The following is a 121,896-nucleotide window of genomic DNA, read 5'->3' as shown; positions in this document are numbered from 1 at the left end:
CAACAGAAACTATGAAAGCTGGAAGACTTAGAGTAACATCATCTTTAAAGTGCTGAAAAATTGGACTTAAACTACACAGGAAACCAGACGAATCTAACACACATCTGCAGGACGTTCTATCCAACAGCAACAGGACACACATTCTACTCAAGTGCACACGGAACATTCTCCAGGACACATCATATGTTAGGCGACAAAACAAACCTTCATAAATTTATGAAGATTAAAATCATATCAAGCATGTTTTCCAGTCACAATGGCATGAAAACGAGAAATCAATTACAAGAAGAAAACTGAAAAATTCACAACTATGTGGAGATTAAACAGCTCCTGAAATATAACATACCAGACACTTATGGGATGCAGCAAGAGAAATTCTAAGAGGGAAGTCAATAGCAATAAGCACATTAATAAAAAGAAAGATCTCAAATAAACAAACTAACTTTATACCTCAAGGAACTAGAAAAATGAGAAAAAACTAAGCCCAACATTAGAAGGAAAGAAATAAAGTTCAGAGTGAAAATAAATGGTATAGAAACTAAAACCACAACAGAAAAAAAATCAATGAAACTAAGATCTGATATTTTAAGAAGATAAACAAAACAGATATTTAGCTAAAGTTACACAAAAAAAGAGGTCTCTAATAAAATTATAAATGAAAGAGGAAACATAACAAGTGATATCACAGAAATACACCAGATCATAACAGATTACTCTGAACAATTACAGGCCAATAACCTAGAAGAAATGGCAGCTAGAAGAAACATCCAATCTATCAAGACTGAATCATAAAGAAATAGAAAATCTGAACAGACCAGTTACTAGTAAGGAGATCAAAAATCAATTTTGAATCAATAATAAAAAACCTCTCAACAAAGAAAAGTCCAGGACCAAATGGCTTCATTGATGAATTCTACCAAACATTTAAAGAACACCAATCCTTCTCAAACTCTTCCAAATATAGAAGAGGAAGAAACACAAACTCATTTTAAAAACCAGCATTACCCTGATACCAAAGCCAAACAAGGACACTACAAGAAAAGAAATTACAAAGTGCTGAAAGAAAAATACCTGAGAACTAGAATTCTGTAGCCAGCAAAAACACTATTCAAAAATAAAGGAAAGAACCATACTATTTGATATTAAAACATATCACAAAGTCACAATAACTAAAACAAACAAAACAGTATTAAGAATAGGAAACAAATGGATCAATAAAACAAAGCAGAATCCAAATGCGTACCACCAAAACATATTGGAAATTCATATATGAGTAAGAAGGTTTTGCAAATCAGGAGGGAAGAGACAACTAGTCAATAAGTGGTATGGGAAAATTAACTCACCATATGGAAAAAAAAATTAGACCTCTATATCCCACCATTCACAAAAGAAACTCTAGATGAATTAACTACCTAATATAAAATGTAAATGTTTAAAAACAATTAGAAGGAAATACAGGATTTCTCTCTGACTTTGCAATATGGGAAGATCTAAGACATGAAAAGTACGGAGTTTTTGTACATCATTGTCTCTCTCTTACACGTACTCACACATACAATTTTATTAGGGAGCACTCAGGAATCTGGATCCATTCAGAATCCAATACTTAGTTATGGCCCAGCAAGTCCTATAATCATAAACATCTTCACTTTCATAACATAGCCTTTATGCCCCAAAGAAACACTTCTGTTACCTATGTTTTGAAAGGAGACTGGAGTTAATTATGCTCTTGTTTATTTTGCATACGTTAGAAATCTTCCATAATAAAAACAAGCTTAAAGGATTCCAGGGGAGGCCAAAACAATGCAGAAAAGATTGTACTTTGTGTTGATCCTGACATTTCAGTCTGCTTCAGAATGGAGGCAGAATTGGAGCAACGTAAGTGCTCAGGTGACAGACATTAATTACTGTAACTGTCAAATCTTTCCTCTGGCAGAACTCATAGTTGATTCTTGCATAATGAAGAACTGCTTCTTACTAATACCGAATGTCCATTTTATTGCTTTTATTTTTATTCCAACTTGGGGTCTGGAAGTACTAGCAACTTTGTGCAGAGCATTTGCAACAGTTGCACATGATGACTGAGAAAACTTGTAGTTCTAAGCAACTAATATTATTTAATGTGTAAATACGTAAATCTAGACATAACTGCATGAACGTGATATGGACTCTACAACGGCAGCTAGATGGAAAACACTAAAATGGTGACTATTTCTACAAAAAATATTTAATAAGATTTGCAATTTCAGTTATTAAAACAATTTTATTTAAAATTAATGTTCATTAATTTGCATTTTACCTTAATTACAAAAACATTTCAGAAAAATTTAAAGGAAGAGGACTTATTTTATACTTATTTCATGTTTTTGAAAATATATTCAGATTATATATTTCGAATAATTACCTAGTTTTAATCCTTAAATCATACTGTCAATAGAACACAAAGTAAGTCTTGATTATACCATATTTACTGATTTTGCTAAAATTAAAAGAAATTATGGAATACATATTAATTTATGAATTATATAGGTAAATATTTTATTACTTATCCAAAATTCACCAGTCCGTCATCAAATATCCATAATAAATGCATTCAGTTATCTTTCCTATTTTCCCAACACTCAGTCATAATAATAGACTCATATGTTTTTTTCTATTTTGTTGCAATGATGGTATATTGGTGAGACTGAAGACTAGAACATTTCATTTCACAATTTGAAAACTTTACTAAAAAGTTTAAATACTTAAAAGGAAGGGCCTCCATTTGTACTTTCCTTAGGGCCAGCGACTGTTGGGGCAGGCCCTCACAGCTGAAACAATCTGAATTTTAAATGTAATTTACATATTGTGAGACAAGAAATACTGCACAGAAGAATTACTTATGGCCAACAGGCACATAAAGCTAACAGGTCGGTTTAGCTTCTAGTCTACTTTAGTGCAAGAAGTCAGGCAGGGAAAAGAAAAACTGGTATGTACACAGGCAAATTTTTAAAAATTAGGAAATTAAACAATCCAATGACTCCTCCCTCCCTCCAATTCAATAGAGCCAAAAATTTAGTACTATCCATTAAACAAATCAAATATTTGCAAATGAAATGGAAGGCTAACTCTAGAAAGAAACACAAGTGATACACTTATCTTTCTACCATAATGAGTAAACAGTTTAAAATATCTTTATGAAATACTATGTAACAGACAAGAAACAACAGACAAACACAGAAAACCCAGCGAAGAATAATCATTTTTCAAGAAGAGTGCGGGGCTGGGGGTCAACCGAGCAGGCAGAGCCCTGTCCACCTGCAGGCAGGACAGAACCAGGGAGACGACGGATGCGGATGGACGTGCGGGGAGAGAAGAGGATGGAGGTTTAAAAACCCACAACCTGACAGTCAGGGGAGGCGCATATTTTTCCCCTAAAGCTGAATGAGTGCAAATAGTAATAGAGAAACACCACGTCCTCTCTGCCACCATAGCAGGTACCTAACACGTCCAAATGTAAAAGAGAGCCTAACCGAGAGAGGGGAAGAAACACCACCTTCTATCACGACAAAACGCTAACAAAGCCACCTAATAAAACACTTCTAATGGCACCGCCCCCCCGTGAAATCCGGCGTACAGATCCATTTATTCTCATCATTATGCCGACTGTCCAGAGCGGACATCAGGAGCAGAGCTGAAAAGAGCGACCAGAGAGAACAGCAGCCGACGGCGACGCCCGCGGGCCGGGGCGGGAGGACACACGTGTGCGCGCTCAGCCTCCCCGACAACGCGGGCGCCCGGCCCCGCGGCCCCCGCGCAGCGCCACGCCCACCCCGGCGCAGTTACATTGTTTCCCAGCCCACGTCCGGCGGAGGGGAGGGGCCGCCCTAACGGCCTCGGGCCGCCTCCGACGCCGTGGCCTCCGCACCTCGCGAGCACGTCCGGCCCGGTCCGGCCGGGCACCGAGGGCTGGCGTCCCCCGCCAGCGCCGCCCCTGTCGCTCCCGCCCGGGCCACGGAGCAGGGCCGGCGCAGCGCGGACTGCCCACCTCGGGCCGCCATCGGGCCCCGCAGGCCCCCGGACGCCAGGTGGAGCCCGCCCCGGAGCCCCGAAGCCGCGTCGTCGCGGTTGTTTCCACCACGGGCCCGCCCCAACCGTCCGAGTCCGCGGGCCCAACGGCCCGCGCCCTGCAGAGGTCCATCCAGCCGGACGCTGCTGCCTACCCCCGCGCTCCGCCGCCGTCAGGGAAACCCGCCCCGGCGTCGGCGCCGCTGGGCAGCTGTCGGAAGCCTCCACGTGCACGGCCGAGACCGGCGCCCCCCGCCGCGCCAAGCGTCGTGTGCCAGCGCCTCAGGCCCCGCGGCCGCATTTCAGGCGCCCGACTGGAGGCGGGAACCGTCCGTCCAATCGGCGCGACGTGCGGCCGGCGCCGCGTCCAATCAGCACAGCTGCCTGGCCAGGCCCCGCCCTCGCGCCCGGCGCTGTCGCCGGGGCCGCCCGAGCCCCGAGCCAGGGGCACGGCGGTGAGCGTGACGTGGGCCCTCAAGTGGGCCCCGAGTCCGCTCCGCCTGCGCCCTCGCCGCGAAGGCCGCTCCTCACGGAGGCGCCGCGACAGAAGGAGACACCGTCCTTTCCCTTCCTCCACTCCCGTCCCGTGACGCGGACGCGCCCAAGCGCCCCGGCCGGCCGGCCGGCCACAGGCACCAGCCGGAAGGGCCGGAGGGCGCCGGCGGACCCAAGGAGACCCCCGGGCTCCCCACAACTACCCGAGAGGGCTGAACAGGGCGAAGAGCCGCGGGGCACCAGACGAACCTTCGAGGACGCGAGGCCACCACTCCTCTTATAGAGGCCCACGCTGCGGGCCAGCAGAGGGCAGCAGAGCCATGCCGGGGCGCGTTCCCGCTACACGCCGCGCCAGACTGCCGCGCCCCGCTAGCCGCGCCCCGCTAGCCACGCCCCCGTCCCTCCTCGCCCCGCCCCCCGGCTTCCTGCCACGACACGCCCACCTCGCGCTCCCTCTCCGCTGACCGCGCCGCAGATGGCCCCGCCCCTCCCTGCTGCCACGCCCCCCCACCCGCTTTGCCCGGCCTCCAGTCTCCTGCATCGGTTTTCTAAACGGAGATGATGCCAGGGGCTGCTGCCCTCATTAGGCAGAACCCCAGACCCTGGGGGACGTTAGGCTGAGGCTATCTAGGTGTGGTACTGAACATAATCATCAACAATATATTCCAGGCTTTTAAAAATGTTTCCATTTAAAGTATCAGTTTGAATGATAAAAGCAATGATGTTGTGTAAAATATACTGGGGGTACCCCCAAAATGTCTACACATTTTAAGAGATGTGTATACATTTTTTCGGCACCCTGTGTACAAGCAATTCAGAAATGGCTATAACAGACACACACTTCAAAAATTAAAAGTAGTGGTTTTCTCGTCTTGCCACTTTCGAGTAGAGGAGAAAAATGTTAGAGCCCTTTTTGTTTCATGTGTTCAAAAAGCATAGAAATTATTTAGTAAACATCAGTGAACTACCACGAAGAAGAAAAATCCTATCACTCATTTTAATCGCCTTTGAATTGTTTTTAAATAGGTTTTTAGATATTGCTGTTAGATGGAAAACCTTATCAATCATCAAAATTGGGCTTTCAATTAAATTCCACGGGCACATCTTGGGAACATCCTATCACATGGCAGTGCGTGCACGCTGCTGTAGTTTGAATGTTGGCTTTGCTGCTTCCCAGCTGTGGGACGTGAGGTGAATTACTGAAATCTCCTTGAGCTTCACTTACTACAGCTAAGAAAAGGGATAATATCTACCAGGTGGTGTAATTTTCAGAATTAAATGAAATCAAATACAGCACACCTAGCTTGGTGGGCAAGTAAATAAGAAAGGACACAAAAAAATGTTAGTTTCCTTCCTCTATGTACAAGGCTTTATACTGGAGGAGGGCCACAATGGGGTGGGGGGAGGTGGAGAGGGAGACAGAGGCAGATACACATTAGTTATTACATACACATGATTCAATAAGCAGCGTAAGAGAAGTTCAATAACTATCCGATCCTCTATATTCCCCTAGAGATGTCTTCATAAGTGACCTGGCATCAAAGGCTGCATTTCAGATTCTCAAAGATACACAACAGTGCTACGGAAGCTGAGGTAGCAGCATACAACTGTTTTTTGGCAAGGCACTAAATTTGATTGTTTTAGGAAGGATAAGACTTTTATGTGAAATGATTGAAACAATCAAGAAGTTTCCAAAACCTTGTTTCTGTTATTAGGCCACAAAAAAACACATGTCCAGCTAACAGTTTGTGCACATATACTTTAATATTTAGGCTTGGGTGAAATCATCTTAAATGACAGACATTAAAATATGTTTGAGGAGACAATCTAACAATTGCACAATCCAATACAAAATTTTAACATCTAAGCAATATAACTGTGTTTTAGGGTCTGAAAGTTCTCCTTAGCTGAACTTTAACAACCAGGCCAGTACAGCTAAGCTCTTAAATGTTAACATGTTGGTATTTTTTAAAAGGCACGTTGAGGTTCTCATATCAAAGATATAACACTTGCTTTATATTCTATGAGCAGAACATTTTTGGCAAGTGACTTTCACATGGGTTATAAGATTCTCTACATGCCTTTACAGAATACATTTGGCAGCTCTAAATCTTATATGTGAGTACTCTGGACAATTGTCTTGCATTCTGGGCTAAGGCCAAGGGCATAGCAGCCAAGGCCCTCCCAGGCTTGCTGACCTAATTGGACAATTTGTTAAACAACAGGAAATGCAACCAGACTTCTCTCTCTCTTGCATGTCAATGTAGTACACAGTGCTAACGGCCAAAGGTTGTTTAATTTAATTCCAATATTTTATATCAAAATTCAGTGTTCTTCGACCAGAGGGTACTCCCTCTACATCAGAAAGCCTCCCGCTTCTTGGAATTTTAAAAACACAAAAGTTGTCTTTGTAAAGAACAAATTGGTTAAAATACAAAACTCATCCTTTACATATTGATGTGATAGATGCCAACAAGCATTCAAAAATTTAGAGTTAATTCACTGGTGACAGCTGTCACAAAATTAACCACACTGGTTTCAACTGGATCATCATTCGACTTCACAAATTAGAGGCCTTGTCCATCTTGGTTGGGTTTTCACAGCTCACTGCTAGCACCTGCTGTCTGGGAGACCACCACTCAGCACCAAAAGAAATCACCAGCCCCTCCCTGAGAGTTTTAAGTCCTTGTGGAACTCTGCAGGGGACAACAGCCTTGAATTCTGGGTTGGAGTTTAAATGAAAAATATTTTCACACTTTAAAACTGGAAAACAAGTCCAGACAATGTTAGAAACGGGTCCTATCTGAAGGCACAAAGAATAAAGTTGGCGCGTGGCTGATAAATCCAGGCATCTATAAATACAATTTAAAACAATAAAAAAGTATAAATATCTGTGAATTATTTTCCTCCAGTGCTCTGGTTATTGCTGACAACACCTTCTAGTTCCACTTGGTAACTTGACTGCTGGAATCTTCGGATGCGTAAGAAGACACAACAAGAGTCACCTTAATCATCAAAAAGGTAATTGAAAGGGCATTGTTGCCTGAAATTCTATCAAGTTGCCTGAAAATTGAAATAAGTAAGGCAGAATTTCTTAAAATGTTTAGGTAGTTTCAAACCTAAACAGAATGTCCTGGTAACATGCAGATACTAATTACCAAACACATACAAAAGAAACACATGGAGACGAGAAACACACAGAAAGCGCTGTTTTGCTATTAAAAGTTTTAAGCTTTCCCTCTTTCTCAGCTGTGATGTAGGAGACACACAGCCTAACCAGAGCAGCTGAACTCCTAGGAATGATTGTGCGATGACTGAGGAGACATAAATTTCTTGCCTATTAATAGTTTCCCACTGTGAAAAGTCCACATACATTGGCAAGCAAACGTGGTCTCAGGTTTTCCTTGTCCCAGGGCCGGAATGCCTCAAGGGACCAGGACGGGGGTCACACCATACATTCTGTTTACAGTGGGCACAAATATACATGACTGATATTTTTTTTAGCGTATTAAATCCAGAATGTTCCTAAGAAGGCATTCACTGAGCGTAAAAGGTCCCAGCATCACAATAATAACTCACGACTGTGTTTACAGAGACCCAATCAGGACACATGCAAAAAACACAGGCCTTACTAGCAGGAGGATGTAGGCCTTTCCGACAAAACAGAACAAAACCCTGCTGGGTCCTGCCCAGAGGCCGCAACCCTCACATACACCTACCCACCCGGCACCCTCCCCTAGCACGTTACATACACACAGGCTTTCTGGACACCTGAGGTTACTTTTTACACCAAGAGACTTTCAAGTAGATGACAGGATGGCCACTGCCAGGGTTTCTCGCAGCGGGACGTGAGGTCAGACGACTTAGGTTTGGGGGTGGGGTGTAGGAAAGAGCAACCACCTCTTCGGTGACAGCACAGCTGGAAAGTGAGTACAGGTGAGGCCTGGGCGCAGAGGCCCCTGGCCCCGCCGCTCAGATGAAGTGGATCCAGCTCTCTTCGCACTCCCCGCGGGGCATGTGCAGTGCGTGGTTGCGGCACGTGAGGCTGTAGTCGCGGCCGTGGTTGTTGTCCCAGTACTCGGCGCCTGCCACTCGGTAGCGCAGCGCGAAGTACACGCAGGAGCCAAGCGCCAGTATGTAGGGCGGCACCGGGAAGCCAAAGGCGAAGACGTCCTCGGTGCCCTCGGAACCTGCCGGTCCCCGCCACTTCGCCACGGCCTCGTGGGTGCTGCGCCAGCTGGAGAAGGTGTAGCGCACGGCCACCTGCTTCTCGAAGGCCACGTTGCGCACGCGCACCGTGCCGCTGATGCCCAGGTCTGAGCAGGTGACGCGCTCCAGGCACACGAGCTGCCGCGCCAGACGCTCACCGAAGTCGGCGGCCTCGATGGGTGGCAGGAAGTCGGGCACCAGGCACCGAAGGGTGAACTCTAGGTCCTGGCCGCTGCAGCATAGATCCGAGTTGATGGCTAGCCGCGACAGCACGTGCAGGGGCACCGACGGGTCGTCGCCGGCGTTGAACACCTTGACCTGCGCCAGCTCCAGGCCCAGCGCGTCGGCGAAGCGCACGCGATGCGGCTGGCTCCAGCCCGGTCGGCACGCAGCGCGCGGAGCGCCGGCGGCCTTCTGGCGGCGTTCGGGAGAGCTGGGCAGCGAGCGCGCCCGCCGCACGATGATGGGCCGCAGGCGGGGATCGCAGCCCGACGGCGCGGGCGGCGGCGGCGGCGCGCGGCCCGGGCTTCCAGGGGGCCGGCAGGGCCGCGGCTCCCGAGCTGCACCGCTGTCCAGGTCCGAGAGGCAGCTGAGGCTCCGCGGGGCGGGCTTCCGGGGCCCCGGGGCGGGGGGCTGGACCGCGGAGCCCACGCCGCTGAACATAGCCCAGCCGGCCGTCGGGCGGTGGGGGAAGAGGGCGGGACCCAGGGGCAGCCGCCCCACCGGCGTCCGCGGCCTCCGCGTCCCAGGCGGCGCTCAGAGGCGTCCGAGTGTCCGCCGCAGCGGCAGCCTGCAGGGAACCCTGGGGGCCCCCTGCGCCCACCCTCACCCCTCGAGTCCTCCCCCAGGTCTTCCGCTTCTTGCAGCGACAAAAAAGCGTGATTCCCAAGAGATGAGTGCGGTCTCCGGTGCAAGCCTTCCGAGGACACTCCCCGGGAGCGCAGCGCGGCGCCTCCTTCTGCTCCCTCGGAGGTTCTCAGGGGAAGCCTGCGCTCGCGGGGCGGCCCCTCCCACCTTCCCAGGCGGCGGCGTCACTTACAGGGCTCTACCTCGTCTCGCTGCAACTTCCTGGCGAGCCTCCGCCCCTCCCCTCGTGACGCGGCCCGCGCGAGGGCTCCCGCCAGCCGGAGCGCGGTCCCGGAGCCCCGCCGCGCCGCGCGCCGCCCCCTCCCGCGCCCCCGCCGCAGCGCAGCGCAGCGCAGTCTGGCCTCCCGGCCTGAGCTCCGCGGAGGAAGGCCGGCGGCCTGGTCACGTGTCCTCCGCGATCGCGAAACAGGTCTGATCGATTTCTGTCTGCGTCCGCCTGGCCCCGCGCCTATCGAGCGTGTATCCGCGTCTGCACAGCCCGAGGACCGGGAGAACGCAGGCTGCGGGTCCTTGGATTTCTGGGTTACCGGGGGCAAGGGAAGGGGGAGGGGAGGGAGAGACTGGCTTTTTCCGGAGCTGGTCCCTAGGCTCGTGCTGAGCCCCGAGGCTGGCCGGCTCCTTGGACGTAGACACCGCAACCGGGAGCCTCGGCGGGACCCGGGGAGCCTCGCTGCGTGAGAACGGTCGTGTCCACACGCCTCCCACAATGCTTTGCCGCCCGGGACCACGAGCCAATTCCCGTGGGGGTGGAGAGGGGCGGTCCCGCTCTGTCAGTGCCTTGGCGTCCTGCCCGAGAGGAAGGTGTGCTAAGGAGTTAATATTTTGTGATGAGTGAGACAGCTGCCCGCAATCCGCCTCTGGCGCTTGGGAAGCATTGTTGTAGCCCGAGTCTCAGTCGTAGCTTTGTTCCAGCGCAAGGCCGAACCATCACCATCGGGGAAACCGGCGCTGTTTTCTGCATCCTCGGGACCCCACAGGCGTGCATCTCACGTCACTGACTCTGGGAAGTGGAAAGATGGAAGTTCACTTTTTAGGGAAGAGTTTGGGGCCAGAAATTCTAGAGGGTTCCTTTTTACTGTCTAGAAGAGGGACAGAGCGGAAAGGAAACTAAACTAATGCAGGTCGGTTGGTACAGAACATTCTGTGTATCTAAAATGAATCAACTGTTGATTGTGGTATAATTCATTAATTTTGGGAGCCCATATGGGATTTTTATTACCATTATATGTAAACTGACTACAAAGGCATACAAGCCTAATGGGAAAAGCAATGCAGCCAAGTTTCAGGAATTAAATACAAATGTATAATTCCCTCTCTTTCTCATTTTATAGAAGCGGGGGCTATTACCAAAGTATTCTTTTGAATTGGGGCACTTTTAGTAGGTCACTCAAAATAAGAGGGAGTACCAACACACTGTGGCATGCGTCAACAAAATTTCACAAAGAAATACGATGACATATATTAGTATATTGATAATCTTTTAATAGGTTGATGTGACAATGAAGTGAAGTGAAAGGGAGCTTCCCCAATGGAGTTTAAGTTCCTAGAGAGCAGGGAATGGGCATGATCCTGCTATTTTTTAGGCACTCCTCTATTCGTGAATGAATGAATGATTGGACATGGGAGTTTTGGAGTAACACCTGACCTTTAACCAGCCTCACAAGTTTCCTCAACCTGTTATTTCCATGGAGTGTTTGTGTGTGTATGAATCCATTCACAGCATTTATAGTAGTATGATCTTGCATCCAACATCCACTATGAAAAACAAACAAGAAAAAAATTAAACTGTAAACATAGGGCAATATCCCCACCAATATTTTAATACTATGTGAATATTTAAAACCAAACAAGTGAAAACCAGCCCGATACTGGATATAGGACCATGTGCCATCAATACTCACTGCTTGCTTTGATCGCACATACACTAGAACCGGACCCATACAGAGATTAGCACAACCCCACAGAAGGATCACTTGCAAATTCACAAATTTGTGAAGTGTTCAGTATTTAGAAACAAATTCGAAGATACAGAGAACAAACCGATGATCAATAGATGGGAGGGGAGTAGGGGAGGATGGGTGAAAACGGTGAAGGGTATTAAGAAGTACAAATTGCCAGTTATAAAATTAGTCACCGGGCTGTAAAGTACAGCATAAGGAATATAGTCAACAATATCTTAATAAATATTTATGGTGCCAGATGGGTACTAGACTTACTGTGGTGATCACTTTGTAAGGTATATAAATGTCTAATCGCTATGTTGTACACCTGAAACTAATATAATATTGTATGTCAACTAGAATTAAAAATGAATTTAAAAAAATACTTACTGACACAGTTCTGTTGCTTCTAGTTCCGGTGGTGAGGAGCCCTTTCCAAATATAAGAAGAATAAAGAAGTCACTTCCCCAGCTGTCATCATCTTCCAACAGATTGAGCAAGAATATTTCAAGCATTACAAAAAAGGTGATGCAAACTCTGAAGGAGAATCCTTCTTAGATGTGTTCTGTTGTTTTTTGTTTGTTTGTTTGTTTGTTCCTTGTATGTGTTCATGGTATTTATTTCTACATGTCTGTTTTTTAGACAGTCCATCGAATCGTAGATGACTATCAGACATGTGATTTTTTTCAAGAAAGGGAATAGGGTGGATGAGTCTCATCAGAAAAGCAAGTAGTTTTCATGTAATTTCTTTGTCTTGTGAAATCGTATTACCTCAGTCCTCCACATTGACCATGTGTGGATGGAAAATGAAATAATGTCTGTGAATAACAACTATACACTTCTATTTTTTACCCAGCAGAAGTGAGTGGGCAAGTGGTTTTAAACATAAATAGGTGGTCAATGTTCTAGAGGTCATAATTCTGGCACTGTTAGCAGAGTCTACAATTTTGGGTAAGCTCTTTAATCTGCTTTTGATGCTAGCTTCCTTTTACATAAAAGGGATACTGATTTCTGTGGATGCAAACTGACCCCTAGAGATAAACAAAAGTTTTAACACTGATCGTTATGAGTTCTAAATAATGGCGGTTCCCACATCCATTTCTTCATTCATCTCTTCATCATTCAGTGAACACAGGTTATGATGTTGGCAATGATTTAATAGCCTCCATAGTTATGAATTAAGAGGTAACACATTTTCAAATAATTGCTTAGTGTGGTGAAAACCTCTGGACAAGTGAACCTCTGAGGTTTCCAAAAAGCATATTTACCATTTATTCCTTTTATCCCATCTGACTTACGTTACTGAGAAGTGTTATTGATCTTACTGAAATGCTATGTACTTGGCAAATAAATTGAAAAGAAAATATTTTCAACTCAGATATGAAAACGTGCCTCGGAATAAATTACCTCAGAAAGAATTAGGTGCTCTATTAGTAACGGCCACACAGTATTCAGTCTTTTTCTTTACCCTTCTCAAGATTAACCCTATTTTTTTCATTCATACTGTGTCAGAAGACACCATAGGATTTTATTTCTACCCTTTTAAATACAGAGTTCCTATGTCTGTCCCCGACTTGAAAACACTTTAGTGAGTAAGCTTTTGGATCAAGGCACAGGTTATATATGCTACACTTTTTCCTATTAAGATTTTAGTTGGCTTGGACTCGCCACTGATTAGTGATTAAGTTCTATAAAACTTGGGTTTTACATGCTGTTTACACTTCATCTAAAATAAGCATATAAAAGAAAGCCGTGGAGGTCACACATCAATGTCAGTAAACACTGCTCATCAGTAACAGAACAGACTGAGTTCTCTGACAGATTCTTTCCAAACTAATGGTCTAAAATTGTAACACAAGCACTTTAAAACATACTAGTGTTTTTCCTTAATGCTAATATTTGATATAAAATAGAATCCATGCATTGGCTTCCGGCATCTGTATTATACAAGGTTTCTTAAGTATGGGATTGTGTGGAAAATGGTTCTGGAGCTTGTGCTGTCAGCACTCCTCGCTCTGCCAGGAGTGTAGAGGCCTCACCTTTTCCTGTAGTAACTACCGTGTTTCTCCAAAAATAAGACCAGATCTTATATTAATTTTTGCTCCAAAAGACGCATTAGGGCTTATGTTCAGGGGATGTCATCCTGAAAAATCGTGCTAGGGCTTATTTTCGGGGGAACACGGTTGGGGATTGTACAACTAGAGGGTCGCTTGTTTAATCGTAGGCAGACCTGTCTTTGTCATGACACCGAGAATCCGCTTTATTTCTCACAGCGCTATGAATGCTGGCCCGTCTGGGAACAAAGCACCACGTTTGAAGAATTCTTCTGGAAAAAGGCAGAGCAAACCCCAGGACCGCCCTGTTTCTTCCCAGCGGAAAAGCATCCGTGTAGGTGTCTCCCAAGCTGCTGAAGATGAACTTGAAGAAGGCATTTCCCCAACAGGAAAAGCCCACCGGAGTCCAGCGGGTCCCAGGTGTCAGGGGGCCTCCGGGAGCAAGTTGTTTCTTGACTTTCAGTCAATGAAAATTATTAAAGAAGACGCTGATGGTGACAGTGCCAGCGATCTCTCTGACTCGGAACGGATTCCCATCCCTCCTTCGCCCCTCACACCTCCCGAGCTCCATCTTCGAGCCGAAGAAATCGACCCGGTTTCCTTCGATCTTCACCCAGATCCGGGCCATGCAAGGCGGGAATACTATTACCCTGACTTCCTTCCACCGCCTTTCCACTCCTGGGACCTGCGGGACATGGCTGTGCTTCTGAACGCCGAGCACAGAGCCGGGGCCGTGCCACGGACAGGGGGCCTCCTGGGCAAGTACATCGATCGGCTTATTCAGCTCGAGTGGCTGCAGATCCTGACCGTCCAGGGCGAAAGAGGAAAGGGGGCCAAAGCAAAGGCAGCCGCCACGCCTGGGAACACAGGGGCTCTGAAAAGCCCCGGGAGAAGCAAGCTGATGGCCAGTGCCCTGTCCAGGCCCCACCAGGAAGGGGCCCCCAAATCAGGGCCTTCACGAAAGAAAGGCTTTCACCACGAAGAAGGGCACCCGTCCTATTACACGTTTGAGACTCCGCCCAAGCCCCTCCACGCGCTGAGCAGTGGCAGACTGTGTCCTCAGAAGCATACCCTGGACATGAGGACAGAGGACAAGAAAAAGAAGTCCGGGAGGAGTAGCAGGCTGCAGTGTTGGGACCTGTCTGGCAGTGACAGCAGCTCTAAGATTGAGAGCAATGGCAACATCCGAATTCCCAAGCAGTCAGCCTTGATTCTGGACTCCGGGGACTCCTACAAGGCCTGCAAAACACAAGCATATGCAAATCTTAAGAAAAAGGGAAATGCACATAACTGTGGTCATGCCACCCTATCCAGTGAGAAGAAACTGAAAACAAACGGAGGGAAGCAAAACACACATAAATTCAAATAACCTCTGAAGTGACGAGTTGGGAAGACCTGCAGATCCCTGAGTGGTGGAGGGTCTCCAAGAGTTACAATACTGTGAATTTTCAGGGGTTTGATGATGACTGCCTTTAAGTAGCTGGTTGGTTCTTTAGTCCATCCCACCCCCACCAGGGTTCTTTTCAAAGCAAGGTGTCTGTCTTTCAACAAGCCTTGCTCGTCTGAAGCAAATGATAGCCCTTTAGATAAAAATTTACCAGGGTCTGTGCCACATAAAGGAATAAAGTGACAACTCTCTGGGGAAAGAGTCAGCTAAAGTTCTGAAACAGCAGGCAGCGTGTAGAACCCTTCAGCTCCCCACTTTCACCGTATATAACTATATGAAATATAGTATAGAATATACCGTTTTAAACGGTGCAGGATCCAAAACGTCCCAGACAGTGAGGACTGCCAGCACCCTCACCAGAAACTGTTCAAGCAGCAGCTCTGTCTGTTTCACCCCCAGAGGCAGCCGCAGCTCTTCTCCAACTTCAGGAGCATCTCTTGAGCAAAGTCACTTTTCACGAAGCTGCTTGCTCCTTATAGACCATGCAATCCAGTGCTTTCATACATTTTTCTTGACATGAATTTAAAAAAAAAGGCATTTTAAATTTAGAGCTGGTTGGGAGGTCAATTTTGGTGTTCTTTCAACTGAGGAGAAAAGAGTGCGGACTTTGTCTAGTTGGGGAGTCAGTGGGCATAAGCATGCTGTTGCTGTTTGGTGGGGGGCTAAGGGTGAAATATTTGGCACCCTGAAGTCTCTGGCATGTGCGGCTTCTCTGAAGGGGAGCCACAGGCAAACCACCTTTTGGAGTCTGTAAATGAAGGGCCTATAAGAAGATAGGAAGGCATGGAACCACTTTGTGTGGCAACAGGATCCGGTCACTGGATCCTGCTGTCTGTAGTCAAGATAATGCCGGGCTCTCGTTGCCAGGAGCCGCGACATCATCTCGCGGAGGGCAGAAGGGAGGACGCAGTTCCAGACCGGGTGGACACGAATGAAGTTCCTCAAGGTCTTCTTAGCAGCCTCACTGGACTTACGGTTCCCTAACTAAATTCTCCGTTAACTGCAGTTAGCCATCACCTAAGCGTCCCCGCAGTTATGCTGAGATGACGGTTGACATTATCGTGAATAACTTGAAAACCTCTGCCTACTTCTTGCTATACAGAATGTTTTAATGACTATAGCTCCTTTTATCTCTTTGAACGATTATTCTATTTTTTTCCCCACATACATGTTATCTATTTTTTCACGTTTGGGGCAAATGAAAAACTCGGCCCTTTTCCTTTGACAATATATAATAGCTGGCAGACTTTTCACTCAGTAGTCAATGTCATCCAAGCTGCTTTCTAAGTTAACAGCCAAAGACATGATACGTTTACAATTAATATAATGGCCAAAAGTTAAATATTAAGATCCTGTTTTAAAATCTGATTTTAATCATATTAAATAACATATACAATTTTTTATGGTACTCTTTTTCTTCCAAGACCTTTTCCCCAGACTTTAGAGATTCCCTCTTGTGTTGTTTATCTGTCACCCCACCCTCCTGGAGAAAGCATGCTCTTACACTAAGGTCTTACAGCTTTTTATGTGACTAAAAGGTGTGTATCTAGGAGGCATTACTTCCAGAGTTCCCAATTACACCCTAACTTCTGTACTCATTGTCTGTGTTGTATTTTGAAAGCATGCTGCGCCCCCGACTTTTCCTCTCTGCTCCCTGATGGCACCCCAGGTGATCCTTGCCAGCCCTGCTCTTGTGACCTGACGGATCCGTCCTTTCGATACGGCTGGCACGTCGCTCCTGGTTCTTTCCCTGCTTGGTTTTTATTCAGCTCCTTTGATGTTGCAGGGCCCATGGCTCTACAAGCAGGTTCTATACACACGCGTACTCCTGAGAGTAACACGGGAGGCTTCCCGCTGAGCTTCTGCCTGTCCCAGGAAGGCATCCGTGTGGGTGCTTTTGGACACCGTGCAGGGTGAGGCTGACGTGGTTTATTTTGCTTTGCCATATGTGTGTCTGAGCTGAAGACCATCAGGCTTAAGAAACTGTGAGGCCACGCCTCGGATGTTGCATTTGTTGCTTGCTCTTTGACTTGAAGCTGGTTGCTTAATTTGAGGAACCGTCGTTAACGTCACATGGCAAGAGTTTTAAAAAGTGACTTTGCTGGCTTGCTGTTTTGCCTCCAAGCTGATGGCTTACTTTAACCAGTATCACTGTGGTGGGATCAGAGCTGATGGAGGGTGTGAGTTCATTCCCGAACTGAGCACACTTTTAGTTTGCTTGTTTCCGATACGCGTGTCACACGGCTTCATGTACTAAACGCCGCAGACACCGATCTTGCCATTTTCCAGTAGCTGGCACTGGGAAGTCAGGTCAGGAACTCTTTCAGTTCACGTGTAAGCCACTGCCAGCCTAGTGTCACGAGTCACTGTGTTTCTAGGAAGTGCCTGTCATTTCTGGGGAGTTGTTTCCGTACAAGTTGCAGTTAAACCCAAAGTAAATAAATACATAAATCATCACTTCAGGCTTGGAATCAGTTAGTGGGAAAAGATTAAAAATGTACACAGATGAACTACAAAAATATATCAGTGTTATCTACAGTTATTTAGGTTTAGATGATTTCTCAAAACTTTAATGACTCAACTGGTTGAAGGTTTGTAACTAACTTGAATGGGGTGGGATTGGGGGCCCCTGACAAAAAGATGGTGGAGAAGCTATCGTTGGTCTTACGATAGCTCTTAGCTGAAAGGAAGATGGTTTGTAACAATCCTTAGGCCTGTTAGGTTAGTTGCCAGATGACCTAAGAATTCTATCTTACATGATAAAAATATTGCCTATTCTTTCCTTTATGTTCATTAACTTGATTAGTTACATAAAAATATAAAACTCTGTGGTGTTTCAAGGTAAGAGAGAGGCAATATTCGTTATTTATTTGTGTACCTGTACAGAGCAGCATTCAAAGTGGCCTGGAAATATTCAGCATGTATGTTATTTGCTGTTAAAGTAATTATTGTATGCTGATTTTGTATGTAATAAAATGGATACATGTAAGTCTTTGTGGATCCGGATTTTTTCTTCTTTGAGACCAATTAAACAGCAGACAAATACTGTCTGGACTTTTCTGGGATGGTTTTGCTTTGCTTTTTATGCAGTTCTCTTTCAGGTTTGTCTTATTTCTGTCTGGTTATTTGTAAGAACTGCTGAAGAAGAAATTCTGTTCCAACTCGTTTCTTAATATTAAACACCATACCTGACAACATTCCTAGCGAAGCATTACTGGCTGCACATTTCTCGAGTCCCTCTTCCTCTTATCACTTCCTGAAGATGATGAGTGGTTAGGGAAGCAGGATAGGAACTCAATAAAATGAAAGTAACACAATGTAAGGAACTGGCGCCTTCATTAGAAGCCAGTAGTGTCTTTTTCCATGAAGCCGCCTGGTTAGCAGATGGCGGTTTTGAGCAGCTACTGCTGCAAACATTCTGCAAGGCCCTTTGCTCCTCTTTCTAAACAAAGAGGTGCATTCTTTTGAGTCTACCACATAGTGGCAGTTTAAAAAATAATTTTGGGGGTAGTAAACAATTGAACTGAGTCAATTTTAAAGATCTTATTTATTCAATGATTCATGAATCGGGCAGCATCCCATCTAGCAGACCGAAAAGAGCTCCGAGGCACTGCACAAGTGAAAGACTTTTATAGGCAGAAGGGGGCGGGACAAGGAAGTTAGACTGGCACAAATCGGGTTGGTTACGGCCAAGTCACTCTTGTGTGGGGGGTGGCAGGGACGGTTGACCTCACTAGTGTTGATCAGGCCACTCCTGACGGACAGGTTGAGGATCCCGTTTCTGGGAGAGCTGAGACTTTAGTCTCCGTTTGATGAAGTGGGCGTAGAATAAGCAACTCCATTTTGGACCCGTTGTCTTGTTTTTAACGAGAGTTTTATATGTGTGTGTGTATGTCAGTATGTATATTTATCTTTTGTCGTTTGAAAATTAACCATGTCAGAGATTTTAAATCATTAGTTTGTATGGAAAAAGGTAGATTGTTTTTGAATGTTGCTGTTTTATTATCCATGAGGTGGCGACTAAGCCTGTTCACTGAATTTGTACTACCTCCTAGTCAAATCAACAGATTTCTATTGTAAGCAAAAAGAAATGGGAGAGAAAAGGACTGTTTGACTTCAGACACAAAGCATGTTCTTTATTTAGAGAATTAAATGGTTTGTCCCATGTCATCAGGTGAAGTATCCCTTCAATCACGAAACACCCCCATATCATTGTGAAGAGTTAACCCGGTGGCATACTAAAAATTTTATGTTTATTTGAACAAAAATTGATTCCAATCGGGTCAGGGCCGAACTAGAAGTCGTAAGGTACACTCCTCAGACAGGAGCGAGGGGCAAGGATTTCAGAGAGAAGATGCAGAAACAAGGAAATTATTTGATTGGCTACAGTCTAAGCGGTTGCATTATGTGGACACGGCTAGTTGGCTATTGTGATTGGCTGTCCTTCTTACACTTGAAACACTGGCAGGAACTGCCCTGGCTTGGATTTTGGTTTGCTAATGAGGCGACCAAGGTATCAGAACCACGACAGTCAAGTGACCTCCTAGTCTGATTACCGTAATATCCTAAGACACCGTCTAGCAAAGAACAGTGCACGCTCAACAAAGGAACATAATCAGTAGTTTACAAAAATCTTCAGAGACCTTGTTTCAAAAACTATGATTTGAATGTCCCTGTCCTCAGCAACCTGCAATTGAAGGAATTAACTGATCACACTGGGAAATATATATGGAATTTTTAAAAAATGGGATAGTCATGACTATAACTGTCCTCATTTGAATGATATTTTAAAGAAAAGTAATGATGCATGCTTAACTTTAGACTGCATTCAGCCGGCATGCTACTCAGATTGTGAGCCCACCCCTCACGTACTGAATGTGAAGGGCGACACCCAAAAGGTGCCACTCCAGCATACTGGCTATTTTGAGTCAAAGTCACTTGAGAAACAGCAAATACAAGAAAATCACTCTTACCTGTCTTCTTTTTCTTAAAAGCAGATGAAATTCCTATATGAAAGGTGTCTTCCCTGTACCAGAAAGAAAGTAACATTCTTATCGTCAGGGCCAAAAAGCTGAGACCAAGAGAATTCTACAAAAGTTTCATTTGTTAAAATAATTCTTCCTCTGCCTTCCTCGCATCATTTACTTTTCCACAACTGCTGCTCTCTGTTCAACCTATTTACAAAAGCAAGTAAGTTTCACCATTTCTTTGGGTCTTCATTGCTTGTGAAGGCTCCCGTCACGTAAAACCTGTATTTAACAAATTGGTACACTTTTCTCCTGTCCACCTGGCTTATGTCAACTTAATTCTCAGGCCCAGCCAAACAGAACCTTAAGAAGGTGAAGGGGAGCAGGATCTTGCCACCCCAAAATATGTCTCTTTGGCATAAGAACTATTTTAGGCTGATTATTTTTAAGAAGCAGAAAACACAGGAGAAGCTCTGAAAACTGAGTAGAAGTGACCCTTTTGTTAGAGACCTTTCATTTATGAGGGAAATCTCCATTTGTAAGGGGTCTCCCTCCCTGCAGAATGACTACATCTCTAGAAACTCTTATCCCCTCTAATCTTATAGGGGCATCCACTCAAGTCTGCATAGCAACCATAGCTTCTTTCACAATGGTCTTCCCGGTTACCAACTCCCATAACTGGGTTCCTCCCATCCCCCACCAATACCTTCTTTTGTCTTGAGCTGGAGATGGTATTTAAGGTGGTGGTTTGGGCCATCTGGGGAAGTTACTCGGGGTCTCTGCCAAGTATACAGGAGGGATATGTGTTATTGAACTTCTGTTTGTTCTCCCGTTCATCTATCTTTTATTACAGGTGGAGCTCTCAGCCAAGAACCTAGAAGGGTAAAGGTAAAATTATCTTTCCTCCCCTGCAAGGGTAAAGGGAAAATTTCACCTGTCCCACCCAATCAAAATCTGCATTTTAACAAGATCCTTGGTGATTAAATTTTGAGAAACCTGTTTTTATGACACTTGAACATCTGCAAGTTTGAATTGACTGCTCTGACAGCATTTCACTGGGTGGACCAGTCTCCTCTTTGAGCTTTGGCCACTAACAGTCTTTTGCCTTATGTATGTCTATTTTCTCCAGGGCTTAAAGGCGTCTGGCTGGCTCTTTGCCTCAGGAATATGTCACTCAGGAATGTGCATGATTTATGGCCTTTGGTAATCTGTGGTACAAGTGAGTGCTAAGGAACTGAGGTTTCTTACACATTTTCCTGGAGCACATCTTTCTTACATTCATACTCTTCTATTTTTAAACTGCAGGTGTGGAAAACTCACTCTGCCTTTGGTGGCCCTTTCATTCACTTCAGTATTTTGACCAGGTTCAGAAGGGTCCCACTATCTCTCACCAAGCTTTTCTGCTAAACCCATCTCTCTTGAGATGTCTGCCTTCCTAAAGTAAGGAGGAAGAAAAGGAAAGCTTTGCTATTTTCCTAAGGTGTTCAATGTTCTAAATACTGGAATGAAATGCTTTTTATTTATTGCTGTCAACCTAGCACTGAGTCGGGAGGCTTGGGTTAGAAATCAATGGCAAAGTGTTATTCAAGGGTCTTGAGATTTGTGAGTCGGAAAACACTAGCAGCTAAACCCCCAGAGTGTTCCAGAGAGGAAAGCTGAGAGTGCTTATTGCAAAAAAAGTACATTCTTCAGAAGAACAGTCCAGATTCCCAGTCTCTGGATTGGTCGGAGACAGTGATCTTCCAGATGTTGATAGTCTGGGTCAGCATTTCAGGACGAGAACATTCTTTCCTGAGTTCTTCATTCTTTGCTAAGTCCTTCAGAGGGTAGCTGTCTACGGGAATTCATGGATCTCCAGGCATGGACACATGACTGAGAAGTTCAAAAGTTTAAGTTCCCAGGGTAAAGTAAAATAGAATTGTTTCCTTATGCTTCAGACCATTTGGCCTGAACCAGTTTTGCCAGCTTGACTACAGAGTCTCCATTTCAAGTTAGTTTAGCTGTGCTGATTTTACCTTGTTTTTTCATTCCTCGTAGGTTTTACACAGTAATGAAATAAAAGACCTACCAAGTGGATTTGAAGATGTTCTAATTAGAAAAAGAAGTATATGTTCTTGTCTCTACGGGATGACTTTGATGTGGGAAGATAAAGCAAAACAGTCTCAAACTTCTCTCTCTTCCTCTCCTTCTTACAGTCCTTCTCCTTTCCCAAAAGAGCGTAAAAACATCTACGTACATGACTAACTGAAGAAAGAGCTTGGTGATTCTATCAATATTACTAGCATTAGAATATACTTGCAAAAAGTAAAAAGACTCCAAGCTGTTATATGTGGCAGCATTTTTCTCCCCTTAATTGCTCATCCATAACTATTAGTTATAAATAGGGGCAAGAGATTAAAATCTCTTAAAGGATACTTTCTGGCCAGCTCTTGGTGGCCGACTCAAAATACTAAGACATATAGAACCACACTTTCTGATCAACCTCTGTGACTACAAAAGCATCAAAACAGAAGAGACAAAAAGGTCTTCATCACTGAAAATAAATCAGGAGATACATACAAATAAATTATTTTATTCTCACACAAAGTCGAAGAACCTTCAGCTCTTACACATGTTAAGTATTGGGGTACAATTAGATACACAATATCAGAGATTGAGGCAAAACTACACTTAATAATAACCTGGATTTTTCACTGCTGGAGTCAAATTCATTTTTCTGATATGTCCCCCCAACTTCGTATAATAAAAATCTTTAAACATACAGAAAAGTTGAAAGAATGGCACAGTGAATACCCACACGCTCATTGTCTGGATTCTACAGTTAGCTTCTTGCTCTCTCTGCCTTGTCCATCCTTCTACCTCCTGCCTCTTCCAGGCACCTGGCTCCCTGCCTTCCAACCCTCTGCAGGTTCTCCAGGTCACTGGTTGTACATTGTGTTCACAGGTGATCGTTCAGTATGGCAGAGCTGGGCTGGTGGGAACCACGTGCCCATTCCTGGGGGGGAAGCACGGCCCTTCCCTGGGTTATTTGGTTTTCTTTCCTTGAGACAATTCTGAGAAATTAAACTTTTCTTGTGACTGTGAAGAAAGGGGGCTTTGAATTTAGAATCATTTGACTGGAAAGTTAATGTTATGAGTAGACCTCCAGTGGAGGACTAAATATGAAGGATTCAATTTTTTTCCGAATCTGAGTTTTCAACCCTGCTCTGTCAATCCCTCACTTCCATCGTGGGCATTTTCCCAGGCCCTCAGTCAGTGAAACCAGTCCAGTTTAAGTTGTCAATGCCAACCCGATTTAAATGTAATCTCCACCCCTTCAGGGCAGGCTGGCTTCTGGGCTGTGTGTGAGCAGTACAGGGCTTGTCCCCCCTCCTCTGCACCTGCCACCCCAACTCGGAGAGGAGGGCGTAGCTGAGGTCTGCTCCTGGGATCCTCCACCCCTCCCTTTCCTGAGCTCTGGTTCCTCCAGGGCAGACTCGGAGGAGAAATAACGGGAAAGCAAGAGTGCTCCTTCTCTACCAGGCCACTCGTCTTGGCTTTCCCTGAGGCTGGCACCACTGTGGTCACTGTGTCCAGATGTCCAAACGCTGGACCTTTCCTCCACCTCCCCACCTGGCAGCATCCCCCAGGAAGAGGTACAGGCCCGACCATCTTTCTTCTTTGACGTTCACCTGAGAATCTCTGTGTCCCCACCATCCATGTCAAATGGAAGAAGTATTATCTTTTCTAAGCCCCGCTGTCCATCGGTTCCCTTCTTCTCAGCTGGGCACAGGGCCTGGTCAGCCAGGCCACCGTCTAAGCAGATCGAAGGTGGGATGTGTGCTGGGTTCTCAGTCTCGCAGTCGCCCTCATTCGTTATCAGTGATTCTGTTAATGCTCTATTCCATTCACTGGAAAACCCAATCCATTGATTTCCCGAAGTGGAAAGAAAGCAGCCATCCCTCCCCAGCAGGGAAGGGTAGAGTCAGTTCTTGATGCAAATAAGGCACATGGAGGCAGCCTACCCCTCGCCCCCACCCGGTGTCCTTACCGCAGTGGGTGGCGGTGACGCAGGCTGTGGGTGACACAATCAGTGAGTGCTGAGGTGTCTGCTGTCTCTTTTTACAATGTGGTGAATTTCATGCTTCTCCATTCTCACTGAGGGGCCTTCCTCACCGATTCCCGGGCAAGTCGGGAATTGCATGCAACGTACTTTTCCTTATGAAGATGACAAATAAACGTGGTCGCGTTGTGTTGAACAACGACCCTGAAGGAAACTCAATGAGTGCCTGGCATTTGCAGGCACCTTGGCTGGCATGGGTAATTCAGGACAAAATCCATCCTTTCCTAGAAGCACTCCTGATGTGTTTATCGTTATAAAAAAAAAGTCTTTAGGGCTTGCAGTCGGTTGGGCTCTTCTCTACACCCAAGGTGAGAATGTTGAGTTTCTATAATGAATTGCAGCTCAGATCTTCCTTTTAATCAAGTAATTTTTATCTCACAAGCGACACATTTCTTCATTTTATCCGTTTACACGGAGCTGGGCGCTGCCACCTCGTGGCTGCAAAGTATTACTGCACTTCTGAGGACACGGGGACCCTGGAGAGGGAGAAGCTTAGTTCAGACTCTCCCAAGAGATGCCACAGGTGAAGCCCCAAGTCACCCGCTGAGGGAGTCACAGCCTCACTCAGCCTCACTGAGAAGGGTTACCTTGTGGGAAACTGATTTCTTGCCAACTTTTCAATGTTGGAGGATGTTGAAAATGTGGTTGTTTTTAATATCGTAAAATACCACTTTCTTTCACCTTACAGAAAGTGTAACCAACCCTTCACTGGCGTTCCCCAGTCCTGCTCCCCCCGCCCCCACATCTTTGGAACTCATCACACTGTCTTTCTGGCTCAATTATTCTAATCCTCAGCATCGTTCTAGCACTGAGTGTTCAACCTGCGTCTTTATTTCCCCCGCGAACATTCAACATGGTTTAGCTTACTGATCTATGAATTCCCAATTAATGATTCTAACTCGATCGAGTCTTTCAATCACTACCGGGGAATAAAACCATCCACTTTGAAAATAAACACAAAGTTGTGAATTCAATAATTATTCTTCTGCTTCTCTTTATGCATGGGAAATTAGAGATCTTAAAATTACATTTGTTACTCTTTTCAATAATAAGCTATTAATGTGGACTACGATAATAAACTATTCAAATTACATCTCACAGAGCTATGCGTGTACACTTAGACAACATCTGTTTCATCTGCTAAAGAACTGTTTACTATTTTAAATAAGGTACTGTGATAACAAGGGAATATGGTAAGGTAACTGGGCTTATGGACCTCAGCTTTTGTTTCAAACTTGATCTAGTAGGATCCCAACTTGTCCTTTTTGTTCAGAATTCTAATGCAAGACCCCTGGGTTGGTACAGAGACCCTCTCACAGGGAATGTCTTTCCCATCCTTCCTCCTTCCTACTTTTATCCCAAACTCCAACAGATTCATCTAAGCTTACAAGAGATTTTGGTTGAAAAAGTCTGTAAATCCCACAGCCCCGAGACATGGTTAGGATAAAGATTGTTAGTGCTTTGGAAAGTAAAATGTTGTTCCTTTTCTTTTCTTTTTCTTTCTCTCTCTTTTTTCCTCCTCATTAATAAAGTTATCCTTTCTTGGAGTCCTTTTCCAGTTCTTTTGTTATAAAGGAGAGGGGGTATAGGAAATAGTCATTAAAATATCCTGCTACAGAAAGAGATCATCGGCTGTCCTACTTAGAAACTAAACACAAAGAAACAGAGCCCCACTTTCCCACCTACTAGTTTGCTGCTTTCAAGGTCCCCTGACTGAGCCCTAACCCTGTGGTATCTGTGTGCACGTGTACTAAGGGAGCTTTTATTTCCGTCCACTCCCTTCCTAGGAACTGCTTCTGGCTTAGGAGGTTAAAGCTTAAGTCTCTGCCGGCCCCACCCCAATACACACAAGAACAGCCAGGGACAGGGGAGGAGAAAGTTGAGATGAGAACCCCTGGGACAAAGTGACAGGAGAGTGATTGAGGAGCAGTTCCTAGCAGGGAAGGACAGTGTCTGGCTCTGGGTGAGAGGGCTGGCTGTCAGCGTCACGCTCAGGGACATCTCAGGCAGTCCCCCCCTCTGCCGACATGAGCCCCAGAGCCCACATGTTACTGCAGCTTCTCCTAGTGCTGTTGCTGCTGCCCCAGGTAAGCCGGGACTGGTACCCACACCTGGGTGCGTGGGATGTCTGTGGGGATGGAAAGCACAACTCAAGCTGCTTCTGCTCCTTGTAGGATAAAGGGGGCGGGAGGGGGGGACCTGAGTGTGATCTGATGGAGGCTGGCGAGGTGGGAGCAGGGGGCTGGTTATTTACAGCATGGTGCAGCGGTGGAGGCACCAGAAGTTACACAAAGGAGGGTTTCGGGCCACAGTGTGTTTGGGGGAGTAGTGGGGCAGGCTGATGGCACTCATCTCAAAACTGCTTTGTACAGCACACCCCATTTTTATTTAGATTTATAGCAACACACACAAGTTTTCCAAGATACTTAGGTACATCAGACCGAGAAAATCTCAATTGTGTATGTTGTTCAAGAACAAAATTCAAATCAGTAAATTATAAAGGTCTTATTGGCTTTATTCAGCGATTCATGAATTGGGCAGCATCCCATGTAGCAGACAGAAAGGAGCCCTGAGGAACTGGACAAACGAAAGGCAGAAGGGGTAGAATGAGGAAGTTACACTGGCAAAGGGCTGATTGTGGCAAGGTCATTCCCTTCGGGGACGACAGGGGTCTATCGGGCAGAGACCTCACTAGTGCTGAGCAGGTCATTCCAGGCCGACTGGTTCAAGGTTCCATTTCTGGGGGAGGCTGAAACTGAAGTTAAGGCTCAGTTTGGTGATGTGGGGCTGAGCTCATTCGGGGCCTGTGGTCTCTTTTTCAACTGTTCCTCCCTTTTGATCAGACTCTCAGCCTGACAGATGTGGTCAAAATTTAAGGCACTGGCTGCACTCCCAGCGGCCGCTCTGAGCGCTCCCGGGTTTAGCTGACTCTGTGGAGTCCCCAGGTCATGACTTTGGGTTGACATTCTTGAAGTTGCTCATTCTCTTCATCCCTTCTCTGATGTTCTGGTCTTTGGGAGACCATTTGCCTGGTGGGTAGCAGCTGCCAACATGCACGTGACGCCTGGGAGAGAATACAGCGCTCCAGCAGACTGCTATGGTGATTCTACACGGACGATTCCCAGTGTCCGGGTGTGTTTCTGAACCATGGTCCTCAGGATCCAAACCAATCAAAATCAAATCAGGCAAAGAAAGACCCTGCTGAAGGAGTCACTTTCTTAAGCCAAGAGGCTTGTTTAGCAAAGTCTCAACTTCCCCGGCGGTGTGAATCCAGGGGTGGCAGGTGGCATTGGCGGGAGCACCAAAATGTCCTTGCTCAGCAAAAAGACACTCAGGGCCTGTCCTGTTATCAAGAGCAACCTGGGCCAGAGAGTCTCGGTTTTTGTGGGGCAGCCATTGCTTCAGCAGTACATTCTGAATACTTTCACTAGTGAAGGAGAGGAGCCTGATCCCAGGCTCACTGTACTCACCCCTCACCAGGGACAGGGAGACCGGCCAAGGAAGAGGGTACTGAGTCACAAACGCCTCCCGGTACGACTCAGTGATATAAGTTCAAGGCAACTGACCAATGAGGGCTAACAGCGGGGGGCCAGTTGGATACCTAAGGGCCCTGCCTGGGTATGGGCCAGCCATCTGGGCATTCCTAGGCCCAAGGAGAATGACAGCCAGCACAAAGAGAGACGCTGTGGGGACATAAAGCACTCCCTCTAAGGTGGCACCGCTAATGGATTCATGTGCACGAATAGATGTACTTGCCCCTTTAAGCCAGGGGGTCAGTTAGGTTTCCCGCATGTTTGAAAACTTGATCTTCTAGTCTGTAATACGAAGTTGTTCTAAATTCCTCACAAAGATGGGCACTGCTGGTGAGTTCTTTCCATCGTGGGGGCAGATCTGATCTAGATAATTATGAGCACACGGGAGCAGAGGGGCGAGGGAGGCAGGCAGTTATGTCTAGTTGGGCAAGTACAGCTATAATCGGAAAGTAAAAGCAAGACACTGTAGGTTCTGGATCTAAGAGCTGGACTCTAAATTCCAACAGGGGTGGATCGTAGTTTATGGTGACTGGGAATAGAGGAGAAACTGGTTGCACGGAGGACCAGAGGTCTCTAGCATCATGGGCAGGTAGGCGTTGTTGATGACAAATCCAGCAGTCCCAAAGGTGACCCCCTTAGCAATGGCCTCGGACATATGGGTGGTGGAGTTACCTTCCCAGGCCAATGTCAGAGCAAAGGAAAGAAGGAGAAGAAAGAGTTCCATGTTGAGTTAAAGTAAGAAGCCTGGGTGCAGCATCTTGGCTGGGAGCACTCTACCTGGATGCCAACAACTTCTCTTCCTCGATGGTTTGATTCGGAGGTGTCTAGCCTCTGTCCAGGACCAGGTATCCAATGGAGCCTCCTACAGCTGGGAGCTGTGTGCCTGAGGCTCAGTGCTTCTACTCTGCAGCAGTGTCAGAGGTCAGGAGCACTTGGTGACGTCCCTTCCAACAGGGTTTGAGGGCTACCGCCCCCAATGACGTTTCCAGAATACCCTGTGACGGCTCCAGACTGTGGTCGATAGAACTCTTTGAACCAGGATTGGAAAGCTTCCCGAAGCTGCTTATGATGGGCCCTGAAGACTTACAGTAGCTGGTCCCATTAGTGCGAGGTGACAGGTGTCCACAGAAGGTTTTCTGCCAGTAGATACTGGTCTGCCGGTGACTCTCTCATGTGGAGAGTTTACGACTGGGGGCCAGGGAAGCCAGTCGTTCTGCAAGTTTAGAGATTCTGAGTTTGAGGAGCCTATCCATTCTCTGATGATTGAGAGTGAGAGTGACAGTGACATTTCCAAGAAGTTTGTAGGTTTTCACTGAGGCTTGTATGATTTGCCCCGTGAAGTGGGGTCCGTTGACCTCAAGTTCTCAGCATTTTTTTTTTTTTATATAATGATGAACTCATCATGAACGTTTCTAAGAAAGGATTAATTTTTTTCTTGGGTGCCTTGGTTATGGAGATTGTGGAAGGTTTACTACGAGTGGGGAACATGTTTTTCACAGTTTCTTTGCCACTGGGAGGGCACCAGCCGTGTGGCCAGGGAGGGCTTTGGCCCACCGGGAAAGCCTGCAGAGTAACGAGAGCACACTGGTGGCCTGGCCTCGGTGGGAGGTGAGTGAAGTCCGGCTGCCGGCGTTCACAGGGGCCAGAGAGGCTGGGGGGCCTTTGGGAACAAAAGCAGTTTTCCCGGGATTATGGGCCTGACAGTTCAGACACTGGTGGTAAACTGCTCTCACAGTTTTAGAGAAGTCTCCCCACCAGTGTTTATTCATACAGTTTTCCCGAAAATAAGACTGGCTCTTATATTAAGTTGTGCTCCAAAAGATGCATTAGGGCTTATGTTCAGGGGATGTCATCCTGAAAAATCATGGTAGGGATTATATTCCAGTTAGGTCTTATTTTCGGGGACACACGATAATTGGAGTCACCTGAAATGCACCAGGGTGGGTGAAAGAATGCCAAAACCCCAAAACGGGTTTGCCAGACAGCTTGGAGATCCGAGCGCCATCTTGGGTTTCCTGTACCCCGAGTGCTCACTAAATTTACACCCCGTTTGCCCTCATGACTTCTCTGATTCTGGAGCAGACTGCTGCCATGTTGCCAGGACAGCAGGGTGGCCCAAGTCTGGCAACAAGGGGTCGCTTTTTCCAGAAGCGGCATGGGCCTCACCCATGTGTGACACACAAGTCCTGTATGGGGTCTGTTGCTGCTGCCTCTTCCTGAAAGTCGCCTGCCACTCCCCTGCCACTCACCTTCATTCTTTTTTATGTGAGCCTAAGTTTTGAGGAAGTTCATTTACTTGTCCACTTTTGGGTGGAATTTCAGTGGTCGTAAGCAAACCCCTTTGTTTCCATAACACCCTCAAATCATGGACGACCCCAGAGGCACAGTGGCTGGAGTTTAAATATTACCTGTTTGTCCTCTGGCATATTTGGAGAAGGGCCCAGAACCCTGCTTGTTGGGGGTACTGACCCTGTCCAGTAGTTCATATTGGGTCGCGACAGCAAAGCCAGCTTGGAAATGTCCTTTTTTATGTCCACATTAGGACCCATGAACAGACAGAATTAGATCAGGATCAGTCAAACGGGTGTCTTGTAAATCAGAATGGGGTGTCATGAAAAAGGACATTTTCACTTCACAGCAGTCGCAGGACCTGCCCTGATGGGGCAGGGGGAGAAACTCAATAGGAGGAAAAGGGCTGCATCGTGAAAGGTGCAGAAAGAGGTGGAGGTAGGAAGATCTCACAGGTGGGTCGCCTTACAGGGAAGTGCTGAGTCATTCCAGAATTACGGGGACTTTGGCCAGTATGCAGAGTTTGTAAACCAACGTCATTTCCTAGGGTTGAGTCCACTGCAGGATCTCGCTGCAGCTGCAGCTTCAGCCTAAGGCAGCGAAGTCACTGACTCAAGTGCACGGTCACAGGACTAGGCTCACGTTCACTGCCGTGTTCTTGCTCGAGCCTTGCTTGCTTCCTGCCTGAGGACATGGGTCTGAGCTCAGGCAGCCCTTGGCAGGCAGCTCCTCGGTGTTGTTCTAGGCTCACAAGGGCCTGCTGACGTTTCTCTTCCCAAGGGACACGTGCAGGGTCCGCAATTTTAGTCAGTTCACAGTGGGGATGCCGACAGAGCAAAACTAGGAACCACTGTCCACAGCCAGCCAGCCCGCCAGCCAACCCCACAAAGCAGCGGCTGGTGACCGAGGTAATGAAGTGTCCAGAGATAACTGTAACCTCTCCTTAGAGGCCTTATGTCCTCTCCCATCTGACTGCTGCTACACAGGGAGGCACCCTTTGTGGGCACCTGCTTGGTAACTGAGGATAGCAAGAGGTCGTGTACCCGCTTGGAAGGGTTGATTTTCCAGGAAACGGGAGGGTCTTGCATCTTGGCGGAGCCCTTGGCAGAAACCAGACGAGGTCGCAGAGAACCTCTGCAGCCTGACAGTCCAGGAACACTGTTGATTATTCCATGTAAAGGCAAGTCACTATTGGCCACTGGGGTCACCAGGCTTGCTGCAGAAGGCCACATAGGGTCCACAACGGTGAACCATCTTGAGTCTGGTGGCACTTGTAACAAGAGGGGGTTTGGGTTTGGAACAACTGGGAAATGGGGAATAACTGTTTTGTGAAAAGCTCTCACGTCCTGGATGAGTGGCCAACCCCGCCCTCTACATATCAGGATGGGCCTGACTGGTACGTTACGTGTTACAGGGGCTGGTCAGCCCTGGAGGATCAGGTCTTCTTCTCTGTGGGTGTGGCCTGTTCCCGTTTTGCAATTTCATGGACACAGAGGCAATTGGGGAGGTTTAGTTATGTCTATCTACAATGTTGTGGTTCTGCACTTTTTATTCTCTCGGTGTCAATATTAAAGGTAGCCCACACATTTCCAGGCACGTCGATTAAATTAGGGATTTTTTTTTTCCCTTTGGGATTCTTCCTTTTCTATATCAAGAAGAGGGTATAAGGAACATGAAAATCAGGTTCAGGTTACTTAGGAAATTCTAAGGTGAGGTCTCCCTTGGAGACAAAATGTATTTAGCCCTTTGAATTTAGAAAGGTCTCTACCTACTATATACAGATCACAGCAGAAAGGAGTGTTTTTCAGTGAGAGGACCCAGAGTATTTGTACTGGCCGAGATCAAAACTCTCTGAATTTTATTAGATACCCCCACTATGGAAACTATTTTTTCACTCCAAGGAATTGGCTATCCTGTAATAATGGGGTTTAAAGTAGAGAGTGTAGCTCTGATATCTGTCAGAATTTGGCAGGTTTTTCATTCATTTTCATTTTAGTTTTCCCTTGGCTGTATAAGGGAATTACTGGGTGCAGTTTACCAAGAGCCTCCTGGAGTCCTGTCATCTCTCGGAGCGACCCCTGTGGGGCCTTCGCTGGGGGCCGACATGGAGCATTTGCGTTGACATTAAAGAATTTGCCCAAGACCTTTGAGGATAATCTTTTATCCAGTATCCCCATTGATTACAAAAGGGACCCTGACCTTGCGGGCCAGCATTTTGGCAATGGACCCCTAGGAGGGTGCAACCTGGCAGCCCAGGTGTTCCTTAAGTTGTCTGGCTGTGAAGCTGTGCGGCTACGAGGCTAATAGCTGGGCAGACTTTTGTTTATGGTCTTGTTCCAAAGTCCTTTCCAAGTATTCAGCTGTGGTTACGAGTTCTGTCATCCTGGTGGCCTCCCAACCTATTTTTGCCTTTTTATCAATCCATTAATATGAGGAGATAATCCATTTATAATCAAGAGCAGGCTGGCTGACATCATTTATGTAAGGGACTCAGAATGCCGAAGGAGGAGAGTCTTGGATAGGCCTTAGGTGAGCCAAAGTTCCCCTCCTTTTATTCGCGTGTCTGAATGATACGCCAGTCATTGTGGACAGAGAAGAGTCCAGAATCTCTTAGAAGCTCAGTGGCTGTATTGCAAGCTTTCCTGGTACTTAAGGGAGACCAGGGACCACGTGCATAAGCTGGTAAAGACCTGGCAGCCCAGGGTCACAGGCTCCGATAAAGACTCCAAATTCTTCGGGAAACTTTGGGGGAATCATCCCTGGGTTTAGAAAATTCTTTAACCATGGCCCTTAGTTGGGAGTTTGACCAAGGAGTGAAAGATACCTGGAGAGGGGTCACCTGCAGTCTCAGTCGTCTTATTTTAGTAGGCAGCTGTTCAGTGGTCTCTTCTGAGGGGAAAGGCAGTTCAGAGGGAGGATTAGAGCATGAGGACTCGGGTACAGGATAGAGGGGGTGGCATGAGTCATGTCAGTCTTATTGTCCTTTGTTTAGGTGCCTCTTGTATCTTTAGTTTTTCATGAGCCTTTTGTAACAGACTCTTCAGTGAAGCTACTTTGGGGCTGTTGAAGGCTTCTGGAAGCTTCTGCACGCCCATTAAAATAGGTGTCCCCTTCTGTTTGTTTGATTTGGGATCCCTTGCTTTCAAGACACTTCTTCAGTGAACAATCTTGACTAAGTGGGACATTCCCTGCAATGGCCATTGTAATTCTAGGTTGTCTTTAGAAAGATTCTGCCATTTTTGTAGGTGTTTGTAGCTTCTGGGACCTTAGTTAAAATAAGTATAGGCACCTGATGGTGGCACACTCCACTCTTTGGAATGTAAGGATTCCATTTTAGCTCAGCTAGGGTTTCTTGTAGCCAATTTAACACCTAAGAGGGATGTGTCGCTGGGCTGGGGACTGTGTGATGTATACCTCATGGCATGAAAATTTTCTTGTGGTCGGGTTGTGATCTGTGTCAATCGAACTCGTTGTGTGACCTACTTACCCCAACTTGGAGTCTTAGAGTTAAGCGATGAACGCTCTAACAGCTTTTATGTGCTTGAGCGGTGCCGACCAATTTTTGCCTTTGAGCTTGTGTGATTCCCATTAGCAATAGCCTTTACTACACGTGCACACTGCCTCAATACACCGGCAGTAATCAGAGGGACATCACTGCAACCGGCCAAGGGATGGCCTTCGGTACACGCCACCAGCAGTTCCCAACATGGAGCTGCGGACAGAACCAGCAGACCCCAACAAATGGGGACTTTGGGTGGACCAAGGGCTAGGGTTCTGGTGGGACCATCTGCCAGCTCAGGTTGACCCACGAAGTCCTGGACTGGGCCCACGGGCTGAGCAAGGGCTGAGGACCAGCACGCTGTCAGGGCCTTCTGTCCGTCCCGACTGACCCGTGAATCCCGGACTGGAAAGCCAACTAGACTGGGAGCCCACACAAAGAGTGGAGCCATGACCGAGAGGAACTTACCCACAGCCCTCGGAAGTGGCGCGAAAGACAGAGAACTCAAAGGGATCAGGGATACGAGCGCCTGTGTTTCTTATCCCTGAAGCCATCAGAAGTTTCCTTCAGATTCTACCACTGCCACCAAATCTGTTAGAAAACAAAATTCAACTCAGTAAATTATAAAGGTCTTATTGGCTTTATTCAGCAATTCACGAATCGGGCAACATCCCATCTAGCAGACAGAAAGAAGCCCAGAGGAGCTGAACAAATGAAAGGCTTTTTAGGCAGAAGGGGGCGGGACAAGGAAGTTACACTGGCAAGGTCATCTTTTGTTAGGGGATGGCGGGGAGCGGGGGTCTATCAGGCAGATGACCTCACTACTGCTGAGCAGGTCATTCCAGACTGATTGGTTCAAGGTTCCATTTTTGGGTGAGGTTGAAACCATAATTAAGTTAGGTATTAAGCCTTGGTTTGGGGATGTGGGGTGGAGCACGTGTGACTCCATTTTGAGCCTGTTGTTTGTTTTATAACACTGTGAAGACAATATGAGCAAACCAATAGGGATGGATGACTAACCCCCACCCCCACCCACCCACCCACACACACACAGCCCAACAGCTGCAACTGCTGAAATGAAAATACAGACAGTGGAATCAAGATTAGAGAAATCAGGGCTTGTTCCATTTACTTAGTGGATGGAGTTAACACTGCACATGCTTGTTGGTTGTGAGCAGCTTTCCACAGTTGGGGAGGGAGAGTCCTGGGGCTGTTACACTGCTGTGGAGTTCTCCCCTGTAACGCCCCCAGGCCAGGAGGCAGTGCGTGGGAGAAGTGAAGGCTGTGCGCCTGGATTGGGTTGCTTAGCATTCTAACCCAGGCTCGTCCACTTCTGGCGGAGGCTCTTGGCTAACTACTTGACCTTGGTTCTCACATTGGCGTAAGCTGGACTCCTCCAGGGAGCTGGAAAAGTCCCAATATCTGGATACCACCCCCAGAGGTTCAGATTGAGCTGATCTGGGGTGTGACCCGGGCATCAGGGTTTGAACTTAACCTTGTTAAGCCTCATTTCTTCCCCTGAAAAAGGAGCTCAGATTTGTACTAACCTGTCCTGGAGGCTGTGAGAGTAAATGAGGAAACGCATGGAGGGGCTTGGCACAGTAACGGCTGAGACACATGGTGCGTCCGTATGTCTGTCTTTCTGTTTTTCGAGTTATAGTATTGTTATTGCTGCTGCTTTGTTAATCTGGAAAATTCTGAATCTAGTTATCTTAATAAAATGTTAGCATTTATGCTCTGCCTGATTAATTCACTCAACCGCCTCATTCAAGAACAACAGAGCTGGTGAGCTGGTGGTGGACTGCAGAGGTGAGGACGACACTGAGGTTTCGTCTCCTCTCCAGCCTCAGTTTCTCCTTCGGTAAATGAGGGTGTAAGACAGGATGTCTTTGAGGGTTCTTTCAACACGAGAGCTCTGGAATGGCACAGCGGTAGTTACATAAGAGCCGGCTAGACTGCTGAAAAATAGGTGTGAAATGGTGAACGACAACACTTTGCAGGAGACGCCTGAAATTCCACGTCATTGTGTGTGCATGTCTGCATGTGTGTGCGTGCGTGTGTGCGTGCGTGTGTGTGATTTCCCCTCTGTGTGTGCACACCTTGGAAATTCACTTGTCTGAGTGATGCAAAAAGACTAGAAACTTACGAGTATAATGGCTGAAATAGTTTTGTAAGTGCCCTTGTTATATTTCCCATCCCTGCCAATTTTAAGCAGTTAGTCCAAAGAGGACACTTTTTAAAAGATTTACATAATGTTTCTATAATGTGGTGGGGGAGAAAACTTTATTGAGAATCCAGAGAGCTTTTGCTTATGAGGGCTTTATTTACTGGTACTTTATTTTAGATGGGGAAATTTTAAACCTGTTTCTTAACATTAACTATAACAATTATAAACTCATTACATGTTAATATAATTACCCATTTTTATGAAAAGTAACCCTGTTTTTAAAAGTTCCATTTAGTTTGAAGAGTGGCACTGTCTCTGCTTGTCCTGAATAGACAGTTTACTGTCCTGATTTGTTAATTAACGTAACCGTAGAATGTTATGGTTTTAAATGCCCCCACCACTGGTAACACCAGATCAGAATTCCTTTGTCAGTTCTGTAGTTACAGAAGAGAAGTGGTAGTTACCATGTTTCCTCGAAAATAAGATCTAACCGGAAAATAAGCCCTAGCATGATTTTTCCTGATGACATCCCCTGAACATAAGCCTTAATATGTCTTTTGGAGCAAAAATTAATCTAAGACCCAGTCTTATTTTCGGGGAAACACAGGACGAATGGAGGCATCAAGAACAAGAAATTATATTTATCAAACTAAATGCAGACATTCTTTTTTCCACTCGAGTTCTAGAAGATCTGTGTGACTTCAGGCAGTTTCTACCTGATTCTGATAAGTATATTCCCTACTAATTAATGTCAACATGATCAACAGCTTCCAACAAGAAAATGATGATCTTACTAATCAAACACAGGTGGGTTTGGAAGTCAGTTTCTGAATAAACCAATTGAGACTAGGCTTTGCTTAGAGACTGGATTGTAATTCCACATTTTTTAGTGCCCTGTCAATGTTTGGTTGGCAGGAAACGAATTAGTAACTAGATGTGGGCTTTTAGAATCTTGAGGGACTGCCCGAGAACTGCAGATGGTGCTTTGATGTCTAATTACAGGATGAGCAATCTGCGAGCATCAAAAATCAGCCCAGAGGTTTATCCACGCCATTTTCTCCTTTATGGAATAAAAATACAGTGGACTTAATATTTCTAGCGTGTGGGTGTGGGGCAGCAAACCAACCACCATCCTCACACCACCTTAGGACCATTTCCTCCCTGTTGTTCTTGTGATAAACTCACTTTCTAACTAAGTTATTATTTCTTTTAAATGTACATTTTTCTGGATAGAAATGAATGTGGGTACGAACCAGGTTCAATTGTAATGGACGGCAACTGTACAGTGCATATATAAACAGAATACAGACATAGCCACCTTCTTAACGTCTGTCTATATTCTCTTGCCTGACAAATCTCTGAGCCCAATGTCTGAGTCTGTCTCTTTCTGCCTCTGTTATAAGGGAGATTGGTAGACAGAGAGGCGTTACAGACCTATCAGCACTGAATGGAGATGTTCTCATCAATGATTTCAGAAAGACGGAGACATAGAGAGGGAATAACTCTCTCATTCATTCAACAGCTATTTGCATGTCTGCCACAGGACAGGCGTAAGCACATAATAAGTAATGCTCGTTAATGCTATGTCTGCACAGCCCCTAAAATTACTTCATGAAACACGTAAAACCATTGGGTGGCATATGCCCCTCCATGCAGAAATGACCGGAGTTATTACAAGAACAGGCTTGGAATTTCTCAGCATTGAAGGCTGTTGTGGGGATGAGAAAGAGAATTCCTCCCAAGGGCTAGCCCAGTTCCCGCAAGCGTCACCACCCACCTCCTTCTCATCACTGTCACCGTCATTTGCAGGGAGAGAGCCACCAGTCTCTGCGACGATCCAGGAGACGATGGATTATCACCACCTTGGAACTGGAGGAGGAAGACACAGGACCCTTCCCCAAGTTTGTTGGGGAGGTAAGGCAGCTACGCTTAAGGCACAGCCCCCATCATCCTCTCTGACTAGGCACGGCCCCTCCAGAGAGGACTAAGTCTTGACAGGCTGTGTGCTGGTGAGGCCAGGGAGTGAAGCGGTGGGAGAGGCCCTGGGCTGGGGCTCGCATCGTGATGTTGGGCAAGTCACTTCTCCAGGCGAGTATCACCGAGAGAATCAGAATCACCTGTGGCAACACGATGGCTATTTCCAGGCTGCAGCCCTCTTTTATTTGGCCCATGCAGTCACTTTTTAGAAATTCATTATTCAAAAATAAGGAGATTGTAGTTACTAGAGACTGGGGGTGGAAGCAAAAGGGAAAGTAAAATAAAAAAGAAAGTAAAACAGTGGGTGCCATGGGTGGGGTGGGGATGAGGTCCTGGGGAGTCAATGTTCAAATGGTACAGAGTTTCCGTTTTACAAGATGAAAAGTGTTCTGAGACGGAGGGTGGTGGGGGTCGTACAACAACAACGAGAACGGACTTAGTGCCACTGAACTGCACGCTTAAAAATGGTTAAGAAGGTAAATTGAATGTTATGTGTACTTTGCAATTAAACATGGAAAAGGAGAGATTGTATTGTAATTCTGCACTTCTGGAGGCTTTTTAAAAATTGGAAGCTCTGACCACACGGAGCCTGCATTCTCACACAGCAACGAGGAGAGGGGGCCTGGTTACCCAGGACGTCCCCCTGTCTCCCTCGCTCGGACGCTGAGTACCAGATGAGGCACCAGAGAAGACACTCGGTGATGTTGGAATGCCACAATTTTTACGCCTGACCCATGCAGTTCCTTTTTGTTCCCCTCAGGACCCCAATGGGCCTTTGAATTATGTGCTGAGTCCCCTACAGCTCTGACATTCTCTGATCCCTAGAAAACACTGAAACATCGTACATATTTTTGCCATTTTTATAAAAATAGTATATGCCTACTATTAGTAAGAAAACATCTACAGGAAGTCTTCAAAGCTCAGTGGTTAGAAGTATAAACTCCCAGTGTCAGGGGGACTCCATGGGTTTGAATTCCAGACGTAGCACACCCTTTCCACGTGGAAGCCCCGAACTGCTCCCCACCAGCAGCACCCATGAGAGTGCTGGCATCACAGGGTTGTTTTACAGGTTCAGTAGGTGAGGGCAAGAAGCCACACAGCAAACTGGCTTACGCAGCTTTCTAAAGGTTTGCTGTGTGCCTCACGCCTCTCAACCAGGACGGAAGGATACCCTGTATTAACAATCAGTACACATTCCTGCAGACACTTCTCTCCATTTACTGATGTGAATCTGTGAACAGAACGGGACTACACAGTGCACACTGACCTGCAGGTCGCCTCTCCTGCTTCCCAACGTGTCATACCCGCTTTTACGGCAGTTCACGTACACCCTGGAAAGTTGCCAAGTCCCATTCTAGGTGACGGGGTACTGGTAAACGACTCGTTCCATATGGGTAGACATTTATGTCGTTTCTCATTTTCACCATTAAAAGCCAACTTGCCACCGTATTCCCCGTTCCTGCATCTTTGTACATCCATTTATTTCTTTAGGATAAATCCTCAGACGAGCAATTGCTGGGTCTGGTTCTTCAAAAACGCCTTTGAATCTGAGCCTTGATATTGGATGTGCATAGTGCTTTTTCTCATCCTCATCTTCATTTTTTTCTCCTTCCAGCTGTTCAATTATGTGTCTGAAAACATGTCATTAATGTATTTCATCAGTGGACCTGGTGTAGATGAATATCCAGAGATTGGTTTATTTTCTATAGAAGATCATGAGAATGGAAAAATATACGTGACCCGCCCTGTTGATCGAGAGAAAACGCCATCTTTTATGGTATCTAAAATTTGATATATTCTAAGCTGGGACTTACTGTAAAGCTCTTGCAGAAATACGGTATTCGGTAAGCCGTGTGCCATGATGGCAAGCTTTAGAATGTGCATGGATTGCAGCGGTCTTTTGTAATCTTCCTTTGGGGTCTGGATTTTGGTTCTGTAATGATTTCTGCAATCGATGTGAACACACCTTCTTCTAATGACCAGTATCCCAGCGTGGTGATCAGGGTATCTGAAAGTGTTTGGGCACAGAGCTACAGAATGTTTATAAAATGGTCTAATTAATCTTTTAATGAGTCACAGTTGAAATCTATGGAGAGAAGCCTCAACAGACCCCCTGGGTTGCCTAATAACTGAGGAATTAGGAACTGCAACCTGGTGAGTGTCTTACTGTGACTCCAGGTGTTCTTCATGATTTCATCATCCCCAAAGCATGGTCTACTATGACGTTGAAATTCATGTTCCAAAACAGGCAAGGAAATTATAAAAAAAAATGCCCCAAGCCATATGGGGGTTACCAGCCTGAACTTATAGGAGGTTCTCAGGAAGTCAAGTGTTAGTTGTTTCGACTTCTGCTGAAAGTAGGCCTGGGTCTCATGTCTGCTTGGCTGGATATTACCTCCTTCAGGGTGGGAAGGTGTTAACATCTGAGAGAACTTTAGGGAACTTTTCTTCAGTGACCTCAAAATATTTGTACACATAATATATTCCCTTAATTCACAGATAGGCTCTGAATCTCTAATTTTTAAACAGGCAGAAATTCTCCCCAAACTCCAAAAGACATGCAGAGATCTCTCTGGGTTTCTATTCAAGCAAATCTTTGCCCTCTCCACAGACTCTGCCCGGCTGGTAGAAGGAAGGTGTACAGAGCTGTCACACGGGGGTCTGGGACAGCTTCTATCTCTAATGAGCAAACAGGTTGCCTAGGGATCTTGTTAAAATGCATGTCCTGTTTCGGTAGGAGGGCGGGGAGCCTGAGCCTCCGCACACTAACAGGCTACCCAGCGATGCTGGTGTTGCCGGCTGTGGGCGTCCACAGGACACAAGGGTCCTGCACAGGAGCTGTGCAAGGATGAACAAAACGTGTAGTGGGTTTGTCGGTTGTCACTGTTTGTTTACTTTTAACACCTCTAATGAAGTCTTAAGGGTTGGCCATGCACAATGTTTTCTGAAACTTGACATGTAGACGGAAAAGCTCGGCAGTCGGTCGCAGATGGGTCCCAGGGACTGTTTAGAGCAAAAAGGGGAAACGCGTGGGTGATGTCCATCGCATCCCATGGCCCCTGTTCCATCGATTTCAAGGCGCTGTGTGACCTTCCTGGCTAGATCAAATCTATTTTCCACCGCCCGAAGCATCGACCACAGCTGTCCTTTCACATCGATTTCTGTGATTATTTGGTAGTTGGGCCCCTTACTTGACTGTGTACTTCCATGAGAGAAGATACAAGGTGGGAATTCTGAGGCGTGCCCCCATCCCACCCATGGCTCTCGGTCCCATTATTCTGGTTTGCTTTCTCCCCAATACTTTCCGTTACCTGAAATTGTACTTCTGTGCTGAGCCTCTGCTGATGGTCAAACTTCCCCATTAGAGTGTAACTTCTAAGGGGGAGGAGAGTCTGTCTTTTTCACTGCCATGGCCCAGCGTCAAGAGCAGGAGTGTTGATGGACGAAGGAATGAGCACAGCAAAATGTAGTCTCTGCCTTCTGGGCTGCTCTGGGTTGAATGGTGTCCTCCAAAACGATGGGCTCAAGTCCTAACGCCTAGTACCTGTGAATGTGTGTTTATCTGGATATAGTCTCTGCAGACCTACTCAAATTAAGATGAGATTATACTGGATTAGGTAGGTTCTAATCCAGTAACTGGTGTCCTTATGAGAGGAGGGAAATTTGGAGAAAGACACAGGGGAAAATGCCATGTAAACCTGGGCACAGAGACTGTGTCTACAAACCAGGGAACACCAAGGATGGCTGGCAACCACCACACAGTGAGCGAGCTGCCTGGAACACATTTTCCCTCAGAGCCTCCAGAGGACCCAACCCTGCTGACACCTTGGTTTGGGCTCTACCCTCCAGACTGTGAAAGAATACATGTTTGTCGTAAGCCACCGGTTTGCAGTACTTTGTTAGAGTGGCATAGGAAACGAGCACACAGAGGTAAGCTCTGTGGTTAGGAAGACAGGAAACAGGCCTGGGAGGAAGACCAGCCATGAAAAGTGGGACGAGCACAATTTGACAGGAACACTACCCAAACCAAGCACTGGAGTTTAACCCTCTGCTTTGGTACGAGAATGTTTAGCATTGGTTTCTGGCTGTCCATAAAGACAGAGTGCTATTAAAAATTAAGTAAACTGAATGTAGTGGTAAAAAGACATTCCTAGAAGCACTGCTTTGCTCGAGGATGGTCGAGGAGTCAGTACCATGAACCCAAACACTGAAAATCTTAAGTCTAGGAGGTGGGTGGGGAGGCTAGCTTCTTGGGAACCCCATGAGCCATGAGAAGCAGGAGCAGCAGCTGAGAACTGCTGTGAGACTGAATGCAGATTGGGAAAGGGACAGGTCTGTTTTCTGTGTAAGGATCTCACCTATTTATATCAGAACATGCTCAATTTCATAGGATACAAATACACTCGAGGAAATCCACCCTTTCATGTTCTTCGAAATAACTTTTTGTTGATCTTTATCCCAACACTGTCATCTCTGCACACTTGCAGCCTGTGCGTACCAGTGATTTGTACTGTGTGTTTGGCAGTTCAGATGTTTCCATATGCTCATTTGTGTCTAAGAGTATGGATCTGGCACGTGGAATTTCGAACAGGCACGTGACAGTCCATCATGTCCAGGCACTACGTTTGTTTATCCAAGGACAGACGCCTTAAGGCGTCTAAAAAAAAAAAAGCTAAAACCCTTTCCGAGAGCAGATAACACTCATGACATTTCCTGTCTCCATTGTGACTCTGAGTTCCCCAGAAAGTCTGAACATCTTGCCAAAGAATAAATAGCACTTACGCCTCTTGGGCAGCTTACAGAACTAAAGGTCTCCGATGTAGCTTTTAGGATAATAAATGGAATCTGAAATAATAAACATAAAACAAACACGTGGTTCTTATTTTCCAGTGGGGGGATTACAGTTGGCCGAGTTTTAGAGCCAGCAGCCAGGCTGACTAGGACCAAGAGCGGCCAGCACACTCACAAATGATGGAAGCACGTGTAGGAATGGTGTGTGAGAAAGCCAATTTGCTTGCATAAAAATGTAAGAATATATGTTAGGACCCCACAGCAGAACAGGCGGTAGCAGTCACATTGCAGCACCCTTCGTATTGTAGCAAGAGAGGAGACAACTGAACTCGAGTAGACTGGGGGGCCCAGGTCAGCATGTTAGGAGCCCGAGGGGGCACACCGTGTGGGATGCAGGTGGGTGAGCAGCAAGTGTGCAGGGAGGTGTGTGCAGAGACGCACAGGAGGGGACTGAAGGGTACAGATGCAGCCTGGGGCCAGCCAGGGCCCGAGACACCCGCCTGCTGAAGCTGCCTGCTCTGGGCTCTGTGTGGCCATAGAGGGAAGTGGTGAAGAACTGGCTGATACACAGTCAAGTCTACACCTAACTGGACGTGAACCTGGGCTCCTCTGCCTCCAAGCTGAGGGCTCGAGACCCACGGAACCTCCGTGGCACAGAGCAGGGCGACAGCGTGCCTCCAACTAGAGGTTCTGCAAACAAGGAAGGAACTGATGTCCCTGAGGGCTCAGCCCAGTTCCCCCGAGTCCTCCTGGGCCTCACTGAACTTTCTAGAATAAACCCTGTGCTTACTCAGTGTCTCTGTACCTGGCAGCCAGGTGACCGCTGAGAAACCAGTGGTCCCACCGAAAAGGGCCGTCTGCCTTGTGAACTTCTGGGTGCAACATTTCATCCCCTTTCCTGCTCCTTTTCCTGTAACTGAACCTGTGCCTGACGGCTGACTCCTTCCTACAGTCTTTTCAGCCTTCGACAAATAAAATCACATTTCACCCGAGCAATGAGGGTCAGCAGCAAGCCAGACAAGACTTACTTTTAAATATACATATATATATATATACACATGTTGGGGTGCCAAAAGATGTATACACATTTTAAGAAAAAACCCCACTATATTAACATTGTAATATTCAATACATACCGGTAACAAAAGACGCATACAAGTCATGTGTATACATTTTTTTGGCACCCCCAGTATATATGGTTGCCCACTTTTTATTTTACAAGTAGGAACTTTAAAAAATGAATTGCCTTTATTTTTTTTAGAGCCATTTTAGCTTTACAGAAGAATAGAGTGGAATATACAGAGTTCCACCCCCCCAATTTCCCTGACCCCCCTCCCATCGTTAGCGTCTCCCATTAGTGTGGTAGAGCTGGGATAACTGAGGAGCCAGTATTACACACAGACTGAAGCCCACAGTTTACACTAGGGTCCCTCTTGGTGGTGCACATGCTGTGGGTTTCTAGTTAGTGCACTGGTTTGTTCTATGAATGTTTACTGAGTGCCTGTTCTGTGCCTGCAGTGTGCTCAGTCCCCGGGTCATACTGGCATGGACAGTGCCGCCCCAAGGCACCTCCAGGCTGGTGGAGAAGACCATGCAGAACGCACAGTGCTCGGCCGTTGTTGGATGCGTTTCACCGCTAAGTGCTTCTGTACGTTAATACAGGTCTCTGCTTCCTAGGTTTATTTGGATGTCGTGGATCGCACAACAGGAAAAAGCGTGGAAAAATCCTTGATCTTCCACATCAATGTGCGTGATGTCAATGACCACGCACCCCAGTTCCCAAAGGAGGAATTCAGCATCCAAGTGCCAGAGAATCACGCCGCAGGTGTGTGCGGTGGGCTTCTGCCCGCTGTTCGGTAAAGGTTCTCCCGCTTCCACGCTGGTGGGCGTGGGGGTCCTAGTGGGGGGGCGGCGTGGTCAGGGAGACGGGTCCTGACCACATCTCAAAGGTCGCAGGCCCTGGAGTAGAGACAAAGGCAGGGGGCTTGTTGCCTCTCAGTGTGCTGGCAGCATTACAGCCCTGCGGGATTGTTTCCATTGGAAGAGCGGATAGTCAGTGCCAATTAAAATAAAGCCAAATGCAATGAGGGAAAATGTCAGAGCAGGGTGGAGAGCTGTTGAGTATCTCCGTGCCTTTCCCATCTGTACAATGGCAACAAGAAGACGTCTAAAGTCTCTGAGCCAAAAATTCTGTGACTCTTTAAAACCAAATTACTTGTTTTAGAATGTGCATCTATTTTAGTAATAAAAAGGGTTATTTACTGTGCAAAGCAGTCTTTAGAAACTTTGGACAATTTCCAAGAAAAGACTGAAATATAAAGCACCTTTCACACTATGACAGATAAGTACCTGCTTTTATAGTCTTTCAGTATTTTTCTCGGCATTTGATGTGCATGTATACACTCCTGTTATATTTCTATGGGTATATATTCACAGATTTTTATAATTTCAAAGCCATGTTTGTATGTCCATATACATTTTAAATCTTTCTCAGTACAAAATGTATATGTACATTAAATATTGGCAAATACATGGGTGTGCTTTTTTACATGTGTATATTTAGGGATTTTCTTTCTGAAAAATGCACTTTTACTGTCTGTAATCTAATAGTATTGCACAGCATCCAATAGTGTCTTATTTTATGAATGTGCTCTAAGGTATTTAGCTAATCTATTGTTGGACATTCGTGTTTTGTTGCCACTTTTTGTTATTTTCACAAATATGCTTCAATGAGCATATCTGAGCTAAATCTGTGTCCCATTTAAGTATTATTTACTTAGCATAAATTCAGAGAAGTAGAATTGCTTCAAACTGCACACACACAATTTAAGCTTTCCAATGTATTCATCTACTTCCAACATACGAGTGCCCAAGGTAATATTATCCTTTGATTTTTAAACACTTCAATGTTTTGATCCGTTTCTTGACCATTTCTATTTTTCTGGTTTTTGTTCCTTTCTTTGTCCATTTCTGTTAGTGTGTTTGTCATTTTTCTTCATGATTTTAACCTCCTCATTCTATATGAAGAATGCCTATGTTTGCCATATATATTTCAAATATGATTTCCTGGTTTATCATTTCCGTTTCATTTTGTCTATAGTTTTTGGCCACACATCTGAAAAATCTATGTATCAATTTTGTCCTGTAAGTCTTCTGCTTTTGCAATCATGAGTAGAAATGTGCTCTTGACCTTATGACTATTTAAATATTCATCCTTATTTGGTCTACTGCGTCTATAGAATGATTTTATAGTTAAGTGTTTAATCCATTGTGGCGCGTGCCCCAATATTATTTGGCAAAAAAAAATCGTCTCCCTACTGGTTGGATAGACTGTCTTTGGCCAATTTTTTAACAATTAAAAAAAATTCTTTCAGGTCAACCTATTTTTCAGATGCTAACAGTTGACTCGGATCAAGAAAACACTCCAAATTCTCAAGTCCTTTATTCCCTTGTTTCTCAAATGCCGTTACTGAAAGAAAGTGGCTTCAGGATTGACCGGACTAGTGGAGAAATCCGACTCTCAGGATGCTTAGATTATGAGGTTATGTGGATTTTATTATTTCTAAACGTGACATGTGTTCTCTATGTCTGAGCCCAATGGAAAATTTACACTTGCAGTGAGAAACCCTCTGTGGCTAGACCTGCTGCTGAAATTGCGAAAATGGAATGTTTCTTTATTAATGTTTCCCTTTCCTGTACTTGGGGCTTGACTTTCCTTTTCTTTCCCACATAGACTGCTCCTCGCTTCACATTGCTAATCAGAGCGACAGATTGTGGGGAACCACCATTGTCCTCCACGGCCACAGTCCACATCAACGTGCAAGAAGGCAACAACCATAGGCCCACATTCCCCCAAAAGGAGGTACGTCACCTGGATACCTCAGATTCCAAGCCCTGACATGAATGGCCCTAAGTCGTAGGCTCAGGGAATCCCTACATCACCCTACAGCCATGTCATTCTCCAAAATAACTTGGGTTAGAATCGAGAAGTCAACCGTACTGATATAGAATCAATTGCTAACAGTCCCATCAGCTGCCCTTCCTTCCTACTTTGTGTCAGAGACTGTGCTCAGATCTTTACATGTGTGATTTCACTCTTAACTGTTGGAACTGCGTCACGATTTCTGTTTCACACATGTGGACTTTGAGGCCTAGGGAGGTTAGAGCGCCCGTGCTCTCTGTACATCGGGTTTCTCAGCTTCCACATTACTGACATTCGGGCATGGGCAATTCTTTGTGGTGGGGAGGAGCTGCCCCCTGTCTTGTAGGATGTTTAGCAGCAACCCTGACCTCTACCCATGAGATGCCAGGAGTACCCCCCACACCAAGTTGGGACAACCAAAAATGTCTGCAGATATTGTCACATGTCTCTTGGTGGCAGAATGGCCCCCAGGTGAGAAGTCGAGACCTGAGCTTTTCCCACAATGTGCCAGGGCTCCAGAACAGGGAAGACGAGCAGGCAGGCTCTGGCCTGGCCTTCCTTGGTCACCTGACTTATGTTGTATGTTAGGGTTCCACATGACACAGGATCTCCAGGCTTGAAGGATGTATTGAAATCCACTCTTCAGACTAGTTTGGAAATACTGCACCATTTAAGACATACAAGATTGCTAAGATAGAGAATAACAACTATTCAGGATCTGTTTCCAATTTTTAAAAAAATTGTTAAAGGAAAACGTCCATTGTATTTTTGTCTTTCTTCTGGCCTTCCTCCCTCCCCACACACCCCACAAGGAACACACCCCCACTCAGTCATTGTTCCCGGGGATGGGATTTTTGTCTAGCTTGCTCACAGCACCTAAAACAGAATCAGGTACATAAAGAAATGCTACAAAGAATGTTTTAAAAGTGTCATTAAATTTTTTAAATTGTATAATCCAAAGTTGAAATGTTTTCAATAAAAGCACCTCACCAAACAGTACAGAATAACTGAAAAATAATATTATGTTTGAGCCTTGTTTCCAAATTTTCCGGCTTCGTAAAAAGCTGTGCTCTCAAAAGTAAGGCTAAAAAAGTAAACCCTGTTATTTTATGTGCTCATTGAAGGAAATTATCTTGTCACCAAAAGTATTAAATAACCATCTATTTTAAAGATTGCGTGTGTTAGAAAAATGATCGCCTTAATCTAAGTAACCACAAGAGTTCTATTTTAGGAGAAGGGCTAGGATTTTTAGGCAGCATAAACTAGGATGTGTGTTGTTATTTTTAAAATTCTTAGAAAAATAGGGCACTGCGTCAGATTGAAGAGTGCTTTCAAAGTTGTTCAGCTGTAGGCACCAAGTCACAAGGAGAAGGGAGGGGATGTTTGTTATTGATGCTGGTTCTGCTGTGTCAGGCAGAGTTTCAAATTCCTTGAGGTCAAGTTCAACAGCAAGAGAAATATCCAAGCTGTTGTGCCACGGGCTGACTTTCTCTTTCTTGCTTTCTTTTTCAATTGCGGTTCTTTATCTCCATGACATGGACTTGGTGACTGCCTCTTCAGTATAAAATTCAGGTTCCCGAAGGCCGAGTCAGCCGGGACATGCTGCGTCTCCCGGTCCAAGACGGCGACGCGCCATTCACGCCAGCTTGGAGAGCGACATTCAACATAATGGATGGCAACGAAGGGGGACATTTTGACATTGTGACTGACCCTGAGACCAATGAAGGGATTTTAAATGTTATCAAGGTAAAGCCATCCACAGTGGGTACCAGCTAGGTGGCCCCATCCTGCAGGTCCGTGGTGATGACAGAGGGGCCAGCACCTGCTGAGTGCCCACCGTGTGCTGAGCACGGGACACGCACTGTCATGAGTGCCCAGGGCCCCCGGGTGAGAAGGCAGGGCTGTCACGGATTCTGCAGTGGCCCTTGGCCCTTTGGCCTCCGTGCTTCCTTCTACCAAACTAACGTCAATATTAAAAATTATTTTTGATATGACTTTCAGTACTTCAACATTTACTTTCTTTTAGACAAGATGTAATAGATTTATATAGGCCCCAAAATGTCATTTTTTTCTGACATGATAAAAATATTTAAAACACTTTCCCTAACCCTAAGAGTTCACTTCTTTCCTTCTGAATTTAAAACAAATTGGAACATTTGTGCATCCCAGTAAAAGTATCACGGGCTCCTGGTACATGGCCTGCTGCCTAAGGGGGTGTGGGCCCTGCATTTGACTGAGAGGAAAAGCAAAGCCCAGAGAGGCTGGGTCATTTTCACGAAGTCACACAGCTGGAGCAGGGTTCCGACTGGGGCAGCCTGACTCCGGTGCCGTTCGTCTTCATTGCTCTCAGGGCCAGTGCCCGGATGTCGTGCAGGTAAGTCAATCTGGAGATGAAGTTGAAAGGCAGACCTCAGTGAGTAGGTGTGGGTGGGGCCCGTGCTCCTGCCAGTTAGGATAACGAGCTCCCAGGTGATGGCAATGCCCCCCCCACAGGCTGTGAAGAGCGAGGCTCTGTGGGTACTGCACCCGACATGCCTGGGGCTGAATTTCCAAATGTCCCCCACCTTTTAGTCCTTTTAAGTCACTGACCACTTTGTACCCTGGATAATTATGATCATTAATATGCACATTTCCTTCCGGTCCCCTGAGTGTTTTTTTTCTTTTTCTTTTTGCAGCAGGGTTGTCACATTAATGTTTCATGAGGTTATGGTTTTTGTTGCATTTTTCATTACCCTCTGATGGATGGTGGCTCTTTTCAACCAGGAGAGGGGGAGGAAAAAAAAAACACAACAAGAGCTCCATAAATGATTTGAAAATGAGCTGACGACTGTCTCTTGATCATTATCAAAGACAGTGTAAATAATAAATGACGCTCAGAAGCCACAAACTCTGCTGAGCTGCCTCTGGCTGCAGCACCAGCATGTGCTAATGAAATCCTCTCTCTGGGGCTTGCAGCCTTTGGATTACGAAAGTCGCCCTACACGAAGCCTTGTCATTGCTGTGGAAAATGAGGAGCTGCTTTTCTCCTGTGATGGGGGCGAGCTTCAGAAGCCAAGGAGGGCAGGGGACAGTGCCACCGTGAGCGTGCAGGTGACCAACGCCAACGACCCGCCGGTCTTCCACCCCGAGACCTTGGTCGTCAGTGAGGTTGATGGCGCCGCACCTGGGATTCAGTTGGGAATTTTTAATGCGACGGATCCAGACAGAAATGCCAACCAGATACGGTGAGAAGAGGACCTGTTTAAGGTGGCTGTTTAAGCAGAACGAGCCATATACCCGAGCAAAGTCCTGTTGGAAAACAGGCTCTTTGGATGTGATGGGAGGCTGACTCTGTCTCAGTTATGAAAATACCAGGAGCCCACAGAATGCCCACTGGCCCAGGTCCCAGGCCTCTTCCTTCTGGAACTTTCTCCAATCCCACCAGGAATTCACTTGCTCATTTCCCTTTGCACTTGGCGTATTTCTGTTGTATAATCTTCTTCTTGTGTTAGAATAATTCCTTATGTATTTCTATCTCCTTTTGTTGTATAATCTTCTTCTTGTGTTAGAATAATTCCTTATGTATTTCTATCTCCCTCTTTACCCAAGGTTGTACACTGGCAGCCCTCTGGCTTCCTGGCAACAGAAGTACAGTTTTTTCAAATTGTGGTAAAATGTATATAACGTCAAGTTTCTCGTTTGGACCATTTGTAACTGTGCCGTTCGGTGTCATTAAGTAAATTCACACTGCTGTGAGACCATCACCACCACCCATCTCCAGAACTCCTTTCATCCTGTAAAACTGAAACTCTGTTCCTATTAAAAAGAGCCCCCCTTTCTCCGCCACCCAGTCCGTAGTAACCACAGTCTCCTCTGTCTCCGAATCTGACGACTCCAGGTCCCTTGTGTAAGTGGAACCATCCAGTATCCATCTCTTTGGTGACAGGCTTATTCCATGTAGCATGACGCCCTCAAGGCTTAGCCGTAATGGAGCACACAGCGAGGATGTCCTTCCTTTGTAAGGCTGAGCAACGTTACATTGCGTGGACGGACCCCATTTTACTTACCAGTCAGCTGTTGACGGACATGTGGATTGCTTCCACATTTTGTGAAGAGAGAACACAATAAGTGAAATATGACAGTCACAGAAAGACAAATACTATATGAATCTACTTCTATGAGGTCCTTACCTCAGTCAAAATCATAAAGACAGCAAGTACAGAGGTGGTTTCCAGGGGCCGGGGGAGGGGAGAATGGGAGTTGCCGTTCAACAGGTACAGTTTCAGATCTGCAAGAGGAAGAGTTCTGGGGAAGGCCCGCGGGCATGGTTGCACAACAGTATGAATGCATATGATATCACTGAACCATATACTTAACAATAGTTAAGAAGGTAAATTTTATGTTCTGTGTACTTTACCATGATAAAAAAGGGGGAAACAATGAAGCTGCCAGCATTTGAAAATCAAGAGATTAGGCAGAACAGCCTGAATTGTCTGGCTGTTTTCAGAAAATGGAAGGTTTGGCCTCACTGGGTCTGTGTTCTGTGGGACCATGACCCCCCAACCCCCCTGGGGCACAGTGGGGGTCATGCCCTTCGAGAGGCTGAGCTCAGCAGTTGGCCCCAGCCCCCATCCAGCCAGCTTCACTCATTTCTGGCAACCGCTTGGCCCCCCCATGGGCACCTGAAAACCATGTTTTTCAGCTTATATTTTGGGAAGGACCAGTTTTCTAATTTCTTTTAATTTGTTTCTTTTAATTTCTAATTCACTGTGGAGCGATAGTCCTAAAATAGTTTAAAAGGAGAATTACTAGGGAAATGGTTCTGTGCTGGGGCCACAGTAATGCCACTTCCCAGCAATGGCCATCTGTTCTTGCCCATCTTACTCTGGAGGACGCACAAAGGGGCTCAGAAGCAGGTGGTCAGACGACAGTGAAGCAGAAGTGCCCAGAGGGCTTGAGAAAATGCACATTGCCAGGCCCACCCCGGGCCTGTTTCTGGAGCCTGCGGTGGGGGAGGGGGGCTGAGACTTGAACTTCTCACAAGTTCTGGGTGATGCGGGGTCCATGGCCCCCCTCTGAGGAACCCAAGGCACAGCCTGCACCTGCTTCACTGCTGGCTTCTTGGCCCTGGGGGGCGCTGGGTTCAGAGCAGGTCTCAGTAACAGTCTGGACTGTGCTCAAGCCAAGAAGTAAAGAGTCTGCTCACATTGGCCTCCAATCTTACCTTTGCCAAGGTGTACGTGGGGTGTCCTTTGTGACCAAGTTGGGAGTGACCTGGTGAGCAGGTTAGGTTTGCTTGTGTTTGCCTCCTTCTCCATTCTGTGGGGTTACCTGACCACTCACACACCAACTTGCTGAGAGGTGTTTGCTGGCCTGAGACGGTCCAGGGATGAACTCTGAGTTTCTACCCAATTTGTGAACATTACAAAACCACTGCCCTCCCACGGAACTTCTGGAGCTTTCTGAGTCGAGCTGTGCACGGAAAAGCTGCAGTCCCCCTTCAAACTTGCGACACACGGAATATCTGAGAGGGATTGCCGCCCGCCCTTTCCCTGTGGGGAGCAGCAGGCAGGTGGCACTTCCCTTCTCTGGCATTTCGGGGGGCCTGCGTCTTTTCTGTGCTTGGCCTCTGGGAACAGGACCCACTCTGTGGGTCCCACGGCAGGCAGGTGCACTTGGCAACCCAAGATGGTTCCGATTGATGCCATCTGAGTGACAGGTCTCAGGAATTCCAGAGGGCTGGGCAGGCCCACCTATGAAAGTGGCACCAGGTGCACACAGGTGAGGGGGACATGGAGACCATGGGGAAAGACAGGGTACCCACGTGGGGATCGTGTGAGCCCCAGAAGGCACAGTCTCACAGTTCCATTCCAAGGGCAGGTTGGTTTGAACATTAAGCTACCGACCTCTATAGGCCACTGACGACAGGTTCCGTTGCAGGATGAATGTTTTCCCTAATTTGGACAGTTAGGTTCAGCCCAGTGAGGACGGGATACAAAGTACTCAGTGAATATCGATCTGACATTTGAAGAATGGAGTCTTCAGCACTCACCCCCGTGCCTTCATCGAACGAACACTCCTAACTTAACTGCTCTCCGAATTTCCCACATTACTTGTGATAGGAATCGTGTCTGCTGTGGTATATTTTGATTTGTCTTTTGATGGAACTTTGTAATTTTTAAAATTGCATGTATTTCCTTCTTTGAGGTATAAACTGGTTCACGATCCTGCGAATTGGGTCATCGTAGATGAACGCTCAGGAGCGGTTGTCACCAAAAAGCAAGTTGACCGAGAGTCCCCTTATGTGAACGACAGCTTTTACACAATCATCGTTCGTGCTGTTGATGACGGTGAGTGTTTCCCCAAAACTGGGGTGGAACGCGTGTTTTCTTGCTTCCTGCGGGAAAAAGACCCCGGTGAGTCAGCACAACTGGGAAAAATAGAAACCGTTTATCAGTGTGTATCCACACTGGTGATTACTTTGGGTGATAACTCTTGTACTGGCAAACTAGGGACCAGTGCCCCAGAAAGAGAGGCACTGGTCACTCCGAAGAGACAAGCCCACGAGGAAGTCGCGTTCAAACCCAATGTCTTTTTCATCTGTGCAAAGACAACTCTCTCGCTTTCTGTCAAAGCCAACGGTGTGGGACAAATACTCAGTTCACGTCCCCGTACTTGGAAGGGCTTGTAAGCTCCGGTAAATGTGACTGCATGGGACGCACTTGTCATCCATCCAGCGTGGGTGGACTGATGATCATGTTTCAACGTTTTCTCTACAACCTCCCAAGGCTGAACTTTTAAACCTGCCAGAACATGACGTTGAATAAACAAAAACTTTCAGATAAGTTAAACAATTGTATTTAAGGAAATATGTGAATTCAAACCCAGGTTCCAAGGGATAGGTAGCTGGATATGCTGTTGGTGGAAGTAATCAGTAGACTGTTGGCCAGGATCACAGTAAATCTGTGTTTCTAATCAGAGGGGAATGAAAGTGGGGTCCATCTTCCAGGAAGTCGGAGAAATAACATAGTGGGGTGTGTACCCACTGCTGTGTCCGCCAGTGGCCAAGCCTTACAAAGCTTGTACACATCTCAGCCTGCCACAGGTGTGGACAGTCCAGATACAGAATATTTCCATCCTCCCATCCCAGCACACCCATTTTCCTCCCTTCCCACTCCTTAACACCTGGCATAACTGACATTTAAGGTACTAGATGATTCTGCATCCTACCTGCTTCTGCAAATGCTTTGGTGTGGCATTTTGTTAACTTACCCTACCCAGCTATTCTGACTTTTCAAAAAAGCAGGTATGCAAAGCTTATGACTTTGAAAGGGAAACAGTTTCAGCAATTGGGTGGTGGTTCTTTTCCTTGGAGCTAGACAGTGCCTTCCCAGGGGTTTGCGGCACGGGGCAGGCTCTTTCACTGATAAGCAGCCCCGCCCCCATGGAATTCCCTTGCCAGGTCTGCCCCCTGGGACCGGGACAGGGACACTGAAGCTTTTCCTGTCTGATGTCAATGACAACGCCCCGACTCTCCACCCCCACTCTCGATACATGGAGGTCTGTGAGTCTGAGGTGACCCAGCCCCTCCTCATTGAGGCAGAGGACAGTGACCTGGAGCCCTACTCGGAGCCGTTTACATTTAAACTGGACACCACCGGAGAAAATGCACAAGACATGTGGCAACTGGGGGAAAACCAGGGTGAGTGTTTGTACTGGCCCCAGATAAAGGCCTGAAATGAAAGAGATGTGACTCAAGCAGACTTAGGCAAAAAAAGGAGTTTACCAGTTTCTGTGCCTAAGAAAGAAGCCAGGTAAGCCCGTGTTCCAGGAGGGCTGAGGCGAGATGCTCCAAGGACATCCCAACGCTGCCTGTCTGGACCTTGGCTCAGCCTTTCTCTGGGCTCCTCCATTCTCAGGCAGGCTCTCATCTGGGGGCTGCAGGGTGGCTGCTGGAGTCCCTGGAACCCATCCTAGCACCTGGCAAGATTTATATCACTGCATGGCTTGGGCCACCTGCCCCCCCAATCATTGTGGGTGGGAGTTGGGAGGTGCTAACGGGTTGATACTGAGTCCACACCTGGACCTGCCTGGGATCTGGGCTTAACCTCTCCTGACCCACATGGGAGTGTGGGCTCCCCCAAGGAGAACTGGGGTGCTGTTACCAGGAGGAACCACTGGCATCCACGGGCAACATTCTCCTTTGTGCTTCTGTTAATAGGTCTATAAACTGTAGTGTTTTTTCAATTGAAACTGTGAGCCCCTGGAATTGAGGAAGGCTAGCAAGGAAGCAAGATTTTCAAATAAACACAGTGTGTAAGGTTCCCAGAGCTGGAGTATGTAGTAACGCCCTGCACCTTACCCCAAAAGGCCGGGCCTTGGCTTCTGGGAGCTGATCTCCAAGCCCTTGGAATGACCTTTCTGATAGAAGTATTTACCTGGGGTCTTGTACCAATCAACAGGAATAATGTGATTTAGGGTGGGAGCTTTGGGTCTCCTGGGAATCAATCAATCAGCCATGTGAGCAGCCACTTATGTGACCAAATCCTGAAGGGAACTGTGGATGCCAGGCTCGGTGAGCTTCCCTGTATTGTCACTCCTCAAAGCCAGGGAGAAACATTGTCCCAACCCCACGGGGGAGCAGAAATGGAAGTTTAACTCTGCATCGGGTATTTTTCTGGACTCTGCCCTTCGTGCTTCTTCCCTTGGCTGACTGGTCTTGGGAATCCCTGAACTCGCAGCTGTTGTCAGAAGTGGGGGTGGTCTTGGCGACTGTCCCCTCTGAACAGTAGTTGGCCAACTTTTGAACAGAGCATTGGCATGTCGTAGGCGTTTAGTAAATACCTGTTAGTAGCTGGACGGTGAGGGATTCAATGCATGTGAGATCCTTCTCCCTTTGCAGGTCGGGCAGTTGAACTTTTCATGTTGAGAAGCCTCCCACGTGGTGATTACTTAGTACCACTCTTCATCGGAGACAATCAGGGACTTTCCCAGAAGCAGACTGTCCACGTGAGGGTCTGTTCGTGTGCCAGTGGACTCACATGTGTGATGGAGTCATCAGTCGCAGGAGCCGGGCTCCCCATGGGGGTTCTGGCTGTTCTCTGTGCAGTGTTCACAGTTCTGGCAGGTCAGTGGTCGGCACGGGCTGTTCTGGGAAAGTGGTTCCTCTCCCCAGGTTGTAAGCCAGGGCCCTGGAGTCCTCTGGGGTGAGAGCAGATGATGGCAGAGAGTGGGGTGTCTTGAGAATGACCCCTAGGCTCATCAGGGTCCCAGACTCAGATCACAGGTGGCCAACCTGGTCAGAACACGCTGTCTGTCGGGCAAAAGCTGGTTCTGCTCAATAAGCGGCGATTTGCAACCCTGTGTTTGTAGTAACGCTGGGGCAGCAACACACACGTCTTGCTAGGTTCCTGGGCTTGGGGAAGGCTAATGGGGCAGCTGGATTTTCAGGTCAACACAGGATTACTTGTCACGTGGGATTAGTCCATCAATTCAACCAATAGTTGCCCAGCATCTGCCTGTGTGGCCAGCTGTGCCAGACTCTGTAGGTACAAAGATGCCTGAGGCCCAATGTGACCCGGGCAGGTCACAGCTAACTCTAAGTCGACAGGACATGACCCTGAGGAACCCTCTGACACAGACGAGGCTGTGTAAGTCACTTCCCGTTGTCTCATCACAGTGACTCTGCTCTTCCTCCTGCTGCGACGCCATTTTGTGCCTGAAGCCAAGAGGCACAGGTCCCCTGCGCACACCGAGGAAGGCGTCCAGACGCTGATCGTGTACACAGACGAGAGCAAAGCCCTTTCAACCCAGGTAGAGGGAGATACTTTGTGTTTTATGACAATGACATCAATACCGCTACGTATTTTCCCACTTATTGTGTCCCCCTCTTCCTTCTTCACACTCACTCACATTTGAGGAGCAAAAGGGGAAAAACATTCCTGAGGAAATTGTCCAATGTAATTGTTTTAGCTCAACTCAGGGCAATTTTGCCCGCAGGGGACATCTGGCAAGGTCTGGAGACAATTTTAATTGTCACAACCAGGATGGGTAGGAGACTGGCATCCAGTGGGTGGAGCCCAGGGCTGCTGTTAAACACCCTACAGTCCTGGGGACGCCCCCACAACAGAGGAAAATTGGGCCCAAAGTGTCAGCAGAGGGGAGGCTGAAAAACCTTGTTTAGGGGAAGAATGGTTTTCACCAGGTGAACTTCCTCTACGTGGATGATGTATTGTGCTGACCAATTAAATCAGTCCACACCGGCTGCTCGGCCACAGCCTGGGGTAGAGTAAGGCAGGACCAGCTGCCTCATCCTTGCCGGCTGCCCCGTCCTCGCCAGCTGCCCCATCCTCGCCGGCTGCACTCCCTGACCTTGCATGGACAAGCCCTGGACCTTGCATCTTATTAGCTTTGTCGTATCGAGCAAGTCACTTAACGCCACAGCCTCCTCTGTGACCCATGGATGATCAAACCAACCTCACAGATGGGCTGTGGGTCACATGATGCCCATGGAAACACACCGCAGTCACCCCAACACAGGAAATCAGCCCGTACCTGCTGGTTTCTCAAACCTGCTGCTTCTGACACTGGCCCGGCCGAACCTGTCGTCCTCGCAGCACCCCTGGGCTGGGGTTGGCCGGACCAGGAGACGGAAGGCTCTGTGAGCTCTTCTGTCTTCACGGGAACTAAGGAAGGTTGATCTGAAAAATGGAAGCCAAAGAAATGTCAGAGTCTTTCACTCAGAGGACCCAGATTGCCCCGTCTTACTACTGTCTTAGCGCTCTCCCCTGAATTTTCTCCTGGGAGGGAGACTTGTAGGTGAGATGCTCTTAGGAAAAGACCGTCCAGTTGACATTGGCTTTATGCTCAAGTAAACAGGGAGATACTCTCCAGTGACCGCTGGTTTGAGAAGCTGCTGGACAGCCAAACGCCTAGGATTCTTCCCGCACTTTGTCTTCCCTGCTGGTGAGAAGCAAGGGGGGTGTGACCCGGGTGTGACGTGGGTCGTTGCAGATGTACTCGCCGGTACACCCACGTGGGCCTGGCTGAGCCCTTCCTGCTGTGGGGGTGAGAAGGCAGGTCCAAACTAGCCGGAGAGCCGGATCCCGGAAGGAATCCCTCCGTGCAGCAGTGACAGCAGCAGTTAGCTGTTTTGATTCATTTGTATCATTTTAAGCAGGAAACCATCTTGACAAACAACAGTGCTTTGTGTAACAGACAGACACCCTTGCCTCGGGCAGTTCCATTCTGCTCTGATGTTCAATCATCTGGGAAAATGGAAGTGGCTCCTAGACTCAGAGACTGTGCTTCACCTTCCACTTGGGGGAGAGGGGTGGCTCTGTGGGTGCGGAGCTTGGAGGAGCCGTGGGGGTCACTTCCCCAAGTCCTGGCTGTGGCACAGCCAGTGGACGAGGTGTGGTGATGCCCTGGGTGCTGTACTTGCTGGCCAGCAGCTTAGTGCTGATGTCGTGGGAAGGAGAAAGCAGCTCCACGAGCGTGTGTGCAGGGAAGGGTACTGACCTGAGGTCAGAAAGGGGGCAGGAATCTGGTGGCAAGGACACTGGTCCAGGACCAGCGAGCCCCACCCAGGGCAAGGGGTTCCTGTCCTCTTCCAGTACCAAGAGCCCTTCCCTGTCTCCTACTCTCTGCTCAGGACACACCCCCATTTCTGCCTACGCATCTTTAGGGCTCTGAAAACGGGGGTCCACAGACCTGGGTTTAGACGCCAAAACGGTGGCTTATCAGATACATAATCCGACCGACCCTTGGCTTTCATATATAAAGTGAGCTTAGTAACGTTCTCTCTCTGTCTTAGGTTTACTGGGCAATTTAATCACATAAAAACCAAACATGTGAGTCTTTAGCACAGGCTGCAGCTTTGGCAGGCACTCAATAAACAGCAGAGGCCGATATTAGAACTATTGACAGTAATTACCAATTACGTCTTTGTAGCCACGGGTAAACAAGGCCATCTCCAAGCGTACAAGCCTCTTCGTTACCCATCTTACATGAATGTAGCAGCCCGCACATGCTCACACACCCACCTGGGACAGGCTGTTCTCTGGGGAGGACTTGCTCCATCTGAGATGCTACAGCTGAGTCCACCCACTCTCCACTGTAAACAGAAGTCGCCAGGCATCCCGTATGTGAAAAGGAGTTATTGGGCAGGGAAAGAAAGGATTGCAATCCCATAAGTGCAGCTGGGGCGAGCCTTGTGCAAACCCTCAGACCAAGAAGAAGAAAGTTCTTTCGGAGGGGAAGAGGAAGTGGAGGAGGGGTTATTCCCACCATCGAGGACTCCCACAGGGCTTTCCCACCAACACAGGGTGTGACAGCACCTCCTACAGCCCCCCACCCCGTTCCTGTCTTGGTTAGTGTCTCTGGCACTGATTTTGACACCATGTCGTCCTGTTTGGCCCCATGCTCCCTGATCAAGATGGTCTGCAAGATTGCAGGGACGCTTCCCATTTCCATCGGGAAGCTGATGAGCTCTTAGGAAAGAAATCCAGCCCCCATCGGCATCTGGGTCCCTCAGTGAGTATCTGCTAACTGAGGAATGAATGAGATGGTGCCCATCCACGGGGACCCAGGAGGCACCATTGGGAGCCTCCGACAGGACAACCTTTTCGATTACAAGGCCCTGTGGAAACAAGGGTTTTTTGCCATCACTTCACATGAAACATTGAACTACAAGAAACTCCACCTGCCCAGCAGCAATGACAAAAGCACCCTCTCCCCAAATAAGCCGCTGCCATTGACAGGACAGATGTCTTTTCCAGAGTCTGAATGTTTTCTGGGTTGGCGTAGGTACGACGTGTCTGGGGGTGATGTTATTCCTTGCTCTCTGCTTTTATTTCTGCTATCGTTAGTTTCAGCCCCTGTCATATTTCTTTCCCTGTGTCCCACAGGTCGGATCAGAGGTCAGGAGTCAGGCGACAGCCCTGTTGAGCAACACAACTGAGGTGGATAACACGCTTGGAGGGAAGGTAAGCATGGCTGATTTGCTGCCGGGGCTTAAACAGAGAAGTGGCTTCGCTGGTGGTTTCCATGGCAGGGAACCCCCTGGCTGGTCCTCCCAGCCCACATCCAGTGACACCCCTCCGTCAGGTGGCTCCACACCTGCCAAGCTCCTATTCCCTCCAACCTAACAGCCTTTGCCTCTCATGGGCAAGTTTCAGATGACTCAGCACCCAGATTTCAACCCTCCCAGTGCCCCCTCATGGCTGTGCCATGTGCATATGCCACTTGTACTAGTATAGTTTTAAAACATTTTTTATTTAAATGGGCTTTCATGCAAATGAGGTACATTCCTTTAAATAGGAAATTTTATATTACAACTGTAAATGAAAAAGCAGTTTTACTTGTGTAAAGAACAAGTAAGTGGAAAATGGACACAATAGAAATAGGACCCAATAATTCCGCGTAGAGAATGCTGCCTGCCAAAGGTCTAGGGGCTGTCTCTGTGAAAGAGGGAGAGATATCAAAGCCACGCTGGCACCAGATGGAGACTTCCTCCTGATGTCACTGGGAGAGTGGACGAGGGATTCAAAAGAGAATCATTTTCTCACCATGCAATTCAATGTCCCTTAAAACCCTGTTCCCGAGCTGGCTCAGTCTTCCCTCTCTAAGTGGCAGATGGTCCCACATCAGATGACAGTGAGTCCATCCAGAGCTGCCACAAATTATTGGCCAGGGCTGGGGGTGAGCAGGGCCAGGGCCGGCGGGCATCGTGCCCACTGGGGGAAGGGCTGCCCTTTCTCGGTTGTGCACAGATGTCGTGTGGGCTGGTGGTGACCTTCTCTGTCTTTCCTCTTTTGCTGCTCCGTAAGTGTCCGGGGGCCAGCAGCGCCGTTCAGGATAAGCACAGTGAGCGCTCTGATTTCCTGACCCTGCCCTGGGCTCTGCACTCTGCAGTCAATCCCACAGAATTGACCAGCCCCCGCGGGGGAGGGGATCTTTATCCCCATTAACCGGGAGGAAGCAAGGCCTCTGCCTTCTTTCTGGGTGTGTCTCTGGGTTCTCTTCACAGTTTCCTGCAAACAGTAATTGTACCTATGGTGACAGGTTAAATAAACAGCCACTCACACTCCTTCCCTAAGTTTAGTCATCACTAGGATTTATTGGGTAACCTGATATCTTAAAATCTGCTGCAGGCATGAGCTATCTTAAATAAAACCACTGCTAAAGTCCATTGCCTGCTTTATTTTCTCTGGAATTTTGTTTCATTATTGAAGGGACTATATTAAAATAATAGAAACCCCAAGCAAAAATGACCACAATCCCATCCCTAAATGGAAACTTTCATTTGCGTCACCTTCGAGATCTTTTCCGTGTGCACGTCCAGGTTTTGGGTGCCTATATTACCATCGACAGAATGTTAGAACCTCCATCTTCAAGTCACTTGAGGTCACACACTTCCATTTTGCTGTGGCCTTTTTCTTCTTTTTTGCTTTTTGCCTCTCTCCACCTTTCCTTTTCTACTCCCATTTCCCCTCTCCTTCATCGTAATGCAAATTTGTATTTGCTTATGAGTGTATGAGAGGCGAGAGGTTTGGAAGGACACACATACCTGTTTTATTTTCAGCTGGAGGGAAATGCATTATCTTTTGAGTAAAACAGTATTTTCCCCCTAGGCGATAAATGAAATGCTACCATCTCCAGTTAGGACATCAGACCAAGCACCCATTGTCCTGGGAACTCTGGTGAGTTACACAAGCTCACTCCCTGCTGTAGTAAACCTCACTAATGACTGACAATGGGTTCCCTTGAGAGGCGGCCTTTCTAGAAGATTCCATCATACTGGTAACACACACACATAGTCAGTGAAATTCTTGTCATCTAACTAACTAGCTCTAGCTATTGTTGGTTATTGTTAAGAGTTGTTATTTGATAGTCCCAATCAAATATGACACTTCTTAGAACACCCATCAGTAAATATGTTTTCTTGTGTCCGTCTTAAGGACACCAGAGATAATCTATAATATTAAGAGCACATGGCTTTGGCCCAGGTCAAATTCTGGCCCAGGGATTTCACACCTCCTGCCAAACTGAGCCCTGACTTTCCCCTGCTTCACGTCTCATATACTCTAAGTACAAATTCTAGAATGATTGCTTTACTTTCTAAAGTGATTTTTCTGAAATAATTTTACACTCACAAGAAGCTGTAAACTATTTCAGAGATTTCCTGAGTACCCTTCATGCAGCTTCCGCCAAGGCTAACATCTACATAACTACTGTAGATGGTTATTAAAACCAGAACACTAACCTGGTAGAACGCTGTTCATACAGGTCTCAAATACAGACCTCATTTGGACTTCCCTAGTGTAGCTAAACATTATTTTAACAAGAAAATGTACTTTTCTGACAAAAACTGAAAGAGGTATTCAAGGTCCAAAGAGCCACAAGTTTTATGATGAAAAGCTCCAAAAAAAGAATTGAAGATCTCTATAATTCATGATCTTTTCTCGGCCTGCATTTGAGCTAAGACAGAAACGTGCTCTTCTGTTTTGCACAAAGACGATGCCACGAATCCGCTCTTGCAAGGGCCTGTTCATGGACAGGTGTGTCCCTTGGGTCCTTATTGGGCCGTGTCACAGGCATGGAACCTGGCTCGTTGCACAGGGCCCTGTGCTTGGTTTAATGCTCTGCAGTCATCTTTTTGAAAGTCTTAATGTTTGGACAGTGGGTCCCACGTTTGCATTTTGCACTGGGTCCTGTCAATTGTGTAGCTGTCCTGAGTCCTAGGGGTGGACTCATTCGCAAGTGTGGAGCCATGCTCATGGCACAAGGTGTCTTCCTGAGCTTTGGTGGACCCAGGACATAGCTGAACATCTCATATGCTCAGGTTCCATCCCCACAAAGCAACTACGAAGCTGGCCCATGGATGTGTCTGCTGGGAATACAGACACTGCTAACATTAGATGTCATACCTTTAGTGCAGAAATAAAAAAGCAATATGATTGCAAGAGCTTCTAGTTATGTGTTTACAAGGTCCTTTCTCCCTTCTCTGCCACCACACAAACAGTGACATGTGGGCAAACTGCTTTTGACCCCACTGTCCCACCAAAGGAGCTCTGACCACCCTCCATGTGGGTGGTGGCCCCCCACCTGCTGGCCAGCAGAAGCCATCGATGTGGGGGAGCTGAGGAGGGCTCCCCAGTGGTGTCAGCCCTCGGCCCCTTTGCTTCGCAGGCTCGCCGGGATACCATGGTACCCAGAAGGGCCCTGGAAGTGAGAGCTGGAGTCATGGCAGAGATCCTGCGAGAGGTAGGAAGCCTTCCCTTTGTCAGTGTGCCAGCTGGGGGGTCTACTTCCCAACCCAGACCCAGGCGGGACCTGGGAACCCTTCCTCCCAAATCACTCTGTCCACTGGGCCTGCAGGAACAAACGACCACAGACAGGGCGGCTTAAACAACAGACTGGAGGCTGGAGGTCTGAGACCAGCATGCCGTCAGGCAGGCTCCCTCTGCCTGGTGTGCAGATGGTCACTTTCTCGCTGTGTCCTCACACGTCCGAGAGAACAACCTCTGGACGGTCTCTTCTTTTTTTTAAATTAAATTTATTGGGGTGACAATTGTTAGTAAATTTACATAGATTTCAGGTGTACAATTCTGTATTACATCATCTATAAATCCCATTGTGTGTTCACCACCCAGAGTTAGTTCTTATCAGGACACTAATCGCCCTGACCTCATCTAACCCTAATGACCTCCCAAAGGCCCCACCTCCAGGTACCATTACACTGGGGTGCGGGGGATAGGGCTTCACCATAGGAATTTAGGGGACACAGTTTAAACCAGAGCAAGCATATGCCTGGGAACCCTCATTCCAGGGGTTGCTTCTGCAGGACACGACCTAAGACAAGAGTGATTGCTCTGTTTCTGTGAAGTCACGAAGGCCATGTGTTGATTAGGCTTAAGGGGATTATGGGACGATAACATGAGAAGGTCTCTCAGCACGTGTTCCAGAGCGAATCAGAAAGGTGCTTTGGTTGCTGGGCACACCCATGCGTGGTTCCAGTGGAAGGAGCTGGGGCAAGTCGACACAGTGTGTCATGGAGGGTGAGCTCTGTGTGAGCCCCATTCGGGGCGGGAGGAATGCACGAAGAAGCTGCAGATTGGACAGCTGACCCCCAGGAACCCCACATGTTGCAGGGGAGTTGGGGCTCAGCCTGTGAAGTGATGAGCGCAAAGGAATGCACTACTGCTAGGCGGGCCCCATCTGCTGAGACGTATTTTATTGACACACACGTGTACCATAAGCACCGCATACCAGACCTTGTCCTTATTCAGTCCTAGCATCAACCCGCTGGGCAGGTCCCGTCACGTTCCTTACTATAAAACGAGGGAACCTGGGGCCAGAGAAATCAGGTGGCTCGTCCCAGGTCACAGCTGTAGGAAGTGGTAGAATTGGGGTTCACAGGCACTTGGGGAGCTTGTCCTGAAGCATCGATCCCAGGCCCCAACCCCACAGACCCTGTGTTAGTGGGTGTAGCTGCTCATCAGAGCCCCTGACTTGAGGTCCTGCGACCCCATTTTGAGAAACCGGGCGACCCCTCCTCTGGCTGTCAGAGTGATGACAGTAGGGCTGCAGGCACCGTAGCTAAGGGAGTGAGAGCCAGACCATGGCAGCGTCTCGAGTCACTGGCTGGGGTCTCCCCGTGTCGGCTCCCTCCGGTGCCCTGCCGGTCTCCTTAGTGACAGCTCGGAGGCCTGCGTGGACCTGGTCCCTCCTGGCGTCTGCTCCCAAGGCCTGCAAAGTGGACAGTGCCTGATGGCTGATACGAGAAACAGAAAACCACCCCTGGTATTTTCTCCAAGTCTGAAGCCCCCCGGGATCCAGGCCTGTGGGAGGGGCCGCCCATCCTGCAGCGTTGGTCATCGAGGCACGGCTGCTGGTGGGGAAGACATGGAATGGGCCGCAGAGAGCAAGGACGGTCCGTCTCTCCAGAGCAGACCGCAGCCTCCAGGAGCACAGGGCCTCGTCATTACCAGTGCCTGACACACGGTGGCTGAAGAATGAGTGAACAAGCGTCCTCAGCAGAGGAGGCAGAGCAGCAAAAGAGGCTCGCGGAAGTGGCTCAAAGCGAATATGCAGAGCCGGGCCGGACAGCTTCAGCTCCCTGCACCCTGCCTGCCTGCTCGCTGAGGAGTCAGACAAGCTCCCTGTCCCCGAACCTCCCATCAGTAAAGGAATGTCGGAACACTGTACCACGTACCAGTCACGTGACTGCGCCAGGGGACCAGGTGGCTGCACACAGTTCATGGCTGTTATCACACAACAGCCGCTTACCCATACCCGCATGTGAGCACCCCCTCCCCGTACAGCTGTGCCAGATCGACCGTGAGGACAGGGACTTGGGGCTCCCCCCAGCTGCTTGCCAGCCCAGGACCCCCGCTCCATCCACCAGGCACCAGGCAGGAGAGTTTATTCAGTGCAAGCTTGGGACTCTGCGCTTGGTGGTGACAGAGGACAGACTAGAGGGCCTGGTTCCTTCCCTGTGGGCCTTCCAGCTGAGTCGGGGCTTTATGATGAATTACTGGTCTTGTGGGGACACTAACATTGCTGAATCAGGGTGCAGAAACCCGCTGCTGTGTCGTCAGCCTTGGAATCCTGAACTAGAATCTGCACAGCACAGACCCACGCAGAGTCTGCTTGGAGCTGCCCACCAGGTCCGTCTGCCACAATTGCCTATTCAGCTTCACTGCAGCACCCGGCAGGACTGCGGCAGTGTGGCCAGAGCTGTGCGTCCCTTTGGTAGCTGGCAAAGCTTCCCTTCCTCCCCACCCCGGCCCCTCGTGGTGTCTGGCCCCCCAGTGACCAGTCCCCGAATGAGGGGACCCAGGCAATGAGCAGACATGGGGGAGGCTTCTGAAGTTCATCTGTGGGCACCAGCAAATACTGGGACAGGGGACAGCGTTTCCCGCTAAACAGAGGGCCCACGAGGGACTCCTGTGAGCCAGAGGAAGGCTGCCAGAATCCTGGGGAGGGCATGGCTGAGAGCTCGGGATGTGGGTGGTCTCCGGCCTTCTCAGCTTCCTCTTTCCAGGCCTTGCACCCAGCCCCTCCTGCCTCTGGCTCTGAGATGTTTGATTCTGAAAGTCTTCAGGCCATAGGTGAGATCATCCTCTCAGGGACGGCTGTTAGGTAGTGAAGGTGGGAGATTTTAGCTAAACTCATTCCCACATAGGTTGAGGTAACTGGCTCAGATTTCCAACAGCACCCTCCTGGAGGTATTCAAAGGTAACTTAGTGAAAGCTCTTTAGCCTTATCCGTCCATCCATCCATCCATCCATCCATCCATCCATCCATCCATCCATCCACTCATTCATCCATCCAATATTCATCCATCCACCCACCCATAGAACCTGGAGAAAATAAACCATGTATAGACTCTGGCATTTACCATCTCTTGCCCTGGTTTTTCTCCAGAAGCTCTGTGGCATGCATGTGCTAGAAGATGATGCTGATTACCTGCCCCACCTCTACTCGGAAGAGGGAGAATATGAAAGAGCAGAAACCCTCAGTTCTCTTGCCTTCTCCGAACAGGACCTACCGCTGGACTTGCTGGACTGTTTGGGCTCCAAGTCTACTTCACTCATAGAACTATATTCTGGGTCAGGTGCTTTGTCCTAAAAAATGTATGTTATGGTGAGTTGAAATAATTTGTGGGAGGGAATCAATATTAAAGGATTCTCTCTCTCTCTCTCTCTCTCTCTCTCTCTCTCTCTCTCTCTCCCCTTCTTCTTCTTTCATAAAATTACCTCCTAGTCCAAGGATGAGGATAAATTATGAGTTCAGATTAAAAACACTTTGATAGTCTCAGACCAGAATCTTGAACCAAAGCAACAGAGTAGGTTATGCTTTTTTAAAAATTTGATTTGTTGGACAGATTTTCCAGAGAAAGTTTAATTTAATTTTGTAATTTCTGGCTTCTAGGGGCAGCCTAGCTCTGAGGGTAAACGAAATATAATACACAGGTTACCCAGCAATTTGGCAACAACAGGTCATATTGGGGGAAAATAGATTTTTTTGGTGATTATTTACATTTTTATAGTTATGATTGTGCTTCAGTTTCAGTGGAAAAAATAGGAAAATAGGGAAATGTTTTCTAGAACATTTGTGATCAGTATCTTTAGTGATTTAAAAAATAAATAGTGATCCTTTTCACTTTTTGAATAGATAAGTAAGTAAAATATGTTACCATGAGAGAAATGATTATGCTTAAAACTTTACAAGCAGTATATACTTCACAAAATGAAGACGTAATTTAACTTGCACGTATTATGTAAGCAAAAGAATTTGGTAGCCTTAATGAATAAATTCCAATTACATTTTCTTTAAACAGAATGACCACCTTTCATTTTTTACTTGTCCACTTACTACTAGTGTAAAATCTTTTAAAATTCTTTAAAAATTTTAAATAGTAAGGCATGTGCCCTAAAAACGGTCAATGTCTGGTCTGGGTAATAGATAAGAGGCTAGCTAAGCAAAATTTTAAATGCTATCAGGACACCTTACTGTGTGTATCGGAAATCTGAAAGTCCACAGCCAAATTCTAAAACCTTTATATGATTAATAAGCATAATCTTTTGTGAGTGCCCTCTGTCGCCCTAGGATAAATTAGTGAAGTATTATATTAAATGACATTTTAGCTGACTCAGGATGAAACCCTCCCCTTTCTTTATGAAGAAGCTATGGAAATATTTACTGTGAAGAGACCTCCGTGTTTGTATATAGTTACTTCACTCTCCATCCAGTGCTTTGGGCAACTGAAAAAGAAGAAAATCCATCTCCAAAGTGTTGGAGTGTCCATCTGACACGTGAATGTGCACAACAGCTGCTTGAATGCTGGAACGATGCAGAGCAGAGCCTAGGACATTTTCTGCGTAATTCAGGATAAAAGTCTGTGTTTTTAAAAGTATACTTTTTGGGTCTGATTGGTTGGCAGAGGTAAGTAGGTGGTCTTTAGACCTTCCTGGATCTGAGGCAAGGGACAGAAAACTACCACCATGGGAGCAGATCTGGCCCACCACCTGTTTTTGTAAATAAAGTTTTATTGGCACACAACCATGTCATACATTTTTTATGTGCTATCTATGACGGGTTTGTGCTGCCACAGCAGAGCAGAGTAGCTATGACAGAGTCCGTATGTTCCCCCAAAGTCAAACCTATTTACTGGCTGGCTCTTCGCAGAAAAACAAAGTGTGCTGATCCTGTTTAAGGGATTCTTTTTGGAAACTCCACATTGTATCAAACGTAGTAGGAAGTATCCACACAGCCTGTGTTAAAAAGAGGTATATGGCCATACAAGTTCGGACAGGTTGTAAGTAAGTTTGCTTTTGGTTGTGGGTAGCTCGTTTCATTCACTACTGTTTGTGGAATCTGGGCAGTTGTGCGTATTTGTGAAATCTTACATTATGAGACTCTCTCCAACGAATTGTTTTCAAAAGTAGTAAAATTCTCATGCAAAAGTCATGAATACCAAATTTAACAGTTAATGAGAACAAAGTGTTATGTTTTGTAGATAACTGGACATTTACTAATTTTAATTTTGCTCTTTCCTTTGTGTATTCTGAAGCCAATATACCGTAGGTCAAAATAAGACCTAGCTGGATAATCAACTCTAACGTGTCTTTTGGAGCAAACATTAATATGAGACCCAGTCTTATTTTACTATACTATAAAACTAGGTCTTATAAGACTGAGTATAATATAATATAATATAATATAATATGGGTCTTACATTAATTTTTGTTCCAAAAAATGCATTAGAGCTGATCGTCCAGCTAGGTCTTATTTTCAGGGAAACACGGTGTACCCATATTTCAGATCCTGACGATTTTCATGGGTCTCAGACCTTGGGGATAAAATGGCCCTGTAGGCCTGTTTATGAAGCACACCTGGCATATAAAACCTCAGCCTTTCCCTTTAGATGCCAGTTTATATTCTATATTATCACCTCCCCAACTGGGATCTGCAGGGAACACTCATGGATGTGGCTGGTTCTCCCCACGAATTCATGCTCAAGCTGATCCACAAGCTTAGGAAAGCTTCCATTAGAACGTCGGCGTCAGGGGTTTTGGTGCTGTGGAATTGGCTTGTGAGCTACGCCAAGTCTTACTATGGCAAGGAAAAAGGCAATAAAACTGAAACAGTAAATATTTTCAAGGGAAGTGTGATTCTCTTAAGAATATTAGCCTCCAAACTACTTAGCAACCCAAAGATAGCTGCAGTCTCATCAGTTAAATATTTATTTTGTGTGTCATCAATTTTGGCTTTTCATTTGCGTGGACAACCTCGTTGGTTTTATGGAGCTTTTCAGCGGAGGTGTTTGTTTTGCTTACTCTTAAGATTTACTGAACACGGAAGGTGTGAACACAGTTGTTAATACTTTCCCAGGTGAAACACTAACTCGGGAAACCTCACTTTATGTCCCTGGGAAGCAACAGGCCCCTCAAAGATGACGTGTGGTCAGAGTCGCCTCTGAAATGTGTGTCAGAGGCCAAGCGAATCCGCCACACAGAGGAAGGAGGGGGCTACAGAACTCGGGGCGATACAACCCCTTGCACCTGTCCCAGCACAAAGACTCTGGTCCTGAAACTGACACACGCATGAGGCCACACTGACTGTAAATTGCCGCAGTATCTGCTACCTCTCCTTCCTCCATTACAGAACCCTGAATTTTCAGCCATCCAGAACGGGAGTGACGTTTCCCATCCTTCTTGGCAGCCAGGTATGGCCATGTGACTAAGTTCTGGCCAGTGGAAGGCGAGTTCCAGGAAGGGTCCTTGAAGGGTGGAGATGGGTCTGTCTCTTCCCCCTCTTCTCCTTCTGCTGGCTGGAATGAGATGATGATGGCCGGTGCTGGGGCGGCCATTCTGGATGGTGCCATTAGAACTGACGCATGCTGTGTCCACAGGGTAGGGGGGCGTAGGTCTCTGCACCATGCAGCCCCACTGCACCATCCCGGACCACCTTACTCTGGACTCAAAGTGAGGGAGAATTAAATACGTGTTGTTTAAGCCATGGCTATTTTGGATTTCCTGTCACTTGTGGCCAAATCTAATCTTAACTGAAGAAGCCTCAAGTAGCAGAACTGAAACATGGGCACTGGCTTCATGGATGTGGTCAGGACGGAGATATGGTGGGCGGGGGGAGGGGCTGGTGACCCTTATCATGCAGAAACAAAGCATTTGATAACAAGGCTCTCCTGCTGGGTTTTGCAAAGCAGCTCCTTCTGAACAAGGCTTGAGGTAGAAAAATTCATAATGTGGAGATGCATTACTATGTCTCGCTGCTGTTAGCAGTTCTCCAACAGAGAGGGAGCGAGGCTTCTGCTGGCCAGTGTGGGAGCGGGAATGACGCTCTGCCTGCAGTCTGTAACCTAAGTCAACCGAGAGCTTGGTAATTTGGAGCCTTGCAGGGTTGAAGAAAGCAGCTGCTGTGTCTCTGAAATGACACTGGCGCCGGGAACGGTTTAGTGCGAAGTACTGCACTTAGCAGAAAATCATACTAGTGCCCCATCCCACCAATCTGTGAATCTTGTGGCAAAAGCCATTTTAAGGGGGTTGCCTTTCTGCCCCAACCCAAATGGCTCAAGGTGGACGGACGCCATTGTGCTCAGAGACAGGAGGCATTGGCCGAGCGTGGAGGCCCACAAGGGAAGGCCAGACTTCCGGGGTGATAAACCATGTCTGGACAGATCCACTGACTGGACACAATAGGTCAGAAGTCTTTATTTTGGAAAGAAAAGAAACCACAGCCTGATCTGAGAAAGGCTGTGACTGTCCAACCCCAAAGCAAACCCTGGAACCACCAACATGGAAAGCAAGAAGCACGAACACACGCAGCTCCAGGAAGGCCACGGCCTCCGATACCACATGGGTCAGGTGTGGCGGGGGTGATCGCAGCAAGCATGCGAGGAATGGCCGTGGAGGTGATGCCGCAGACCAGTCTTCATTGGTCCTGCTGGGTTTGCTTGTGGGCGTGGACCAGTGATGGCGTGTTTATCTAAAAGGGGGCTTCAATAGGAGGCATCGTATTTTTACTCATCTACCTTATGTTGGGTGTACCAGGAACCAGCAACTTATCATGTGGTTTGTAGGTCGTCAAACCACAAAGCAGTGCCAGATTTGTTTGTCTGTGTGAACAGGGGTCCGAATCTTGGGAAACAGATTTAAAATTCTGCCCCCCACAGGGGAGCAAAGAATAACCCCCAGGCAATAACAAGTTTCCGGAAGGCCGGGTGAGAAAGCAGTTACTCTTTGGGAATTTCCTCCAGACTCTGTCCCAGAATGGACCATCTTCCGGGCCCCCTGCCCTATCGTGGTCCTCGGCCTGGCTCTGGGCTCTGCTCCCCTGACGACTCCACAGACTTCCTGCTGAACGCAATGTTTGGCACTTGGTTTATTTTGCTGGGTTCTGTCCACTCCAGGTTCGCTTTGATCAAAGGCAAGCCACTGCTGTTTCGTTATCTCTATTCTATTTTCAGCGCCCTGCAAGCAGCGGCATAAGAGCATTTGGATATAGAGATAGCCCAGGGTAAGTGGCTGGCCGGCCGGCACGTGGGGCGGGCGGCAGCCCCTGCCAGATCTGGTCCCCTGCTTAGCAGTACTTCCCTCGGCCCATCTGGAGGAGCAAGTGTTTTTAACACAGATGCCATGAGCTTCTCAGCATCTGAACAGTATGTCAGGGTGGGTCTGGGGAGGAGGGCTTATGGCAGGTTTCTCACCCTCGGCACAGTTTTCTGAACTGGATCATTCTGCATGGTGGGGGCCGTCCTGTGCCCCGTGGGACATTAGCACTCCATGCCAGGAGCACTCTCCCTCCAGTTGTAATAACCAAAAATGTTTTCAGTCATTGCCCAGTGTCTTTGGGGGGCAAAAGTGCCCTGATTGGACCACTGGCTTATGGATTGAGCCTTTAAAGTACAGGCTCTCAGGGGACACTGACTACAAAGTCATTAAAGTGGACTGGTCAGCTTGGTGCTCTCGGGGAAAGGTCAGGAGGGAAGCCATGCAAGTTCTAAATTAGCTGTGGGAACCGGCCCAGCCCTGAGCAGGGACCCAGGGTTCAAGAATATTCTCTAGCCCCACTCTTGAAGTCTCTGCTCATAGCCTCAGAGCCTGGCCACCGCGGAAAGTGGCTAAAAATAATACCTTGGTGGTGGGCCGAGGGCTTCCATGCAGGAAATTGCTTTTCGGGGGCAGCTGGGGAAGAGCCATGATATGGGGACACCAGGCTGGCTGCGCGGCTGCAAAGGTCAGCCAGCAAGGCCCTTGCAAGATCCGAGCTTCTGCCAGGACGTCCTTGGCACTCAGGTGCAAGTGAAATGCCTTTCAGCTCCTTTGCTTAAGAGCTTCTCAGAGCCTTGCAGCCAAGGCTCTCTCTCTGTTTTACTGCCTTAACAGCAAATCTGTGCTGGGTTGGCTGGCAACTAATCACCACGATTGAAAGAGGCAGGGTTCTGACCCCAGCCGCTTCAGAAATGCCCCCGCAACGTCTGTGGGCCAGCTCCGCTTTCAATCACTGAGAGTCAAAAGTAGAACTCAAAGAAACCAGGCTGCCAGCATCCTGCTTTCAGGTATGAGAAGAAAATGAGTCACCTCTTCTGGGGATGGGGCAGACATTCTGCCCAACTCTTCCTTCCTGCCAGCCTGGTGGTTGGGGCTGATTTATGCCCAAACTATGTACAAAGCAGGTGCTGGACTCTGAGAAATCACACAGATACTCAGGACTGCTGTGTATCTAATTCACTTGCACACATCCTGTCTCTTCAGGGGACAGTCAGTTGCTGGGGGCAGTACTGGACCAAGCACCCCTCGTATTATCATTCACAGCAGCCGCTCTGAGCCCTCGGCCTGTGCCAGGCAGCACACGCTGCTGTTAATCCTGTGACGACAGCCGCGTCAGTGCCCCGGCTGCCTCCACCAGGACCCCAAAGTTCAGGGGCTCAGGGGTCCAGGGGCTGCCGACACTCACACAGCAGGTCAGGAGAGTGGGACGTGGCCCCGTGTCCTCGACACGCTAGCCTGCCTGGGCTCACGCCCTGGGCTGGGCAGGAGGCAGCCCTTGGTCTGGACTCTGTATGATCTCAGGCACCAGCTCTCTGGGCCGTGATTCAAAGGCCAGGTCATGAGCCTGGGCTTGGTTATTTTTGAGGGGCGGATTTGGCTGGGATCCCGAGGCTGAAATAGAAACTGCACCTGTGGTCCCTGTGGGGAGTCATCCAGGCCTCCGGGTGCCCTTTGGCCTGGATCAGCAGCCTCTGACTCACCAACCAGAGCAGTGATTCTCAAAGTGGGGTGCCGCAGTCCCTCGGGGATGTGCTGAAATGCACATTCCCAGGCCCCACAGATCTACAGAATCAGAAACGGTGGGCAAGTGCCCACCAAGCCCTCCCGAGGGTCCTGATGCTTCGAAAGGCTGAGAACCTGAGCCCAGAGGGGTGACCGGTCCCCTCACTTCCTTTCCCACAGCCCCTGAGAACAGCTGCACCCTGAGAACAGTCAGAGCTGAGCTGGGTCCAGGCAAGGGCCCGGATGGCGAGCTGTCGCTCCTGGGAAGGGCTGGGTGGGGGGCTTGTCTCAGGTCCTTGGTACTTGTGGCTAAGTAGGTGCTGTGAGGCTCTCTGTGAGGAAGCTGGCCAGCTGCTTCTGACCTGCGGTCATTCCATTTTGAATGGGGGGTGGGGGTGGGGTGCCAGTCTCTGGAGCAGCTGTCAACGTCTGCCTGGCTGTCCTGACTCTTAGAAGCATGAGGCAGGTGGGCTCCTCCACAGTGAGGCTGGAGAACTGTGAGCAGCTCCCTTCTACCCCCCGGCGTTTCTCTCCGGCCTGATGGTCGTGCCTGAAACGCTGCCACGATTCTGGCTTTGTGGGGGTCACCCACAGCGTGAGGTAGATTCTTTGCTCAGAACAATTTGTAAGTGATGGCTGCTGAGAGCAAGTTCTGATGGGGTAGAGGTTGGCGGGAAAGCTGGTCGGGGCCCGAAGCACCATGGCGGAAACGCAGGAGAGCGGGGAATGCTGGTGACTGAGAGGGGGCGTCGTGAGGACACACCGAAACGTGAACAGTTTCGATCTATACAAAGCCAATCCTGTGGCCTCCTTCCCAGAGGTGATTATGGTCGATGGCACCTTCTGAAACGGTGTATGTGTCATTTTTAAATTCTAATAGAAATGTGCAAACTCTACCATATTTTTATTGATTCACCTGGCAGTGCAGCCCAGAGACTATATTCTATCAAGACATGGATCATATCTAATTTTTAGAGGTTTCATACCATTCTTTTGCATGTAATAATTTACTTACACAGTTCCCTGATGAGAATATTTAGGTGCTTTCCAGCCTTTTGCTACCAAAAATAAATAAATAAATACATACATATACATACATACATACATACACACATACATACATACATACATAAAATACTGTTGAGAACATTCTTATTCACATTTCTTTGTACATGTGCACAAATACAAGGTTGGACAATTAAGTTCACGAACTTGTTGCAATGATGTTGCTAACCTTTTTTGATATCAGAGGGATTATTCATAATGAATTTGTGCCAACTGGACAGTTAACCAAGTTAGACAACCTGAACTTTTCGCCAACAATTCATGGCTCTTGCATCACGACAATGCACCAGCTCACACGGCACTGTCTGTGGGGGAGTTTTTAGCCAGTAAACAAATAACTGTATTGGAACACCCTCCCTACTGACCTGATCTGGCCCCCAATGACTTCTTTCTTTACCTGAAGACAAAGGGAATATTGAAAGGAAGACATTTGATGACATTCAGGACATCAAGGATAATACAACGACAGCTCTGATGGCCATTCCAGAAAAAGAGTTCCAAAATTGCTTTGAAGGGTGGACTAGGCACTGGCATCAGTGCATAGCTTCCCAAGGGGAGTACTACGAAGGTGACCTTAGTGATATTCAGCAACGAGGTATGGAGTACTTTTTCTAGGATGAGTTTGTGAACTTAATTGTCAGACCTTCATATATGATCCAGATAAAATCCTCAAAGTGGAATTCCTAGACCTGCAGAAATCCACATTTAAAATTTTAAAACCTATTGGCAAATTGTCCAACATTCTCACCAATAGTGTTTATTACCAAGTTTTAAATCTTTACTAGTCTAAGTAAAAACTTTTAAAAAGGGTTTATAATTATAGTTTTCATTTCCATGTCCTTCATTATAAATAAAATGAGTTGAGCATGGGAAAATATGTTTCTGAGCCATTTATTTTCCTGTGAACTGCCTGGTTTTATTCTTTGGCTATTCTTCTAATGAGTTAGTGGCCCTTTCTATCTATTTGTAAGAGCTGTTTATATGTGAGGGTATTATCTCTGTCAGTCACATGTTGCAAATCCCCTCCCCAGTTGTTTTTTGAGCTCCTTTTCCACGTGAAATGTAAAATGTGATGTAGTCTTTTCCTTTATGGATTTAAGAGTTCATTCATTTCTGAGTGGGGAGGAAAGAGGGTGATGGCGGGAAAGTATCACGGGGGTGAGTGTGTGTGTGACCTCATCTGGGGGTCGGGGCAGCCCCTGTGAGTTGGGCATCGAGTATGAGCAGTGAATGGGGGAGAGGTGGTGGGCAGGCAGCACTCCACGCAGGGGCTCAGCAGGACGCGAGCATGGCCTCTCTGTGGGCCCTGGAGGCCTGGAAGGGGAGGATGTATTCTCCCCATGGGGTATGTGACAAAACCAGCACATTCTTTTCCCTTGGAACCAATGAAATTTGCTCTCAAACAAATGAACCAAGAAGGTGGCAGCTGGGACCCCTGGGGCAGTGAGTGGTGTTGGCCCTGCTGGGGTTTCAGGATAGGGCTCTTGTGAAGGGTGACCGGGTTATGTGTGCTTTTCTTCGGATGGGGATCCATGATGGGGAGCCTGCTCCAAGGCATCCTGACCTGCTGTGCAGAGCTCTCCAGGGCGTAGAAGAACCAGAAAATGGGGGGCTCTCCTGAGCCTCGGCTTCTGTCTTCTTAATATCTCCAATGCCCAGAGAGAGCTGAGATCAAGTCTGAATGTTAGCCTCTGCCTTGGATTTTGTTTCCACTGTGAAGACAGATAGTCGAAATAATGCGCATATCAGCTTAGGATGAAAACACCCAGCAATTCAGGGTCTGCGTTCATTTGCCAAGTTTACTCGCCCCATACATCATTCCTTTGCAGATGCCATTAACTAATAGTTCAAGGCTGGTAATCTTCAATCAACCATGATTAAAGAGCTCTTGCTGCATGGCAGGGGGATACCACGTTTTTGTGAATGCTGGAAGCGAAATCTGCTTACACCATCCATCTTTACTTTGATAAACTGCCCTTAACCAATAATTCCAGATGGAAGGATTTTAAATCAAGCATGGGGCTTGGCAGGATCAGGGCAATCTCTCAATAACTGTAAAGACTATTTTATGGCCATCTTCAGATGGACTATATCCATTTAGGTTCTAAGGAGCAGGTGATATTCCCACGCTTCCCAGGGCACCTGATCCTTTATTCACAGCCTGTGGGCAATTCACACCCTTTGCCTAAGAATTCCACCAGGAGATGCAGAGTTCACATGTTCTGTTGGACGACCAACCTCTGGGGTACCCCTCGCTATGTGTCCCTCACTCTGCCTGGAGTCGTATAACCCAGTCCTGCTGAGATTTTCATGGCTCCCTCCTTCTGGGCCTGCAGGTGCCAGCTGGGATGGCTTCAGCCAGCATCCAGGTCAGGAGTCTCCCTGACCCCAGGGCTCCTCACAGAGCCCCCTTGTGTGGCACTGGGGAAGCATACCTTCTCTTGGCTTGTCCGCCTTCCCCTCCTGCTGCAGGCAAGCCCTTTGGGGGAAATGCTGTGTCTTCACCTCTTTCTGTCCCTCTCTGGGGCCTCCACAATTACAGTGCCCCATTGGTCAGAGTGTGTTGAAGTAACAGAAGAGTGGACAAAGCCCCTTGCTGACCCTCAACAGGCTAGTTCTCTGTCCAGGGCGGGCCTGGTTTGCAGCACGTGCCCGACTTTGCTCCCCTGACATACAATGTCCATGGCCACACAGAAGTGCACTTTGTGGGGACAGGGAACAGCTCCAGACTCGGGGAAACCTGTGCTCCTGACCTTCAAGAGCGGGCCAGGTTTATTGTGTTTATTCCCAAGAGTCACTGTCTTTGAGCTTTCTCTTCCTGTGGCGGCGATCTGGTAGTTTTGAGCTTATGACATGTGTTAGGACAAGGACCCACAGCTCACCCAGCCACCCAGCCGTATTGCTCTGGGTCAAAAGCGTAACACACCCACGAGTATTACCTCTACTTTGCTGACAGACTTCAAAGTCATATTTGAACAGCAGAAGAGAAGGGAAACAAATCACCTCAGCTATTGGTTTCTGAACCATATTGGTTTCTGAACCCATAGCATATTGGACACCAAAGGGAAAGTGGTGTTAAAACTTAGCACATTTTGAATATTCGCCAAGAAGGACAATCTAGGACATGACAGATTTGTGACCAAGATCAAGGGGATTAGCAGCTTCTTGGGCAGCCTCCCAGAAAAAGGCCAGCCTGAGGTCATCTGAACTGTTCCCACTGTGAGAAGGGAGAGCCACAACGTTGGGCTCTGAAAGGCGGTGTGACAGGACCAGGAGACGGTCCCATTTCAAACTGCACAGAGTGCATGAGGGGTGCCTTAGGAAACGGAAGGAAAATTCATCGCCTGACAAAACGGCTGTTGCAAGAAAACATTTGGTTGGGCCTGTTTGTCATGAGAGGCAGAGTGCAGGGTGGTGCCTGGAATGGGGACGCTTCAGCAGAGAAAGCCACGTAACGCTGCTTAATAAGGTAAACAAACGTGAGTCCTCCGTGTTCCAGTGTGAAATGGATTTCTCTCTTTGGGGTGGAAATGGCCCCCTTGTAGCTCACATATCCCAGTCCTCTGGGCAGTGGCCCCTGAACACAGTTCTTTGAGGGTAGGCCCCTGAAATAGATTTAAAGCAGAGCTTGGGGCACCAAGGAAGTAAGGATGCTGCCTGCCTGACGGGCCAGCAGCCCAGCTGAGCTTATTCCTGGGGCGCAACGGGGTGGGGACTTCATGACTCCTCCACAGGCGTCCCATCCCAGGACCTGATAAGCCTGCAACACTGAAGGCAGCAGAGTTTGACATTGCTTTAATGCCCTCTTCAATAAAATGGGGATAAAAACATCTACCTGGCAGGATTATGGTAAGGATTAAATTGGGAAAAAATAGTATTTCAAAGCACTCATTGTTCATTTTGGGAACTTTCCCCCCTTCTCTCCATGTTTCTGCTGGGATTGTCACTCTGGCTGGCCCCAAATGGCCAATCAGAGTACTCATTGTTCTGTGACCAGTTATTGGTCCAGGGGTGAGCAAACGGTCCGAGCGAGCCAATGAGAATCTTTTGAGAGGTTTGATAGGGATACTGGCTTTCTCGCTGTCCCTGGGTCCCTGGGCTGTGGGGTGATGGCACAGAGCGGCTGCCTACTGAAGATGCCCAGGACAGCAGAGTGGGGAGATGGAGAGAGGTTGGGCGCTGACACATTGTTTAGACTCATGCACCCAGCTTTGCCCGAAGCCTATCCATCTTCTGCTTTCTCCATTTCTTGAGTCAATATTCCTCTAATTCTTGTTAATTCAGTTTATTTTGGTGTCTGTCATTTCCAGTCTAAAGGGTCCTGACTAATACTTTTCTCTTCCTTTCTTTTTCCCTTTCTTCACCCTCCACCCATGCTTCTCTCTCGCCTACAGTACCCATTTCTCTCAGTTCCCATCCTGGATCCCAGTTTTGTCTTCATATTTCTGTGCATTCATCACTCCAATGACATCCTATGTAACTGAGATACTGACTCCTGGGCATTTAAATATTGCAATGAAAAGATCCTTTCAAGCTGCTTAGGGGGGACGATGGGCAGTGATGTTGACATTTTGGATCAGGGGTGAATACCCTTTAGCCCCAGTCCAAACCACACTTCACGTCACTGCTTTTTGACTTTCATTTTTGTTTTCACGTAAATGAAACCATTTTGCTTTCGTGTTTCATGAGAAGCAGCCTGTGTTGACCCCCTGACCAGGTGTGTTTTGCATGTTGTCTCTAGTTCGTGCCTGTGACTGAATGGCCAAGGGCTGCAGGGTTTACTTGGCTGGTGCTGAGCCTGTCAGGTGACAAGTACCACCCTGGAGATGGGGCTGAGAATGAAGTAGCCTGCTGTCCCAACTCGGGAGTCTGACACCCCAGAGTTCCACTGAACAATCACAGGCAAAGGATGTCATTGTCTCCTGGGGTCTCTTGAACAGGGGGGGCTCTTATCTGCCAGTGGGGTGTTGTGGCTATTGGTAGGGTGGAAATATTGTTCTTCAGGGCGCTGGGAGGATGTACCCACTAATTTTCCCATGGTCTAACCTGTGGAGCAGCCATTTGAGCCTTTGCTGTGGCTGGAGGGAAACCCCACTTGAGGGGTTTGATGACAACCCTCAGCAGGGGTTGTTTTGAAGCTTTGGGGAGGCAGGCAATTCATTACCAGGCACAGAGATAGTATCCCTGGGTAATTATCCCCACTGCCCTCAGAGCGTCTATTCCAAAGGGTGGCAGCTGGAAGTGGGTTAGCACGAGGCGGCCCCTTGGCTTGCATGGGGCCAGCTAACTGGGGCTACGACCTACTAACAAGAGCTCTCGTTTACAGTGTGCTTGCTACGCTCCGGCCGCCCCAACTTCTGTCGTTCAAACACCACCTCAAAGATCATGGCCATGCTTGTGTAATCTGGTCCTCTTAATTACCTCATAAAAAACATCAATTCATTTTTTTTCACTTAAATGCATTTAAAAAGTAAAATCCCGCAACTTTCTTCTAAATGAGAAATTGGTAACACTTGCTATGAATGGGAGGAAACCATAAAAAATATCATGAGACACTCCTGTCGTCGGTCAGGCATGTGAGAGCTGGAAGACACCACTCAGTCCTAACAAGTGAAAAGCTGAACAAACTGAACAGTCGACAAGTCTCCTCAGATCTGTCAAAGAAATGAGGTCACAAGGCAAACCGCAGCCGCCCCCCAAATTGGAGAGCCCAACAGGCAAATGCAGAGAATCACAACATACGAAGTGGAAACCCACAGGCCTAACCCAGCGGCTGGCGTAGAGAAACCCGACTAACTGATGAGCTGCCAGAGACTCAGGGTAGACAGGCCTGAGATAAAAATTCCGGGAGGACCCAGTCGCCAGGGCCCTGCCGCTGTGTGAATTTTACCTACAGGAGCTTGACCAGGTTTTCACAGTGAAATCAGAAAAAAAAAAAAAAAAATCCCCTCTGGCTCCTAGCAGAGGGAAGAGAGAGGAACCTCTGTGAAATACCCCGGAGCACCTGTTCTTAACAAGGCCTGACCTCAGGGGGAACTCGTTAACCAGAGCCTACCCTGCCGCTTATTGGAGCCCACCGACCTGGGGAAGGGAAATACCTAACTTCAGCCCCCTCGAGCCATCCTGTCCCACCTGAGTGGGGAGAAAAACACAGAAACTGCTGACGCTCACAGCCCAGAAACACAGGCTCACAGAGCCCTCTGTCCGGGGTGGTCCCGGAGCCCCCGTCCAGGTCTGACACATACACACCTGCATGCCTTCCATGACCCCGGCCCACTGCAGCCTCCAAACTGCTGTCCTCCTCAGCTCTGTCTCTTCAAAGGAGCCTCCATGTGCCAGCGCCCCCGCTTCCAGAGGGACCACCCCGATTCCAAACACTGTGCATTGCCGCCTGACTCCCGTCATGTAAAGAATCGATTACCTAGCTGCATCTTTTCCGATCCTACGTTTCACTAGACTGAACCCAAGGCACTTACTTACGTGCCTGGAACTGGCAGGCTGACTAAATATGGCAGCAATGTGCTGGGATTTCTTTAGGAATCAGCACATTGGCTTTTGAGGATTAGCTGGTGATCAGGGGCATAGACTGTGGAGTTAGGCTTCAAATCCAGGCTTCAGCACTGGTGGCTGTGTGACCTCCGGCGAGATATGTCACCTCTCTGGGTCTCGGTTTTCCCATCCGCATCATCTGGACAAAAACAACAGCTACTTCCAAGCGTGTCCTGAGGAGTAAATAAATTCACTTACAGCTTCACAAGGTTAGCACGACACACCCGCACAGATTCATGTGGGCCGTTCCTGTAGCAGCTGGGGACGCGTCAGAAAGCTCACTGCCACTCCGGAGGACAGCAGGCCATGCCATGTGGGCACTGACAGCCAAGCTGAAAGGAGAAAATATAAATGTAGGGAAGCTGGTGATTTAAGACCGAGAACGGGAGTAAGCTGTCCTAGCCGTCCTCCCCTCGCTTCGCTTTGTTTTTGTCTGCCAACCGGAGACATTGCCTCCTTTTCGCTCTGTTTCTTAATGAGTAAACTCTCTGATCCTCAAAGCAAACACACACCGAGCCAGCACAAACAGAATCAGAGCCCTTGATTTCTGCACACCCTGCTTCTAAAAGGAGCGGCTGAGTGATGGGAAAACTGGCGGAGGGATGGATGGCGGAGGCAGCTGCAGGGCTGGCCAAAAGGCGTCGCAAGTCCAATCCATTTGCTCCTTGTCAGTTTGTTTGTTCTTTCGTTCGTTCATTCGTTCATTCATTCATTCATTCATTCATTCATTCATTCAAATGTTTGGCTTCCTATCTCACTTGTTTGTTTCCCAGATTTTGGTCCCTCATTGTCACAGAAAGGAAGCACTCCCCCCAGCGGCCTCTGGGTTGTGGTCCCCTTGGCCTGGCCTTCCTCAGCAGGCTGTCCACCTCAGGTGCTGACTCACTTCCCTCTTCATGACTCTGCTGTCAGGCTGGCCACTGGGTTTCTCCATCGGGTTCCGGGTGTTGAGCCTGGTTTCCTGTTCACTTCCTGTGGGGCATGGGCTGGGCTGAGTCGCTGTGACCTGGGCCTTGTGAAAGCCCCTGCAACTCTCAGCAGTGCTAACTTTGCCCAGAAATCCTAAGGGACTCAAGTCACCTGTGCTGGGAACGAAACACCCAGCTGACCCCACTGGGTCAGGCCAGGCCAGTTGTTATCACGGCCCGGGAAACCGCGGGCCTGCTTTATAGCGGCTGGGCTGATGATAAACTTTCACAGCACAGAGCAAAGCCATTTAGCACCTTTAAAGAAATTGGAAATGGGTTTTTCATGTGTGGTGGTGTTGAAAATTGAGAATGATGATGGAATTATTAAAAACAGGCTTCCCGGTCTTGGACTCTTAATTGCCTCTGGTCTGTAAAGCTGACAAATTAGCACCGTAGAATTCAAATGTAAAATACTTAGTCTTGGGAGGCTGGGAGAATGACTCCTAATGTTGTTGTTCATGGTTGTGAGAACCGCCTTTTGGGGAGAGAGATATTGTGAAAGCAGGAGCAGGGAGCTGAGAGCTGGGGGCCTGCGTTCCCGCCCTGAGCCCTGATCCTGCTCTCCGTGGGGCTTGAAGCTCTCAGCCCTCTAAGGAAACTGTTTGAACCCAGGGCAAATGGATTCTGTGGAATGATGGCTCTTCGGGGCTCCCTGCTGGCTCTGCGGGCCACAAGATGGGGCTAAAGTTCAGCAGGTTTCTTTCCTGCAGGACTTCTCAGAGCCTTTAACCTACTTATAATGACAGGTAACAGTCATTAAGCACTTACTCTGAACCACTGAAGTGCAAAAAGCTTTGTGTTTGACTCTTTTTGTCTTCATCCACAGGTATGAGAAGAGAAGCTGGGTCTCAGAGATGACAAACAACTTCCCTCTTGTTCACAGAGCTACTGAGTGAAAGCAGCTGGTCTGTACCTTGGATCTGTCTGACCAAACAAGCTGTGTTCCAACCATCATACTCTGTCCCTCTATCCTGTCCACAGAACCCTGATGGAAACTTGAAATCTCTCTGTCCAACCCGATGAGCTGCAGGACCCCTCTCCTCTGTCCTCTACTCTCCCCACATCATATCCCTCTCTCTCCAGTGTTCTGGTGGGGCCCCTTGCAGAGTTGAGGGGTCACCTGGGCCATTTTGCATGGTTGTTGGTAAAACATGCCCTCAGGTGCCTTCCTGCTTGGGTTCAAATTTTGGCTCCACTCTCTGTGCTGTGTGACTTTGGGCAACTTACTTAACCTCTCTGTGCTTTAACAGCTTCATCTATAAATTGTATGATAATTGTCCCTTACTCAAAGTTTTGATATTGAATGTTGAGTTAATACATGTAAATTGCAGAAAAGTCATAAGATGCTGAACCAGGTGACTTTCCCTAACTCACCTTGGATTTAGAGTCTGCCCTACTCAAGGGAGGGGTCAACAAGGCAGCTCTTGCCAAGAGATCAATAAAGTCCACAATGAGTTCTTCCCAGAAAGCAACAAAAGCATGTGGAAGACTGGAAAATAACTCTCTTCTCTGATGCATTTTAATGAGTGGCCAGCAGGTGGCAGGAGCAAGCCAGGGACTGAGTCCTGTGCCCCACGGGTGGGCGGTGGCAACTGCCTTTGAAAATCCCTGGTGTTTGGGGGTTGTCTTAGGAGCATGATCTCCAGTGTAAGAGCCATCCCACATCCCAGGCAGGATTCGAAGCAAACTCAGCACTGGCTTCGTGGCTGGCCCGGAGGGCCCAGGGCTCCCGCCTGCCCCCAGGTCACACTAATGCCTCTTGTTCCCCAGTAGACCCAGGGCAGAGGGACTGGCCACTCCTCTCTGCTCCCTGACTGGCTGATGCACCAAGGTCAGGCATGGAGGTGGTGACAGTGTGTCCCTGCCATTAAATAGGGAGCTTTGGACAGTAACCGCTAGGCCAGTTCTGGTGGGAGTGGCCACGCACCCACGGAGCGTGGACTGTGTGCCTGGGCTTCCTCCAGGGCAGGGGTGCAGCGTGAACAGCACCCATTAGGCCACGGCCTCCAGGGGGCTCCCATTCCAGTGGGAGGGAAAACGACTGGTAAGGAGTGAAGATGAAGTGGGGTTGTGCCAAGTGCAGGAAGCAAAACCGCAGAGGGGATGGGAAGAGGGTGAGCTGGGACTTGAGGAGCGACTCTGAGGGGGCGGTCAGGGAAGAGCAGAGGGAGCGGCCCGAGCAGGGAGTGGAAGGGCATTCAGGCCGGGGAACAGTCAGGGCAAACCCGGAGGGTGGGCAGGGGCTGGCTGAGCAGACATGAGGGGGCGGGAGGGCCTGGGTGCCAGGGGCCTGGTCACCGGACACAGCGTCGGGCTGGATCCTACATGGTTGGGTGTGAAACTGCCCCGACGGCCTGTGCAGTGGTTTCACGTGGTTCCGCTGGCGGGTGACGTAGACTTGGGGACGTCTGTGAGGACTTGGCTCCTGAGTTCACAGACCCTCTCATTCCAGCGGCCTCCCTCCGGGTGGATCAGGTTGCCCAGGGCAGCTGGAAATGGCTTCAAGCCGACTCCTCTCAGCCCTGCTGAGACCCTGTCCCCTGTGGGCAGCGTGGCTCTGCCCCGCACAGCTGGCTCTCCCCGCGAGGACCCCCCAGGTGTAGCGAGGCCCCGCGCTGGTCCCAGGGGCCTCTCGGGGACACTCTGGCTGCCGGGCCAGGGCAGGAGGCTTCCAAGCTCTCATCCAGCTGTCACGGTTCCTCCCGGGATGCTGGAAAGGAGATATGTTCCTGACAGCTGAGAAAAGGTAACTGACAGCTCCTCACAAGTTCAGCTTTAGATGCTTATTAGGCTCTTAAGTGAGAGGGGCTTTCATTTCCTTGGCTGGGGTGTAGCTCCGGTGCCCAGGTCTCACCTCATGGCATTGCCCACCCTGTCCTCCTGCAGTCACCAGATGTGGCCGGGAGGCCACCAAGGTTCCCAAGGCCTCTGGGGAAAGAGGAACCTGTGCGGCGGGAGCTGAGGCCCAGGGCAGGGCGGGGTGAGGGCCTGGAAAGACCAGAGGCAGGAACCCAGCAGACCTTGGAGACTCGGCCACGGCACACCTGTTTCCTCTTTGTGTGGCTCTCAGCTCAGGTGCAGACACACAGAGATGTACAAATAGACGCACACATGCATATGCACGCTACATAGACTTCACATACACACACGGCATCTACACACGTGTACACACGCACAGATATACACCTACGCATGTGCATACATCTACACACAGACCTACATGTATACACATGTGGATATGCGTGCACACACATATAAGTACAGACACATACACAGAGACCTACACGTATACATACACACATATACATGTCCATACATACATGCCAAAACTTTACCCAAATTTATTCCCAATAAAAACGTCCCTATAGGGATTCCAAGCTGTGCCAGGGCCCGCAGGCTGGTGTGAGGCGGGGCGGAAGCTGCAGGGACAACTTGCTCTCCTGCATCAGCCTCACACGGTCCTGTAGCTCAGAAGTCTTCGCGTCACTGCCCTCTTCCCTCCCTCCCCTTGGGGGTTGGCCCTCCACGGGGCCCCTGCTGGGTGCTGCCAGGCACCGGACCACCCCCAACCTGGGTCTCTCTTAGGTCCTGTGTGTAACCATCTCGTCATCGGGCACTCACTTTACACGTGTCCGTCGCAGTGCAGAAGGCAGACATAATGAGTGAATTTTGTGCAGTGCGGCCAATTGCTGCACGCAAACCTTCCCCTCGGTGTGTTCCCTCTGTGCGGACTCATTAGAAGTAGGTGCCTCTCACGCTTGCATGGTACAGAAACCCTTAGCGGACTGATGGACGTGTGGCTGTGTAAGAATGGTTGAGTGATATTTGGAAAATTGGCCGGGGGTTTTAGACGGTCTGGAAATGTATCCTTTTCTCCCATTTTACATAATGGCTCTTGAGCTTCTGCTGTTTGAAAATTTGCTCTCCGAAGCATTTCCAGGAATTGATAATGTGGGGACCCTGAGGGGTGCCTGCCTTTTACCTGATGTCAACTCCTGATGGGGGATCAGTCAAGGTCCGACAGACAGAGAACGGGAGAGAGGACAGGGGCTGACATGAGGAATCTGCCTCCTTTTGTTGAACAAGGAAAATAACGAATGCCCCAGAACCCTGCCGGAGGCGTGGCTGATGGAGATGCTCTCCCCGGGCGCCCTTGCTAGATGTCAGGCACGGCCCCATGGCTGTGGGCGGCACTCTGCAGCCAGGCTGCAGCTGGACGCTGGTCACCGTGGACGCCTCGCCAAGCCCGACGGCAGACTCAGTCTCTCGTGGTGGCAGTCGTCCAGCGAGCAGAGCTTGTAATTAATTAGAGCCACAGTTAATGGATTTTCTCAAGCCTGGCACTGAAGAAGGCACCCAGGCGGCCCGGTGGGTCTGTCATGCCAAAGCGACGCCACTAGGCCTGCCTGGGAGCCAGCTGCAGCCGCGATCTCGCTGCAGTCTCTCCTGCAGCAAAGTGGGGACTGCCTCGGCCCGGCTGTCCACGGGGCGTGGACCACGCGCCTGCTGTGCCCCGCAGCTGAAACACCCCCGTTTCCTCCGGAATCTGCTCCTTGTGTCTGAGATGCAGCTCCTGGGCTGACAGCATTCACGCAAACAGTAGCTGCCGGGCTCCGCGCTCCTCTGGCCTCCTCAGGCCTGTGTCACCGCCGCCTGCCAGGGAGAGACACTTGGTGATGCTGTTAATTAAAACCATAGCACTTGGGGATAGGAAACACGTTTAAAACTCTGCAGTCGTTCTCCCTAATAGAAATCTTAGTTTGGAGGTGCTCAGGGAGGTCAGGCCAGCCAGGAGAGCCTGCGAGCCTAAATGAACTCAAATGGATTTATTTAATTTACTTAGCTTGGTGCCTGGAGGCGGAGCGGGAGACGGGCCTGGCATTGGCAAGGGATGGGGTTCCACCCTCACCTCCACCCAGGTTCTGTCCTGGGCCCGGGAGATGGGAGGAGGGAGCCTGACTTTCTGGGAAGAATCGGGAACTTGCTGAGTAGATGCTTTGGAATTTGCTGAGCAGGCATCTGTGGGGCAGCTCGACTGGCCATCTCTGCGTACAGCTTTCTACAGTCCAACAAGTACTGTCAGGGGGGAATTCATTGTAAAGGGGTGGCAGTGGCTGGGGAGTGGCTATATCAGGACTCCATTAGTCACACGGAGAATTCCCCTCTTCTGTGTTTCCTGGCCCAAGTCGCTGCTTTCAGTGCGGATGGCTTTCTGGAGCTGGCACCAGCTCAGGCCAGTTTGAGCTGGCTGCTTTGAGAAAAACTGGAGTGATTTGAAAGGCTCAGAGGAGAGGGAGGGCTCTAATTGGGGGCAGCAGACAGCATCTTCAGTGTGCAGACCCTGGTCTCCTGTAGTGGAGAAGCAGGATGCTGCTACAGAAAGAGAATTCATCAGGGTTCTCAGCTGACGTGTGACAGTCCCTCTCCCACAGGTCGGGAGAGGAGGCTTTCAGTGGGAGCAGTTTAATTCCTGGATCATGGTCCCGGTCAAGGAAACGCCAAATTTTATTCTCGCTCCTGCATTTGCCCATTTAAAGCCTAAAGCCATGGGCTGCGAAGGGGAGGGCCTGGGTTGCTATGGAAACACCTCCTGGAACTGGACTCGCAGGCTTCAGTGTAGACACTGCTGTGTGTCCTGCACGGGCCTGCCCGTGAGCTCGGCAGACCTGTGGTCTTGTCCTGGAGAAGCAGGGAGGCTCCGGCCGTGGGGCCCAGAGGAACCCAGGAGTTCCCCTATAGCTTCCTTCCAGAATGTTCTCCGAAGCTTCTTCCACTTCAACTCCCTTTCTCTCCATAGCAAGTAACACCCCACAATAAATGGCCAGACCCATTAGTGTCTGTGTTTTATTCCTGGCATCTTGGGCCACTAATGAGGAGGTGGAGGCGTCTCAGAAGCCTAGGGGCCATTCCCATCATTCTGCTGGCGAATCATATGCAAACGCTGTAGAAACCACACCGCTGTCCTTCCAGCATTAGTCATTACAGGCATCTCTGTGGTATAACAGAGGGTTCGGCTGGCCTTTGTCCCTGGTTTCTGAGAGGAAACCTCTAGGTCCTTGGAATTTACTGGGAAAAGGAGTATCTTTATTAGTCCTGGGGGGCTCCTTGGACCACACCTGGGTTTATGCTAATGAGGTGACTCAGGATGGGGCTGGCCCTGCTGGAAAGACCCTCCATGTGGTTAGAGGCCTGGGGCTGAGACGTAGGTCACATCAGAACTCAGGGAGAGTTGGGGGCTGGAGGCTGAGCTCATTCAAGGGGCCAGCGACTCCATTTGTCAGGCCTTTGTTGAAAACTCTGACCCGAAGCACCCGTGAGCTTCCTGGTTGGTGACACACCTGGGTGGGTTAGAAGGGGACCTTCCTGATCCCATGGGGAGATGACACAGAGGTGCTGAGTTTGGGACCCTCCCAGGCTGGCTCTGTGTTTCTCTGTTTGGCTGGGTCTCCCGTATCCTTTGTAAAGACATTGTAACCATCAGGAGAGCAGTTTCCTGAGTTTTGTGAGTCCTCCTGGCAAATTATTACACCGGAGGGCATCGTGGGGCCAGCGGCCCGGGGACCCCGGATCACTGAAGTGGGGGTCTTGTGGAGACTGCGTCGTCCTGAAAGTCTCAGCTAACTCGAGGGGTGCACAGCACGTCGCTCGGCTGTCCCTCCGGACAAGCTCGGGGAAGGACAAGAGTGTGTCTTTGCAGGTCCCCATTTCAGTTTTCTAAACCGGCTGCCCCTCAGAGTCACCAAAGCAGCTCTTAGAAACACGAGCGTGTCGGACGTGGGGGCCGGAATGGGGGCCGGAATCGACGTGTTTTAAAACACGTAGTTCTGAGGCAGAGTTGTGCTTGAGAATCACTTTCTCCTGAAGCCAGCACATGTTCCAAGCAGAGAGAATCTGCTTGAAAGGAGAGGAAGTGCAGGAGGCCACGTGGCAACCTTCAAACGGAAGGGAGCAAGGGGCGGTGCGTAGAGATAGGTAAGTGCTGGGGGGCACATCACGTAAGATCTGTCTCTGGAGAAGCTCAGCTCGAAGGCCACACATCACCTGACCTGTGCTCTGATATGGCGGCCCCTTGATAGGCCTTCTGGCTCTCGATATGCTGCCCCCTGGCTTGCAGGACCTGAGGTTTTCTTTAGGGTCACGACACCAGTGTCCTCCACTGCGACGCACATGTTGGATCTCAGGGAACCAGGCTGGAAGCCATGAACGGCTGCTGGCAGGCCCGGGATGGCAGCATCAAAGGTTTGATCAGATGGGGCTGTAAACGTCTGGATGTGGGGAGCAGGCTGGAAATGTCTGGAGCACCGGTGGCACATTATTAATTCACCGTGACAACTTTCTAGAGTCTGTCCCCTTCCCTTCTTCCTGGCCACTGCCTGAGACATTGTCAGCTCCCGCCAGGGGGACAGCCACGGCTGCCTCTCATCTCCCTGGTGCTCCTCTTCCCTCTGTGCAGCCTTCCCTCCCCGAAGCCACCAGCGTGATCTTTGGAAAGTCAGTCAGACCCTGTCTTTGTCTTGCTGAAATTCCTGCAGTGGTTTCCCGCTGCACCATGAGGTCACACAGGTCCTGTGCTCTGTCCCCGCCCGTCTCCGCCCCTTTACTTGGCCCTCTCAGTCACACTGGCTGCTTTCTGCTCCTCCGCCTCCCACAGGCCCTTGCACCAGCCGTCCCGCTGCCCGCCATGCCCGCCTTCTTCCTTTCCCGTGCCTGGCATGGCTCGTTCCCTTGAGCAAAATGGCTACAGGTTGCCCCCACGACAGCCTACTGCTCATGTCCTTCCCAGAACCGGTCACGCTTAACATAGATTTACCTGTCTGCTTCTCCCCTCTCTTCCATGCTGCCAAACGGTTGGGGCTCAGTGCCTGGCACATAGCAGGTGCGTATTTTCGTTAGCGTGCCTTACGCTGGCTGCGACAGCGGGTAACCCTGGAAGTATGAGTGGCTTCTCTCGGGAAGGTTTATTTCTGAGCATGTGACACCCAGTGAGTTTGGGTGGGGACCTCTGCTCTCCACACTCCAGCTAAAGGGGCTCTGCCATCTGTGGCCTCCCCATCTGGACTACATGGTCTGCAAGGTTCACCAAAGAGGAATCAAGAGGAAAATGAGGCACCGGCTTGGCACGGCCTGGCAGCCACACGTGCCCCTTGTGTTCAGGGCCGGTCTTACGACTGGTCTTCCGGCCCCAAGTCCTACAGGGGAGTCTGGGAGACCGAGGAGGTGGGCGGGATGCTGGGACAGAGGTTAGTACTGGAAGTCCGCAGTGGGAGGGGCTTGAAGGAGGGGTCACCATAGCTCCGGGAGCGAGCTTTGCAGCCCCCGTTACATTTCTCTGCATGCGGACTCCTGGAAACGAATACACAGAACCGCAGGCAAGGGCTCAGCCCAATCCTGCACCTCGTCGTGCATGAGCAGCAGCCCGGGGGACGCGTAGCCATGTCTCCTGCTGGCAGTGCACGTTGGGATGTGGGTAGACTCTGCAGCCAGAAACCGGTGCCGTCTGCCTAGTGCTCCGTGACGCACCTTGGGAAATCGGCCCCATGGGAAGTGAATGACCACGTGCGCACAGGCACGGAGGCATGGCCTCAGGGCCGCTCCGTCTGCCTGCAGGCCTCCCTCTGCCCGGTGTGCGCCCAAGAAGCGGGTGCAGAGCCAGGCCAGTGACTGGCCTCCGGCCCAGCTGTGCCCGCCGGCAGTCTTGTGTCTCATGTTTAATCATAGGGCTGTGGACGGTGCAATCAATTACAGGGCTGAGGTGGTCACCTAGAGAAAGTCACTGCACATGTAATTTGACTTTCCTCAAAAAGGAAACTTATATCTTTCCTGATCTCAAAAAGCATGCTGGGCAATGTGCAGAACCACACGGAGGGGTTTTACGCGAACGAGCTTCCGTGAAAGCCAGATTAAAACCTTTCTAGTGGAGGTGGCGGGGAGAGTCGATGTCTGTCCTTTGTGTCTCTCCTCAGCTGTGTTACCTGGTGGGGGGCTGGGGAGTGCCCTGCGTGCTGTCTCAGGCACAGCCGGCCTTGCTCTTGGTGCAAAGCCAAGAGCTGGTGGCTGGGTTTTCTAAGTGCCGAGAGCAAAAGCGTGTCTTGGTAAGATTGCTTCTTGGCTAAGAGCAAACCTGCACATTCCAAAGGGTGTGATGGGGAGAGTTTGACACATGTTGGTTGGTGTACACGTGAAAACCGGACTCGTGAGTAATAACAGCGGTAACAGCAACTGCTACTCGAGCTGGTGTTACACGCGAGGCCCTGTTCTGGGTGCAGGTCAGCTCATTAATCTTCAAGGCCTACAGGTGGTTCCCAAGGCCGCCCATCACAGGGATGAGGCGGGTACACAGCGGGAACCAGGTGTCAAGGGCTCTACATCACACACACACGGCCCTGCAGATTTTACCATCCAAACATTCCAGCAAGACTGTTGGGTTGTTGTGTCAGCAGTGAGCCAGCTCAGTGCTGCCATTTTTACTCTTGTGTAGTAAGCATTTGTGTGTTCATGTGTGTGCATTTGTGGAAAGAAAACGACGTGTGTGTGGGATGGAGCATCCCCCCCACAGGAGGGGCCTGTGACTTGTGACTGCTGCTGGAATGGGGGCCAGGACCATACTGGTGACACCGGGAGAAATGGGATCCAAATCCACATCGACTTCCAGACCCCTGTGTCATCTTGCTCAGGTCACGTCGACTCCCCAAGCTCTGCTTTTTAAACATTTGTTAAGCTTAAAAATGTTTGGACCGTGTGCACATAGAGAAAGTGGGTGTGAATGCCCAGTGTAACGAGTAATTATAAGGCAGTGGACTGACCAGCACTCTGACAAAGAACGAGCCTAAGCCTCCAGCCCGCTGGCCTCTGGATGTCCCTCCCCAGTCACACCAGGGGCGGTCACTTGCTGAGTGACCTGTTCGATGGAAATGCTGTGCACCATAGTCATCAAAAACACAGTGATAAGGTGATAATCCGTCCGGCTCTGTGCAAAGCCCTTTCATGGAGCTCCCCAAACAGCACAAAGAGGGCCCCACTGTCACATACCCCACTTTGCAGAGGGGGAGAGCTCGGATTTTCCAGTCAGGTGCCTAGACCTGCAGTCCTAAGAGCTTGAAATGCAGCTTTCCTTCGTTGCCTTTTGTAAATTTCAGGCATGTCTTTTTTTTTGGTGGGCGGAAGCCGTGATGGTGTTTTGGTAGAGGGTGTTAGAGAATCAGGCTGTATGTGATGATTTCCATTCCACCCTTCCCCAAAATCATGGGGCCCCTTGAGAAAACCAGCTCACCACCAATTCTTCAACGGAAGGACAGACAGGTCTGCTGCCCTGAACCTAAGGATGTGGTGGAGACAATGGGAATTTATGAATAAAAGCAATTCTATCCCTTTCCTCACCACCTACTGTGAGCCAGGGAATCATCTCTGAGTGAAAGCATCAAGTTTAGGCCTCACCTGACCTCTCAGTCATGCAGAATAACAGCTACCGCCCTCAAAATGCACCACCACAGCTAAACATACTCTTTGCTTTGCCCAGCATCGGCTAAGAAATCCAGATGTTACTGTAATAAACAGCTGTGGGGACTGACTTCTCAGCATCCATGCAGTTTCTCAAGGCTCTTCCTGCGCTGGGGTCCTGACGGGTGTGCAGGGTCACGGCGGCCCTGAAGCTGCTGGCAGATGGCTGAGGGCACAACCACACAGCTGGAAGAGAGGCCAGCGCAGCACGTGCTGAACCAGGGGTGACAAAACCTTGGTCTGCGGACGCCTGAGCAGGTGAGCTGCGGCTCCAGGTCCCGGGGTTGGGGAGGAGGAGAGGCTGCCTCGGGCAGACTGAAGTAAGTTTAAGTCAAACATGCTTAGATGCTACAGTTTACTCCAGGTCCATCAATGTTAGCAATAGTGAAAGTTGCCAACATTTATTGGGGGCTTACTACAACTGATCGCACCGAATCCTTCCAACTGGAGGAGGCAGCTCCTGTGACAGACAGAGGTTCAAAGAGGCGAAGCGATTTCCCCAAGTCCCGCAACAAGTAGGTGGTGAAGGTGGAACTCAGTACCGAAGATCTGGTTCTGCTGTTCCATGTGTTTCTGTTTGGTTTCAGCCGGCCTTCCATCTTTCACAACAATTGTAGTTGAACTCACGGTTTTGTAAAATAATTTTGAGATTCAGCAAATTAAAAGATTCAGCATGTTTAATGTTTATTCTTTTATCCTGTAAATGAGAGCGTGTTTATAGAAGGATATACGCTCACTTGTGGTAAACATTTTGGACAACACAAAGAGCCCAAAGACAAATTAGGGGCCACCCCAAATCCTATCCTGATTTAATACTTCGCTGAGTATTTCGGCCGTGCTCCATGCCAGACTGTTCCATGACATAGGACACTCTGAAGCTGTCCCAAGAAAAAGGACTCTGAAGTCATGAAGGTTGGGAAATACGGACGTCCATGTATTTCTGAGAAGCTTGCAGAACTGAGAAGTTCTGCAAACCCGTTTGGCTTGATCCAATCTCATGTTTCCCAAGCCTCGTCCATAGAATGTCTTGTCCTAGAACCAGGGTTTCCAGAGGGCACACTCTGCGGAATGCCGGCCTCACAAGACCAAGTGAGCATTTGTCCAGCAGGTATTGTCCAAGCAGAGACTCTGGGCCAGGTCCATGCTGGTTCTGGAGGCTCCCACGGGGCCCACCTTCTCCTGGGAAAGGCAGCAGACAAGTGAACTAGAAAACGAGGGAACACAGGCACTTTCAGGTGCTGATAAGGGCCACCAAGAAAATGAGAGAGGCTTGTGTCGTGTGCGTCTCCAGAGAAGGCCTCCCCAAGGATGAGATGGAATCAGCCACAGGAAACTCGACGGCTTCTGGGCAGAGCTGCGGTGAAGGCCCTTTGTCATCTGTACATATGGGCAAAGATGTCTGTATACAATTTCATGTATGTGATTATCACATTACGTGCCCACACTTGCCTTCTCCACTCAATTCAATGTCAAGGGTTATAATTCTAGTCAATAAACGTACTTTATTGTCATTGTTTAACCACTGCAGAGCATTTATTCAAAGCACATACCCCATTTTTCTTAACCAATCGCCATTGGTGGAGACTTAGTGTCTTAGTCCGTTTGGGCTGCCGTAACAGAAACACAGAGACCAGGTGGCTTATAAACAGCAGGCGTCTATTTCTAATAGTTCCGGAGGCTGGGGAGACTGGTGTCTGGTGGGGGCCCTCCTCCTGGCGTCTTCTGGTGGCTGTCTTCTCACCCTGTCCTCACATGGCAGAGGGGATAAAGGAGCTCTCATTTATAAGGGCACTAATCCCATTCCTGGGGGCTCCACCCTCATGACCTGATCTTCCCCCAAAGGTCCCACCTCCTAATACCATCACATTAGGGGACTAGGTTTCAATGTATGAATTGAATCGCAGTGGGTGGGGGAACACACAAATATTCAGTCAAAAGCACTTAGGGAGTTTGCTTGTTGCATGCATTTTTCTCACTTCTGAATTAGTCTCCTTAGGATAAATTCCTGGAAATAGGATTGTTGGGTCCAAAGGTGTGAACATTTTGTTTTTATACAATAACGCAAACTGCCTCCAGAAGTAATGTACTACTTTATATCCCTCCAAGACTGCATGAGAATGCCTATTTTCCTAAAGGCTTGCTATAGTATGGTTTTTATTTATATTGTAATTCCTGACCAATCTGATAGGCAAAAATTAATATTTTATGTGTATTTAATTATTTGATAATGGGCTTGAACATGCACATAATCTGTGTATTTCTCCTTTTGTGAAATGCCTGTTCAAATCCTTGGACATTTTTTCTACTTACATGGTGATTTGTTTTCTTATTTATTTATAAGAGCTCTTTGTATATGGGGATATTAGCCATTCATGGCAAGAATTATGGGATTGTTGTTGTCTTTTGGCTTTATTTGTAGTGTTTTAAGTCATTCCGACATTGTAAATTTTTATGTTGTTATATTTATACATGTCTTATTTTGTGTTTTCGATGCTCACAGTATGTTTAAAACGGCCAACCCCACTTTGTGATTATTTATTCTCCTACATTCTAGCATTTTTGGGGTTTCTCTTATTTACTTTTTCTTTTAATTTAAACCTTTTTTCTTTTCTCCAGGAATTCACTCTGTGGTAAGGAATGAGTTTGGAGTCCAGTTTCATATCTTCCAAACAGCTATTCAGCTGTTCCATTTCTACCTTCTTGCTCATTATAAATGACCACCAGACCATGCACTAGAATCTTGATATGCCTAGAATATTCCTGTGATCTCGATTTCTGTTCCTTTGAGCTGTCTTTTTTATTCCTTTGTCAAACCACACTGCTTTGCTTACCTGTCACCATATAATACATTTTTAATATTGAGCAAGACAGGTCCTCAATACTATTCTTTTAGAGAATTTTCCTGGCTATTATAAGATAAATATCTTATAAATCATCATAAAACATCTTATGATTCTTGCACATGCATCTTAAAATTGCTTTTTTTTCAAGTTAAAAATATATCCCACGTTGGGATCACATTGGGATCAATTAGAACGTAAAGACTAATTTAGGAAAAATGGTATCTTTAATGTAATGAGTCTTTTTTATCCAATAAAAAAAAAAGACACGACTTTCCATGTATTGAAATCTTTTCAATGATCTTCATTAGAGACTTCTTTTTTGCTCCATACATGTCCTGTACATTTATTGTTAAATTTATTTCTAGGTGTTTTAGGACTTGGATTCTATTGCAAATGATTTTCTAACTTGTTATAATTTACATGAGATTATAAATTATATTGTTATATATTATAACTGATCATATACTACTGTATTTTTATTATTTTAAAAGTTTCTATTATTTTGGGTTTTTCCAGGAGTACAACCTTATAATCTACACATTATGATTGTTTTGCCTCTTCTAATGACCATGGCTGCTTTTATATCCTTGTCTAATTGCTTTGTCCAGCACTTCCAGACAATGTGATATAAGAGTAGTGATGAGGGCACTCATAACTCTTTTTGTGGCTCTCATGGAATGCTTCCAGTGTTTTTATAATTATCATGGAAATTTTTGGACTGAAGCATGTATTTTTTAAAATCTTTATAAGGTGGCACCGGCCACTTCCGTTTCAAGTATAAGAAGTGGACATTAAATTTTATGAAATGTCTTCATGGTTTATAAGAAAAATAAATGATCGTATCCTTCTTTTTCCTTTGTCCTATTAATATAGTAAAGGTGTTTTAAAAACTTTCCTAAGCGGAACAGTTCTTGGATTCTGTGAATCAGTCGCTCATTGTCATGGTCTGATTTGCTTTTGTTTGCCAACATTTTAGTCTCCGTGTTTGCACAGACCTCTACCTACCTTTTCTATGTCAGGCCCTGGCTTTCAGGTTACGCTGCCTTCATAAATATAGCCAAGGGACTTTCGTCTTTCTCATGTATTGGAACTGTTTAAATAGTGTAGGAACAATCAGTTCCTTGAAGATTTGAGAAAATAAGACTCTGGCAAGCAGCAAGCCATGCCCCACTACTGGGAGTGTATGTGTTTTCAGCGACTTTGGACAGTAATTGGTTAATATCTAGCTAAGTCAAAACATGTAAACCCTGTAATCCCACAACTCTACTCCAATGTCTGTACCCTGGGGGAACTCTCTTACGCACACAGGAGATATGGACCAGAATTTTCAGCGCAGTGTTGTTTTGGTTAACAAATTGGAAATGTAGGGGGTAGGATAAGGTAATTTATGCAATAGATTAATCGGTGGCAGTTGGAGTGATTGAATTAGATCGCCCCCGATCAGCCTGGAAAATTCTCAAAAGCAAAATATCAGGAGGGAGGGAGAAGAAAGTGAAAAACAACATGTTCACTGCGATACTAATTTGTGTAAAAGCAACACAGGAAACAATGCTACCTATGATTTTTGGATGCATATATATATTATCAAAAATACAAAAGGAGGCATGTTCACCACCTCTAAGAACCCGGTCTCCACTGGGGTGGGGTGGGGAGGGAGAGGAACAGAAATGCTGCTTCAAATGTCTTGGTAGCATTTTATTCACTAAGCCAAAAAGGTTGGCTATAAATATGGAAAACCCATGGCATCCTATAAAGCTAAGTGATGGGACAAGGGTTTTGGTTGTATTAACCACACTTCCTTCATGGCCTGATCACATCTTCTGTTGTCTTTATTCATTTTCACCTGGTTTCTTGATGAAGAATGGAGAGCTCTTCCAAAATCTCCTGTTGTGTTGCTACTCATTTCTTGCTTTTATCCTCTTTGCAGGGTTGGAGATGGAGGCTGGGTAGCGATAGTTGTCACTCTAATTGCGTACTTTGAATAGGATAACACTGTGCTCAGCACACAGTTGGTGTTCAATAAATGCAAGATGACACCATCATCATTGCCGCCTTTGGCTTTATTCTTGTTCCCCAGTTCTGTGCGCCCCTGCTTTGGTATGAAACCCAGGCCATTGGGTGGCCCCCTGGTTGTGACCGTTTTCAGGCTTAGGTCGGAATGGCACCCCGTGAAGATTTGGGGTGTGGACCCCTGTGCTCGCCGGAACCCCCGTGTGTGTCACTTGTCTGGTTTGTCACCTTGTAGCGCTGATTCTCAGGTTACTCTTCAGGGCCTGCGCCTCGCAGTTAGTGACAATAAAGGGGCTGTGGCTTCTCCCTTGCACTCTTGCTCCTTCCCCCATCCTGGCTGTGGGAACCAGCCCCCACACAGTTGTCCCTTTCTATCCGGCGGCCTGTGGCCCACTCCCCAGCCTTCACGCGTCTTCTCTCACTTATCCGTGAACTGAAGTGATGCATGTTCATGGGTGTCCTCTGACTGTGACCCAATTCTGACTGTATCTGGTATGTTTCCGTCAGCCTTTACAGCATGGGGGATGTTTGCGTTCCTTCATTTCAGAGCAGGTCAAGTTTACTTGTCCATTTGTGAATTCCTTAGGTCAGTCAGTGGCTCTCCACCTGGAGTGATTTTGCATCCTAGGGACATTTGGCAATGTGTGGAGACGTTTTTGGTTGTCACACCTGGGCTTGGGGTGGGGGGTGAGTGTTCTCTACTGGCGTCTGGTGGGGAGAGACCGGGACGCTGCTATAAACACCCTGCAGCACGCAGAGGACAGCAGCGCCCTGCTCCCAGTGTGACCGGCACTGAGGCTGAGAAACCCTGCTTTGGGCCCCGTCCATGGGCCATTGGGTCCAGGTGCCTCACTTTACCCAGAGGCTTGGCTGTGGGGAAATGACAAGAGCTTCCCGTGCACTGGTGCTACTCAGCACGCACCTGGCGCCCGGCGCTGTATGCTGCTGCTCCTTCCACGTGTGCTGTACCTCCGTCCATGCGTCCACCTAGAGGGACGAGTCTGTCATTTCCGGACAAATATTTACCGAGAACCCGCGATGCACCGGATACAGCGCCAGAGTCCAGTGGGAACACAGGAAGTAAAAAGCAGATAAATAAATGCACGTTTTAGGATGGCTGTGGGCGGTAGGAAGGACATAGAGTGTACAGGTGGTATCTAGGTGGGTGATGTTATTAGTTTCCTATGGCTGCGGTACCAAATTACGAGAAACCTCATAACTTAAAACCAGAAACATCTGGAGGCCAGAAGCGATGGGTATTGGTGAGGCCGTGCGGCTTCCGCCGGCTCTAGGTTCTCGGGGGGGAGGGGGGGAAAGCAGGGGGTGGGGGCTTCTCTGCTCTGGCTGCTGGTGGCTCCAGACAGTCCTTGGTTTGTGGCTGCGTCACCCCATCTCTGCCTCTGACCTCACATGGCTTCTACCCTGCTTCTGGGTCTTCTCTCTGTCTCTCATAAGGACAGTTGTCACTGGGTTTAAGGCCTGCCTGGAAAATCCAGGTGATCTCATCCCAAGACCCTTAACTCAATGACATCTACAAAGACCAGCCCCCTTTTACGAATTAGCTCACATCCATAGGTAGCGGAGAGCAGGCCTCTACTGGGAGGCCGCCGTTCAACCCACACGGATCTACACAATTTTCCCTGGAAGCCCCAGCTGATCCCGTTTCCTCTTCTTATCCATCGACAGGAGAGGCTGGATGAGGCCAGGCAGGGCTCACCCATCCTTCCTAAGCGTATTGGTGTTCAAACAGCGAGTTCCACAACCACGAAGAAAGCAGGCAGCTGCTGGACGTCTAGTGGGCTTTGCCACGGCCACTTCCCTGCTGCTCCCCACTTGCCGGGCCTGCCACGCGTCATCCTCTCTGCGCTTTGGAGTTCTTGTTTTTCTAAAACTGAGGATCGGCAGCCCGGGTGAGCACCAGAATCCCCAGGGAAACCTGCGTTTTGGGATCACAAGCTGCATTTCTGACAAGTGCCTGGCACTACGGCTGGTGCTGCTCCTGGCTCCCTGACCCTGAGGGCTCACTTTTGCTTGGTGGGCCCTGGTGGAAACACCCACGGTGTCACCTTAGCTCCTCTTGTGGCAGTTACTGGGGTGCCCTTCCCTTTAGCCCACACGGACTGTGTGTCCTGCAGCCCAGGACGGTGTCCTCTCCAGTCCCTAGCACACACGTCCCGTGGGTGGCACTCAGGGAGGGCCTGACTGAATGAGCTTCACAGTGTCCCTCCTCTGAGGGCGCGTGCGCACTGTGACAGGCCACGCCTTAGCGGCTCTGAACTTGACACGACCTGGGTTGCACGGATGGATCAGTAGCATGGCCCTGGGGAAACCACTAACCGCCCTGGGCCTCAGTTTCCTTGTCGCTCAAGGCGCATAACAACACTGCTTTCCATAATCAGATGTGATAAAAGCATGTAAAATGCTCACTGCGGTAAGTGGCCAGCAGATGTTAACTATTGTTAACATCACTCGGGGCCGGGACGGTCCCCTTAGTCTGCTCTTGCTGGAACAAGGCCGTCAGGCATGTCTGCTCCTTCCGCTGTGGCCGGGTTTCACCTGCTGGCAGAGCTTCTCCAGCTGGGGGTGCACAGCTCGGTGGGTGCAGGGCTGGGAGTCAGAGGCCACCCGGAAAGCCCGGTGTCCTCCAGAGCGAGGGATTTCGGCTTTAGAAAACGGTAAGACAGACGCAGTGACATTACAGAGTAGAAGAAGGATGGATGGCCCTGAGTGATGAGGGGGGGCGTCCAGAGCTCAGCGTGCTCCGCAGGCACGGCCCCTCCCCTGCAGGGGCTTTCTCCTTGGCCGCCCCTCGGGGCGCCCTGCACAGAGCTGCAGGCAGGCCAGCGGTGGATTAATGAAGCCTCCCTCCAAGCACTTGTGTTTTCCTGACACAAATGCTGATGCAGCCCCTGTGCCCCGAGCAGGCCCCGGTGACCTGGGCAGACTGATGCCTGCAGGGGAACCGCAGAGTCGTGCTGGAACGAGGCCGGTCAGTGCTGTGGGCTCCTGCCGGTGGGGACTGGTTTATCCCCGGCTGCATGTCTGGGAGAGCTCCCTGCCGCCTGGAGTATACAGAGGGTGCCCCGAAATGTATACACATTTTAAGAAATGGAAAAACCTAGTAAAATTGTAACACTCAACACATCCCGACAGCAGAAGATGAATACGAGTCACGGTAAACATTGCTTGGCTCCCCCGTGTATGTGTCTCCCCTGCCACGCCTCCCACACGCTCCCCAAGTCCATCCTCCAGTTTCATCCCACTGCAGATGAGGCACAGAGAATGCAGCCCGCACCGCGGGGTCGGAGAGCAGCCGCTGCAGTGCCCCTGCTGGGCACTGGGTCCCGAGTGGAGGGGGCAGGAGGCCCAGGTGTTCTGTCCATTCCCAGCTGTGGCCGTCACTGCAGGCAGCTGGGCAGGGGTGACTTCCCAGGCGCCTTCTCCACAAGTGGTGCCTTTGGAGCATTCTGAGGGCCAGGTTCATAGTTTTGGGAATCTCACCCAGAGGCTCCAGGGCAGGATTTCTCAGCCCCACTGACGTGGGTGCTGGGTCATTCTCCGTTGTGGGGCTGCCCTGGGCAGCGTAGGCTGTTCAGCAGCATTTCTGGACTCTACCCACTGGATGCCAGTAGCACCCCTCCCCAGTGACAACCCCAGGTGCGCCCAGAATAAAGCAAATGTCCCCTGGAAGTCTACACTGCCTTACCTGAGACCTGGGTGTAATGAAAGGCGGGTGGTCAGCCCGAGAGCCCTAAAGAGCTGAGGCAAAGCAGGGGGCCTTTTAGGGCCTTCCTCCCCCCCATCCGCAGGCTGCTCCGGGAGCCGGCTGGCAGAGCAGGCCTCCCCTTGGCCTCTGAGGCAGGTCTCCTGCGTCGCTCCGGCCTGAGCACAGCTTCCCCGCGGCAGCCAGGAGATCCCAACTGTCTTTCTTACCCCTGCTCTCACCTCAACATCCATCACTCTTCTGGGGGTCCCCAGGCCCTTGGCTCAGGGGTCAAAGGGCTCCTTTAAAAGCTGGTGGACCTCAGCAAGTGCTTCTCTGCTACTGGCGGGAAGCCATGCTGTTACTGTCCTCCCTTTCCTGGTGCATTATTTAAAGGTATTCAAATAAGAAGATCAAAGATACATGAAGGTTTAGATAGTCATCTGCAGTGACGGGGACTCGCCTATTCAGGTGAGGGGCTTTGGATGAGGAAGCTCTAATACCCAGATTCTTTTCTAGAATTTCCCTTTATAGATCGATTTAACTAATTTGTCTCAGCACGCCTTCGGGTCCCTTTCTGCACATGTAGAATATCAGCGTCCGATTTACAAAATCAAGCACAAGAAAGGCTGACCCTACGACCTGTGGGCACCCAGCCCAGGCGGCTGCCTGGAGGAGAGGTGCCTTCATTATGCAGCTACCTGCGTACGGCACACAGGTATAATTGGCATGTCTGACTGTACGTTGCGTGGTCCCTTAAATCTCTCTACTGATGTGTTAAAATTAGCCTCTTCCTAGACCACAGATAGAGAAAGGAGTGTCCTTTTTCAGCAAATGTGTAGAGCAAGCCCCCATAGCTCTGGCTCAGTTAAAAGCGGTCCTGCCCAAAGTCAGGGGTGGATGCCAGGCGACCTTTCCAGGCACTGCCAGACTTAAGATGTTAGACTTTTATTGGGAAAAGACAAGACCTTCTTGACGCTTCAGAGAAATTGTTGCACAAGGGGAATCGGAGAGAAGGAAAGGGCGGGAGGGGTGAGGAGAGACGTGTGAACGGCCACTGGGTTTGGCTTTGAGTTAGGGTTCCGAGAACGAGCGGGCAGGATGACCAGACGGCCTATTAAACACAAGAAAGACACTGATTTAACGCAATTCCTGGGGAGCGGCGGGTGCTGGTCTCGGCTGATGGGGTCCATGCAGGAGGCTCCCTCGGGCCTCTCACATGCTTCCTGCCCGTGTCCACTCCACTGCGGGGGGACCTGAAGTGTGGGAGGGCTCAGGGCGAAAGGGAAAGAGCAGGGATTTGAACCCACGTCTGTCTGACTCATTAAATCAACTGGTACTGAGCTCCAGGGACAACTCATCTTGCTTTCCTTACTTAATCAAACGGAAGTCCCCAAAGACCTGAGACTACAAAACTGAATTAAAATTAAGGCCGTGGAGAAACTCCTGGTCTTGAACTTCACTAGGTGCTCCTGGTGCTGGACACGCCCATAGCACCCGCCTGCAGATACCAGGTCCCACCCTGACAGCCTGGCTGCGGTGAGCTCTGACCGAGAAGCCACAGGCGGCCGAGGCCTCCAGAGCAGGTGGGCAGCGTGCGTAGACAGAGGTGTGGGATGTTGTCCTGTGGGTACCTGGGGGGAGGGAGGCGCTGAGAAGGGCTGCAAAGAGCACAGGTAAAATGAGGCAGGACTGGCGAAGGCATATGATTAACGGGTTCAGCATTCTCAGACTCCCTTCTCGCTAGACCCTCCACCCACTACACATGACCTTGCTCTTGCTAAACCAATTTCTTCCCCTCTCCATGACTCAAGAGGTGGGGTTGAGAAGTCAGGACCCAGTGGAGGGTCAGTGAAGAGGTTGTGGCTGACTGGACGGTCCCAGGTCCTCCTTTGTTACGTAGAATGTACTTGGAGTGTGATTTGGTTCCATGCAAACACTGGGCCGCACGGAACACTGCTGGGTATCAGGGATTACAAAGGTGCTCTGGAGCGCCCTCTGGGGAGCGGCTGTGTCATCACAGGGAGGCAGTGTCCCCCGAGCGCTCTAACAAGCTTGCTCTCTGAGTCTCTCCTGAGCAGCAGGCAAAAGGCGGGGTGTAGGGTTTCACACGGTGGATCCTTAGGGTTGTGCCTTCCCTGTTGGCTGTCAGAGTGGGGTTCTGGGTCCCCTGTCATGAATATGAAGCTCTGGCCACTCATTAATGTTAAGTTTTGTTATTGCATCAAACATCTCAATTATTCATTCATTTAAGGAATGGACATAAACATTCACCGTGTGCCACCCACCGTGTTGGCCTGCAAACATGGTCAGGCCGAGCTTCTGGAGGAAGCAATACTGAAGAAGACTCTGGATGAATAGGAGTTAGTTAAGAGGACAGCTGGGAGGAGGGCAGGGAAATATGAGAGGTGGAAAGCAGCCCGTGTGTCAAAGCCTGGCTGGGGGAAGCAGTTTGTGGAGATCTGCTCATTCAGGCTTTCTTACCATTTGTGTCATTTTGTCTTCATATCTTAAACTGGATGTTAATGGCATAGAGCGCAACCTACTTATCTGCAACGAATTGCAAATAATTACATTTTATAAGCGAAATTTACTAAAATACAAAGAATTGTTTAATTCATTAGTCATGTAAACCTAATTTCCTCCTGTGTGTCATTGATTTTTGAATTTTTAATTTTATCTAGAGTCCATCTTAGGACCTGCCAGAGCCCAGCAATTCTTATCTTTCTAAAGATGAGTTATTTTTCAAACAAACAAGTGGTGATGATATGTTAATAGATACATTGACAAAAGAATTTATTTAACGACCATCTTATTAAGTTTATTCTTTTAACAATAATACGATAAGATAGCCAACATCTTGATTGCTTAGGCCTCTCCCAGAGTTATCTCCATTTTAAAGCAGAGAAAAAGGAGGAGGATTCAATGATTGTGTCTGTGGCCCCCTCCCCAATGGGGGTCACGCTGGGGTGAGAAGCCAGCTGTCCTGGCCAAGGCTGATGCCTGGAAACTCAGAGACCCGTACCTGGTGAAGGACTCTTATGTCTACAGCCTACGGGCCTTTCTCTGCCATCTGAGGCCATCGTGCAGGGAGGGATGACCGTGCAGATGACCCTTGGACAGCTGTCTTATTAAGCAAACTCGACTATCCCGTGTGACATTACTGTGAAATGAAGTTTGGGAGACAGAGTGTGGGGGTAGCACCTGTAATTTTTAATACTCGTCCTCTTCACTTCTTGAGGGAGGCAGAGGGAGAGAAGCAGAGCTTCAGGGCTGTGGGCACCTGAACGGGCACTGTCAGGAAGAGGAAGCGAAAATCCTCCAAGGACAAGCTCGGGCCCGAGCCTCGGGGCGCCTGGTGAACAAGGTAGCCAAGAAGCTCAGCTCTTCTGTGCCGTCAGGGCAGACCGACAGGACAGTGGGGTGAGTGACACCGTCCCCTGATGTTCAGCGTCTCTGGAACCCTGGAGTCCTTTGCCGGGCCTGTGCCTAGGAGGTGATGGCACAGCGATGGCCAAACTTAACAGAGAACCTTCCCTGGAGGGTTCCTACAGCCCATCCACACTGTCGTCCCCTCCATCAAATTCCAAATGTCCCCAGCTAACGGCCTAATCCATTTCTCCTTTAGGATTCCACGTGACCAGGACGACACAGATAAAGTCCATCCAGGATGCGTCCTCTTGCGTGAAGCCAATGCAAAGCGCCTCTTTTGCCCCGTCTCCCCAGCAGGTATGACAATTGGCATCAATTGTGATTTCCTGTGAGGGGCCTGATGGAGAAGAGAGGGCACGAGGTCCCTGAGGGGGGCCCTGAGGGCAGCAGGCTGGTCCTTTGGAGGGTCGTCCTGTAACCGTGACCACGGTCAGCGTGTGTACTCCGTTATGCTGGCTTTCCCTCTGGCGGTGACTCCCCTCTGTCCCAGGGGGACGCCTCCACAGTGCGTGTCTTTTCTCAAAGGGGACCCATCCTCAGGGACACGTGAGGACCCAGCCTGCTGAGTCAGAGCCAGAAGTGAAGGAACCGTGGGGGGGCTGGGAGGCGGGAGACCATCAGCCGGCTGAACGGAACTCGGCTTCACAGGAGCGTTTAATCCCGTAATTAATAGCAGTGGGCCAAGCAGATGTGACATTAGGAAAATCTAATGAGAACATGCAACTCGTATATGTAATTGGATGCCTGGGGGTAAGAACAATGCACTTTCACAATACCTCTGACCAAAAGAAAAAAAAAGAAAGGCTTGCTTTGAGTCATGAAATGGGATCGGTTGTGAACAGCTTCAGATGCTGCGCTGTCATTTCTGTTGTTCTGAAGGTCACGTCTGGGACCCCACGTGTGGTGCACGAGATTTACTGTTATGGACTTTTCTGATGAGATGAAACAAGTTCGGGCACACGTGGTTTTCAGGAACCTCAGTGGACGGTGGATGTAAGTCTATGCAGATGGGTAATGGCTCTTCTGTGTTCAGGCAGCACGCTACGAGCTTATGGTAATTAGCTCAGGTCGTCCTCCAACAGCGTGGCAGGAATTCTCATACCCATTTTACAGTCAAGGCAGCTGAGGCCCAAAGCCATTTACCAACTTGTCCAAGTTCACTTAAGAGGAAGTGACAGAGTTGAGACTTGAACCTGGGTCTTCGGGTTCCAGAGCCCCTGCTTTGAACTGCAAAGTAAGTACCGTCTCCAGGGGTGTCTCCTTGAGGTGAGGCAGCCCTGTGCTCTCGGCTGCTGGGCTGGAGGGAGGCCTAAGGCATGGGGGGTACAGCCAGCTGGGGTTGTCACAAAAAGACAGCCAGCATCTGGATGTTGCTGCTTTCCTGACACGAGTGCACTGGGTGAGCTGGAGCTCAGAGGGGAGCCAGGTGAGGCTGCAGCCCATGGCCAGAGGTTGGCCCCACGGGAGTTCACTCCACTGGGGAGCGCTGTGTGGGGTTGTGTCTGGACACTGCTGGGGCCGACTGGGCTCTGAGAGGGAGGTGGGAGGCTGGCAGGCGTCTCCGCGCTGGCAGCACCGTGTGGTTTATGGAGTATTGTGCCATTCCATCAACCAGCTCTCTCACTGGATTTGAAACCCTTTGCTATTGTTCTTTCAATGATCTCTGGCAACGACACAAGAGGAGGCAGGCAGAACCCCAATGGGGACACCCGCAAAGTCACAGGAGGGACGCCAAGGCCACTGTGTGCTTTGGGGTGGGGTTCTAGCTGCTTCTCCCCAAGTGGCACTTCAGAAATGAGCGTCCCAGAAACTGCTTTCCTCTGGGGGAGGAGCTCCAATGCCACGGACACTTGATCGCATGGACCGTGTTCTGGGCATGAGCTCTGGAAGTGCTCCGGAACCTGAGGACACCCTCCCGGTCTCTGTGTGAGAAGAACCAGGTCCAGAGCTTCCTGCCTGGTCACCTGGGCCGGGCCCCCACTTTGCTTTGGGGGCCCACCACCCACACACCACTGGGTCGGGGCTCCCACTTGTTGGCTTGCTCTTAGACGCATGTCCCTCCCTGCTCTCACCTGTTTCACAAGGAACTACACGTCCCAGGTAACAAGCCTCCGCTGATGGGACACACAGATGGAAGACAGGAAGGAGGAAGGACGAGAGGTAGCCTGGCTGCTCTGCCCTCCCCCGGCCCTGGGAGGTGTCTCCAGCACTGGCCCCAACCCCCACTGGGCAGCCACCCCGCCTTGTTCCCAACTCCAGCCAGTGCACCCTGCCATGAGTCAACCTTGGCAGGTTGGCCTGGCCATCTGTGTCTTGGTAATGCCACCTCCTCCCTTTAGGGCTATTACCATAGTCCTCGGGTTATTACATCAGTGATGGAAGAGCAGGGGCACCAGTGGGATGAGGAGGCAACTCAGAGATTAGAAACAGCTGGAAACCACTCCCACCTCTAGCTGAACTTACCCGGAAGCCAGAATGCAAGGAAGATCTAGGCTGTTTCTGTTTCCTTAAATCAAACTTGACTGACCATCCATATGGTGAGCCTGTAACCCAGCCTGTCAATCAAAGAGCCACACCCCCCTCTTAGCCACGATGGTTGGTTCAGGGAAGGGCACACACAGGACTTAATGCAGCCAGTTAGAAGCAATGACACTTAATTCCGAGTCTTGTACTTAAGGGAAAGCTGCCTCCCTCTTTCTCACCTACCATGTTTCCCTGAAAACAAGACCGGGTCTCATTAAGTTGTGCTCCAAAAGATGCATTAGTCCTTATGTTCAGGGGATGTCACCCTGACAAATCTGCTAGGGGTTATGTTCCGGTTAGGTCTTATTTTCGGGGACGCACGGTAGGTGTTGTGATAATTGGGACGAGGAGCTGCTGCTGAGCAGTGTCCTGGCATCATCACCTGAGCCCAGTCAGCATTGAAGACAGAGCTTCTAAACTGCTGAATGCAAGCCAACTACTTCCTCTTTCAAATGTAAACCCATTTGGGTGGGATTTTATCATTGCAGCAGAAAGCGTATTAACAGATATGTCTGTCTTACACAAAGTGGGACTCACCTAGGCAATGGGAAGAAGTGGAAAAGACCTGAGATGGCATCACTTGAAATCTCAAGTCCTGTGTCCACATCTTCCATTAATTTTTTGTTACTTGACCTTGAGCCAGCCACCTCCTCCTGGGGACCTCAGCTCTCTCCCTGCAAAATGAGAGGCGGGATGTCCTCCTAGCCCAAGAGTCAAGGGCCGTGTAACGTAAGGACTATGTGGAAGGATCCAGGTGTCCCGGTGCTCTATAGTTTGCCACTCTTCACTCTGCCCCTTTAAATGAAGTAGTTCAGAAACCAGCTGCCTCTAAGCTATGCGTTTCTTACAATGAGCTAATTCATCCAGGGCTGCTTTGCTTAGGGATAAGACAACTAGAATGTATCACAAGGCTGCGATGTGAGGAAAGGGAACGGTGCAAAACGTTGCCAAAGGGGCCACTAGACTTGACCAGCATCACAATCTTGACAAAAACCAGGCTCCGTCCGAATGGCAAGAAAGTGCCCACTGCCCACAGCCTGCTAAAAGGCACGAGGCTGTCACATCAGTAAGAAGGCATTTACTCATGTCTAGTATTCATTGCATAGTTATTCCTGTTTATTGTGTTAAACGCTGTCTGCACACTTTCTACTGACTCCTCACAATGTCCACCACGTTGCATGGATACTTTCCTTTTACTCGACTCACTGGTGAGAACACGTGTCTCGGCAGGTATGGCTCTCAAAGGACAGAGTGAAAGGGTGGGAGAGCCAGTGTGTACAGTGGAGCCTATATTCTCAATTATGCTATTCTTGGGCGTTTTCACTAACTTGAAACATTTCTCCTCAACTTCTGGTTGCAACAGGAGCTTTACCTGAGCCTGTAAAACCGACAATTCCACTAACATTGCCTGAGTCTCATCTCCGATGGTGATGGTCCCCGTCGGTGCCTGCCGCCCACCTCTGTGCCTGGAGCTGCTCCCTGGCCGCTGGAATCCCCCTTTCCCACGATGCTGTCACCATCTGTTGTGGCGGCACGCTGGGTGTGAATTCCTTGGAACTGCGTCAGCAGAGCTTGAGGCACGGCCCTGGAGTCCCGGCCAGCACCAAGTAGGGGAAGGAACACGGCCCTGGACGGTAGTGTCTCCATGCTGGTCCGGCCGCTGACCGGCTGCCAAAGGCTGGCTGGTGAAAAGCATCAGCTGGACCTTCCTATGCGGTTTGGAGGAGGGGACGCAAAGGCGACACTGTCTAAGCGCTGCAGGTCCTGGAGGGACGGACACAGCAGTTCTGAGTGTCTGTTTCGGAGTCAAGGAGAGCCAGACTCACTGCCTGGCTCCCCGACTTTATCAGCAGGGACCAGAGACCTCACTGGACTCACTCAGGTTCTTCCACTGCAAATTGTTCTCTTCGGACCAACGGAGTCGTGAACCTGTGGCCCTCAGCACAGAGCACACGGCTGACAAGTGTCCCTAAACAGCGGGATCGTTGTCGCCACAGCTGTTGTTACAATTGTCGTTGTTGCCAGTTTGCTCCTCTGCAAATAGTTGCTTCTTCCCCTGTCCTTTCGCACAGGGTGCCTTTGCGCCCCCGGCTGCCCTTCAGCAAGCACCGTTCAAGGGTTCCCGAAGTTGCAGGCAGCCCTCGTTCTCCTTGGTTCACTTTCAATTGCTTTTTAATGGGAGAGAGATAAAGTGAAATTACAGCCTGGGATGGCTGCTTTCGTGGGAGGCCAGGAGCAGCCCTGCCCTTTGCATCTTGTACTGGAGCTGCATTTATAGTCCCAGGAGCAAAGGGACAGATCGCAAATCACACCCTTTATTGCTGCTGCTAGCTCAGCGAGGAGAAAATTCCCGAGAGGAGAGAGGCAGAGGTTCTGGCTGTGAGTGTAGCAAGGGCTCCAGACGGGCCATGCCAGCGATAATGGCTTATGAGAGCAATCGACGAGGACGTGTGTGTGTGTGTGTGTGTGTGTGTGTGTGTGTGTAGTGTGTGCATGTATGTGGTGTCTATATATTGTGTGTGTGGTGTCTATATACATTCTGTTCATCAATCAATCTGAGATTCTGTGTGAGAAAAGAAGGCTCTTTGACCAAGAATCTTCAAAACTAACACACAGTTGGCAAAATAAACAAAATGGTGGAAAATGTGGTAAGAGCCCTAGGCTGCCGACTTTATCTGTGACCTTCAGGGCTCTGCTAGTTTGCTTTTAGGGGAGGGTGCTTGGGAGAAGCTGAGGAACAAAACCTGTTCCCATCCAAAGCCCAGGCCTCCTGAGTCAGGAAGCACCTGGCTTTATTCCCTCAGGTAGGATCTGGGCATGGCGTCCCAGATGGCTCTCAGAGCCTTCAGAGATATGCCCACCTGTTTGCTCATCAAGGTGTCCCTGTCGCCCCGCATGGGCTTTGAAACAATGCATGGGGTGCTTGCAGTAGAAAGCGTTTACTACCTAATGTTTGTGAGCCATTGTTGAGCAGGTGATGTGGTCAGAATTTGGAGAACTACGCAGGTTCCTTTACTCCCGCTCTTTATGTCCTAGTTGTTTCATATATTGTATCTAAATGCTCCCACAACCCATTGGAAGTTAGCACTGTTATTTCTTAACCTCAAACATACTAAAAAAAAACACAAAACAAAACAAAACAAAAAAACAAACAAAAACAAACCTCAAGAGGAGAAGAATACTCTATTATATTTACACACAGTTACCATTTCTGTTGCTTTCCCCTTATTTCTATGCTTCCAGTTCCCTTCTGTTGGAAGAACTCTTAGCATTTCCTTGGTGAAGATCCGCTTGCAGTAAATTCTCTAAGTTTTCCTTCATCTGAAAACGTCTTTATTTTGTCTTCATTCCTGAAGGACATTTTCTCTGGATATAGAATTCTGGGTTGACAGTTTTTTCAAGTGTTTAAAAATGAAGCACCGTCTCCTTCTGGTCTCCGTGGTTCTGATAAGAAACCTGAAGTCATTCTGACCACTGTTGCTCTACAGGCAGCAGATTGTTTTTCCCTGGATGTTTCAAGATTTTATTCTCCTCGACTTTTAGTTTTCAGTAGTTTGATTACAATGTGCCCAGATGTGGATTTCTTTGGGTTTATCCATTTTGGAATTTGCTTCTTAAATCTGTAAGTTTATATCTTTTGCCAAATTTGAGGAGTATTCAGCCATTATTTATGAAATAATTTTTCAGTCTTGTACTGTTTTTTTTCTCTCCAGGGATTATGATGATATTAGTGTTATTAATTTTGTTATTGTTCCTATAAATCTTGGAGGCTGTTTTCATTTTTTTTAACTTTTTTTCCTCTCTGTTGTTCATAATGGATAATTTCTTTTTCACTGATGTTTTCCTCCTGTCATCTATTATTCTGCTTTTGCACCCATGCAGTGCACTTTTTATTCTAGTTATTGTATTTTTTCAGTTATAAAATTTCTATTTGGTCCTTCTTTACATGTTCTTTTTTTTTTTTTAGAATATTCTCACTTTATAGTCACTTTAAAAATGTTTATGATTGCTTTTTTGGAGCATTTTTATAATATTTGCTTCAATGTCTTGGTCATAAATTCCAACATCTTTGCTATTCATTTTGGTGTCTGCTGATGATCTTTTCCCATGTGATTTAAGATTTTCTGGATTCTTTGTAAGCTGAATCATTCTGGATTGTATCCTGGACACTTGATTATGATGTTATGAGACACTAAGTCTTGCTCATGGAGACTTCTATGGAGATTGTAGACAATTTTGCTTTAGCAGACAATTGAACTGGTTAGGATCAGATCACAAGTTCCAACCCACCTATAAGCTGCAGTTCCAATGGTCAGCTCAGTTTTCAGTCTTTACAAGCTTCTCAGGTCTGCCCCACGTGTGACATCCCCTGGCCAGTGACCAGGCACTGGTACTAAAGGAAAGGGGAAAAAAAAACTATTTGCAGAGGAGCAAACTGGCAACAACACCAATTATAACAACAGCTGTAGCGAGAACAATCCCGCTGTTTAGGGACACTTGTCAGCCGTGGGCTCTGTGCTGAGGGCCACAGGTACATGACTCCGTTGGTCCAAAGAGACCAATTTGCGGTAGAAGAATCTGAGTGAGTCCAGTGAGATCTCGACTGATAAGTCAGGGAGCCAGGTGGTGAGTCTGCTTCTGCCTGCCTCCAAAACGTGCTCAGAACGGCTGTGTCTGTCTTCCAGGCGTTCTCCAATTAGCTGCTATGTGGCTCAGGATCTGGTCCTCTGGTGTACAACATGGATTCATAGGCATCTTTATGGGGTTGCACCCCCAGTTCTGCCCTCTCTGCAATCCCCGTGGTGCTTTCTGGTCCCCTTGGGATTGTCTTTCCCATCCTCCATCCCACTCTGCTGTGCACTTCTGTGACAATGCCCTCCCTGGGTCCAAGTGATGGGAAGACGGAGAGAGGAAAAGAAGCAGCAGCGGTTCACCCCACCCTCTTGGGATGACAGCTCCACCAATTGGAAAGGAAGAATCTCCTGCCCCAGAAGTTTGGCTCTTGTGGCCCCTAATGCTACCTCTGCTGCTTGCTTGGGGCTGAGAGAATGAGGAAAGTTTTAAAAGGGGAGAGGGGAGTTCTGCACTCTGTCAGAGTCCCCTGCCCATTCCTCAAGCCAGAAGTAATGGCCTTCTCCCAGAGTTCTCTGTGTCTCTGTCCTGATGCCCACTGCTAGGTCTCAGGCTGTGCTGATTCCGTGTTTCCCTGAAAATAAGACCTAGCCAGACAATCGGCTCTAATGGGTCTTTTGGAGCAAAAATTAATATAAGACCCGGTCTTATTTTACTATAAGACTGGGTATAATATAATATAATATAATATTATATAATATAAATACCGGGTCTTATATTAATTTTTGCTCCAAAAGATGCATTAGAGCTGCTTGTCCGGCTAGGTCTGATTTTCGGGGAAACACGGTAGCAGGCTGGGCGATTCTGAAGGAAAACAGATGCTATGCTAAGTGCCAGTCGGCGGCACTTGAAATCCTGGTCTTCCTGGATCTACCTACTGCCGTGTGCTTTTCTGCTCCTTCCTCTAGTGTAGTCGTGTCTTGGTCCCGTAGCTGCCTTCGGGGAGAGGCAGTGTAGAGTCCACTTTCTCTAGCTCCCCTGGAACCAGACCCTGATTTGGTTTTCAATACAAAACTTACACATGCTCAGTGTGAAGTCCACATCAATGACATTGAGGCACATGGAGTGAAAGGGAAAAACGAGGTCCTCTCTTCCTACCCGCCCCTCCCGGGGAGGGCTGCTGATGTGTTAGTGTGCACACTTTTCCAGACCCTTCTCTCGTGCACACTGTGGCGTCTTCGTGGTCAGGAGTGCCGGCTTCAGCACCAGCAGGGCAGGGCTCCTGATCCAGGCTCCCTGTAATTTGGCAATTTCCTTAACTTCATTAAGCCTCAGTTCCCACCGACGTCACGTGGGACTGACAGCACTGGCACCTCAAGGCAGTTTTGAGGGTGAAATGGCTAAGGCATGGGGGATTGCCAACGCAGACGCTGGCCTGCAGTAACATGATTCACACGCAACGTGCATGTGGGTGTGTCATTCACTGTGATAGCGACAGACGGTGGCTTTGCTCGCTCCACGGTTTGTCTTGGATCTCTCTCCATGTCCACAGAATCAGGCTTGTATTTCCTTTGTGGTGGCTCCATGCGGCAACGCTGTACAGACAGACACGCTTGTTTCCTCAGGATTTTGCTCTCCATCCCCCTTTGCCTACAAAGGACCGTCACACTCTTCCATGAATGGTGACGAAGCCGCAGCGGCCACAGCTCCAGCCCTGCCCCAGTGAACTGGCCACCCTCCGTCTCAGTTCACTGAGGTCCCTGCTGACCCCGCCGGGATTTGAGGTGGGGACTCAGTCGAGTACAGACTAAGGCTCCAAGGTGTGCGCGCTACCGACACTGCAAGGCAGGTATCGACTGGTTGGCTTCCAAGAGCCCGCACGTCAGCTTTTCTCCTGGACCAGAAATGGCTCCCTGTGGAGCCATTCACTCCTGGAGGAGGGCTGAGGTCCCGGCCTGGCTTCTCCAGGGCAGTGTCTCCCCTGAGTGGGAGACACTCTTCATGCTCAGCATTAAATAATGGCTTATGCAGAACTAGTTCTCCCTCCTCCGTCTGTCCCGTCTTTCTGAGCATCAGAGAAAGTCTCAGATTGGGGCTCAGTCATCTTCGCTGGCTCTCCAGCCCTTGTTTCTTCCCCTTTTTAAACTGGGAGAACAGACCCGAGGGTCCAGAGTCTGACAGGCCACAGCATCTCGGCAGAATTTAACAATATCCGCTGATGTCCATAGTATTTATTTTTTACTATTGCTACCTATGTGTGGCATGCTTCACTTTTAACAAACACATATTTAAGTGTGTTTATTTAGGTTTGAAAAGTGAGATAATTTGAAGAACAAACGTTAAGGAAACAATAAGGTGCAGGGTGTTTGTGGATCTGATATATTCATAGGGGGGTTCCTAGATGCTTTGACTCAGGAGAGAACAACTAACAGCAGGCCTCTCCCCGAGCACAGGCTCTGAAGAGGAAAGAAGACTGTATGCAAATGCGTCCAAGAATGTCAGCCAGGGCCAAGTGGGAAACTCCACCAGTTTTACAAGTTCGCTGGGAAGTGGCCCTTCCTTCCGGCCCCAGGCTGTCTGCTGAGGGAGAGAAGAGGAAGGCAGTGGGCCAGGTCAGGGCTGGCCGGAGAATGGGCACTGGCTGGCTGCATGGTGCTGCTGAAAACAGGCTTGATGGGGAGAGGAGTGCACCTACCTCCCCCGGAACAGACGTCTGTGGTCTTATTCCGTCTGGTAGCCACTCCCCCTTTCTGGAAGGCCAACCTCTGCTTTATCTTGCAGGAACACCCCTTTTCCACTCTTAGTCCACGTGGCACACACAGGACTCACCCCTGGAAAATCTGCATATTCTAAACTCTTGGCGTCAGTGATTAGTTCAAGGCTGGGCTAATTTCTCAAGACAGTCCGATCAGGATGAATCCAGAGGTTGGCTTCCTGCCGGGGTTGGGGGCAGGCTTGGAGCCTCCTGGGAGCAAAGGTGTCCTGAGACTGAAGCCACCACCCAGGAGAGAGCTGCCGAGAGAAGGAAGAAGACCAAGTGACCCCTTTGAGCAGCCACGTCCAACTGGGAATGGACTTTTCATTTGCATGAGCCAAAAATGTCCCTCCTTTCCCATTTTATTTTCTGAACCCTGTTTGAGTTGGATGTTTGTTCTGAGCCACTTGAAGAGGCCTGACACTCCTTTTTATTTCCCGGGGAAAACTGCTCTGATTGCCGCCATCATAGCAAAGTAGTCACGGAAACAGGCACTGGAGATGGGACCTGGGCTTACATGTCAACTTAGCCACACCTGGGCTTCCTGACTTTCAGCAAGTCCTTTTCCCGGGTAGATGTGAAGGGAGGGGCCAGACTCCAGGCAGAGCTCTTAATAAAATGCTGGCCCCAAGGTTCTTAGTCAGCGCGAGCTGCTGATGACAATGCTGGTGAGGAAGATACCATCTGAATCACGATGAAGCAGCCGTGACCCCCTAAGTGAATGAGTGTGTCCATGTGTGGTGGGCGGACCGGGCTTGGAAGGATGCCTCCACCAACTCCCGGGGGCTTTGGGAAGCCCAGGGCTGCAGCGACTGTTCAGCGGGGCAAGGGTGCTTCAGTCAGTCCTGTCTGAGTGACACCCGGGGCTGTGGTCGGCTGCTGGGGGGACAAAGCTCTCTGTTCCTCCAGATGGTGTTCCGTGTCCACAGGGGGCCCAGAGCCACAGCCTTTCCTGCTCCTCGGAGGCCAGAACAATCACACAGAAACCCAGGTTCTGGTCACGCCGCACGGGCGCCTTCCCCACGCTGCCTGATGTGCAAGATCAAACTTCTGGAGAGAAGTTGTCCTTCACCTGTGGTTCTCACTCAAGCGTTCCCCGGCCTTGCTGTACAGCATGTTTAATATTCCATTTGTAGGACGTGCACTTCAAATTCATGCTCACCGAGCTGCCTGTCAGCAGTAACCCGAGGTGGCTAACAGTGGAAGCAGAGAGAGCCACTAATCACACGTGGAGAGCCCAGGGCAGTCCGCGTCCCCACACGGGCTCCCCCGGGTTGCTCTGAGGACCCCCAAAAGGAAATCTACCCTCCAGCTCCAGGGGATCCCTCCCCAAGTCTGGGGTCCTGTCCATCTTCAGCCCGAGGACTTGTGGCCAGAACAGGCTTGGGGGCGTCTGTGTGTGAAAAGTGGATGGATGCATCTGATGACCCAGACGTTAACTTCTGCTAAAAAACAAATTCTTGACCGGTCTCTACGTTGAGGCACATCCTAAACCAGTTGTTGACAGCTCTTGTGTTCACCTTGGACAGGGTGCAGCGTGAAGCGTGGACTGTGGCTCACTGAATGGCTTGTTGTGCATTTACCGTGTTGCTCGTTACCAGGCTCAAGAGTCGTGTCCGACTGCCAGAGCCTTCATAAAAGACGAGTGGCCACAGGCACCAAGCCGGTGCTGCAGCTCACTACGGCAACTTGACCTTGGGGAGAGGAGACGGGAAAGGAACCAGCGGTTTCTGACTGCCTGCGTTTCCTCAAGTGCAGTCATGCAGGGTCATCGTCAGTGGTTCCCAGACGTGGCATAAATGACATTGCATCACCTGGTGAGAAAGTCACCCGTTTCAGCTTTCATGATGGGACGCCTTCCCAGAAGAGGTCTTGGCTGCTGCTCGATGTTTTCAGCACTAGTGACACCCTAAATCCTCCTTTCTGACACAGTCAGAGTGGGCCTCAGGGTGGCAGAGAGGGCCTCAGGGTGGCAGAGGGGACCTCAGGGGGTAGCTGCCACCAGCGCCTGAGCTAGGTAGCTCATAATAGTTTAGTTGTGCTTTTTTCAGTTTTAAGGTTCTGTCTCGTTAGGGAACGTGGTACTAGCCTTAGAATTCACAACTTACTTCCTTTTCAGATGTTATTTATTTGTTTATTTGGGCCAGATAAGACACTCACCTAGCTCCAAAGTAAATTTATATAAAAAGAGGCGTATTGGAAACTGCCTCCCAGCCTCGTCTCCTCCCACATTTCCTCACCACTTTCAAAGAGTTCATGCAAATGAGCCTGGAAAGACTGCATTCTCACTCGTCACAGTTTGCTCCACACATGGCAGCATGCTCTCTGTACGGCCCTGTCCTTCTCTTCATGACACCGTACCCTGGGTCTGTGACTGCCACAGCCTTTGTTCTGCTGCACAGGAGGCCGTTGTCCGCATGCACCGAAGTTCATCCCTACTGACGGACAGTTCCCTCGCTCTGGTCTCTGATACTAGACACAGAGCAATAGGGGTAACTTGCGCTGACAACCCCCCCCCCCCATGCACACAGGCGTATCTGGGAAGTGGCATTGCTAGGGCAAGTGGAACGTTAACGTGTCATGTCGGCGGACAGTGCCGCATTGCCCTCCCAAAGGGGCCTATAGTTTTTTTCTTAGAAGCATCGTGTTGATGACAAGTTTACTTACGGAGGAGACACGAAGGAAGCAGATGGTAGTGCAGGGGACATGCGCTACCTGAGATGCTGGGGCCTGGCTGCATCTGGGAGGGACAAGCACAATTACTCCGCAGGGGGCTTTGGGTGCTGTGTCCTGCTCTGCTCAGGGGCCCTGGCCTGGTGGGAATCGTCCCAGGCACCCAGACAGGGGTGGCCAATTCCCAGGATACCCTTGTCTCCTGACTGTCCTGTTGGAGCCTGGCCGTTTCGTCTTGGTTGGATTCCATAAGATCCCTCTTGAGAAGCTCCTTTTGGGCCAGTGCGAGCAGGCTTCTTTTCCTTCTAAATCAACCCACCCTGAGACACTCGACACACCTGCCCATGCGGAAGCAAACCGAGGAGGTGATGTTAGAAATTCCTGTCCCACCTACTTCTTCTGGTTACATTTTAAAAATTAAAACCTGAACTTTGTCTTTGTTCTCTTTTTGGAAAGGAACCAGCTTGCCCAGGTTTCTGTTTTTTTGTGACCAGCTTCTAACGGTGAGTATTAAGAATGTCTTCTTATAGTCAGAGGTGCGAAATGGAATTTTTCATTCAAAAATCATGAAATAGGTTTATGATGAAAATAATGAGGACTTTGCAGGAGCCCGGGCAAAACCTGTGAGAAGCAGAGCGAGCCATCTCTCCTATCTGACCAGGTCGTAGAAGTGAATGCGCTGGTCTCAGAGAGGGAAAGGCCTTTGCTTCACGCTGGGAATTCACTTTCAACAAGAATCAGATGCCTTTTTCTCTTTTCTTCCTTTTAATAAAGGAAGGATCTAGTTAGTTGACCAGGGATTAGCCAGGATTAAGGGCTGGTTGACTCTGCGCTATTTCTACCTGCCTGCTGTACATACCCTAGAATTAACAATAGCAAATAATCAAAAGGGTATTAAAATGCGAGTCAGACCGCGGAGGGACAGCCCGGAGTCTATCTTTCTTTGCACTGAGCTCTGGGGCCTCACCTTGCTTCTCTGTAAGTGTATACGGTTTTGAGTGTCTAATTTGAGACTGCCCGAGGCACACTGCAAACAGCCATGATTTGGGGTCATTTTCTTTAATGGCAAAGCTGATTAAGAATCCAGGTTCTGTTTAATTGCTAGGCTTGTTTATCGCCAGTTGTACAGTTAACACTGAAATGACACAAAAGGTGTAAGGGTGGTGGAGGCGGGGCCAGGAAGGCCCCTGACCGTGACCTTCACGACCACCTGACAAAAGGCGGAACCCACAGGGAACCGGTCCCCCCAAGCCTCGCTTTCCACCTGCTTAGTCAAATTCAACTCAGAAGGCGGGGAGGACGATTTGACTAATTCTGGATCTCAGTGGAAATCGGAACACCTTAGAAGATCAAGGCTTTGGAATTCTCCTCGGGAAAAGACATCAGCCACAGGCACAAAGAAAACCTCCTTTCTTGTCTGTCAGTGGAAGACATAATTGTGCTCCTTCCTCCTTGAAGAAGTTTACAAACATTTGCAAGTTGTCAGAAATAATTAGTCTAAAATTCTTTCAGAAACCATGGAATGAAACAGTAGGAGTCTTGTTGAGATCAAAGGGCTTCTCTGTCCTTGTAAATCCAAACGAAATTCTTTGGAAAGTAAACTCTTGGAATTATGATGGTTTCTGTTGAGAGTTGATCGCAGGGGGAGAGGAGCAGAAGGACTTAGACAGCAGAGCATCAGACAGGAAGTGGGGAGGAGTGAGGCCACGTCCACAGAAATCGGGGTGACGCTTGAATGGTGGCAGTGCTCAGTGTCCACAGATCCAGGGCCCTTACCACTGAAAGCTTGGGCCCTGCTGCCCGGCTTACAGCTGACAGTTACGTGCTATCCGTAATCTCCACCGTGCAAGATGGGAACAAGGGTGTACACCTCAAATTGCACAAATAAAATAAGAGCTGGGGCTGGTGAGCTGAGCGGGCCGCGTTTCCCTCCAGGCACTGGCGTCTGCGCAAGTCAGTCCACTCATCTCTAACACGTGAATCAGAGCCATGCCTCCCTCCTTGGTGAGAGGGAAGTGAGGTGTTACAGGATAGGGGTCGCTTAGTGCCGGCCCAGCGTGAGCTCTGCGTTAACGGCGCCTCTGACACATTATTAGTGAGGGCAACGAGCAGACGTTGACTGAAGGCTTTGTGGGTGCCAGCCAGGGGCGAGGGGAGGCTCTGGGTACTCACTCAGAAGGAGGGGACCTCGTTCCTCTTCTTCACGGGATGCCAGAAAGGAGGCCAGCTCACTGCACTGCTGCAGGGCTGTGGGCTATGTGCTGTGTGAACAGTGTCCCCTAGAGATGAGCCCTGTGGCGGCCTGCTGACTCCAATGACACTGTGTGCATGTGCGTGTGTGTATGTGTGTGTGTGTGTAAATAACACCTGTTTGGAGCCATCTACCTAACTTTTTTGGTGATGGTATTTGTTGCTATGTCGATCAGAGTCTGATGTCTGAAGACCCGAGCCCTTCTCTTTCCTGGAGTCACTTTTCCTTCCTTCTCACCTTCTCCCACCCCATCCTCCCTGATTCTTCCAGTTGTTGTTCCCAAAAGGGTGACATGGACCCTGTGCAGTGCGCCTATTTCCTGCCTCTCTGAACCCAAGCTTGTCCTCTTGTCTCCTTGCTGGAAAGGCAGGCAGTCCTGTGACACAGGGCCAGCTGCCCAGACCGAGTTTCTGCTATCGTGTTACCCAGATAGTCCAGAAAAGCCCTGTGTTATGTGGGATCATACCAAGAAACACACAAAACAAAATAGGGCCCCGGGTGACAGGGGTTGGGGCAGATGGCTCACAACCTGCAGAGCTCTGTAAGCAGGGCCCTCACAGAAAATAGGCACTGCAGGAAAAACTCTAAATCCATTCAATCCAGTGTCGGGGTCAGAGTCCTTCCAGCCTGAGCTTCCTTGTTGGAGACGGAGGGCATTCACTTTGAACAGAGATGGTTTTAAAAATGAAAATTAAAAGCAAAGGCAGGATGTGCCTGTCCATATTCGGCTATTGTTGTGAAGCAGTGAGACATGGCGACAGCTTCTTCTGGTGCACGTGCAATTTCTCCTGGTGGCCTGACTAGCAGAGTGGGTGGCCCTGGAAGCCACTAAAGCAGCCACTTCTAGCATTAAAGGAAGGCATTTTTATAGATTTTAAGCTTTTTAAGAAAGATTGCACAGGCTCTCTCTTCAAGCAGGAAGGAGCTGGCCCCTGACCTGATTGCCGCACACCGTTCATATGCTTGGAGAACCTCTGTGCGTGAACCGCACAGGTGTGAGCTCGTTCTCACCTCGTAGCCCACGTGCTTGCAGAACCCACCTCTGGTTAAGCCGTGCAGTGAGCCAGGAGCTGCATGTGTCTGTGTGACCCAGCGAGCCGCCGAGGCCGGTGCTGAGGGGCCCTGCTCTCGGCCGGACGCCGTGCTGCCCAGGCTTGAGTCTCAGGACCCTTAGGACAAGGGCCTGCATCTTCATGTTGCATGGCGGATGGGCGAGTTCTGTCGCTGCCCCTGCATCCGATCTGTCTGCTGCCCCTTGCTGGTGGGGCCATTTGGTCCTGTCTCTTGTCATGCGTCAGGTGGGGTGTCAGAGCACTGGTGTGTGCAGGGGACCTGCAGGGCTGGGGGCATCTTCCTTCGGCACCAGTTGACAGTACGTAAGGGGCAGGCATTACAAAGAATGGGCCATGTTCAAGGAGGCAGTGGAAGTGGGGGCTGGGCCGAGAGGCACTCCTCCTGCCTGGCTCCCTGCCAGCCCAAGCCACCCGCTGCCAGGCCGGCGTGCTTCTGCCACCTGACCCAGGGTGCGCGAGCTACCGCGCCACCCTTCTCCCACCTCCAGAACCCCGCTCTCAGCCGGCACCATCTTTGCTGGACCGCTTCTAAGGCGTGTCCCCCAACCTCTTCAGTCCCTCTCCACCCAGGAGCAGCACCGCCACCGTGGTGGTGCCAATCTGTCCACACGCTCCTGGCTCAATTGTCCAAGTGGTTTTACATTTTCCCTATGGGAAATGACAAAATGTTCCACACAGTTTGTACGGCCCAGCCTGCTGCCTCCTGTCCACGCTCATGTCTGTCTCTCCCCACCCCTCCGGGCACCGACGGACGGGCTCCCTGGAGCTTCTCCAACCCCATGCCTACTACTGCTCCGGGCCGCCACACGGGCGAGGGCTCTGCCAGGGGCACGCGGAGCCTCGACCATCTTATCCTGCCTCAGGCTCCACCTGAAACTCCTCCCTTCCAGAGGCCTCTGGGGCACGTGCCCACGTGCTGCGCATCTTTCTCCAATGCTCCTGACATCCCTCCTCCCCACTGGGCTCCAACAGGACAGACCGTGCACGACACACACTTAGTGCCACTTCCTCAGTCCTGGGACCGTTTAACAGCTGCTCAGTCATCACCCAGTCCTTCACTGAGACAGCTGGGCGTGAGGGCTCAGTAAGGTAGGGGTGCCCTCTGTCTTAGAAACATTCAATTCTCAGATAAGAGGCACATTCTAAACCTATCATGGGATCACGTGAAAATGGGCAAGAAGAGTGCCTCCCCACTCACCAGGCAGGGCTCCTGAGACGGGGAGTCTGCCTCTCTGGGCCTGCGGGCACTGGCAGCGACTGAATCCTGGGGGCCCAGACGGCCGTCACACGCATTCTTGAACATTCTGGAACCAGTCCTCATGCAGTGAAGAGCCTGCGTGAGAAGCTGATGGTTAGGAGCAGCAGACGTGGGTCTTAAACGTGTTTAATGCCAGTGTCACAAAGATACCAAATGTCTCAACACATCCTGCCTTTGCTTTTAATTTGGAATTTAAAATGCTTTTCCCTTGATAGAGAGGACCATGAGAGGACACAAGGAGAAGACAGCTGTTTACAAGCCAAAGCGAGAGGCCCCAGGAGGAACCAACCCTGCTGACACCTGGATCTTGAACTTCCAGTCTCCAGAACTGTGAGAAATAAATTTCTGTTCTTTAAGTAAAAGAAAATAACAAAAATAAAATAAAATGCCTTTCCCTTTTTTCCAGTGTGAAAGCAGTCCATCCTCATTAGATTTCTGCAGTATTTGCATTTTTCTGTATTCTGTGAAAGTCAAAGCCCCTCCATTTAATCCCCCACAAATCTCCAGCACCTTTTTTCCCTATAGACATATGCTAGTATCTTACCGCTAACTTATTTTACAAACTGAGAGCAAACTAAAACATTCTCATACAGCTTGCTTTGTTTACTTAACAACAAATTGGGGATACCTGTCTGGGGAAGTATGTATCAACCTCATTCTTTTCAGCTTTGTTCCAAATAATGAAATGGCCATTGTTTGTTTAACCAGTTCTGTGTTGATGGAGATTTGGCTGTTTCTAATTTTTCACTATTACAAATCATGCTGCAAAGACCATTAAAAAAACATATGTCCTTGCATAACTGGGTGAGGGCTTCTGCAGGATAAATCCCTTTCTAGAAATAGACTTCACGGGGCAAATGCATGATCATTTTAAATATTAATTGACATTGCCAAATTGCATGCACATAAAGTTGTGAAAAATGTATACTCTTAACGATCTGTGAGGACGTCTACCAGAGAAGAGGCTTTTGGTTGGAAGTGACAGAAAACCCAGCTCAAAATGGTTTAAGCACTAATGTACTGGAGTTTGTAATGGGGAAGCTTGCCGCAGGGCTTAACAGATCTCGTCAGAGCCCGGGTATCTCTGCTCCGAGCTCAGCTCTGCTGCCTGCTGTGTGTCTGCCCTATTGTCAGGCCGG

General features: G+C 48.8%; 3 protein-coding genes across 8 annotated transcripts; 2 read left to right on the top strand and 1 right to left on the bottom strand.

The window, feature by feature from the left end:
- The first annotated feature begins 6,288 nt into the window (after positions 1–6,288).
- FAM217B (family with sequence similarity 217 member B) lies at positions 6,289–18,073 on the top strand. Of its 6 annotated transcripts, none has more exons than XM_081034036.1 (4): positions 6,289–7,563; positions 11,972–12,083; positions 12,201–12,283; positions 13,832–18,073. In XM_081034036.1, exon 4 carries the CDS (start codon positions 13,836–13,838, stop codon positions 14,979–14,981), a length of 1,146 nt encoding a protein of 381 aa, XP_080890162.1. In that variant the 5' UTR covers positions 6,289–7,563; positions 11,972–12,083; positions 12,201–12,283; positions 13,832–13,835; the 3' UTR covers positions 14,982–18,073. The 6 variants fall into 6 exon arrangements, with proteins under 6 accessions (XP_080890162.1, XP_080890158.1, XP_080890160.1 ...); XM_081034032.1 differs by lacking the exon at positions 6,289–7,563 and adding an exon at positions 9,847–10,027; XM_081034033.1 differs by lacking the exon at positions 6,289–7,563 and adding an exon at positions 9,955–10,027 and having other exon boundaries at positions 10,531–12,083.
- Positions 7,557–9,767, bottom strand: PPP1R3D (protein phosphatase 1 regulatory subunit 3D). The gene has a single exon (XM_081034038.1). The coding sequence runs from the start codon at positions 9,412–9,414 to the stop codon at positions 8,515–8,517; it is 900 nt and encodes a 299-aa protein (XP_080890164.1). The 5' UTR covers positions 9,415–9,767; the 3' UTR covers positions 7,557–8,514.
- An 8,082-nt stretch (positions 18,074–26,155) lies between the features above and the next one.
- On the top strand, positions 26,156–66,941 carry CDH26 (cadherin 26; the record flags this gene model as incomplete). Its single annotated transcript, XM_081033345.1, has 16 exons — positions 26,156–26,215; positions 37,426–37,530; positions 39,209–39,370; positions 44,062–44,209; positions 45,759–45,925; positions 46,118–46,246; positions 47,867–48,052; positions 49,262–49,530; positions 52,493–52,635; positions 53,748–53,987; positions 55,188–55,412; positions 55,965–56,098; positions 59,194–59,271; positions 60,919–60,987; positions 62,477–62,551; positions 65,717–66,941. The coding sequence occupies 16 exons, from the start codon at positions 26,156–26,158 to the stop codon at positions 65,918–65,920; spliced, it is 2,394 nt and encodes a 797-aa protein (XP_080889471.1). The 3' UTR covers positions 65,921–66,941.
- Between the last annotated feature and the right edge of the window lie 54,955 nt (positions 66,942–121,896).

Source organism: Rhinolophus hipposideros (genome assembly GCF_964194185.1).
Source record: "Rhinolophus hipposideros genome assembly, chromosome: 22".
In the NCBI taxonomy this organism is placed as follows: domain Eukaryota; kingdom Metazoa; phylum Chordata; class Mammalia; order Chiroptera; family Rhinolophidae; genus Rhinolophus; species Rhinolophus hipposideros.
This window is presented reverse-complemented; position numbering and strand designations above follow the sequence as displayed.

What these genes read in the sequence shown, in the direction of transcription:
- PPP1R3D (XM_081034038.1), bottom strand. Translation starts at nt 9,414, where the DNA reads ATGTTCAGCGGCGTGGGCTCCGCGGTCCAGCCCCCCGCCCCGGGGCCC.
- FAM217B (XM_081034036.1), top strand. Translation starts at nt 13,836, where the DNA reads ATGAATGCTGGCCCGTCTGGGAACAAAGCACCACGTTTGAAGAATTCT.